Raw genomic sequence first — 144,179 nt, 5'->3', positions numbered from 1 at the left:
TAGGCCAACTCACAACTATTTTACACTCAGTCCACAAGTCTGCTGGAACAATTATATCAAACAGGCTATTCAGGTCAACCCACAGCACTTTTGACAACTTCACAAACCTATCTACCTGCCTATACCACTCGACGGGCTTTTCTCTCAATCGAGGAAAATCATTCGTAAATGATAAAATATCCTGTCTGGTCCATGGAACATGTACATATCCTCCTCCAGGTATTTCTCTCATCGGATAATTCTCCACTGGTTTCTCTTTTTCTCTCACTGGAAATGCTGAATAAGTTGTTCTATCCTCAGATTCCTCTCTTTTCTTATACCACCTATCCTTCCACTTTTCTACATCACCCCATCTACGCAGTAATGCTACCATTTCTTTCATCTGTCCTGTTCTACCAGAAGTATTCAAATTTTCAATGTCTTTCTCAGTGAAATCCATCCTGTACGTTTTCTGCAAAGCCTTTACTCTATCAATGTCAACTCCTTGCTCATTTGCTATTGCTCTTAATCTATCATGAGTATTTCTTGCTCTCCATGTTATGCTCTTGCACATAAACATTAATTCACCATCATGATGACTCTTCAGGATCTCTGTTGGAACTGTTCCTGTCACAAGCTCTTCTAATTCTATACGTAACTTAACCACATCAATAACTTGTGAATCTTTATCCTTTTTCTGAAGAACTTTCATCCAATCGTTTAAATCGTCCACTGTTATTTCTGCAGTTTTTCTTACTGGAACCACTTTTTTCTGCGGTTCTAAAATCGGCATCCCTGAACAACTAGGTTCACTGACATCCAATAGTTCACTACATGTTTCATGTCTGGTTTGTCTCAGGTCACTTCTCCCTATCCTTTTTTCTGAATCTCCTGAAGGACCAACTGAATTTGTCGATTCATTTGCAATATATGGAATTACCAGTCCATTCTCACCTGCTCTCTGTTTGTCAAACACAGGCATAACTGGACCTATAGTTACAGGCACCGTAACAGCTTCCAGATTCTTCGTTAACTCTCTAATCTTCTCAGCTAGTTCCGTTGTCGTTTTTCCTAATTTTCTAGCATTTTCCTCACTACCTCGACTCTCTCTCTCCCTGAAAGAACTACTACTTCTTGATTCAGGTGTCATTTTTTCTTTCTCAACTGTATCTCTTATCGGAGAAACAACTGGTGTACTCTCATCTGGTTCTGTTCTATATGGAGGTGGTCTCTTGTAAATCATGTCATTTAAGACCTCATCCTCATATTCTCCATACCTTCTCATGTCTGACTCAGAAGCTCTTTCTGTCGAAGGAGCAGAAGCTTCAACTGTTCTCATTGGATATAATCCCTCTGACATACAAGCATCTCGCCATCTTTTCATTCGATCTTGATGTGTTTCCCGATCATGTCTCCTCCCAAACATGTACCTATAATACCCTCCAGATCTTTGCTTTTCTCGGTCATGAACTTCTTCTTCCCATTCCACTAAAGCTTCGAACTGTGTAGGTCTCGGCTTCGGGTCAAGACATAACATCTTTTCCCGTAAGTTTCTCAACACGGCCAAATTAAATGAACCATGTTCTGGAAATGCTAGAACACCATCTTCTTTAGTATACTTAACCCAATTCTGCAACCATATACAGGTATGCAATCCATATTTTACAGCCATGAAGGATGCAGGCGTTTTCGCTGGAGGTAACAACTCACCCTCTCTCGTTTTAACCTCTTTATCCTTGCTAAACCACTTTTTAACTTTTCCAAAGAACGTCTTTTTCTTTTTCTCTTCTTGGTAATACATTTTTGCAAGCGCTTATCAAACTCTCTACCCTCTCCGTATTATAAATATACAATACGAGTTTCTCAACCAATAGCAGCGCGACTCACACTACGCACCAATCCTGGAGCGTCTACGTCACTAGACAACTTTTCCAATCCCTGCGCGACTCACACTAACGCACCAATCCCAGCGCGAACCCTATTCTGATTCACTTTCCAATCAGTGCGCGGACCTTCTGACGTCAACAGTCGCTGCAGTCTCTGTCTCCTGTCTCTGTCACTCGTCTACCCCTCCTTTACAAAACTCTCAGTAGACTTCGTGTGTCAAAATTTCTACAAAATCTATTAGTTACAACATAAAAACATCTCCATTGTCTGCTTCGCTAACCACAGAACAGTAAAAGAGAGTCTATTTCTCAAGAATCAACAACTTTCATACATCGCATAACTGTTTTCTCTAGGACTTATCCAAAGAGTCTTACAGTCAATAAATGTATATGCATTCACGCACATTCATACAAGGAAAATATAGTACATGCACACAGAATCCTGCTTCTCGAGAACAGCACAACCTGTCTCTGTACAGAATTATAACTCAACAACTAAGCAGTTTACCTCTGCCCAGTTCCTCAAACAAGCTCAGAGAATACCTATTACTCCTCCCGCGATAAGCTTTAACGGAAATCCTTAAGGATCCCTGGGACTTAAGACCAGAGTTTCACAGATAACCTTCACTATCATACACACTCCTTATATACCAGAAATATATTCTAATAGTAACATACGACGATGTCACTGAATCCGAACCCAGACAATGTGAACGTGCAACTTCAATTGTCACACGTAATTCCTTACAATCCCGTCTTTCCCGAGAGCAGCATATACACCTTACTCTGCCCTACTACGGAACTGCTTCCACAGCTTCCAAATTCCAGAAGCACTACATATAACTCAACATTACGACTCCAACATTTAGTATTAGTACATATACCAACAACATCAAAATAAATCAATAATCAATAAGCCAATATACAAGCAATCTTATCTTATCAGATCAAGACAACCATCTACAACCATCCTCTGCTACCAGAGAAATTGATACAGATCAGGGTATCAAAAATATGCCCACTACCACAGATAGAGTAATCTCACAGTTACACGCACATACATTCTTCATACGCTAGGGCCCATTTCACTAACATACACTCAAATACTCTACCAGCATAAGACCTGTGGGAAGGAAAACCCTGCATCTATATCTAGGACGATAGGATCTGATTATAGTGGTTATCCTTAATCATACTCTATACAAGCTATACAACAACAATAATCAAAATGTACTCAATAATTGACAAGAAAGAATATTCAACACCATGTTTAAAAGTTATATTGCTTTATCTAAAATTAGTCAAAGTAAAATCAATCAGAATAAATCATTTCTCATAGTTACCTATTCTAACTAAGTGTCAGAACGGGTCAGGACCAGTCTCTTGGTAAAGTCTCTCAGGACAGTCCTCAGCATCAGGCCTCAGCAACGCAAGTTCACGCGGCAAAGGCGACGAAAGAGTGGGGGGAGCCCTCCCTAAGCTAATAGTTTTTATAATGTAAAATACAATGGAAACTCACATAAAATTTGGCAAGAAAAACTGTATCACTGAACAGAACAAGAAGGAAGAGATGTAACTTTGCAACATCTCGAAATCTCCGCTCAGGAAAAGTCACAATACGTAAACTACGGAACAGGAACCAAGAAACAGAAACTATTAAAGTATCCATCTCGTTCATTTCCCTCGGCAACCCGGCTTCAGCACATTGTTCATTTCAGAAGCTCCTTTGTGCACCAAGGACAAATCTTTTCTTTTGGAGATCCTCCAAACTGCTGATGTCCTCATGGAAAGTTTTATAGAAGGACTACGATCAGTTGTCTTCAACCAATTTCCAGCAGGGGTCTCTCTTGCCACATCACAGAAATATTCACTCGAGGCCAGGCTTTCAAGTCAGCCGACAAGAATTAGGCCTCCATAGGCCACAATAGACCATCTCAATTTAAAAGAAATAAAAACAACGTTAATACAACATAATGATTAAACAGTGTTACCCCACTAATACCCCTATGTGTATGCATTTATCTAGCTTTGCGACATAAAAAACATTAATTCACACAGCGTTTTGTGCTCAAAATAAATAGCACACAGCAACGTTTAAACATGAAAACTTGCACGTTATTGTAAATACATGAACAGCACACATAAGCTAACCCTCATGTAACTTTCTCTTGTGTCTAAGACAAACAGGTTGATTAGTGAAACATACTTGCACAAGACAAAATAATTAATTGTTAATTATTAATAAATTAATAAAACACATAGACATGCCAGAGCTTCAAAAGCCCCAGAATTTTCTAAAAGAAAACTCTGCTCCAGCAGTGGCAATACTGTTTCAATTTTATAAGCCCCACTCCCTCTGGCCCGCAATGGTGACTTGGCTTTTTCAGGACCTGCCTGGAGCGCTCCTCGCTCGATCACTTGAGTTACCCCCCAGTCAGAAGCAGCGCTTACTAATATATTTTTTTGGGGTGGCCATGGTGCTGCTAAAATAATGAGTAGGGCAATGCCCCACTGCCCTAACCGAGGCACCACCCCTGCCAGTACAGAACTTCTGCTTTGCCCCAAGATGGTGAGGCAGTACATGTTCTCTGCTGCTGCAGCCTATCCTCCATCCTGAAAGAGTGCCTGGCTGGCTGCCATCTCTTACCACCTTTTGTGTGCTGTCAGTGGTGGCAGTGTAGATACCAATATACAGCAGGCGCAATAGAATCTATAATAAAGGGCCCATAGAGCCGCAATTATGTCTGTCATTTAGTACTCAGACAGTAGCTAGGGAGCACATATTCTTTGCATGTATCAGAACTTATGGCACCCTTGTTACAACACTGCAATGGGCTCAAGTTATCTAGCTGTTCCTTAAGCCCCAATCACCCACATTACTGTCAGTAACATAAAGGCATGCTATACCGTACACTACTGTTAGTAACATAAGGTATCCCTGGGCGGAGTTCGCAGAGCTGCGCGAAACTCCGCGAAGTGGAAAAAAAAACGCCCGCTATGCAGAGGTCCGCAAGCGGTGGCGTGTGATAGAAAAATGCTGTTCGCGGTGATTGCATAGTGCTGGATGCTTGTCCGCACTGTGCAATCATTGCAAAAGGCACCATACACAGCACAAGCTTTCCTTTTCTGCCGCTCGAGTAGATTTTTACTCGAGCGGCTGTTCTCTCAACGCACACGGGCAGTTTCTCAACACGAGTGGTCACAAGCATACGCGACCACTCACAATGACAAACCTGACCCCCCTGCGTTGAGAAATCTATTTTCCACGCTCGCCAACTTAATGTTGACGATCACGAACGAGGAAAAAGCTCGCCGAGAGGTGGATTTTCCACGCTTGTTCTTGCCAACTTGACATTGGTGAACGCGAGCAAGGAAAAAAACTCTGCTCCGCTGCACAAAGCTGAGTTTTTCGGAACTCCGCGAGCTCCGCGTATCGCGGAGTGCGGAAAACACCCCAAACTCCGTGAGCGGAGCGGAGTTCACTGCCCAGGGTTAACAGAAGGGCATGCTATTCTGTAAATTCCTTTCACGTGCTCTGCAGGGAAGTACTGATTGTTACACATGGAGGTTCCATCCACTAGGTGAAAGGGGGTCCTCTCACTTTCTCTAATAAATGTTTGTTTTTTAGCTGTCAAGCTTTGAGCAGCTCCGCACTTGCGTGCTGAGCACAAAACATTAAAGAGACAGCAGCGTCACACCATAATTCAACTAAACAAACAAAAGGTCATGCGGGGTGGGGAGCATCAGGATCAGAAGGCGTGGGACCTGCACCGCAGGACCTGCAGGCGTGTTGGGCCTAGACCTATGATGTAATCTACCTTTGATATAAGTACCACTCAACTACTCTGGGGTTTCGGGGACTCCTCAATGACCCCCAATTTCAGAATCTTGGTTAGCTAACTATTCATGGTATCTCTTGCATAGTTTGTGTTAGAAATTAGTTTACCAGGTAGAGAATTCGAGAATAGCTACAAGTTTAATAAACTTTAGCTGTCCCCACCAAAGCCCTAACCTAGAAGCTTGAACACACAGATGAGGCATGTGTTCTTCTTGAAACACCATATTGACTCACCAATGTTGATCTATTAGAGCTACACAACCTACATCTTTAACTGGTGCTGGAAGAAGTGGAGCTCAACTAGTACAACTTCAAGTTAAAGGATTAAGCACATAAAAACGCAAGCAACTGGAGTATTAAAATAAATATTAGAATGGAAAAATTACGAAATTTACATAAGGGAAGAAGAAACACGTCTAATCAATTTAATAAAAGTCAGTACAGGTGACTTTTTAATATTAAAGTATACAGTGACTCAATAAAATCTAGAAACGTGACACATTGACAACGTCGTTATGCAAATTACATTTTTAGCTCTTTGTCGTGGAAAAAGAATTATCTCTGTTCTCACATTAATCAGAGTGTGTGCACGTCACGGGCACACTTTCAACAGGAAAACAGGGCTAGGCTCCCAATAACTACAGTGTAATTATTGTACACTGTGTCCGAATGTAGGGCCTCATTTATGAAAAGAGTTGCATTGCTGCAATAAAATTGCGATGTGACACTTTTCACTCCGCCCTCCTTGCAACACCATGGAGGCGCCGTATTCACTGTACGGCACTCCATTTTGCAAGGATTGACAGTTGCGTTAAGTATCCTGACGTATCCGTTGCCACAAAACTCACGCATTGCTGGAGTTGTGTCATAAGGATGACGCAACTCCAGCAGTGCATGGGGGAGACCCATATGTATTGCACTGCATCACCCTTATGCCTGTTATGAGGCAGGCTTAGGGTTTTGAAACAGTGGCTCCCTAGAAGTGGCGCAGTGAAATCTGATACATTTCACTACGCCACTTCTACGAGGCTTTCTTGCCTGGGAACGCCCACCCTGCATACATAATACCTGATCCCGGTATAATGTGACGCATGGGGTTTACAGAGTGACGCATCTGCCTTGTAAATATGGCCCAATGTGGTGCATTGTTTACGCCACTGCTGCGTCACCAAAAATGACGCAACGGCGGTGCAAAAGGGTTGCTAAAGGCTTAAAAAAATAGTCCCTCAGAATGTTTGTCACAAGGTGGCTTCTTTAATGGATTCTCCATTCAGGGTTATCCTTCATCATCCTCTTTTCTAAGGAGTTTGAATCCCTAGCTCAACATCTGGGCCTTCCAAGCACCAGATCATAGCTGCAGGCAGTGCACAGCTAACGGGTCACGGAATCAAAGGTTTCGCATAGCCCAGGCTGATCTGGATGAGGCATATTCCACAAACCTGGTACACAGGTATATTCTATGTACACAGGATAGAACATCTAATGTGCTCACTCTTCCAATAGAGTTGGTTGATGTCCTAGAAGTCTCGCTGTTGACTTCTGGTCCATTTCAAAAAGGCTTATTTGGCCCTTGTTAAGGATGAGCCATTTGCTTAGCATGTCGGCATCAAAGCGCCTTGTGTTTGAGGATGGCACAACACCAGTCGCTATGCTGACTCTTGAGATGCTGATGGGGTCATAGTAGTTGTCCACTAGATTCATTGACATACTAATTATCCACGCCCAAGGGTAAAGTGTCTCTTCAATAAGAATGACGAAGAGGAGGTGGGGCAGGGTGTCAAAAGTCAAAAAGTTTTATTGTATAATTTGTTAAATTATCACAATACCCACATGTATGAATAAATATATATAAAATTGTAAAGAACCATAAAAACATCTAATCATTGTCACCAAAGTCCCGTAAAACTTGTTAAATACAATTGTAAAAAGTTTGATTCAAGCTCGGGACATTCTATCTCTATGAAATCTAAATTATTTATTTGCACAGTCTGTTTTTTTTTTATTTTTTCTTTTTTCCTTAAGGGTTCCGATGTCACGATCTTCCTGCTCTAATTGCTTCAGGCGAAACCTTACCGCCCCCAAAAATTTGATTCCCCTGCATGCCAGGATTATGGAGGATCCTCCCAGCCAACTAATTACTGCTTGTCTACAAGTTCGAACTTTTAGGACATTAAAAATTTGCTTTAAGTACCGTCGTCTCTGAGCCATTACTGCTGGACATACACAAAAAATATGGGCTAGAGATTCTATTTTGTATCCGCATAGACGGCATTTTTCTGATTGGTAACTCTGTTTCCAGGAGGGGAGTAGATCTTTTGACACGTGCTGGCCCATCCGATAGTCCATGTATGATTTCTTTAGAAACCCGCTGAAATGAGAGGATAGGTATGCTTGTGGTTTTAATGATTTATAGGACGCAGGGTGTTTCTGGTCAACTTCTAAAGTTGCCATCAGTTCCTTACCACACAGTACTACTTAAAACGCACTGTGATGCTGTTACATAGATAACTAACTAAAGGTCACATGTACTTGCTGCTTTTTTTATTTATTTTTATTTTAAACACACTAATTGTAATTGTTAACGTGTTTCTCCACTCAAACGTTGCACAAAATGTCCTCGTTGGAGATTTCTGGTTGAAACATTTTTGTAATTGCACGTTTTTCTTTTTAAAGTAGACACTGCAGCTGCTGCCACACAGTGTTCGGAGTCTGTAATCCCCTGGTCCTCATTCAGGTTTTGGAGTTAAAATAACTGAGGGTTTAACTTTCTAGCCTCACGAAATCTACTACGGTGATTCCTTCAGCAGGTGAATAATTAAAAACAAAACAAAAAAATGTAGGAACAAGAACACTCCGTTGTATGAAGTTTTCTTTTATTGCACGGGCCGCCACCTCTGCGAGGAGATGGTAGTACTTTGTCACAGCATTTAATAGTACATTATCAACAATGTTTCAGAAACGTCACTCAAAATGATTGTGACTTTTGCACAGCGACTTACACTAGCACCGTTCCATTGATGGGGACATCCTATTCCCTGTCAATGAGACCCACTTAAAAAAAAAAAAATCAAATTCTTGAAGAAGCTTAAAGCTGTGATGCACTAGGGTCAATTCTTGTGTGACGATGCAGAGGTGCGTGAAGCAATGACAGAAACCAGTTGCCCCAGAAGACTGTTGCTAGTCATTCATACTCTCGCAAAGCTTAATATCCAGAAAAGACATTTGGATGTTCCCCTTCTGTGCGATGGGAAAATGCGTTTGCACCTATGGGCCACTTTTAGGTGCCAAGCGCTATCCTTGGCAGACCCCTGCCTCGTCAACCAGTAAGATGCATTGCTAACATCTTAAAGAGCTCTACCTGGCATTGGAGGCTTTTAACTTTGAGCCATGTGTTTTAAAAGCAGGGAGACATCACTCATTGCCTTTCCTCGAGTTCATTCAGGGTTGTTATGGATTCCTTCTGAATAGTCATTAGCCACAGGTAACACACGAGTAAATATACAAATATCTCAAACAACAGCAAAAGAGTTTCTTCTCCTGTTGATTGTGCTGCAGCTTGTAACAGGAATTGCATCACTACCCATAAGCCCTCTCTCCATCTCCATCCATACTTTAATTCTTTCCATGAAAAAGTGAATTAATCACAAGCTACATTGGTCGTATCCAATAGCCAAAATAGTTGATTATCAGGCAATGGAAGGTCATCATGTTGTGCTAAGAATCAAACCCTATCCTGATTGGGTTGATAGGGATCAGGGTATCTAAAATATGCCCACTACCACGGATAGAGTAATCACACAGTTACACGCACATACATTCATCATACGCTAGGGCCCATTTCACTAACACACGCTCAAATACTCTACCAGCAATAAACCTGTGGAAAGAAAACACCTAAACACCCTGCATCGATATCAGGTCGATCAGATCTGGTTTTGTGACTGTCCTAATCAATAACATAATCTACACAACATATACAATAATGATCAGAAATATAAACCCAATAATTGACAAGAAAGAAAATTCAACACCATGTTTAAAATTATATTGCTTTATCTAAAATTAGTCAAAGTAAATCAATCAGAATAAATCATTTCTCATAGTTACCTATTCTAACTAAGTGTCAGAACGGGTCAGGACAAGTCTCTCGGTAAAGTCTCTCAAGACAAAGTCCTCAGCATCGATCCTCAGCAACGTAGATTCACGCGGCAAAGGCAAAATGGCAAGTGGCAAAATCCCTCCCTAAGCTAACATTTTTTATAGTAAAAATTACAATGGAAACACACATAAAGTTTGCAAAATACATTGAATCACTGAGCAGAGCGAGAAGGAAGAAATGTAACATTGCTACATCTGGAAATCTCCGCTCAGGAAAAGTCACAAGACGGAAACTACGGAACAGGAACCAAGATACTATTTAAGTATCCGATTTGTTCAACTTCCCTCGGCAGCCGAGCCACAGTTCATTGTTCATTTCTAAAACTTCTTTGTCTCCCAAGGCTACCCATGATGTTCCATTTCTTTTGGAGATCCTCCAAAACTGCTGCGTCCTCATGGAAATTTTCATTCAAGGACCATGGTCAGCCAACTTCAAGACCATTTCCAGCAGGGGTCTCCCTCGTCTCAGTTTTCACATATTCACTCGAGGCCAGGCTCACAAAATCAGCCATCATGAACTAGGCCTCCATAGGCCACAATAGACCATCTCAATTAAAAGAAATAAAAACAACGTTACTACAGCATAATGATTAAACAGTGTTAACCCCACTAATACCCTTATGTGTATGCATTTATCTAGCTCTCGCGACATAAAAAGCATTAATTCAGACAGCGTTTTGTGCTCAAAATAAACAGCACACAGCAACGTTTAAACATGAAAACTTGCACATTATTTTTTAGAAAACAGAAACAGCACACGTATGCTAACCCTCGTGTAACTTTCTCTTATGTTAAGACAAGCGGATTGATTAATAAAAAAAAACACACTTGCACAAGACAAATAATTACTTGTTATTTATTAATATTTAATAAAACGCATAGACATACTAGAGCTTCAAAAGCCCCTGAATTTTCTAAATGAAAACTCTGCTCCAGCAATCCCCCCTTTGGTGATTTTATCACCAAATAAACCCAAAAAAAAAATTAGTGAAAATTTAGTCCCATTTTAGGAGAACTCAGAAATGTCTTTTCCCCTTACACAACATTAAACACCAGTCACTCTTTCATCATCTCTTTTTGTCTCTAAATAAACACTCTCCCTTAATTCTTCTAGTTCAATTTCTTGAGGTTCTCTCTTCAACCTCTTGTTTTTCTTATTCAATTTCTTCCTCCCTCCCCTGTTTTTACAACACACACACACCAATCTTATAATTAATAAAGCCACAATTATACAAGACAAGGGAAACAATATTCTACCTATAATAGTACTACCTATCTTTGCAATAAAATCTTTAACAGCTATCATTTTATTAGCTATTTTAGTCCATAAACTCCCAGCTTCAAGTGGTACTAATTCTTCATGCAAATCAGTAATATTTCTGATATAGACCTTCAGGTCTTTACTTTCGTCTGGAATGTAAGTGCAACAATGTTGAACTTTCAATATTCCACAGACTCCACCCTCCTTGGCCAATAAAATATCAAGGGCAAGTCGATTTTGCATAGACATGGCACGTACGGCACTTAACTCCGTATTCACCAAAAGAAACCCTCCTGCGGTATTTGTCGATAAACGATCAACCACTGTGGACAGTTTCCGAATTCCATAAGCATTTAAAGAAATTCCCACTGCTGGAATCAAAACCCCAAAAATATCACCCACAATTTCAGACCAAGTTTCTCTCTTAAAACGTGTTAATAAGTTAATATCTTCTACATCTCTTATTTTATCTGTATGAAAAATCTTAGGAAAAACCAGGCCCACATAACATGTGCCATACCAATGGTCAGGCAACTTGTAATAAGCCTTGTTCCCACAAACATAGTACACTCCCGGAAAAATTGTATCTTCTCCACCTCTGAAACCCCAACCTGTCGCAATGAAGTATGTATCATGGCACTCATTAGTTCCCACAAAATATGTATAATATTGGGATTTCCTTCTTGTAATGCAAAGTTTACCCTTCTGCGGTGCATCTAAAGCTAAAGTTGGACTAGCCCCATTTCTCAACTCTTTTCCCATCTCAATGTCCCAAATTGTCTCACTCACTTCATATTTTCCCCCTTTCTCATGCATGTTCACTCTCCTTTCTTCTACCATATCCAGGAAAGCTTTCTCCTCTTCTTTCAAACTGCAAGTTAAATTATTCTTAAAAATGTAATCTAATGTTAATCCTTTTTCTTCAATAAAAATCTCACCAAAAGTGTTAGCTTCTTTAGCTGGATTCAGCTCTTTATTCATTGGCAAATGCCCAAAAATACTATCTCTGTTAGACATCTTATAATCTATTTTACCTAACAAATAAAAAACACTACTTAAAATACTACAAGAAATACCATATGTAGCTGGTAAATGGTGATAAGTAACACCCTCTGAAACAGATGCAGGTAATTGCATACAGACGTAGCAATCCCTCACTTCCATTGTCTTCACATATTCATATAACAGTTTCGAAAAAACATTACTAGAAAAGTTATTAATTGACCTATCTTTGTGTGTATAAGTATTACTAATTCTAATTGGAACTACTTTTTGTGAATTCTTCTCTATACTTGTCACATTTTCTGTATGCATTCCAAACTCTACTCTAAAAGTAACTAATAAAACTAAAACACCCCATAGAAGCATTAATAATCCAGTACAACAGCAGCACATCCTACACCACCTCTTAAAGAAGGCACATCTATTTTTATTATCCTCTATGTTAGCCATTTTAGTTTAGTCTCTACTACTCCACTACTGTTTGAACTTCTTCAATTCTTCAACAATTCTTCAGCTTTCAGTTTATCCAAATGATCTCTCTGTTCACTTGATCCAAGTGAATCCTTCTTTCACTCAGTTTGGATACTTGTCATTCTTCACTTCAATTTCTTCAACATCAAATTGTATCAGATCTCCAACATCAAGATCCTCAGTACTCGACTCTTCTCCAATGTCAGTCAAAAGTACTTTCAGAATTTCACCAGTATCTTCCTCAACCACTTCTCTCAAGACCACTTCCGGATTATCTCGAGTCACTGTTTCTTCTTTTCCTCCTTCAGACAGTGCCACATAAGACCATTCCGGTGATCTGTACTTTTGGTTGGGTCTTCTTACTCTTTTTATTTCCACTGGTTCGTTTGACTCCTTTGATTCTTCTCCTTCAGCTTTTGAACTTTGACTCGAAACTTCATTCACTTGTTCAGCTTTTGATGAATTTGCTCTTATTACTCTGTATCTCAGCCTCTTAACTCTGTTGTTAGGCCAACGGTCTCCTCTTAACACCTTTTTCGGCTTTGTTTCTTTATTTCTCCTTTCTCCAATCCAAGTTCTCTTTCTCAGATCTCGACCTTCTGTTTGTTCATCTTCATCATCTGTTTCAAGTGCCTCTTGTTTCCGTTTTCCAGCAGTTTTCTTCTTCTCCACAGATTTTTTCACCACTGTTTGAGACTTCCCTACTCCTGTCCTTCCTCGGGTCTCCGACACGCAATCTTCTTGCTGTCTACTTGTCCCTTCACCTGACTCATCAAGAATGTTCCCTACACCTCCTCGGGGTTCTTCCGCAATCTGTCCCTCTCTATCTTTTTCTGACCCTACTTCTTCAAGTATAATCTCAAGTGGTTCTTCAATCTCCTCCTCTTCCGATTCAGGAGTAGTCTCTGTGTGATTTCTCTTTTCTTTTCTTTTCCCTTCACTGCTGTTTGAAACTTCAGGCTCTCTTACAGAATTTGATCTCTTCTCTGATACTCGCAGTGATTCTCTTGAAGCTCTCTCTGCTTCTTTTCTCACTGATTCCGTATCTTCAGTATCTTCACCATCACTGGAATCTGACTCTTCAAAATACTCTTTACCAGTCCCTTCTTTTGGGTTTGGAACTCTCAGAGTATGACTTGCATGTACCCAGTGCTTCACTCCAGCACACTTTACTGCAGTCGTCGTAGTCAGAATAACTTGTCTCGGCCTTCCCCACCTTGGAATCAAGCAATTTCTTCTCCTGTGCACCTTAATCCTCACCCAGTCTCCTGGACTCAGATCATGGGCTTGCTTCTTCTCAAGTGTGGTAGCTTCTTCTCCAACCTGGTGAAACACAGAATGAACTGCGTCAGCCAGGCCTTTACAGTAATCCAAAATCATGTCATCAGTTATTGTCACCAACTTATTGACAGGCACGAATGCATGGCGCATAGCACGTCCCATGATTATCTCATGCGGGCTCAAACCAGTAGTTCTATCTGGAGTAGATCTCATTGTCATCAGAACTAGAGGCAAAACATCTGGCCATTTCATGCCAGTGGCTAAGCACATTTTCCCAATCCTATTCTTGATCGTGCCATTAATCTGCTCAACCACACCAGAAGCCTCTGGTCGGTATGCACAATGTAACTTCTGCTGTATTTTCAATGCTTCACAAATCAAACCCATGAGCTCATTTTGAAAATGTCTACCTCTATCAGACTCAACTGTTACTGGAAACCCGTACCTAGGAATCAACTCCCTCAACAGTAACTTTGCCACTGTCAATCCATCATTTCTTCTAGTCAGGTAAGCTTCCACCCATCTTGAAAACAAACAGACTACCACTAGAACATACCTCAGTCTGTTCACTTGGGGCATTTCAATGAAATCAATCTGCATTCTTGTAAAAGGACCTCCTTCTCTGCCTATTGTTCCCAGACTCACCACTGTCTTTTTCCCAGTGTTAAATTGCTGACAAACTAAACACCTCTGACAGATGCTCTCTGCAATTGTCCTGAACTTTGCATTGTACCAGGTTTGTTTGAACGACCTAACCATCGCGTCCCTCCCCAAATGTCCCTGGCCATGATACATCCTTGCCATTGACGACAAGATTGAGTTAGGCATCACTGGTCTGCCATCTCTGTAGACCCAAACATGGTCTGTTTCTCCTGGAGCACATCCTGCCTTAATCCAATCTTGTTTCTCTTCTTCTCCTGCCTCATCTTGTAACTGCTTCACTTCATCCCAGGTCTCTAGGACATTAGTAAATATCACAGAAAGAAAAGACATTTCCCTTTCTCTGTCCCTATTAATGGACTGATTTGTCTTGGCACAATACTGCGCAACATCATTGGCGTACCTGTTTCCAATCGTTATGAAATCCTCCCCCTGACCATGGGCAGCACACTTTACAACTGCTAACTCTTTAGGCAGCTGTATCGCCTCAAGCAATTTTCCAATCATTTCAGCATTCTTTATTGGAGTTCCACTCGATGTCAAGAAACCTCTTTGTAGCCAAAGTTGGCCAAAATCATGCACAACTCCAAATCCATACTGACTATCAGTCAACACAGTCGTCCTCAAATCTTTCCCAATTTCGCAAGCTTTTGTCAATGCTATTAATTCAGCAACTTGCGCAGATTTCACTCCTTTCAATGGTGATGCTTCCATGACCTCTGAAACTTTGCACACCGCATATGCTGCACATAGCACACCATCATCATTCCTCAAGCATGATCCATCCACAAACAACACATGATCATTCTCAGGTAAGGGAATATCCCTTATGTCTGGTCTTGGTTTTGTACAGTACTCAAGCACATCCAAACAATCATGATCATCTTCCATTTTCACACCCACATTTTCAATGTCTGGCAAAAGTGTCGCTGGATTCACATTCACACATCTCTCGAGAGTCACATTTGATGCTCCCATAATCACTTTTTCGTACTTAGTCAACCGACTATGTGACATGTACTGAGTTCTGCTTCTTGTCAAAAGAATTGCCACATTGTGAGGCACGAATACCCTTACAGGATATCCCATTATAATTCCCTCACTCTGTTCCAGGCTTCTGCATGTTGCAGCCACAGATTTCAGACAACCTGGTAAACCCACAGCTACAGGGTCAAGTGTTGATGAGAAGTACGCAATAGGCCTTCTCAATTGTCCATGTTTCTGGATTAACACTGAAAGTGCACATCCATTTCTTTCACTGCAGTAGAGCTCAAATTCTTTTTCATAGTCAGGCATACCCAAAGCTGGAGCCTCACACATTTTACTTTTAAGCTCTTCAAATGCTGCCAATTGTTCTGCATCTAAATCCAATGGATCTGTCATTTCACTTTTTGTCAATTTAATCAATGGCTTTGCTATCAGGGAAAAATTAATTATCCACTGACGACAATATCCCACCATACCCAGGAACATTCTCACTTCTCTCTGGGTCTTTGGAGCTTTCATTTCTCTGATTATTCTGATCCTGTCAGTAGTCACTTTTCTCAGACCTTTTTCAATATTGTGTCCAAGATAATGCACCTCTTTTTTGCAAAATTGCAATTTAGCTGGAGATACCTTTAACCCTCCATCTGCCAGATGATTCAGTAAAGCTATGGTATCCACTTCACAAGCTTCACGTGTCTTTGATGCCACCAACAGGTCATCTATATATTGTACTAGCACTGAACTCTCAGGCATGATCAGACTTTCCAACGATCTTTTCAATAACTGATTGAATATCGAAGGACTCTCCGTATACCCCTGTGGGATACGACACCATGCTAAAATACGCTGGCCAAACCTAAATGCAAAAATCGGTTGGCTGTCATGATGCAATGGAATTGAAAAGAACGCATGACACAAATCAATCACTGTATACCACTCAGCATCATGTGGAATTTGATACAGAATCACTGATGGATTTGGCACAATAGGACAACATGCCACCACAATTTGATTAACTTTTCTCAAATCCTGTACAATCCTAAATTTCCCATTAGGCTTTTTCAGTCCCATTATCGGTGAATTACACGGACTACTCAGTAGTTCTCTTAGAACTCCTTGCTGAATCATTTTCTCAATTATAGGAGTTATCCCTTCAATTATTTCTGGTGTCATTTTGTACTGAGGAATGTTAGGATATGTGATTCCCTCTTTCACTGCAATTTTCACTGGATCTACATTATTCATCAATCCCACATCCTCTCCTGTAAAATCCCAAACTGTTCTTTTCACTGTGTCTCTCAGCTCTTGAGGCAAATCCTCCGGATTAAACACAGCAAATGCACCAATTAACTCACTTTCTCTATTTTCTAGAGTCACTCGGTAGAAAACATCATCATCTGGTGTCTCAAAAGCTATTCCATCTGGTGTACAAAAAATTGTGCAGTTCATCTTACACAATAGGTCCCTACCTAACAAGTTCACTGGACTCGTGTCACAGACAATAAATCTATGCATGTCTGAAAATTTCCCTATCTGTACCTTTACTGGTTCAGTAAGACGTGTTCTGATTTGTGTATTGGCTACACCAACTACTTGGATTGCTTCATCCGAGAGAGGAAGATTTCTAACATCTGTTGACCTGACAGTTGATCTTGTCGCACCTGTGTCTACCAAAAAAGTAACACTCTCCTCATTTATTTTCCCATCCACAAATGGTCCTGCCTGGTCTATTTCTAGAGTTGCACCAAGTATGCACTCTTCCTCCTCTCTTCGGCACCGTCAATAATCACCCTCAGACTCACTCCCTTCACTCTTTAACAAGTACTGCTGTACTTTGTTAGAACGTCTTGGTTTGTTTACCTGCTCATCATTGTAGAATCCTGAATCCTGATTATACTTTTGTACCCCTCTATTCTGCGGCAAGGGCGGTTTTGGCTCTTGACTCTGCTGTCTCACAACTTTCTGTTGTTGCTGTTGTTGATTATTTCCTTCATTCTGGTTCTGCACCTGTTGATTTAAAGGTTTACTCTCATTACTCACTAATGGTGGATTAGGACATTCAGATCTCCAATGTCCCAGTTGGCCACAATTGTGACAAGGAAACTTTTTCTTCGCTTCCTCAAGACTTCCTTTTCCTGCATATCTGGGTCTATTTCCTGCATTATTTCCTGGATTATTCGCCTGTTCTACTAACTGTGCTTCCTGTCTTTCTGCAACTTTCACTTGTGCCCACATTGCTTTCTCTTTCAGCTTTCTTTGTTTTGCTTCAATTTCATCACTGAAGTATTTTGCATGTCTCAGGATCTCATCTACTTTTTTACTCTGCCAATCCACTGTATGTTCACGAATTCTCTCACCAATTTCAGGTCTAAGGCCATATACAAATCTGTATACAAAGTGACTCAAATCTTTGTCACCCAGGTGTTCATCTCCACTGAATTGTTTAAAAGCCAGTATCAGCCTCTCGTAAAAAGCATGAACTGATTCTTTTGCTTCCTGTTGTGTTCGATCTATCTTAACCCAGTCTGTCTCTTTTGGAGGAACTTTACTCTTCAGGTATACCATCACCTGATCATATTTCCTCATTACCTCTGGATCTGGTGCCCCTGTTCTTGAATCTCTTGGATATTCCTCAGTAGGCCAACTCACAACTATTTTACACTCAGTCCACAAGTCTGCTGGAACAATTATATCAAACAGACTATTCAGGTCAACCCACAGCACTTTTGACAATTTCACAAACCTATCTACCTGCCTATACCACTCGACGGGCTTTTCTCTCAATCGAGGGAAATCATTCGTAAATGATAAAATATCCTGTCTGGTCCATGGAACATGTACATATCCTCCTCCAGGTATTTCTCTCATAGGATAATTATTCACCGGTTTCTCCTTTTCTCTCACTGGAAATGCTGAATAAGTTGTTCTATCTTCAGATTCCTCTCTTTTCTTATACCACCTATCCTTCCATTTTTCTACATCACCCCATCTTCGCAATAATGCTACCATTTCTTTAATCTGTCCTGTTCTACCAGTAGCATTCAAATTTTCAATATCCTTCTCTGTAAAATCCATCCTGTAAGTTTTCTGTAAAGCTTTCACTTTATCAATGTCAACTCCCTGCTCATTTGCTATTGTTCTTAGCCTGTCATGAGTATTCCTTGCTCTCCAGGTAATACTTTTACACATAAACAACAGCTCACCATCATGATGACTCTTCAGGATTTCTGTTGGAACTGTTCCTGTCACAAGCTCTTCTAATTCTATACGTAACCTAGCCACATCAATAATTTGTGAATCCTTATCCTTTTTCTGAAGAACCTTCATCCAATCATTCAAATCATCATCTGTTATTTCAGCAGTTTTTTTCACTGGAACCACTCTTTTTTGCGGTTCTAAAATTGGCATCCCTGAACAACTAGGTTCACTAGCATCCAATAGTTCACTACATGTGTCATGTCTTGTTTGTCTCAGGTCACTTCTTTCTGCTCTTTTATCTGAATCTCCTGAAGGACCAACTGAATTTGTCAGATTATTCCCAACATATGGAATCACCAGTCCATTTTCACCTGCTCTCTGTTTGTCAAACACAGGAATAACCGGACCTATAGTTACAGGCACCGTAACAGCTTCCAGATTCTTCGTTAACTCCCTAATTTTCTCAGTCAGTTCTGTTGTCGTTTTTGCTAATTTTCTGGCATTTTCCTCACTACTTCGATTCTCTCTCTCCCTGAAAGAACTACTACTTCTTGATTCAGGTGTCACTTTTTCTTTCTCAATAATACAGACTGTATCTCTTATCGGAGAAACAACTGGTGTACTCTCATCTGGTTCTGGTCTATATGGAGGTGGTCTCTTGTAAATCATGTCATTTAAGACCTCATCATCATACTCATTAACTCCAACTGCTCCTTCTTCAATTGTTCTCATAGGATATAATCCCTCTGACATATTAACATCTCGCCACCTTTTCATCCGATCATGATGTGTTTCACGATCATGTCTCCTCCCAAACATATTCCTGTAATACCCTCCAGATCTTTGCTTTTCTCGCTCATGAACTTCCTCTTCCCATTCCACTAAAGCCTCGAACTGTGTAGGTCTTGGCTTCGGGTCCAGACATGCCATCTTTTCCCGTAAATTTCTCAACACGGCCAAATTAAATGAACCATGTTCTGGAAATGCTAGAACACCATCTTCTTTAGTATACCTAACCCAATTCTGCAACCATATACAGGTATGTAATCCATATTTCGCAACCATGAAGGATGCAGGTGTTTTCGCTGGAGGTAGCAACTCACCCTCTCTCGTTTTAACCTCTTTATCCTTGCTAAACCACTTTTTAACTTTCCCAAAGAATGTTTTTTTCTTTTTTTCTTCTTGGTAATACATTTTAGCGCTTACCAAAACTCTCTACTCTCTCCGTATTATAAATATACAATACGAGCTTCTCAACCAATAGTAGCGCGACTCACACTAACGCACCAATCCTGGAGCGTCTGCGTCACTACACAGCTCTTCCAATCTCTGCGCGACTCACACTAACGCACCAATCCTAGCGCAAACCCTATTCTGATCCACTATCCAATCAGAGCGCGGACTTTCTGACGTCAACAGTCGCTGCAGTCGCTTGTCTCCTGTCTTCTGTCACTCGTCTACCCCTCCTTTACAAAATCTCTCAGTAGACTTCGTGTCAAGATTTCTACAAAATCTATTAGTTACAACATAAAAACATCTCCATTGTCTGCTTCGCTAACCACAGAATAGTAAAAGAGAGTCTATTTTTCAAGAGTCAACAACCTTTCATACATCTCATAACTGTTTCCTCTAGGACTTATCCAAAGAGTCTTACAATCAATAAATGTATATACATTCACGCACATTCATGCAAGAAAAATATAGTACATGCACACAGAATCCTGTTTCCCAAGAACAGCGCACAATCTGCTCCACTACAGAATTATAACACACATTAACTAAGCAACTTTGCCCAGTTCCTCAAACAAGCTCAGAGAATACCTATTACTCCTCCCGCGATAAGCTTTAACGAAAATCCTTTACAGATCCCTGGGACTTAAGACCAGAGTTTCAAAGATAACCTTCACTACGATACACACTCCTTATATACCAGAAATATATTCTAATTGTAACATACAACAATGTCACTGATTCCGAACCCAGACAATGTGAACGCGCAACTTCAATTGTCACACGTTATTCCTTACAATTCCGTCTTTCCCGAGAGCAGCATATACTTCCTCTGCCCTACTACGGAACTGCTACCAGCTTCCAAGTTCCAGAAGCACTACATATAACTCAACATGACGACTTCAACATAAAGTATTAGTACATATACCAATATCGACAAAATAAAATCAATAATCAATAAGCTAATGTACAAGCAATCTTATCAGATCAAGACAACCATCAAAACCATCCTATCTCTGCTACCAGGAAATTGATAGGGATCAGGGTATCTAAAATATGCCCACTACCACGGATAGAGTAATCACACAGTTACACGCACATACATTCATCATACGCTAGGGCCCATTTCACTAACACACGCTCAAATACTCTACCAGCAATAAACCTGTGGAAAGAAAACACCTAAACACCCTGCATCGATATCAGGTCGATCAGATCTGGTTTTGTGACTGTCCTAATCAATAACATAATCTACACAACATATACAATAATGATCAGAAATATAAACCCAATAATTGACAAGAAAGAAAATTCAACACCATGTTTAAAATTATATTGCTTTATCTAAAATTAGTCAAAGTAAATCAATCAGAATAAATCATTTCTCATAGTTACCTATTCTAACTAAGTGTCAGAACGGGTCAGGACAAGTCTCTCGGTAAAGTCTCTCAAGACGAAGTCCTCAGCATCGATCCTCAGCAACGTAGATTCACGCGGCAAAGGCAAAATGGCAAGTGGCAAAATCCCTCCCTAAGCTAACATTTTTTATAGTAAAAATTACAATGGAAACACACATAAAGTTTGCAAAATACATTGAATCACTGAGCAGAGCGAGAAGGAAGAAATGTAACATTGCTACATCTGGAAATCTCCGCTCAGGAAAAGTCACAAGACGGAAACTACGGAACAGGAACCAAGATACTATTTAAGTATCCGATTTGTTCAACTTCCCTCGGCAGCCGAGCCACAGTTCATTGTTCATTTCTAAAACTTCTTTGTCTCCCAAGGCTACCCATGATGTTCCATTTCTTTTGGAGATCCTCCAAAACTGCTGCGTCCTCATGGAAATTTTCATTCAAGGACCATGGTCAGCCAACTTCAAGACCATTTCCAGCAGGGGTCTCCCTCGTCTCAGTTTTCACATATTCACTCGAGGCCAGGCTCACAAAATCAGCCATCATGAACTAGGCCTCCATAGGCCACAATAGACCATCTCAATTAAAAGAAATAAAAACAACGTTACTACAGCATAATGATTAAACAGTGTTAACCCCACTAATACCCTTATGTGTATGCATTTATCTAGCTCTCGCGACATAAAAAGCATTAATTCAGACAGCGTTTTGTGCTCAAAATAAACAGCACACAGCAACGTTTAAACATGAAAACTTGCACATTATTTTTTAGAAAACAGAAACAGCACACGTATGCTAACCCTCGTGTAACTTTCTCTTATGTTAAGACAAACGGATTGATTAATAAAAAAAAACACACTTGCACAAGACAAATAATTACTTGTTATTTATTAATATTTAATAAAACGCATAGACATACTAGAGCTTCAAAAGCCCCTGAATTTTCTAAATGAAAACTCTGCTCCAGGGTCAACAGCCAACTTAAAGAGCAGGCGGATCCTGATCCTTCAACTGAGACGCTTCATGTGTTGAGTATTGGCTGGTGATGAGTTTCTGTGTTCTCAGTGGTACAGAAGGAAGAACGCTGGATGGTAAGCATACAGACTGTGTATTTATTCAAGATGGGGAACAGTTGGAACTCCGTGGTCCTGTTTTCTGTGCTGGCAGGGGATCTGGGTAGTTTTCTGTGCTGAGGGGTCGGGTAGTTTTCTGGGCTGAGGGGTCAGGGTAGTTTTCGGGGCTTGGGAGGTTGGGCTGCTTTTATGGGCTGGGTAGGGGGTCGGGGTAGTTTTCTGGGATGGGTAGGGGGTTGGGGTAGTTTTCGGGGCTGGGTAGGGGGTGGGGGCTAGTTTTCTGGGCTGGGTAGGAGGTCGGGCTAGTTTTCTGGGCTGGAGGGGTCAAGCTAGTTTTCTGGGCTGGATAGGGGGTCTGGCTAGTTTTCTGGGCTGGATAGGGGCTCGGGCTAGTTTTCTAGGCTGGGGGTCGGGCTACTTTTTTGGGCTGGGTAAGGGGTGGGTGGTAGTTTTCCAGCCGGGGGGTCGGGGTATTTTTCTGGGCTGGGGGTTCGGGGGTAGTTTTCTGTGCTGGGGGTCGTTTTTTTTTTAAAGGTTTGGGAGGGGTCGAAGGTAGTTTTCAGGGCTGGAGTGGTCAGGGGTAGTTTGCAGGGCTGGGGGAGGATCAGAGTAGTTTTACGGGCTGGTGGAGGGTCTGGGTACTTTTTTAAATTAGGGGTTAGGATATTACATCTAAGGGCAGTGGAAAGGGTTGGCGTAGTTTTAGGGACAGCGCAGGGGAGGTAGTGGGTCGGGATAGTGTGGGTTAAGGGACAGGGTTTTCAGCCTCAGGGGAAGGGGTATGGGTATTTGGGGTAGTTTGTAGGGCTTAGGGGAGGGCTGGGTAGTTTTTAGTGCTTGGGGGGTCGGGTAGTTTTTTAAAATAGGGGTTTGTGTTGTAGGGACAGCGCAAGGGGGTGGGAGGGGGTTGAGGTAGTATTTAAGGGTTAGCGACTGCATGGGGGTTGGGAGGGGTTGGGTATTTGGACCTTAGGGCAGAGAGGTGGGCCGGTGGAGCAGTTTGTAGCTTAGTGTGAGGCAGGGGGGTTGTGACCTTAGCCACGCGTACCCCTTTACCATTCATGTCTTACCATGAAATTATGTGGTAAAGTCATGAGTCATGAAGGATTGTGCGGTTAAGACGCTTTCGTGGTTTAGGCTGCGTGGTAGAGGCACGCATGGTTTATCCAGTCGTGCCTCTATCATACAAAAATTCAAGACCTACACCCAAACTCAAACAAATATTCATCAGTTCAAGAAGATTGATTTCTGTGTTTGGCGTAAAGTCTGATGAAAAGGGACAATTTTATTCCAAACAAAAACCTAGGAAGGCTTCTCTGTCTGCAAATATTCATACTGTCTTCCCTACTGCTGCCCCTCTGTGGTAAGCGCCATTCTCTTCTCCTGCCTGAACCCGCCACTCTGCAGATTTCCAGCAGCCTGCTGTGCACTCTTCTGCGGTAGTGATGGAGGCAAACGAGATCTAATAGTGGCTACTGGCCAAGAGGACTCCTCAGGAGCCCACCTTCATGCTGAGCAGCTCACGTCAGGAGCACTTTTCCAATACATCTCCACAGTAATATTCAGCTTAAGAGACGCAAGGACAAAGGAAAGGCAGCGCCATTATCTCTGTATGCGCAGTCTGCGTCTTTGCAGGGTGGGTGGCTGGGGCGTCCCGAATGCACAACCGCGCAAAGGCTTACTAACCGCTGCGCTCTTCACGAGCGCATCCAATAATCATGAGATCAAACAGCCATGAAGGCAATTCAGATAGGTGAGCTTACAGAGCATGCAGGAAACCTACACAGCTTCATACTATATGTATGTAAATTATATAGTGATTTTATTTTATTAATGAATTTTCACAGAATCAGCAAACTAAGGTTTTGATGTCAAACTATTAAGATAGTTTTTTAAAGTGCGCTATATAGCTAATTCATATTAACACAAAATAAAACACACTCTAATACATTTGCAGGAAAATGATTTATGTGTAGAGAAATTTAGTTACCCTTAGTTATTCCCACTGCTGGGTCAGTCAGCAAGGATGCCAGATAGTGCAATGCAGTTATATCCTTTAGTTAGTGGGGGGCCCTCAGACACCCTACTCTCCTGCTTAAAAGTGAAGCAAAGCCATTATCTCGTTCCACACTCACAAACACACCACCTATCAGTACAGTGATCCCTAACACATGTTTACAACATTGGTTGTATGCTAGAATATGAAGTAAAATAAAATTGTCAATCGACTGTCATGCATTGATTCTCCCTTCAGGGTTCTGCCATATACAAGGCAAAAAGCAGCTATGCCCTCGGCAGACAGGGGAAAAACTCCACGAGGGTCAGACATTCCTGTTCTTGTTTTTTGGAAGCAACATTCTGTTTGGGTGGTTATTTCTGTAGAACAAAAAAACGCTGAGCAGGCCACCATGACATGGGGTGCTGACTGTGCTCTGCTGGCCCATGGCCCTGAAGTTTCACAGACAAAGTGGGAAACATTGAGTTGGGATTGACTCTACTTCTGAGCTGGCGGGGAGGGGCCCCTTCCGGTCCAGAGGTCGATGGCTCTTCACCAAATGGAAAATAGCCATCTCAGAACCTGTGGGGCCTGAAGAAAGACGCAAACATAACCGGTGGATGGATTTACCTTTAATAATTGAAAGCCTCTATTGACTCACAGCATTGTATTACTCTGCAGTCAGCGGTAAATACAGGCTCGTGAGCCTCCTATAAGACCAACCAACGAGGAGCCCCAGCACGCGCACCACGTTACCCACGCGCACCCACAGCCTCGCCCCTCTCAGCTAGAAGAATGCAGAGGAGTTTCTTTCAGTCACTAAAGGAAATAAATTGTCTTAAGACTCATCAAAGAAAAAAAACCAGTGCAACCAGATGCTTTTTTTCCGCTAAGTTTTATAAGCCTCGGCGGAGCAGTCAAAAAAGGAATAAACCCGCAGCTCAATGACAGTTATGGCGTTTTTATTGCGCTTCCGGCTGTGCGCACGCTGCTCCAGAAATGCGCTTGGGCTCATCGCGGCTCTGCAGTAAAAATGTGCATGGGGGGCCGGTGGGAGGGGGCCTGGCAAGTGCTGGCTAATGAATCCTTTTGTATCTTTCGCGCTGTTTTATATCTTCTGTAATCAATCACGCGCCAATATGAGATGCAGCGCAGAAGCGACAAAAAGCGCAGACCGCGGCCTCCCGAAAGTTTTCATACAGAACTTGAAATTGCATTTATATAGCCCTTACTACCCCGGAAGTTGCTTTGCAGCACGTTTTAGCTGTTTGTTGTCCAGTTTTGGCCTCATGTGGATGTTATCATGTATTTTGAGATATGCAGGTTGCGGGCGCAAATTATGGTGTCGAAGGTTGCACGTGGGTACATGGCCTATCAAAACTATTTTATATTTTTCCCTTTCTTTGTTTAGTCTTGTTTTGTTTTTGAAAACCTAATAAAAACCTTTTGAACCCCCAAAAAATATATATTTTTTAATGTAGTCTCTTTACGGTGTAATTTAACATATGGGTAGGGTAGTTCCCACAAGAACCAGGTGTAGGAAGCTGGCTCTGTATATAATATACCAAAAAGAGGTATATTGTGCAATGAGTCCAGGGGGTTCCCTTATGAGTGGACAGGGGCTTGCTCTAGCAATCCAAACGGGGTAGTTGGTCTAGCAGCCTCAGTCTTATGAGAGAAGAGTGTTAGACATCTGCAAATACACACAATAGTCAATAAATGATGCACACAACTCAATAAGGAAATCCATACTAATTTATTTTAAAAAACGTTTCTTTAAATATATTTAGGCAATAGAATCAATACGATCAGGAAAGTACGTTTTTCAATAGAAATACTTTTGCACTTAAAAAGTTGACAGTGCATTTTTCGGAAGTTGCAACGTTATCCTATGGGAGGAAAAACAAGTATGGCATTCAGGTACAATACAGCAAATTACAAGACCAATATCTCAGACCTAAAGTGAGTGTAGGGCAAAGTCCAGGGCAGAACCAGCAAGACACCACCAGCGACACTAGGGCGGACGGGTGCAGGGGTGCAACACAGCGTCGTGTGCCCAATGGAAATCAATGGAGATCGGTCTTCGTGAAAAGAGGCTGCAGGTTTTGACTGGGAGGCCAGTCGGGCTGAACCAACGGGTGGCTCAGACCTCACGATGCTTGGGGATGTGGAGACACCTTTGGCCTTCATCTTCATGCGCTAGGGGCAACGGTTGCGGAGGTGTCTTTAGGCGTTGGGCCTTTGTCACCGGGAGTGGCCGCAGTAGAGGGGGCCTGCAAACAGAGGCCGCAGGCGGCGTTGAGAAGTCCATAGCAGGGAAACCCAAGGTGGGCTTCAAGTCTGGAGGGTCTGGGGACCATGTTGGCACAGTTGGCCCACTTCAGCTTGGTCTAGGCAGCTCGGGTGCAGTGGTGCTTTTAGGGGTTGGGTTCTCGCGGTCTTGGAGCCTCACAGATAAGTCTTTGGTACCCGCAAGGTGCAGAGGAACAGTTCTGCTGCTCCTCTGGAGTTCTTGTTTCCTGTACAAAGTGCTGGCAGCTCTCCAAGACTTTGGAGACACAGCAGCTGCAGGACAAGTCTCTTATGATCAGCCATCGAAGTGGGCATGTTCGGAGGGGCACTGCGTGCCCATACTTTTTTAATTTAAGGCAAACAGTTCCCTACATTCTGTTAATTCCGAGAGCTGACATGCTTCAGCTGAGTGTAAAGCAGGGAGTCTCCGGTGCTTTTAAACCAAGGGAGGAGCAGACAGCTAAACAAGCCTTTTTGCCGGTGTCTGTTTACCTGAAAGAAATGTAAATGTGCAGCAACTGTTCAATCTGCAAATGTAAAGGGAGCTTGGAAGCCGGTATTGGTGTTAATTGATTGCTGCTTATGGTACAATTGTCTAAGTTAGCAGACAGGCCAGCAAGGTTAGTGCCAAGTCAGTTGCTGTCTCTTCCGTTCTTGCTCTTTGCGACTCTTCATGTCCATCTTTTTCTTTCAGGTCAGCTGGATTTGATTTTCTGGTGCCAGTGGCTCCCCCAAATACTGAATTTAGGGGGTGTTGGTGGAAAGTAGGGTAGTAGCCAATGGGCTATCCACCCCTGGGGTCACTATGCCCCCTATATGAGCACTTCCTGTGGGAAGTGGGCATAATCCTGTCTCAAAGTTCCTAAGTTTGGTATCACATATTCTGAAAAGTCGTCTCCACTTCAGGTTAGGCCCCCTTAGGGGTGGTATTTGACTTGGGGTGGGCTCGCCAACCTGACTAGCTGATTTTCAGCAAAAGCCCAGGGAACCGCACCGAGTAGGTTACAGAGCGGGGCAGGGCCCTTGATGTTTGTATGACCACAGGGCTACCCCTTAAAGCCGTTAGGTGCCCGGAGATGAGTTCCCTCTCCCATAACTGGATGGAGTGATAAGAGGATTAAAGAGATAAATTATCATTTTTAAGGAAGAAATAAGGAGCAGCTATCTGCCCTTAGATAAACAGCAGTATGGGGAATCTCCTTCTGCATTTTCCAGGAAGGGCGTGTTGTTGCCCTGAAGAACAGGACCTTTATGGCCTTGTAGGACTGAAACATGTTGGCTTTGGGGTCATAGGACCATATCTACTCCTATTTGACCCGCTTTATACATTTTTAATAATCCTAGCAGATCCAAGAATAAAGGGATACTGGGATTTGCTTGCGTTTTTTTAATCTTTAATTCCCCCTGGTCAAATTATCACCAAGAGCTCCCTGAAATACGGTCGAGCCCACCTTAACTTTTAGACGTCAGGGTGACCCTATGATGAAGCATGACACCACTAGGGTGTGTGAAGGTAATTAAAACAAAAGGAATTGTTTCCCTCCCCACTCCTTAGTGGGTCTCTTCATCCTAGGACTTCCCATTTGTACCTTATCAGGGTCTATTATAGAAGAGACGTGGTTATCATCCACGCATCCAAGGAGTACTTATTGTGATTCAGGAGCTAATTTTCCTGCCTGTCCAGGTGCCAAAGGGCTTTGGAAAAAGGGGGTTTGCTACCACTCCTGTGAAGGAAGCCAGATTTGCATTTCAAAGGCAGTGGCTTCTTTGAAGCTCTCCTGCCTTGGAATGCTAACACCTCTTCCTGAGCAGGCTTTGTTTCTGACCTCCTGAGAGCAAAGGCCCTCACTCTTGAGGGTCAGAATCTCAGCTCCAGTGGCAGGCTGGCTAAAGCCAGTCAGTCAACACACCAGTGGCTGGTAGGTTTTCAGGGTGCGCCTCTAAGGTGCCCTGTGGGTGCCTGCATTTATGAATCCAATACTGGAATTATTGTGGGTTTATTAATAGGAGATGTATAATATAAAACATCCCTATTTCAGTGAAGCCATCATGTAGCTGGGGAACTCATTTTCACCAGTGACCAGCACATACTTTTATAATGGCTTACCTGTTCACTTGTACTGGCAGTAATAGATCTCAACAGCACAGGGGAATATCTGCTCATGCAGATATGCCCTCACATGTAATATAATGCACCCGGCCTTAGGGCTGTTAGGCCTACATAGGGCTGACTTACAAATAGTACATGTAGTGTCAGGGGACATGTCATACAGGGATGGGTGTCAGGTTGTTTTTTCCCTTTTGGCTGCACCAAAACACACAGCCTGCAGTGGAAGTCTTGCATGTGTTTGGTGAGGGGTCTCTTAGGGTGGCAAAATTCGTTCTGCAGCCCTAAGGGACCCACTTCAGTATCTCAGGCCTTATGTACCAAGGGTACCATTTACTAAGGAGCTACAGAGAGTGCTAAAGGTATTGCCAATTGGGGGAGACAATTGGACAGTTTGGGGAAAGCAATCTGGCTCTGGCGAGAACCTGGATAGCAGGGACCCCGTGCACTTTCAGTCAAAATCACATCAGATACCAAGCAAAAAGTGGTGGTTTCCATGTAAAAACGGAGCACTTTCCTACACCATAGCAATTCACAAGTTGCTCCAGTCAGCAGGTACCTTATTAAAGGCTCGAGTCCTCTGCACACCAACTTCAAAAGGGAGAAACAGCAGCAGAAAGAAAACTAGAACTCTGAGCTGGAAGTGGCCATGCTTGTCGGTTGTGATATACGTGGTTGGACTGGCCAGTCTACTGGTCAGGTATTTGACTACGGTGCTGCTTTCGGGGCACACTCGGCCGCTAGGACACATCCACGAAAAGTTCCACAGCCCAGATCTACTCAGGGCACCTGAAATATTAGGGTAGTTTGAACATTTTGCCAGGGTTGATTTTGGTTTACTGTACATCCCGGGCTGATACCTGGGTTGGGTGGTGAGATTTCCAGTTTGGACAAAGGATGGCCTGTCACGTCATTGTGACTCGATTCAGAAAAGGCAAAATGTGTCAGTGCCAGGCTTGAGAGCTTTAAACGATGCATGAATGGTGCCAGTTTTGGCTTGTTATTTATAAGGCATTCAGTGCAAGATTAGGTGTGAGCGAGGGTTTATGTGTTGTGCAAGGCAGCATTACTTGCAAGTAAAATGTTAGACTCGCTTCAACAGGAGTCATTGTCAGTGTAAGACATGGTTTGGAAGAGGCATGATGCATTAGAGCAAACTTAGATGGATCTGCACATAGCATGAATTGTTAGAACTGGGCTGCGTTGTTTTTAAAATATTCTGATGTATCAGTACAACGATGAATGCCAATGTAGAGGACTAACAGGCACATGCATCAAAAAGAGAGTTTGCGAGTCCTTATTTGCGAATTTTAAGGAATCGCAAATAAAGACTCGCAAAACACGATGCAACAAAAACATTGCGAGAATATAGCGAATCGCTAAAAATCGCTAAATAAATTGCGATTTCGGCATTTGCGAACTCGCTATTAGCGATTTCGCAATTAGCGAAATCGCTAATACCGAAGTCGCTTTTTGATGCATCCTGATGACATCACAACCAGGAAGTGAGCAGCACCAGCCTCATTTCCAGTGCACAGTGTCAGGGAGAGGAGGGAGCTGGCTCTGGGAGCAGAACAGGAGTGTGACAGAGACAGAAGAGAAACCTGTGATATCAAATGGAAGCCTCACAAACAGCAGAGGAGAGCCAAACAGGCAGGAAACGCAAAATTAAATTTGCAGAAAAAGAAATTGACACCCTCATTGAGGGAGTAGTCCACAGCCATGACAAGCTGTTTGGAAAGGCATCATTGAAAGTGGCAGAGCAGGAGAAAAGGAAAATCTGGCTCCGGATCCAAAACAGGGTCAATGCCATTGGGGTGACACACCGCACCATTGAAGAACTCAAAAAACGATGGTACGACTTGCGCAGTCGGGCTAAGGTGCGCATAGCTGACCGCCTGAAGGAGGCAAAGAAGACAGGAGGGGGAACACCAACAGACACTGGGAACACTCCCATGGAGGACTTGATTGAATCCACCATCCAGCCAGAAGCTGTTGTTGGTGTGACCCAGCTGGACACGTCCGGAGCAGCAAACACATCTGAAGGTAAGATGAATGTATGTTTTCTTAGTGTTACAAAATGTAAAGGTAGAACTCGACCACAGTACAGCCCAAGTGCTGACCCTGAACATCCAGTACACAATGCGTTCAGTAGGTGAGGGGCATTATGGGAGATGTAGTCAGGTGAAGCAGTTAAAATGTCAAATCTCAGAGTAACAACCCAAAAAAGCTTAATAGAGTATAAAATCATTTACAAATGCAGATATTTATTACTGTGCAATTAATATCACAGACATGAAATAATACAGTGTTGCACTGTTTCACCTCACAGATGCGCAACGTGTAGAAGATGTGGATAGCGATTCCCCAGACATGCAGGACACCAGCGCAGGTGAACAGATGGACACACCTGTGGTGCAAATAAATCCCTCAGGTCCAACCAAGTCACGCAGGGCTACTGTTCCATCCCTAGTCACCATGGAGTGTGAAGATGATGAGGCTGATGCAACACCAGGTGGCAGCCATGGCCAGACAACTACCATCACAAAAACACAACCACAGGTCCCCAGAACTAATCACAGAGCCCGGCGTAGGAGAGGAAGAGCACTCAGGACACAGCAGGAGGAGCAACCAAGTGATGTCTGGGGTGGTCTTGAGGGACAGATGCTCCGTATGCAGCGCCTGCAGACAAAAAACACACGATTAGTACAATTGCAAGTTGGCAAGATGGCAAGCAACATAGCAGTACTGTCAGAAAGTGTGCAGCAACTGAGCAAGGTGATGCATGAGGGAAATGTATCCCAGAAGAGACAGCATCGTCAACTAATGGTGCAATTGAAAATGTTTGCTAAATCAAACAATAGATTGGCCACGACAACTGCACTGCTGGCGCGTAGGTCTGTGACCATGCAAACTGAAATGTGCCATTGGAGCGGCGATGTGGCTAAAGCACTGGACCAGGTCACCAATGCAGTTGATTTGCTAAATGCTTCCACAATTGCGGCCAACAATTTGACGCCCGAAGAGGGTAGTGAGGGTGGCTCAAGCCTAAGTAGTGTGGCTGTTCCAGTCCGCACTGCAGGAAGACGCAACACACGCAGCAGTACCCCCGCCGCTTCCAACATAACGGATGACAATGCAGGGTCTGACAGGCGTCTGGGTGTTCGTGGGAAAAAGCGCTAGACTGGCATGTACAAGTGCATTCTACTATGGTGACGTAACCATTTATTTGGATTTGACTTTTCACAGACTGACAAGTGAATTGACATTTGCAAACCACTTATGTCCATTGCACTGGTCAGATTACAAGTGTGCTTGAACACTCATGGCAATTTTATTTAATTAAAGAATACTTTGATAGCAATAGTCAGTTTCTGTGTCATCATTACTCACCTCAGAAATAATTTTGTGTGATGTCAAATCTTCTCCTACGCCCTTCTGCTGCGCCTGCCCCTTGTGCTGCATGGTGTTGTGGCACTTGCTGGTTCCCATCCTCCGAATCGCTGTCAGACACCTCGATGTCCATTCCTCCCCTTGTCGCTATGTTGTGCAGCATGGCACATGCCGCTACTATCTTGCAGCATTGTTCAGGGTTGTACTTCAGTGCTCCACCGGTCTTATGTAGACATCTGAATCGGCTCTTCAACAGCCCAAATGTGCGCTCTATGATGTTCCTTGTCGACATATGTGCTGCATTGTACCTCTGTTGATTGGCAGTTGTGGGATTGAGGTAAGGCGTCATTAGGTAATTACGCAAGGCGTATGCGCTGTCACCTACATGTAATGGAGCAAAGAGTCAGTGGCAGCTTCACATTGACATACGTACAATGACAGTGATAAACTATAACACATATTTACCAAGCAGATGTCCCTCTCCAAATTCTCCCCTGACAAGACGGGTGTGTATGCCACTTTGCCTGAAGATATAAGAGTCATGTGCACTCCCTGGAAATTGCGCAACAATGTCAGTGATAATGTTTTTGGCATTGCAAACGACCTGAATATTGAGGGAATGGTAAGATTTCCTATTTCTATATATATATTCCTGTGTTGCAGGGGGACATATTGCAACGTGGGTGCAATCAATACAACCCAAAACATGTGGGAAACGAGCTATCTGGTAGAACTCCTGTTTGGTTTTTGCAAGGTCAAGCGCGGTGGTAGGGAACTTGATATGAGACCCGATCACGGCCATCATGGCATCAAGGAATGCTTTCAATATTCTTGAAAGTGCGCTTTGTGACACACCTCCCGCAACAGCAATGACCCCCTGAAAACTGCCTGACGCCAGAAGGTGTAGGCAACATAGGACCTGCACATGCGTTGGGATGGCATTGGTCCTACGTGTCTGTCGTTGCATTATGGGGTCCAATTCATTGATTAGATCATGGATCATTGCTGCATTGAGCCTATACTTGTCGTATATCTCATCCTCTTGCTGGCCTAGCAAAGTTATGCGGACTCTGAAGATGCGCTCATTCATTCGCCTCCGTCTCTGTGCGGCAGCCTGCAGCCTCATCCTCCTCGCCATCAGGTAAATCCCTGCCATTGTGAACAGTGCTGGCTCATTCTGGGTGTGTTTAAATGGGTTTCAGTTGGTTTTCACCTGTCTGTGATTTGCACTCATGATTACCACCTGGTTGTGATCCTTCTTATTTAGCGATCGCTAAATTGCGATTTTCATGGAAATCGCTATTTGCGATTTGTCATGCATACATTTAGCGAATCGTTGTTTGCGATTCGCTAATTCGGACACGCTAATACCGATTCGCTATTTGATTCGCAGAATGTTTTGCGATTCCTTATATTTGCGAAAAAATGGATTTTCGCAAATATACAGTTGATGCATTTCAACACTGACTTTTGCGATCGCAAACGGCCTATTTTTGCGATTCGCACCGTTTGCGATCGCAAAAAGGTTTGATGCATGTGCCTGATAGTGCCTAATCTGGGCTGGTGTTGGCCTACAGGAACTCATTTTTAGGGTCCAACACTTATTTTTCTTCAACATACTTTCAACTAAATAAAGAGAGAGACTAACGCAAAAGAGAAAAGAAGGAGGAAGATAAAGATGGAAAAACAGTGACAAAAGGGAGAAAACAGGGATAAAAAAACCCTGAAAGAGTGAGATAAAGAGGGAGGGAGAATGTGGTGGTGGATGAAGGAGCCTTGAGGTGTAATCAAGACTATGTAGCCTTGGTATTTGGCACCCCAACCTTCAATAGTGCTAGCTGCCGGCTTCTGAGCTAAACTTTTGGCCTAGCACTTATTCTTTTACAAATTAAGCACTGCAACCAGACAATGCCCAGCCCTGAAACCAAAGTATTGAACAAGGAGCAAGCAGTCACTTGGAAAAGGCCCAGTGCCTGAAGGTCTAAAGTAGGGCTGTTTCAAATGCACGTGGATTCAGACTATTTCATAAAAAAATATTAATCAGGATTTAAATAGATGTTTGAAACATATCTGTCAAAGAAACTTGGTGCTCAGATCAATTGAACTCTTAAAATGTTTATTTGCAAAACAAAAATGAATCACAAAATTGGTTGATAAGGATGCCTCTAACAACCATATAAAAGTGAGCACTACTAGGCAAATGCAAGACACAAATAAATAGTATTTCACAAACAGGCTTTCTTTTGGAGTCACATAGTTTCTGCATACACAGTACACATGTGCTGGAAAGTGACATCATGAGAACAGAAGTAGACAACTTCCCACAAGTGGAGCCAAAGAATGAGCTATAAACTGAATTGCAGCAACCATTACTAAGCACAAAATGTAATGCAATGAGTAAGCTTCAAATCATATTGAAGCATCCTACACTAGTTACAAAAACAGAACAGCCAAATGAGCAACACGTTTCGCTGTAACATCTTATGCTAAGCACAAAAATGAAACCGATGAATGATCAACTGGCAATACAACATGCTATGCTAGCCACAGAAAAACAACCAATGAATGAAGTGCAAACACTGTTCACAAGTATTAGAAAATCCGCACCTCAGGGTCTTTCAACTACAACTATTCACTTTACTCAAGGAATTAGACAGTAGGTCATTTTGCACCATCCATAGGAATACATTCATTTATGTTGCACATCAGCACCAGATTTATCAAGGCGCTGCACAATTGCAAAGTGATGTGAGGTGTTGCTGAGCGATGTGAGGTGATGGAAAGAGATACTGGTTATTTTGAGCTGAAAAGGTGCCATTTGCAGCTTTGCATCCCTTAGCACCAAGGGGATTCACGTGAGTGTTTCTTAAGCGGATCAGCACAGACACCCATAGGTTTGGACGCAAAGCGTGATCTACTGAGTTAGCCAGACTGGGATTTGTGTCTTCAAAGAACGAAGGGCTGCATGGAGCTGGCATTAACAATGGAAACTTTTAAATTTCTTTAAAAAGCCCATTCGCTGTTTGTGTGCTGAAGTGCACAGCACACATTCAGTGCTTGAGATCCTTATGAAATGTGTCTAGACATGGGAATGTGCGCTTGAAGGGTATGCTTCCAGTACAAATCCTATGCTAGGAAGCAAACACGCTCCTCAGCACCATGGTATGCCGCTCTGCATCACTCAATGCAGTCTAAGTGCAGGGCCTGTGCAGGGGATGAAAGCAGCAGCAGGTCAGCCTTAGTAGATACAGCTCTGTGCTACGCTGTCCACCTAGTGCCGCACAGTGCACCAAACTCAGTTACTGCGTTATCTGTTGCCAAGTGTCATTGGCAATATGTGCCACACTCAAATGCTTTTATTCACTATAATACATGTGCTTCCACTGTGAAACAGTTCGTTTCTCCTGTTATTGTCTAATCTTTACTTTTCTCATTTCATAAATTCTTGCCACTGCTCTTTCCTCTCTCTCGCCTCTTTGCATAACCTTTCCCTTCTTCCATTTTATTTTCCTTTCACTATCACGTCACCATTTTTCCTTCCTTATCTCTTTTGCCTTTTACATGTTCACCTTGAGTTTGCCACTTCACTTTCTCCATTTTTTATCTTTTCCTTTTTCTTATGTATTTTTCAGTTTTATATATTCTCTGGCCTCTAAGAGCCATGAAAGAACTTCAGTCTTCTCCAACCAAATCCTTGGTCCAAGGTACGGTTCAGGTTATGATTTTAAAGATTATTGCTTAATGTCACAAGCGGCTCAGTTTTTTGTGGTCAGACTAAGCACAAGGTTTCTTTTCAGAAGAGATGAGGTGTCATACAAGCTAAGGCATGTGGAAATTCAAACGATGGAAAAAACAGTGGCAGCTCCAGTGGCGGCTGGTGACATTTAAAGGTGGTGAGGCGTCAAACAATAGCCGTACTGTAATGTTGCGAGCGAGTGTAGCGAGCGAGCCTGAACAACCTTCGGAGGTTTTGGGGGGGTTCTACCCCCGAGAAAAGTTTGAAAAAAGAGTGGGCAAATGGTGCATTTTCAAGCAAATTTGAGATAGCAGGAAGGTTAATAAAGCAATTGTGAAACTGTTCTAATAAAAACAGTCACTGGCAAAACTGTCAGTCTAATCGGATGCATATCAGACATCAGCCTACCACATGCTCTGTCCATCTGTGCCACTGTGTGCTATTCTTTCACAAGTGATGGTTTGTACTAAACGCCCCGATGGTCTTGTCTGAATGCAGTGCCTGCCATACCAACAGCCAGAACTCTGTGTCCTGACCCTGCCTTGCACATGCCTGCACCCAAACGCAGTTAAACTACCGCCGCCCCTGCTCTCAACAAATTGGCAAGAAACTAAGTAAATACACCGAAGGTGATCACAGGACACCACTGCAAGACACGGAGTCAGGAGACTAGTTCCAAGACGACAAATTTGTTAGATCAGACAATCATGAATACAGAAAATAATCATCGCAGTGTAATTATTTTCAAAGCCAAAACATCACCTATAAAAGGACAGGCTGATAGAATACATATTCTAGACATGGGTTCACAGCAGTACTTTTTGAATAGTCTCTGATGAGGGTACTGTTTATCCCATGCATTCAGTACATAGCGTGACTGTGGAGTCGCGGCTAGCATGACGGGTGGGGGGAGGGAGAGTAGCGCTGGTTCGTGAGGGGTGGGGGGGGGAGCAGCCCGGTAATAAAATAAAATAAAACTTATCTCTAACTTTCCACTCCGTGTTTTTTTGTAGAACGTTCTCTATGTGTAGAGCGTAAATTAAAAAAACACATCGGATTATCCTCGCTAATATAAAAATACAAACAGTGCCACATACATCTCAGTGTGTTCCCAGTGTGTTCCAAAAACTAACTGTAAAGATTACCAAAGTATGTCTAAAAACAGATCAAGTTAGCAGCTGGAGCGAGGGCACATCATTTGTAACTAGTCATTTTACTAAAGCATGAAATTCTAAACAAAAAGTGGCATCTGGTACTTCAGGCGATTATCCCTGTCTATGATTCCAAGAACGAAACGAGCAACAAACTAAGGTCCTAAATTCGATAAAAAAGCAAACCCTACCAGATTTGACACTGTGGTGTGCACAAGTCCACTGGGTGCTAGTGTGGACTACTGTGAAACTTACTGCACTACTTTATTTTACAATACAATGCGGCTGGCACTCGCTCAAATGCAAAACCAACTTTAAAGCGCTTCGAAGCTGTTTCCCCGCCATAGTAAGTTGGGCGCTGGCAAACTTTGAACAGGAAATTCGGGATAGTTTTTCTTACTGTAAGTTACAAATTCAAATAGAAGCTACACCGCGCGTTATAAAGAAGTGGTTTACCTCCGAGCAGCAGCTCTCTTGTACTTTGTTCCCCAGTCGCGGTTCGCAATACTCGCGGGGGTCTCGGAGGGGGGGTGGTCGTGCGGTGGTGGGGAGGCTGGTGGGGGTTAAAAATAAAGTTTAAAAAAAGAAACTTCAAGTTACCTGACTGGGCGTGACCGCACTGCCTCTGCTGTCTGCTCCTGGGCCAGGGTACGGTGCATTGGCGCCTTCAACGTCTTCTGCCTCTCAGCCAATCCAGATGCTGCTCCAGCAGCACCAGGATTGGTTGAGGGCAGGGATACTACCTGCCCATTAGGAGACCGGGGGCTGCGCATGAAGCAACCCTCGGTCGCTTAAGGGGAAGGCTAGTGTGCATATTCGGGCTGATCGTAAAAATGATCAGCCCAAAAATGAACATGCGCACTAGCGTGCTGTCACTCAACCCTGAGAGTGCTGCCTCAGCCCCACCCCCTTCAGCGTCCGTGTTCTACTTCTGACGCTAATTCCAATCAGGAGTCCTGATTGCTGCAATTAGCATCAGAAGTAGAACGATTTCTGCCGTGACATTAGTGGGGCAACGCCCCAACGCCTCCAATAGACACACTGCCACTGGGCTCCAATAGGCACACTGCCTCAGCTAAGGTGAAGGAGCGTCGCCCCACTCTTATTTCAGTAGTGCATAAAAGAAAATGATAATAACAGGACGTTATTATCATTATATTTTTCTATGCAGGAGTCGGGGCAGGGCTGGGCTTTCTGATGCCAGAGCAGAGGAGGAGTGGTTTGCACTCCTCTAAGTGCACATGACGGTTTCGCCAGCCCTCTAGGGCCAGCCAAATCGTCATGTGCACTTGGCATGTTCTCCATTGGGATGTGTTGCACAGCTCTGTGGAGAATATGCCCAGGCTCCAAGGCACTGCCTAAGCGTCTAAACAGGATGCTCAGACCAATGACGACGTTGCTCCTGCAGCGTTATGATTGGCTGGGAGAGTCTGGAAGCTTGGGTGCTTCTGGTGCTTCCAGCGCCCCGCGGACGGAGGAGAGGCGTGCAGCGGTGCAAGAAGCGTGCAGCGGAGAAGGTAAGTTTGTCTATTTATTTTAATCCATCCCCGTCCCACCACTCCCGTTCTGAGGCAGACGCCAATGGCAAGACCAGATTATGAAACAGAATGAAGGTTTTAACAACCGTGGTGGAGGAAAGATGTACCATTGACCTCTGTCAGAAGTTCGCGGGGACGAGTAAAACGTTGCGTGAAGTGTACAATGCGAAAACATACAAATATCTTTTTAATTCTAATTTCGCCATTAAAAAGCAGAATGCTATATCACCTGCTTTTGAGGCTCAATAGACTGGAGCTGGGGAGTTCCTGTCAACAGAGCAGCAGGTGAAGAGGAACCCGGGCCCCAGGAGTGAGGGGCCCACTGCACCCAAGTTAAAGATGTTTGTTTCTATTAATCAGGGCATGGGTGCTCCGTATCCTTGCTTGCTTCGGATCTCACAGCACCCTTGCGATGCCACTGAGCAAGAGGTAGCTCCAGCAAGGACACCATCCTGGATGGTGAACGGTTGTTCACAGTCATTTGCAGTGCCCTTTCGTGGTAGTAGTGGACAAACATGTAGCAAGCACAACACAAACACAGAACAGAGCAACGTGTTTCTGTGCAATACTGATACATTTATTTAAATCAATTTGTAATCATATGGTATCATATATATTGGTGAGCCTGCTCCGACTATTGAGGGCTTACTTACAAGCCCCGTGCACTGCCAGGGCATCACTTTTTCTGATGCTCTGGCAGCGCAGAGTGCAGACCCATATAGATGAGGCCACACAAAGCCACTCTGTATGGCTTTTCATGGCCTCTTAGATGTGGTGTAAGGCAACGCAGCGCAAGTCGCTGTGTTGCCTCATAATTCATCAGTGAGGTATGCCATGGGCATTGCAGTGGGTGCTCCCATGGAACGCCCATGGATTTTGACACATTCCCCGATTTACAACATAGCATAAATCTGGGAATGCATCAAAACTGTGCGCCTCCCCTGGGGTGGTGAAACAAGGAGAAATACCTTTTCTCTTTCTATGTGTGCTAAGAGGAAAACACCTCCAGTTAATGCTTTTGTGCAGCAAGGTTTCTATTCCAGCACAAAAACAATCATTGCTACAACGTGGACCCCTTGCACCATGGTGCAAGGGTGCCTGCATTGGCACAAGCAAAAACAACAGTTGATGGACAGAATGCAGAACAATGTCATACATTTACCCCAGCACAGAGATCTGGGCCTAAATCCATCATTTTTTGCTCACCATGCCATTCCAGTTTGAACCCAGCCATATGCAAATTAGTCTTGACCCTGTGCCTCATGGGAACAGTCAAGCCCGAACTGCCAAGCCAGGTCCTCCCTGGACTGGAAACAAGCATCCTAGGACCGGTTTCAGGGTTTCACCCCTCTTCAGCCAGTATAGCTTGGTTCCCGTGGCATGGAGAGCACGGGACCCTCGTCTGGGCATACCCGCCCCACTCGGGGTGACAAATGCAGAAACAACAGTTGATGGACAGAATGCAGAACGCAGAATGCAGAACAATGTCATACATTCACCACAGTACAGAGATCTGGGCCTAAATCCATCGTTTTTTTGCTCACCATGCCATTCCAGTTTGAACCCAGCCATATGCAATCACCATGAGACACAGGGTCAAGACTGATTTGCATATGACCAGGTCTAAACTGGGGTGGCATGGTGAGCAAAAGAATGATGGATTTAACCCAGATCTCATGACTGGGGGTGAATATTTTGATTTGTTCTGCATTCCGCCCATCAATTGTGTGTCTTTTGCTTTCTCGCCCTAAGTGCGCCAGGTATGCCCAGACGTGGGTCCTGGGCTCACTGTGCCACTGGAATCAAGCTATCCTGGCTGAAGAGGGGTGAAACCCCAAAACCGGTCCTAGGATGCTTGTTTCCGGTCCAGGGAGGACCTGGCTTGGCAGTTTGGGCTGGACTGTTCCCATGAGGCACAGGGTCAAGACTGATTTGCATATGGCCAGGTCTAAACTGGGGTGGCATGATGAGCAAAAGAATGATGGATTTAACCCAGATCTCATGACTGGGGGTGAATGTTTTGATTTGTTCTGCATTCCCAGCCATTTGTGCACCTGCGCAATGAAAGAGGACAGGAATGCGCGGTATCTCATAGATGCAGGGCATTCCTGCCCTTTTATTTTGACGCAGGGCAGCACAGCAAAGTGACCTGCAGTGCTGCCCTGTGTAAAATACCTGTAAGTGAGGCCATTGGTGTCCTGGCAGAGTTGGTCTTTGCAAAGATGCCATATATGCAGTGTCTCATCGGAAGAGCCCAATGCAGCACTTGTAAACATTAGAAGAGAAGCAACCAGGAGCTAACACACCAGCCAGATGTACAGAGAAATGGAACAAGATGATTGGTTAATTAGGAGAGATTATGACAGACCTCCAGTCTATCCTACCTTTTAGGATTAGTACCTCCAATGTGCGCCATACAAGATGTATAGGAAGAGAAGACATCTCACAGACAGCTTCACTTGCAAAGGTACAAGGAATAAATAGGATGTCCTGTCCCTGTCTCTGGCTCCTACTGCTTACCCTCCCAATGGCAGGTAGCAAGGGTGTGCTGCCTTACAATGAAACAGCTAACTTCAGTTTACTGTGCAAAATTGGTGGCTGTTGACATTATCAGTGTAGTAGTCCTCCGTGAATCATGACCCCTCCCCACATGCAACAATGGAAATAAATTACATATTACCAGTGGCGGCTGGTGCATAGGGGCGAAAGGGGCGTTGCCCCACTAAACTTGGCGACGGGCGAAAGCGGGGCGTGCCCTACTAGCATCCGAGAACAGAGAGAATGATGAACAATGCATTGAGTAGCTTTAAGCGCTCACTGCTTCGTGCTTCCTGCTAATTTAATTCCAATTCCAATAAAAATTCTATTTTTTTTTTTGAAGGAAGGAGTGAGGTCAGAGAGGAGTCCGGCTCCGGCGCATGTGCAGTGCTGGTGGCAAAGGCGAGGGCTATTGCTCGCCCTCGAGATACACACGAGGAGAGTGATGTCAGGATGATGGGAGTGGCCGGAGGAAGCAGCAATGGTTTACTTTTCAATGGGGCGCTTATGCTGAAGCCCAGGCGTTTTCAGCAGAGCCCCATTGAAATAAATGGTAAGAGGCAGGGCTGGCCTACATGATCAAAGTGAAGTGGGTGGCAACAACAGAAGCACTCCCTTCATGCTGATTGGATTTTGAAAGCTCGGGAGTGGGCTGTGGAAGAGTTTGTCGTCTACGCAGCTCCGTTTTAATTTCCGGGAGAATCAGCGCGCAGCAGGTTTCACGTTGGCTGTTCAGGAGGGAAACCAGCACTGGCGTCTGGCGCAAAGTATATACTGCAGTGCAGTCACAGCGGATTGTTGCCTGGCTGGGGTGAGAGCACTTTTCTAAGGGTGCTTTATTTTATTAATTTCCCCGCGCCGTGCGCGACCCCCAACACCCCCCCCCTTCCCTCCCCCCGCGAGTATTGGAGCGTGAGCCGCGACTGGGCATGTCCATGCCCGGAGCGTGGGGAGCATATTCACAAATTACTGCACGGCTTCATTGGATTGGTCAATATGCCCTAGTTCTCAGCCTCTCTCTCCCCCTTCCCGCTCTTTGGGCATAGGCTTACGCCATTACACACAGGGGACCATGGAGAGAGAGAGTCGAGAGGAGAGCTCTCAGCTGCCGGCCTGACCTCATCGTCGTGGTAGCCCCCTGAGCCGATTCGAGGCCTGGCGCACAACTTCATTAAGTTGGCATTGGCAATGTGTGTCCTCCTACTCTTTCTGATGAGAGCCTGCTGCAGACGCACACAGGTCCCAGGATAAGGATTCAGACCGACACTTGTGAGTAATATGACTGCGTGTTTATTTCAATTTGTGATATGCCGTGCACCGCATTGCTTGGGGTTTTTGCAGTGAGTCTTACCCTGCCTTTGAATAATAACTGCAGACTCTGGAATTAATATTCAAAGGCAGGGTAAGACACTCTCATTTTTTTCCAGAAGCCAACACAACACAATATTATTGTGTCCTTTCCTTGTCATGCACATACCAACAGCATGAAGCAAAGGGCCTGGTTGAAAGGACCGGGCAGACCTGAAATGCTATGTCTTGAGCCTGCATAGTTTCAACTTGTACACTGTACGCACATACTTTATTTATTGGCATCCTCGCTGCTGGTTCCTAAAACAAAATTTAGGCAAATAAATGTCTTTTTCTCCCAGCAAGGTTTTTTCTGGCAAAACGTAGTAGCACTCTGCCCGACAAAACCTTGATGGGCCAAGGGGCAACTCTTACCCATGTAGGCCTGGGCCATAGGTAAAAAGGCTGTCGCTCCGGGAACAAAGCAATGACATTTTTAAATAAAAAGCCTAATTTTTCAACATGTAAGTACAAGGAACAGAAAACCAGGACCGCAATATTGCCGAGTAAAATGAGAAGGAACAACTCACTTTTAGAGTACTTTTTGGGTTCGTGTGTTGGTGTTGTGCACATGGATGGGAATTGGAAGCAAAAGGTTAGCGAGAATGGAACTTGGTATGAAAGGGAGCAGAAAACACTACAGCAGCAGACAAAGTCAAAGGATGTTTGTACACTTTCCCCATCTTTATTTATTACAGTATATTTGTTACTGCTCAGGTTTTTACACGAGCAGCTATCGGTGTGTGGCGTTTGCTTATTTTATTTAATTCTCATGGCTGTGGTACTTTATGTGTCAAATAGGTGCCCGTTATCCTACAGCTGGTAACTGCAAATGTTGCCAAATAATACATAAATCTACATAGGTGGGGGACATACATATGCATACAGATTAAGAGCAGTCCTCAGACAGCTGGGAACAAGAGGGTCCCAGCCTTTCAGGGGCCCCCTGATACAGCCTGCTTCCTTCTGCAGAGTCTTGCCCTGATGACCTTTAATAATTCTTAAACCGATTTCTTAAAATACCGTTTTCCTTTTCATTTATTTTAATGTGGGTGATGTGTGAGCCTAATACAGACATTTTGCAAAGAACTGTGTTTGTTTCATGCAACATCCATAAAAAAAGTTTCTTTTAGATCAAAACAGGACCTAACATATGAGAAATGGGAGGGTGTTACAGAGATTTTTGCATTAATATTAGTGAGCTGCTGTTGTGTTGCAATATTGAAATCACACCACTATCCATGAATATTAGATTTAAACACATTTAGAATTTGGACCAGTGGGCCAGTGCACTGTCAATGACCTGGTAAAAGAGGGCATGAAACAGCTGAAACTGGATCATATATTTAAAGCTGTTCCTAACAGGGGCCCCCTAAATACGTTTGGCCCAGGGTCCCAAAATCCTTAAGATGTCCCTGGAGATGGGTGCCAAACAGGGACTAGATTCAGAATAGCTTCAGAAACATTTCTATCTTGTGGATAGATGTTTCTGAAGCTAGGGCATGCTGGCACGCACCTCTGAGAAGCATACACACTGCTGCCAATGCTTCTCGGAGATGCGTGCCAGCAGGGCCTAGCTTCAGAAACATTTGCTTCAGATGTATCTGCACTTGAAAGAGTTTAAGTGCATGCTTTTCATGTTGCACAATCTCAGTGCTTAGGCTTGTCTGTGGAACTGCAGTGGAACTGACTTGTTTGATTGCTGGTTGGTAAATAAAGGCTAATATTAATAATAATTACTAATAATATATATTGTAGGTAAAGTAAATTGTTGATTGTGGACCACAGATGCCCGAGTTCTAATCATTGCATGCCTATGTAAACAAGTGCAAAAGGTGAGCTGTTGGAGATAACTGCACTTTCACAATTGCTTTATTAACCTTCTTGCTTTTTTTAATTTGCTTGAGAATGGACCATTTGCCCACTCTTTTTTCAAAATATTCTCGTAGGGAGAACCCACCTTAGGTTGTTCAGTCTCGCTCGCTCTCCATAGTGCTCTACACCACACATTTTACGCCCTACCACTTTCACATGTCACCAGCCGCCACTGCATATTACACTCATCACATACCATGCAGAATGTAATATGCATGTGTTAGTTACAGTTAGGACCATGTTTCCATATAAAAAGCATTTTTTGGTTTGCTTATAACTTTTGCACAGTTTGATGACTTTTCACAAAACTTCCCCAATCAATAGTCTTATCCACCTCAGCTCCTTTCTAGAAAGTTTCAGGGTGATTCGTCAATTGTCGGCCTAGAAAAAGGGGGTCCTTAAATGCATTTTTCCCAATCATTTTTCCATTGGAAATTTAGACACAGCTACAGCCTAAACAGCTGAACAGATTTACACCAAATTTGGCAGAAAGCTAGATCTTGGTCCAGAAAGTGTGCTTTTGGATTTGGTGTAAATCCCTTCAGTAGTTTTAAGAAGTTAAGCCTCAAAATGTATAGATATTTCACACTGCAGAGGATTCGCAGGCTGGCAGATCTAGAGACAAGATCTGATTGGCTTCCACCACATTAACAACGATGTGCCAGCAGCCATCTTAGGATTCAGAACTCAGTCTGGAGTGCTGGAAAAAAGGTTACAAAAAGCATATAATGAGGCAGGGTAGGAACACCCTCCCCTCTAGGCCTGGTGGAGGCCCCAGAGGGCCAAAAACTTATTTTTTCCTTTTTTTAAAAAAAAAATGTTATGACAATTTGTTTCACCCTCGCCATGCACTGCTAATTTCCTCCCATATTACATCACTCAAGATATGTTTGATAGCATCATTGATTACATCACCTCAACATCTGAAATGAAATCATTGATGAAAACTTTATAGATGGTGAGTTATAGTTACTTTAGTGCACGAGTTATAGTTACGTGCGATGACTAAGTGGCGAACTTCAATGGTTTTGTTAGTTTAAAACAGTATGTTTTAACTGACATTTTCATCTAGCTATAACATCTCTTTAACCTTTGTTACTTCAGTAAATAAAATATATATATTTATAAAATATTTATATTTAGAAAGAGAAATGTTTAATGGATGAGCATTTAATATTTAAGCAACAGGTCATAGAAATGCCTAAGTGTTAGTGATGTGGTTATTACATATCTCATACCCTATAGGTCTGTAACTTATAAAGGAGAAGGCTAAAGCCAAATGTACATCTGATCTTTTTTAATCAACTCAGTCCATCTTTACTTCTCAGGTACAGCTACATCCTGGGATTGATTCTCAGTTCTCACTCTTAGTTGACCTCATTCTTCTCACCATGGCTCGCTGCTGAAGGATGTTATAAGTGGACTGGGATCTGGAGTGAGGGTTAGGCCATAGGAGACATCTGATCATGAAGAGTGAGTTTGTAGTACCTCATCATTAAGGAAAGATGCTCAATTCAATGGTTAAGGTTGGGATCTGCCAATCAGCTTTAGTCAAAGGCAAATGTAAACTCCCGGACACAATATCTCGTCATAGGGTTTATAACCTAGTCACAGTATAAACATGCAAAACAACAACATTCCTAAAGAGTGGTCTGTGGTCGTCAATACTGAATTCTGCCAACTGTAAAGCAAAAATCCTGGATAAGATGTTTAGGTTCAACAAACAAGAGCATCGTATTCAGGTCATCATGCCAGATATCTGACTAATCAATCAGTATATTATGAACGGGAGGAGACAAGAATATGGGGTGCAATTTATGAGTAATCAAATAAGTTTGTGCTATATATGTTCACAAATAACGCTTATTCTCTTCACTGCAGGAGAAATTTCCAGACCTTTCAAGACAGACTCTAGGAACCCAATAGTCAGGCGAACAGTGGGGCTCATCTTGTGAACCTCAGGCAGATGGGGCAAGCGACTTGAGAAGCATTCAAGTTCCTCAAACGAAAAGAACATAATGCAAGAATTAAACCACTCCTGCTGGACCATGCTGCTTGACGCAGAGGGCAAGAAAAGGTGTGCAGCGGAAGAGACTGGGGAGAGAAGAAAGGACAGGTTGTTTTCAAAGAAAAAACAGGCCAGTCAAGCATACTGAATACAGTAACCTCATACTCATACTCGGACTCCCAAAAGACCTTCAGGGCGTCATCAGAGAAATGAGGCGCTATACAAACTCTGTAACACAATACAGTTCTCCACAGGTTATGGCTTGAAGTTCACCAGCTCCAGGCTGATGACACCCACCTCCCTCTCTATGGCTCTCTATGGAAATGTTTCCAGATGGTGGGAGAGGAATAGGTTGTGACTCAGGATAGCAATAGACAGGGCATGGCCTGCATCTAGGACCTCCTCTACAAAGGAGAGCGTTGTTTCTCTTTCTCACTGGCAGCACTGTTTCATTTGTGCCGGTGGTTGCTGGTGGTAGCACCGGCAGTCATGTTTGGAGACCAGGGGCTGTATGACAGATACAGCACATTTTCCTTGTTTGCGCCGGGCGCACCTTTTAAAATGTGCACCCAGCGCAAACAAGGAAAATGCGCTGTATTAGGTTGAATGCCCTGCCTCCAGGGCAGCCGTGCACTCGTGCCACCCTGGAAACAGAGCATTCAGGTTAAAAACAGAGTGGCTGATTTGAAGCCGCTCCGTGTTTCACAGTGCAGGCGGAAACCTGCCTGCACTCTGAGGGGAATGTGAGATCCCCTTGTAGCAGCAGAGGCCTGAGCAGGTAAGAGCGGTGGAGCAGGGTGGGCGGGATTTTGACAGACGGAGATGAGGGAAAATTAAATATTTATTCCATTTTCCCTCTTCGTTGTCTGTCGAATCCCCCCAAACCCGGCCTCACCTCTCTTACATGCACAGGCCGCAACGGCCTTGCAGGCAAGTGCAGTGAATGACTGAACCCACCTGCAAGGGGATGTCTGGGGGTCCATCAGGGGGCTGCCATCAGGGAGTGCACTGACAGTGCACCGCACCCCCTTTTAGGTGGCGCACTGTCAGGGCGCCTCATGACAGCTTCTTTGCCTGTGCTCCCGTGCCTATAATATATATAAAACGAAGCAGGCACAGAGGCAACGGGATTCCCTCACTTGCTTTGAGCAACGCCCTGATGCAAATGAGAGAACGCTCTCTGATGATAGCGCTGGTGCTTTGTTGCACCAGCTCTATCTGTATTACAGAAGGGGCGACGCACAAGTGTCTGCGGCCCCTTCTGTAATACCAAAGTGCCCACAGGGGTGCGAAAAGTGGGCACAAACACCTGTTGCATCCCAGGACTTAGTTTTCATCACTAGACTTTGACCCAGAGCGGGAAAATGAGAAATGGAGAAAACAACTGGAAGCAAAAGATAACAGTGCCCAATGGAAAAAGCAAGTGATAGAGAACCTGCACGATGGAGGGAATAGACAGGAAGTGCAGAATGGTGGAAGAAAGAGGCCTGGGGTGGCAGCGGGGCTAGGTGGCCTCGGTATTGACTCATAGCATCCCCGCGCAGTCGGCGTGGTCCTCAGAGATGCCCTGCAGAAAAGGCTCCCAGGTGTGAAGTACTGCGGGGGTACTCCGTCTCCTGAAGCCGCTGGCAGGCAGGACGCCTCGTGCTGGTGCCGCGGCTCGCCCGGTTTATCATTGAAACACACTCGCCTATGCAAATAGCGCGACTGCAGATGCTCTTTTCCCTTTAGGCAGAACAGTATTGCGAGGTCATGGAAGGGAAATTCTTCATAAGTGCTGCTGTCTTCCCACCGCAATCTCTCTCATGGACAGCCGCTGACAGGCAGGATTCCCGCTGCTTCCAAATGGAGCAGGGACGAGGCAGGAGTGGGAGCCATCAGTGCTGCTCAACCCGCGGAGCTACCAGGAGAGAAGGCGCCGTGGAGTGTGTGTGTGTGGGGGGGGGGGGGCGGGTTGGGGGGGGGAGCGGAGGGGGAGACAGCCCTGCAACTGAGAAGAAGGGTCCAGAGAGACCCTGGGTGACACCTGCGCCTATCCCGTGCAGAGCATGGGGTATCCAAGCATAAGGAGGATGCTAGCTTTAGATGTGACCTTTGTGCACAAGAAAACACTGAGGCTGTGGCTCGGCTTTCAGTGGGCCGGATACCTCCCGGTGTCAAACCCCGGCAGAAATTTAAAACGGACATTGAAACGGGTTTACAAGCAAAAACACTGATAGATTTCTAATTAATGTTAAAATATGAAGGCAATTCATGTCAGTGATGTAGCTTCTGTTTACATTTCACGTGGTTTAATTACTTTTAAGGGATGTTGTGTTCATGTAGTTTTTATAGTCAGGCACACTGAAATTATGTGGCAGAGTAAGGCCAAATTATGTAGCAGAGATGACTAAACTATGCTGCAACAAAGGGAAATTATGCGGCAGGGTGCAGCACATTTGGTGATAGTATTTAATACTTTGTCAATTTTACACATGGTATCACTGTCTGGGAAATGATTTCACCTTATTAGAACCAATTTAACACCCAACTATGGTAATAAGCAACTGAAAGATGACCAGAAAAACCTTTGTGAATGGCCTTTCAGTGCGCAGGAATACGTGTTGCCCTATTTTGAGTAACTTTGGACCTGTTTGAGCTACAAACATTTTTTTTATTAAAATCTGCAGATTATGCAGTAGATGATGGATGATGTGGCAATTATGGAATTTCAAAATTATGCATAGAACGCCACTGCATCAGAATCACATCATTCCAGTGGCACTGTTTATAGTGAGCACCTTTTTCTGAGTCACCTCTTGGTGTTGTTATTGGGCCATGGTTGAGAGCTGTGGAGGTGAGGCTCACAATGCCTGTCAGGTGATCAGAAAGGTGTTCAGAATACAAGCTCATCCAATCCTATGCCTCTCTGCAGCATGCACAGAGCAGTAGTCACCTGTGCCCATTGCAAATTTTATTCTCTGGGAAAAGCAGGCATATGGAGCATGCCGGGCAGACAACAGGAGTGGGCTAGGCCTAAGAAGGATGCAGATAGGGTCATATGCAAAAGTCAGGCATTTGGAGAACCCAGGGTAGGTAACAGGAATAGGCCTAAGAAGGACAAAGGCAGGACCGCATGCAAAAGTCAGACATTGGGGGCCCGATTCACAGAACTAATTTAAGACTAAATCCTAAACTTAGTACCATTTTGGTATTCACAGAAGGCACTTACTCATTTTGGTATTCACAGAAGGCACTTACTCATTTCGGTATTCACAGAAGTTAGGAGCCCTAACTTTAGGACTCCTAAATGCCTTCTGTGAATACCGAAAGTCTTAAAGTTAGGATTTTTCTCAGTTTAGGAGTCCTAAAGTTAGGAGTCCTAACTATACTACACCTAAACTGAGAAAAATCCTAACTTTAAGACTTTCGGTATTCACAGAAGGCATTTAGGATTCCTAAAGTTAGGACTCCTAACTTCTGTGAATACCGAAATGAGTAAGTGCATTCTGTGAATACCAAAATGAGTAAGTGCCTTCTGTGAATACCAAAATGGTAGTAAGATTAGGATTTTGTCTTAAGTTAGTTCTGTGAATTGGGCCCATGGAGTCTAGAGGGCTGACAACACAACTAAGTTAGGCCTCAAAAGGATGCAACAAATACAAATAGCAGGTGTGTAGAGGATGCAGAGCAGACCACAAGAGACAGCAAGGTCAAAGGCAGACACCGAAAGTACGGAAACCACCAGCTCAAATTAAGCCCTTCGCCCAACTTTCTGAGAGAAATAGTAATGAGCGGCAAACCAGTACCCATCATGGTCCTTTTGAGAAATCAAACAACAAAGCTAATAATGTAAGAAGCTAAGCGGATACATAGGCAACAGTCCTTCATCCATTATATATGTTGAGGCTTTACTTAGCAGTAGAATTGGATGCCACCGGGCTACCATCTCCAACTTTGTGGATCTCTCCTTCTCCACCTGCTGCTTCTTGAAATTGATATCTTGAATGCTTCTTTCCATGATTTACACTCACATTTTCCCTTTTCTTGTCACAGAACTTTCTGGCCCCTCACTCTAAGTATCTTTTAGGATTTTTGTGGACATTTTCCGTCTTTAGCACATCTTGGTTGTTTTCCTAAAATGGGATGCTCAGTAATGTCTTTTACAGTCCTTTAACTCCAATCACATAATTGTTGCTGTAGTATGGACGGGGATGCATTTACGTCCAAAACTGCTGCGTTTTAAAGGACACAGGTATGATAAATATTTTAGTGTAGGTGTGTTCTCTGCATTTACATAAAAGAGTTGCACGAGTCAGCAAATTGATAGGGAAATCCGAACCAGAGCCGAGCCAGGAAGTCTGACTTGGCCCTAAGAGTCACAGAATTATTCGCTGAGCCACCAAATGATTTGGTTGCTAAATTATTAAGTAAACATTGTGTCAAATTATGATAGAGACGTAATTTTTAAAAAGCGTGTTTTTAAAAGTGAAACTTTCTAAACATGAGCTTAGAATCCAAGAATGGTGATGCCATGAATAAACCAAGAGACGTCAGTTGCCTTGTGTCAATTAAGTATGGCAAATGTTGGTGTCATAAATGTTGAAACATTATAGTTTATTAAACTATAGACAACCGAAGTTTTCTCATAGAGCACAATCTAAATTTAATTACTTCAAGGTGCACGCGAAGAGGATGATCAATGAAAATAGGATACAGAGGTATAAAGTGATCTGAGTGACATCACAGAGTTTGTTTAAGGGTGAGCCCAGGTTCTCTAATTGCATAGTGGTATCAACAAATCTCCTGATTCCTAACCAAAAAAACAATGTGGCATTGTGTAATGTAATTGTGTAATACCTTCAGGTCAAGTTCACGCTATATAAAAGTGCAAAACCAAAAATGTTATCCTGTAGAGGTTCACATACATGCCCTCAACCTGTCGAAAAAAGTTGTAGCTGAAACACAACTTTTTGAATTTTTTGTTTGAGCTCATCTGTCGCAAATTTTGCTGGTGTTTAATTTTTTTTAAATGTGCACAGAAAATGGGAGTGGAAGCGGGAATGTGTGCCCCACGGTCAACGTCAGATCCAGACCCAGACATTCGGCTTGAGACAGGCTTGAGCCTTGTTTTGTTCAACCATGTACAAGTTATAATGTGCAACGTCATCATCAATCTCTATCAATCTCGATTAAGATTAAGGGCCTGATTTAGACCTCAAAATATAAATCCCATAGGATATAATGGGAATAACATTTCAGGGAACAAGATATCCGTCACCGTTGTGACAGAGTAACCTGTCCGACTGAGATCTACATCAGGCCCTAAGATATTGCCATGACCTTCCCTGCCCTTCCAGGAATCACGGAGTGGTGCTCTGAGACTAGAGCTGGCTCTGCACCTACTGAGAAAGACCAAGCTATATGCATGAGCAGCGATGTAAGGAAGGGCCCAGCCGAATACAGAGAGGAGGGTCATGGGCAGGGAAGGGTCATGAACCCTGGTAAGAGTAATAGAGGTCTGTGCTGTCCATCCAGGACTGATAACGAGGCCTTGAGCTTTCAAATGAAAAAGGACTGATTGTAGAACCTTCTAGTGCTTGAACCAACAACCTGCTACACAGTGTAGTCTGCATTTCAATTAAGTTTGCAGAAAGTGCAGACTGTGACTAACAACCTGGACTGACCCCACCCATTTCCACCATGTGACAGCCCCGCTCAAAGTTTAGCAGAAACAAATGCTTTGCATTTCCTGTTTCAAACGCTCCCATTTAACAAATACTGCTCCTTTACAGGCCAAAAAAACCCTCTCCTCGGTTTTACAACTCTCTGCAACCTGAGGGAATGCTGATGAAGGAATGAGCATTTGCTAAAGTGCACAGGGACCTCAACAAGGTTTATCCCAGCACTAGATCGCAGAGGGCGTGGTAGTAGTGAGTAGAAAAGAGAGGCATTTGCCATGCCAGGCAATTGGTAAAAAGCCAGGTTTTGACTGTTTTGTGAAAAGATGAGCAGGCAGCGAGAGCTCGAATAGTAAAAGACCCAGAAGTGCACAGTTTTGGCATCAAGAACCTGAACGATTGGCGACCAAACCTGGCCTTGCGGATCTTGAGGGTCACAAAGCACTGGATCCAAGAGAGCAAAGGCTGCAAGAACATATCTGCTGATACTCTTTTGTTCACTGGCCCGGCATGCATTGCACTTCTCCTACTTGCTCATTTGGACTGAGTGGACCCTCTTGTTATTTGATCTGGCCCATTCCCCATCTCTCTCTTTGTTCTGCTTTGGACTTGTTGCTCTTAGAGAGGTTGACCTACTTTGTCTCTGACTTTGACCCTGACTGCTTGCCTCTGGATTGCATTTCTTGTTGACTCTGTCAGAGCTGTTCCAAACTCTCCGTCTGTGGATTTGCTTTAGTCGCTTCATGTGACTTGGTTTGCATTCATCATGGTAGGGTGCACTATCCTGGTCTGTACCAGCACTCATTTTCAAAGGTGTGTCAGCCACAAACGCGAACAGTGCACCTTATTTATGCTACTGGCCTTGGTATCCAAAATTAGGATTTTTGAGGTAGTGTTTTGCTAATCTAGTGTGGGTACAGAGGCATATTTCTGTCCCTGGCAGAAGTAGGTCCTGGACTTGTCTTGTGACCTGGACGGGTGCACCAAGCATGTCCTCATTTGGTGACACTGGACTATAGTCTCTGCCATGGCTTTTGAGCATGGCCTTGTGGTGGCAGCATACTGTGTTTTGAGATTAGTGTGACCAGACTTTTTTTTAAGTTGAGTCACTGGAGGGGGTGACCTACTGATTCTCTTGTGTAAGTTCCACTTCTATGTGCTTACCCAGCTCTTAGTCCTTACATCCAGAGTTCGTGTTAAGCCTGTTCAGGTGTGTAGCCTGTGGTACATGCTTGTTGTTTGTGAGTGAGTCAAAGTAATGGAGGCCAGCGGCATGCATTTTGGATTCTCCTGGCCTGGCATTGTTCAAGATGAAGGTGAGGACAGTGCTGCCAGTGGAAGTGCATTGCTCACATTCCTGAAGCTGGAGGGAGGAGACTATGGGCCAGGTGTACAACCATTCTGTTTTGAGGGTCCTAAATTGTGACTTTTTGTGACGCGCAATTTGCAACTTGCAAAACGGAATGTGCTAATGTGTCTCAGACACATTTAGTAATTCCCAATGGGGTCTCAATTATCCTGCCTCATGAATATTCATGAGGCAGGTCGCAATTTGGGACCCATTTGGAATGGGCTACTATCACAGGGATGGTGGCCTGCTGGGGACAGCAGTCCACCATGTCTGTTTGATTTTTAATGCAACTTGTTTTCCGTAATAGGCTAATGACTCGCAAAATAGAGTTTGACGTACTGCAACCCTTTTTAGCAATCGCAAACCGGTAAAAACGGTCGTACATCTGGTCCATTGAAACTAAAGTAGAGGCAGAAGAGACAGGGACCTTACTAGATATTGTATCAGGCAGCTGTCAGGAGCTCATTAGTCCTCCCGAACTTGCCATTTGGTGGATGGTTGGGGTGAGCCGTGGACTGTAGACCATATTGTGAAACATGAGAAAACCTTTAAGCAACGCCTGCTTTATTGTCTTTCCCTGATTACTCCTTCAGTTGGGCTGATGACAGCCAGGTGTATAAACCTCACACCTCTTTGTGCCTCTTCTGTGTGTGTTTCAGGTTGTCGATGCTTCGTCTGTATCTAGAGAACTGCCTAGAAAGAACACTTGAAAGGAGAACCACCCTACAATTTGTTGTACAGTTTCAGCCAGTGGATCTACAGTTCCTGTCCATGATTTGCGTGCAAAAGATGTTGGTTCAGTTCCAAGTCCTCTATGGCCAAGTACGAGAGTGCTCTGCTTGACAGCCAGTCTCCAATAGGTGAAGGAATATCACCTGAAGTCTGCATCTCTTTCTGGGGAAACCATGTAACTGTCCTAAATTACCTAGAAGTCTACCTACCTGCTGGGAGAATAACGTTTTTGCAAATCCTAGAGGAAGTGTAGTGCAGTGTATCTCAGGTGGCTGTGGGGCACCCAGAGCAGTAGATTACTGGAGAGCGATCCAGAAGGGGCAGACACTGGAGGGCCCCACCCCAGACTCTTCCATACAATGACACCGCCATTGCCAAGCCCAGCCTAGCCTGTGATTGTGTGCTGTGATCAGCACGCAGAATTGCAGAAGATTGTGATTGCTCCTTTCAGGGCTGTAACTGCTGAAACATGATTGGCCACTGCAGGGCTGACAATGCCAATAGTATGAGCGTTCATGTGCAACTGCTGAATTTGTGAACCGCCTATGGGGGATACATCAACCAAATTTGTGACCAGCTCACATAGGGGCTACTACTGCCAAGTGTTGCAAGGCCCTGTCAAGGGCTTCATCCATGGTTCATCCATCCTCAGCGTGAGCCCAGCCACCATCTCAGGAGGCCTGTGACACATACCACCAGTCCAGGTGAGACCACTTCATCTCAGGACTGCCACGTCCCATTTGCAGAGTCCGTGGCGGCTTGGACTTAAAGAATGACAGCCAGAGTGCTGCCACACCTTGGAGTGTGCAGGGGTGCCCAGAGGACTGGGCAAACCGAGCGAGACCTGAAACGGCTGGATTTATCTGTGAGTGGGTGAGGGACATAAACAACAGAGTGCACATATTGTTTGGGGTTGAATGCACTGCACCTGTGCAGAGGTCACTCCTGTTTCACCTGAGGGATAAAGAAGGAAACTCAGAACTGGGAAGAGAACCTGGGTACAGCAAAGCAGCAGGGTGGGCACAGCACCTGCAGAGTAGAGCCCTCAGACATTGACTTGGTTTCAGCTGCTAGAAGTGTGTACTGTTGACCATGATTGTGTAGTAAAGTACTTTCTTTAAATTCTGGAAAAGGTAAGCACTGGGCTGGACATTCACTTTATTGGGTTGCTGATTGACTGTTTAGCTTTGGGCCCAAACACCTCCACACTTCCTCCCTGGGAGGCTTGTGACTGTTCACCGTCACTACCCTGATAGCTAAGTGTGGAAAGGGTAGCACCCGGCTCAGTTTGTAGAGCCATAGTAGCACGAACCCCATGACAACAAAGACAAATGACCCCAACCCTCACAGTTCAATACAGTAGCCTCTACTTGCCTCATGGCCCCTGAGCAGGGTCTGACAATGCCCTAAAGCAAAACACAGACAAAACAGAGATTCTCTTTTACTTAGATCAGAGGTGTTTTGGTTCAACCGGTGGCCATCAAATGCAGCCTATACTCCAATTCCTGCTTCTACAGCAATGGTTCTCGACAAAGCCCTGAGCCTTGAATCACATAACAATAAAACATTTTGAGATGTTTATTTTTGAAAAATGTGGCACTTCCTCATCGGAGCTGTTGGAAAGCTATACTCAATTACTGTAATGCAACCTTGTGGGATCCTCAAAAAGACTATCTAAACTGCAACTGATAACGAATTCAGCAGTATGGGTAGTGCTTAATTTGTAAAAATATAAGTTCAGGGACCCAATGTTTTTCTCAGAAGCCCACAGGCCGGATCCATCAACGGTCGGGGTTCAAAATACCATTGCTTCACAGTCTGAATACAACTTCACACTTCTTTAATCACGCAACAGATCCTCTCTTCCCCTTTATCTTACTATTCAGTGCTTCCCTTTCATCCTTGCCTCCTCCCTTTGTCACTGTTTTCCATCTTTTGCTTCCTCCTTTCCCCCTTTTGTGTTTTCCTATCTAATGATCAAAGTCTGTTGAGGAAAAATATGTGCTGGGTCCCAAAAAGGAGAGCTGGTGGGCCATATCTGCAACCACCGGCTCAAATTAAGCCCCATACACTGGTTATATTTGGACTTTAAAGATGTACCCATATTTCTCTTTCCATGGTCAAGCTACATTGGCTAACTGCGGCAACTTTAGACTCCCTTATTTAGCCTATATAACCTCAATATATATCCATTGTGAATGTACCTAAAGTACACCTATGGCATGGAATGTTGAATGCCATGTGAGCTCAAGTATATATTTGCACCACCCACATGTGAAAAAAATCATATTTCTGCCACAAGCACCACTGTGCTCTGCCTAGGCTGTAGTTTAACTGAAGTGACAATTGGCTGGAAAAAAGGACTTTGGCACAAAGGAAAAAAACGATTTGTCTATATTCAAAATGCACCCCTAAAGTGTGCCTTGTACATTCACAGGACAGGGTGCTAATATATAACAATAGGTCCAGTACATTTTGGGTTAGTGCGGCCTTACGTTGAAATAAAACCCAAAAGTGATTTCACTGTGTATACATGGATAGACCTTTACCTAATAGACCTTAGGTGTCATTAAAATCATTATTTTCCGACATGCCTTAGCAAAAGGATAGAAAATTCTTCAAGGTTATTTCCTTTTATCTTATAAAATCAAACTTAATGAAGGGTTCAGTTTTTTTTAAATAAATTAAGCAGAAAAGTAACCATTGACACTGAGACATAACTACACGAAACACCAGTGATGGGAGGGTCAATGTGGCAGGTGAAATACACCGCAATGACAGCTCCAACTACGCTTAATGTGGCACTTTAGTGAGATGCGATTCCCCCCTCGCCCAACCTTACCTTTCCACCCTGTTATTAGTCCCCCTTCTGAGCTAACATGTTATTCCAACCAATGCGGTGTACATCCTAATTTAATGTTTGATGATGAAGCCTTGTTTGTTGTAATACATGGAAATTAATAAAACTAATAAAGAAATTTAAACAAAAAAAATTTAAGCAGAAAAATAACTTTGTAGAAATGTACTGGGCCAGAAATGGCTCAAACCAGTTCTGTCAATCATCACACCTCCAGAGTTGGAATGAACATCCTTTGCTGGGTGAGTTAATGGCTCTGGCTCGGAAAAGAATAGCTTGCTTCTGGGCCCAGGAAAGACTAATGGGTGTTACCTGCTGACAACGTAGCAGGGATTAGCTATTTGGGAGTGGTCAGGAAAAGTTAGCAAAATAAGGGGCTGCTTTAACTATAATAAGTTACAATAAGAGAATCCCCTCTGGCATCTCTTAGTCATATTTTGACGTTGTGATGCCAGAGGGGATTCTCCTATTGATCCCAGAATCCTTCTAGACTGTCAAGCTCCAGCCACAATAGGAATGAAAATTAATTTTGTCCATGTCAGCTAGAGGAGTATCCAAGACCCTGAAGACAGGCCTGCCTGCTGGCATTTAGCTCTTACCACGTTGAAACAGGGGGTTATGGGTAATTTTATAGTAAGGCAAAGAAGAAGTGCAGTAAAAGGAGGTGGGGCTGCAAGAAAATAGTTCGACTTGGATAGTAGATTTTTACCAATTTCAAGCTGGTACATACGATAAACCTGTCACCTCAACCACCTCCGTCTCAAAACATTTTTGGACCTGGGAAGCCTCCATCTGAAGATGAAGTCCCTGCTAGTAGAAGAATCATGACTTCTGGCTCAAGATTCCTGTTGGAAGAAGATGACTCACATAAGGACTTAAGTACTCCTGAATGCTGCTGACATCAATGGACCTGAACTGCTCTCCAAAGGTTAAGTGGCTGGTCTCCTATTTACCTGCTGAAGGGACACAAAAGCAGAAGGACTCCTGACTCCAATACGGCCCAGCTGACTAAAGAGAAATAGTCCCTGCAGGGAGCATGACTGGAGAGAGTACTGATGCCCACAAGTCTGTCCTGAGGAGCTAGAAAATGGAGTTCGGAACGAAACTTGTGTAATTTCCTATAGTGTGATTACGTGAAATTATTGCAAAATTACGTGGAATGCATCTTGCACTCAAAAAATTAACTGTTTGAGTTAAAAAATCAACTTGAAAATGTAATTTCGAGTTGATTTCCGGTTGCTCAAATTAAGAAAAGTGCTGCTGATGGGTGGATTTGTAGTTTTGTGCTAAAAAATTACCTGAACGGTCCGCTGGGTAAAAAAATCTACCAAAAATGTTTGTGACCACCCATGCTAAAGAAAGTGCAGCTCGCAATAAAAACACTGACGTTGTGTATGGATTTGTAGTTTTGCTCTCAAAAATTACTCAAACAGTCCGTTCAGGTAAAAAATCTACCTGAAAAACTGCTTGCACTAAAAAGTTATCCTAACAGTACATCTTGTGTTAAAATTTCTCCCTGGAATTATGCGATGTAGCGTAATGGCTTCATTTTGGCAATTGCTCAGTGAGTAAGTCTGACAGTTGAACCTTTGGTGAGTACAACCCGCTTGGTGTATTGCCCTCCACTCCATTGCGGCCCATCTGAAATAGCACCTAGGCTTCAGTATACTGTGAATTGATGTTTTTCCATATTGCTTGTCTTTTCTATGCTCTTTTTGCCTCAAAACTTCATACATTAGTATCCTATGTTCCTGATAACCTACTTTGATGTTCTTGGTGTATTTTTGTTCATGAAATGTTTGTCTATTTTTCTAAACTGCTTTGTGAATTTTTGTATGTTGTTTTCTTTACTTTTAAAGTGTTGGTACTGCTTGAACTTAGCATGCACTTCTCTGGGTATTGCCTGCTGCTTGTTCCCTAGCCACCAGGAGTTAGGCAGAGATTCTCTTGTGTTTTCACTTAACCAGAGTGCGCTTATTGAATTGGTTGGGGCACACTGTCCCAACTTAATAACCCCATTTCTGAAAATGTTCCATTCTTTGTTGTTTGTTTTAATTGAATTTTCTTTGATTGAACAGCCACTGGCATGGCATCATCAAACCGCCTGAGCCTGTTTTGAAAGGAAATCCCAGTGTATTAGTCGCACAGTTTGTCTGTCTGTGAGTCGGGCCTGTTTACATACTAGTCATGGCACTGCACAGTCATGCTGTATCAACATGTGATATGCCCAAGTTGGGTCCCGTACTCTCCATGCCACTGGAATCAAGCTATCCTGGCTGAAGAGGGGTGAAACCCCGAAACCGGTCCTAGGATGCTTGTTTCCAGTCCAGGGAGGACCTGGCTTGGCAGTTCGGGCTGCACTGTTCCCATGAGGCACAGGGTCAAGACTGATCTGCATATAGCTGGGTTCAAACTGGAATGGCATGGTAAGCAGAAAACAATGGATTTAGGCCCCGATCTTTGTACTGGGGTGAATATATGACATTGTTCTGCATTCTGTCCATCAACTGTTGTTTTTGCACGTTAAACACCTTGGCGTTTCAGAACAAAGTAACTCAGCACTCAGTCTGCACTAGGGGCGATAAACACTTACCTTACATGCCCTGCTTTGGAGAATCACTGCAGTCTGTCACTGAGACATAAAAATGAGACTGAAAGGAGGATAGATGCAAATATATAGCCCTGCTGCTGGATGGGGGAGAAGATCACTTTGTCTGGGAGTGAGATGGTTTCTGACTCCTGGGGTGGAACATCTTATTTATAAAGGACTCGGACAAGGAAAAGGTACGACATCTAATGTAATTGTAGACATCGAAATAGAAGAAACAAGAAGGGGATCGGCCGTATAGCTTTCCATGAGGCCATCCCACGATGCCTTAGCCAGGTACGGTAAATGACCATCTGACCGTTAGCACCAGTACAGACAGCATAACAGTACTGGACCATGCAAAGCACTGAAGAGAAATAAATTGATCTTCTGACAGATAGGACATGCTTTATGACTTGTGCAGACTTCAGATGATTGTTGTTGCAGATGTGTATGTTCAAGGGCGTCATTTAGGGGTGGCAGCTGCGACCGCTGGCTTGCCCCTTTGCCTCTGCAATCCTTGGCCTCAGAGGTGGCAAAAACAGTGCCAGGAACACAGAGGCAGTGAGTAAACTTCGCTGAAATATGGCCCTCCTTGTGAGTTATGGTAAGTAAAAAAATGCTTTTAAATGCATGTTGCGTGCCTGCTTGCGAGTAGTGTGTGTTTATGTGAGAGAGAGTGTGCATGTATGCGTAAATGTGTGTGTATGTGTAAGCATGTGCAGGGCCGGACTAGGAACGCAAACCGGCCCTGACAATTGAGTTGGGTTGGCCGCCGGAAGGGGCGGGGGGTATGGGAGCGTGTCGTAAAGATAAACACTGCAGCTGCTTTTGTTAGGGGGGGCGATATTGCAACTATGCTGCAAAACCGGCCCCTTGTAACAAAATTGGTCCCCCAGGGGTTTAAAACCGGCCCCACCCTGGCGGCCCACATGGGGAAATGACCGGTGCCTGCTACTGCCAGTCCGGTCCTGAGCATGTCTGTGCGTGTAAGACTGAAGCTCAAATGCTGTGCGATGCATCTTTCACTACCCCTGGCATTTTGGTGAATTGACGTCCATGTGCATGTTCAAGGCGCACCAAAGACATTGGATTAAAAGCTTTCTGCCCTGTGTCTACAGTATACCACAACAGAAGGCGGAAAATCTGAGACAGTGAGCAGAATGTATGTTCTGTAAATTCAGCCAAAGGAGAAGCTTGGTGATTTACTGGGACTGTGACTAATGACCCCAAGTCATCCCAGGTGCGGAGCAGCTCACGGGGGCAGCCAATGTGTTCAGCCCCGGAAAGGGACCGGCCGTGCTCTTAAACGTGCAAGGCAAGCAGGCGCGCCTTCCTGAATACACATCAATTCTTCGCCACTGTTATGCTACAAAGGAAAATGAGGGTTAAAAACTAAACTGATCGTCAAATGTGCTGCACTTACAGCGAGAACACACAATGTTTTGACTATAAGCCATTCGTCGCTCCCTACCCTACTGGCTTCTGCTCTATGGAGAGGCCTATTCCTCGGCTTGGGGGCTGGCGGCCAACTCAATGGCAGAGTTTATAGATACGGCCGGGCTTCCATTACATTCCCAGCGTGACACCGTCTCTGAACGGGGCCCAAATTGCACTAAATTTGTCGGTAATTGAAAATGCCATCCAGCGCGCTCGCCTCGCGTGCCACGCCGGAGCGCGAGCCGCGCCGTGCGCGCGTGCGTGTTGTCTGACGCTCCCACCACGGCAGCCCATTCCGCTTTAATTGAGTCAAACAATTGGGCCCAATTACGGGCTTGGGAAGGGAAGGGGCTGGAGAGCAGGGCCGGGCTGCGGCGGCCTCCCAGGGCTGTGCATTATCGCCACGCCACCCAATTGAAGAGTCCTGCCACCTCTCTTTCTAAGGCGGGAGGGAAGTGGGGGAAGACAAGTACACAGATAGATTTCATTGATTTTCTTTGCAGTTTTTTTTCTCGAATTTGCAGTTTGTTTTGATGAGAAATCCGCGTCCGTGTCTGTGGTTGGCAGAAGATGGAGCTCAGAGAATTTTCTCCCCATACTACCAAGTGTAGCCGAGCCCATGTTGAAGATGTGGACGTGGGTAGTCTACGCCATCCGTGGCAGCCTGTTTTTCAGCGTAGACATTTGAGGGTTGCATTGTCGGCATCCCGTAGGCCGAGGTAGATTTACAGCCGTTTGCATTCGTGCGTTCAATTTACACAGGAAAATTGCTTCATATTCATATGCTGGTTCAGGGAATTTACAAAAGGCGAATTTGGACTCATAACCCGATTTACCCAAAAGTTTAACACCACAGTTTTCAAATAAAACACACTAGTTAATCCTTCCCCGGGGCAATGAGCATTCCAGACAGGAAGTCGGAAGTTCTTGGGTGCGCCTAGGTCTTCATTTTGAAACGTGCCTTTTATAGGATAAGGGAGTCACCCACTGTAGAGAATAACAGCTTTCTTTACCCTGCCCCAGGGTTTTAAGTCGGCCGTGTCTTGCCGGTGCTCAGCACCGGCAGTTCTAAAAAGCAGGTGGCGAAACGGGTCCCTCTCGGTCTCTTCATTTTTGCCCTCACCCACAGGGTGGAATACAAATCTTATCTCTGCAGCAATACCACCCTTCCCTGCCTTTGAGGTAGCTTCAAAGAGACTCGTTTTTCACAGTTTTAGCATTTCAGAACGGAAGTATTTTCAATATTATATGCAACAAAGCCATAGTTGTTGCTTATGTATCTCATGCAACTAACAGCCATTGACAAAGCCAATAGCCCTAGCTTGTTGTAGGTAATCTTACTTTTTGTATTATATATCTGGATTCAATCACAGAAGCAGCAACACTCCAGTCAGGTGGCACACTAAGCTAAGCACAGATTTTAAGCTTATATTATTTTAAGCCATGCCCTTAACTGCATCAGCCACACCCCTTTGAGGGACACCCCCCCCCCCAGTTTTTTCATCCCACTTAAAGCCCTGCCCTGACTTGCATCTTTAACAATCGCCAGCAATTCGCATTTTTTAATGTTGGTTGGAGTTTTGAGATCAATTGTAACATAATTCACTAGTAGGCTCATTAAAATGTGCATTATTGGGAAAGCCTGTAGGTCTCGACTTTTTAAACTATAGGTGCTTTTTGCCGATGCAGAATAGCACTGGCAAAAAGAAATGCTTTTTGCCAATGCAGTGCAGCATTGGCAAATAAATAAATAAATGTGATGGCGGGAACACTTGCATGCTATATGATACATGCATGTGTATGCATCATAACGCTACAGCGGCTCAACGTTGTGATGTATGCAGACGCATTTGTCAACACATATGTGCTTGCCAACTGTATGACGTGTAGCTGCCATTTTTGTAAATTTTTTAATTTACTGTTCTAGGATGGCGGATGGCAGTTTTAGACTGGTAAGTAAAAAAATTAAACACGTGCAAAAGTGCACCTGAAAAAAGATGCTTACTGACAGCAACAACAAGGTGATGGATGGAATTCTTGAATTGGTTTCAGCCACTGGCAGTCGCTCGGGCTGCATCCCAATCCATCATTTTTCACCCACCATACCAACTACATTTTGACTCAGCCATATGCAAATCAGTCTTGACCCTGCTCCAATGGGAACAGTCCAGCCTGAACTGCCACACTAGGTCCTACCTGAACTGGAATACAAGCAACCTTAGTGTGGTTTCACCTTTATCCTGGGCTCTTCAGCCAGGTGTAGCTTGATTCCAGTGGCACAGTGTGCCCGGGACCAACATCTGGGCATACCCATTGCACTTAGGTCATCAATTGCAACAACAAGATGACAGATGGAATGCTTGAATTAATCTCAGCCACTGGTAATTGCTTGGGCCTCATCCCAATCTATTGTTTTTCACCGACCATGCCTATTCAGTTTGGAACCAGCCATACGCACATCAGCCTTGACTTTTCTCCAATGGGAACAGTCCAGCCACAAACTGCCAAGCTAGGTCCTCCCTGAATCAGAATAAAAGTAACCTCGATGCAGTTTTGCCCTTATTATGGGCTCCTTAGCCAAAGGCGAAGCTGCGTTCTGAGTTGCTTGTGTTCTGGTCAGGGAAGATCCGGCCTGGCATTTCCGGCTAGACTGTTCCCATGAGGATGTTCAATGTAAGTACCTCCAACAATACCACCCACAATCAACAACCACTGTGTACCCTCTCGTCACTGTAATGTTTATGCTCTGAGTGAGCAACAGGCCATACGGTCCTGTCAAACACCTCCGTCCTCTTAAAAGGAGCAGAATACTACAGCAACAGGTTACCAAAATGTGTGAATACCACCTATGTACACTTGTGGGCCAAGGCATTACGGGTCTGAATACTAGTATTTTCATCCATGAGTCAATTATGGTATTGTATCCTGATTATTGAGTTCACCCTTCACACTTCTTTTCTAAGGATGTGCTTATCATCATTCCAAATGCATATTAACAAACCTAGGGTTTCTTTGTGTTATTGGTGTATTGTGTGAAGGCCAGAGATCGAAGTGGACAGGAGGGTGGGGGAACAACGTTCCCAAGCTTTATTAATTTGATAAAAACAATTCCCATACCTTTTATTTAGAAAACTACCTGTCCCAGGACGGTTGAGTTGCTGAAGGTTAAAAGGGGAGAATGGGGGTCTACTCACTTGTGAGGTGAGAGAAGGGAGAGGCTTTTACAGAAGAAGCAAGCCTTCCCTCCAGGGTCCCTGCTCCTGAAAGAAATGTAATAGTGTGCAAAGGTTAATCAGCAAATCTAAAGGCGGCTTGGCAGTCAGTTTAGGGTTTAATTGATAGAATCAGGTACAGTCAGCGTATTGCAAACAGTATAACTTTTGAAAGCACTGTAAACATTTAAATCAGCAGTGGCCCCTCTATTAGGGCGGTAGAGCGCCGCCCCGCTGCCATCACTCTCAAATAAAATGATAATAAAACAGGTTTTAAACCCGTTTTTATCATTGTTTTATTTTAATCCGCAGGACTCTTACGAGACTTGGGGGCGGGTCCTGCGGGTGACACTGATGGGGGGGGAGTGGTAGTCCACTCCCTTCACTGTGCATGAGGGTTTGGCTGGCCGTCTCAGGTTGACCAAACCCTCATGTGCAGTGAAGCTCTCTCCAGCCCCAGCAGCGTTGCTAGGGCTGGAGAGGGCAGACACAGGCCCTTATCGATGGCGATAATTTTCAGCGATAGCCGGCGATAATATTTCTTCCGCTATGTGGGGCCAGCGATATGCCCCTAAGTTTGTAAATGGATAATGTCTTGAGCTAGGGAAATAACACACAGAGGCATTGTTTAACGTCTGTGAGCGTTAATAAATCAATAGATAAGAAAAAGTTGAACATCACTGTGAAAAAGGGACAATTTTGGGAAAAGCGTGATTCGTAAAGACCGGTTCAAATCAGGGAGAACAGGAATGGAAAAAGATACAAGTATTAAAAAAAAATCATACACATTGCAGATTGTTTGCAAAATACTGATTGTACATGTAAAAACATCCCCTTTTCATCATGTTGTTGACAATGTCTGTATGTGTGGCCAGTTTTTTTTTCTCTCCTTTGTAAGCATTTTTATGAAGCCTCCTTATCCATTGATAAAAAGTCAAAGAACATTCCCCGTATTTGAGTAAGTAGCTCCTATGTTTCTAATACACGGTCGAATAGATTTCATTAGGGTATGAATTACGAGTATGGCTCTCGGTTTTATGGTATTTATTCTGTTAACATTTCCATCGGTATTTATCCATAGTTATTTTTTTACCATCTTATTGGTATTTATCCATATCTATTTTTTGGTCTGTAAATAAATGAAGTTGTTAAATGGTATATTCCACATTTATTTAACAAATAAACCTGCAGTCATACTTTGACACCTGTCGTGTTTTAGCAAATTAGGCAGCCACATATAACATAACAATACACCCACAGGTAAATATTAGCATTATACCACAAATGGATGTCGACATATATCATTATTTTGGGACATCTCAGCCTGTTTTTAACTCCCTGTGCCATGTATCTACTCAGCTGTTGGCCTGCAGTTGATGGAAGACAGTTTGAAATGTCATTCAAAAGAAACCCAATTTTCTGTATGTTTTCATTTCTAAAAATAAATGCAGACAGGAAATACATTGTTTTCTGTTTGCATTTATCTGTACAAAACAGTAAAACCGGAAAGCTGTGAGCCCTAATTATTAATAGCATGTTTTGGTGTTGTGTCGTGCATATGTTACACCAGAGTCAAATAGGATGGGCAAGAATGAGCCAAGAGATGTTGCAAAAGCACTGCATGATTTATTACAAGTGTGATGTGTGACGTGTACCGAGGTAAGTACTGCCTTTTCAAGACAGAAAGTTGTGTACATGATAACCTTCATCGTTAAAACCTGAGCAGCAACTTATGGTGACACCATTTTATTAATTGTAGCAGCCAGGTGCACCCCATCTTCAGACCCCCCTTTCTCAGGTATCGGGCCCTACCTCTTCAGACATCTACAATGGGCCTCAGCAACCGCATCATTTCTTAGATGACATTACGTCCATTACAAGCAGCAGAAACTTGCTCCTTCGCAGACAACCATCACACATGCAGCAGAGTTCCCAAGACATCCGTGCCACGCTGTAGACACAAACAGTGCTTAATTTGATCCGGTGGTTTCCGGTGCTCGGCACCAGCACTTAATTGTGAACACCGCACTTTTGACAGTCTTCTACAGGGTTTCTGAATACAATATACATTAAAAATAAATAATACTTGCCTCCCCAGCCATTCTTGTAGCTTTGGGGACCTGGAATAATCTTAACTGACCCACTTGCAGGCAAAAGAGATGGTTAGTAGTTGTTTTGGTACCATCATTGGCAGCGATGAGAGGGGCGATGGGTGGTGCAAGCTGCAGTGGCCTCCTGGTCAGGGCCCTGGAACTTTTTATTTTACCAATTTAGCAACGGGCACAAAACATTCTTGACTGGCGGTATTGCATCTGCTTGCTGGTAGGAAAAGCAGTGCTCGATGCAAACACCGTTTACCACCGTATTATGAAAGCAGAGGTGACAATGTGGATATTTCTGCATACTGTCTGCGCTGCATTTTGCTGTGGTGAGGTGATACGTTCTGTTGCTGAATTGGGTAATTGTGCTGTGCGCTCTTTTGAATGCTTTCTTGAGTTGTGCCCTGCAATGTCTTTATTGAGATATTTTGCTTTGTGCTATGTTATTGTGTCGTGTTCTGCTGTGTTCTGTAATTAATTTACTGATACAACACACAAGAAGGGCCTGAGGAGGTTTAAAGACCAGCAGGGGACGACTACCCTCTATCACAACTAGAAATACACAAAAAAGTCCCCTGGGTCTCAATATTGAAAAGGAGTGCTGGAGTATCCCTTTTACTGGACGGTTCCCCTCACCCACCCGAAGGTGGCACGCTTCAACATAGGGTAACCTACTTGCACTGCGAACCTGGTCGCAGTGCGGGCTACAACCTCCTCTCTACAAGGGAGGAGCTCAGGGATGTTTTGTTTATGAAACAGTAGAGGTATCCTAAAACCTGTAGATGAGCAGGGTGTGGTAAGGGGAAGAAAAGAAAAAGAGTGTGTGAGCTAAAACTGACTCTCAGGTATGCCAGACGAGCTTGATTAGGGCACCCTGAGGTCAGGATTAAAAAGAAGCTATGACACAGGGTTATTCAACCTGTCATAGAGCAGTGATGGTTTCAGCTCCTTACTCTCCGCAGAGGTGTGGTGGCTTTCATCAGGACCAAAGTGAAAGGACGTTTTTAGGGTGAGTACCCCAACAGAACATAAGTGAAGGATATACTCTATATATATATATATATATATATATATATAGAGAGAGAGTAGCCCGCACTACGACCAGGTTCGCAGTGCGATGAGGTTACCCTATGATGAGGCATGCCACCTTCGGGTGAATGAGGTTAACCGTCCTGTAAAAGGGATACTCCAGCTCTCCTTTTCAATATTAAATTAGAGATGTCAACAACTGCTGCTGATATGTAGCAAAAAATGGTGCATTCTGTTAAAGATCCAGTGACAATCAACCCACTTACCACTGTCTGAGGTGGTAAAATACCGCTGCTCCAGCTATTCCACTATTTAAAACATAAACTCTGCTATCAGAGACCATATCTAAATTAGCACTTCCAGTGTTCACTTTATGTGATAAGACCCCTGCTCTCTCTGCAAACGGCAAACACAGATACGAGCCCACTGCTCTGCTCACACGAGAATCGATTACAACAGACATTCCCTCAACAGACATTCAACAAACACAGCAGGCCAACACGCACACTCTCCAGACCTCTACTGCAGGCAGCAGGCACCAGCTATCTTCAGCAGGCATCTATCTCAAGCAGGAGGCCCCCTGCTAACTTTCTATGACAATGTACTGCAGTCAGCAGGACACTGCTATCCTTTGGTAGGCATCTTCCTAGGCAGCAGGCTTCCAGCTAGCTTTCAGCTTCCAGCTATCGCAGGTAGAAAGCCACAGCTTCATTTCTGGAGGCATCTGTGAAAGCAGCAGGCTCCCACCTGTCTGTCGGTAACCCTCACAGGCAGTACATGCAAGCTATCTTTCTGCAGGCATCAATTACAGGCAGAAGATCCCAGCAATCCTGCTACAAAGATTTATGTTTCATCTCTTCCAGCTGAGCACTTAGCAACAACCTCTTAAAAGTTCATGGTTGGTACACACAGAGCTAAGGCGTGTGGCCAATTTTTATAATCAACACAAAACAGACTTTATCCTTAATTCTTCCTGCTCCTTAGAGCAGAAGCTCCGACTGGAAATCTCTCCCCACACTCTCTTCCAAGACTAATTGAAACTCTGGTCACACTCCGCCCTGAACAGAATCCAGAAGCGTGGTCTGTGCCAACTGTTGCACAGACACTGTTCCCACGTCCCTTCATGCTCGCATATGGGGTGCTGAATAATCTGGCCCTTTGCTGCCAGCGAATACATTTGTTCTACTACTGGCAAACGAATGCAGAACTAATGCAGCAACTAACATGCCCAGGACCAGGCGGAGGCCTTAAGAACCTGTAGAGCTCTCCCAAGCTCTAGGCGATGGTCCCAGGTCAGGGATTTGGTGTTTGATGTTAAGCATCAGTACTTCCTTCCTAATATCCCTCATCAGGAGGGACTGTCTGCTGTTCAGGACTCAAATAGGAGGCTGGCATTTACACTTGCATGCTGTGTGCCTCAAAGAGAGTGTGCAGGTACTTTTCGGAAGTGAGTTGTCCCCATTAGTAGAACAAGTCTTTGTTCTCACCTTCAGCACCATTTAGGTTTCACTATAGCAGGATCTAGATCCTGGGAACCAGCACAAACATCCACAGCTAAGGTAAAGGGGTGGGGTGGAGAGAAGAAGGAAGGGAGGAAAGGGAAGGGAAGGGGCAATGGGGGAGAAAAAGAAGTTTGTCCTGCATACCTAAGACATTTATGTGGAGCAGTGTGGTGTGGACGGGGATAAAAAGTGAGTGTGCACGTGTTTCTGAATCTGTGTGTGTTGAGTACAGGCACAGTCATGGAATTGAGGCCGGGGCCCAACACTCAAAAGAGGGCTCCAGAACTGGGCATTATGCTAAAGATGGGTTGGACAAGTGGACACAGTACTTCAGGTGTGGCCATCTGCAAGCACATACTGCTCACACGAGGGTGCTTATCTTCAGGTTAAAAGTACAAACTGTGCCTGTCTGACGCAGTCCACGCTAAGTCCACCTAAACTGCACAGTTTGTATTTTTTAGAGTGCTTCTGCACAGTTCTCTGTGGGGTATAAACATGGCCGGTAGATCGCCAACAAAGTAGTGATGGTTAAATCTGATTGTGACATGATCTGAAAAACTCTACCGCTGCTACGGTTGAAGAAAAAACTGGGAGGCACTTTACAGCTAACCACGAAGTGCTGGTTCACAGACAGTTTGGGCAGTTAACGCCGTTTGTGTTTCTCCCTGGACAATGTTCAGCAAGAGAGAACCGCACCAACCACGTGGTTCTCCTTGGACCATGTATGTTTTACGAGATGTGGTTCTCCCTGAACCGAGTTTTATGAGAGAGAACCACACGAACCATGTGGTCGTCCATGGAGCCTTTTTCGCTAGTGAGAAGGACACCACACTTATTTAGGAAACTACACATATTAAACTAACCCTGCTTGTTTATGGTTCTACACAACATGTTTATGTTTTATGGGCCAATTTCACCTCAGAATTGGATTGAAAACGGTGGATTTCGCCTGTTTTTGTATTTGGTCAGGATTTTCAATTGCCTCTACAGCTGAGTGTTATATACGATGCTCTAAAACCAATGGCACGTTCTGATAGACAACGCAGGGTCTAATTAAAGTACATCCAGGGTCGGATTGGTAAGGCGGGCACTCAGGCAATGGCCGAGTGTCCGGTATCCGAGTTCCAGCTGTGGGCTGCTTTTTTGGACAGCCTGGGGGGCGATTTGGGCGGTGTCTGTGATGTTCAGATGCCGCAGTGGCGTAGCTAGAGCTTGTGGCGCCCGGGGCTATCCCTCAGATTGCCGCCCCCCCCGGGGGGGGGGGGAGGGCATGCACATCAAAGAGGTCCGAGAGACACGTAGTATCGCCGCTAATAGTTACCTTGATCATGCAAGTTACATGCACATACATGACACGGTACAAGGCTACACAGTTGAATACACCGGTGACTGGCAGTACAAAAGAGAACACACAGCTATGCTGCCACTCTGCCACTCACTATATATCCCCTCTGAAAACGTTTAGCTCTTACCTCACTCAGCCTCCAGCAGCACTCCACAGTGGTGGCAGCCAGAGCCAGGGTCTCTATGGCAGGGGTTGGTTCACGTCTGGGGACGGAGGGCATGAAAGAACCTGGGAGGACAATGCACAGCAAGACACACTCCGGACAGGGAGGGGACCTCATGGAAGAGGACGCGATGCAGGAAGAAAAAAGAACGTGCAATAACATGGTCAGGCTTGTGTCAGAGAGCAGCGGTTGGTAATGAAGGAGTAGACGCAGGCAAATTGGTAGACGGACTGTAGATGCACATACTTAGGGGGGCGACCAACAGGCGAGACAGGAAGAGAATGAGGAGGGCCAGTGTGAGGGAGAGAGGCCAGGGAGTGATGAAGAGAATGGGGAGTGTGTGAGGGAGAGAGGCCAGGGAGTGATAAAGAGAATGAGGAGGGTTTCCAGAAAACGGCATTAGCCGCTCGGGCAACCGGAGAGGGCTTCATTTTCCTAATGGGCTGGAAGGGCAGCCAATGGTGGGAAGCTGAGAGCCGCCTGTCCTGTGGGCTGAGCCTGTAACCTACCCCCAAGTCGACCCAGGGCACGGGAAGGGAGCCACTGCCAAGAGAGACACGGGCTGGGAGGCAGTGCCAGGGCAGGGCTGCTCTGTGGAGTGCCATGCTGTCAGCTTCAGACATCCATTGTTTGAATGTAAATGGTCGAGGATCAATCAAGCCCCTGGGTCCAAGCTGTTACATTCTTCCTCAATGTGGAGTGGGATTTTAATATGTGTAATAGGTCTTTATTTTGGAAGTACTGCTCAGATGCTGGAACTACAAGATTTGTCTGTTAACATTATTATACACCCAGTCATTGATCGCTTATGGAATGCTTTCTGAAGCCCCATGCCTCTTCTCTGTGGAGAGCCATGCTTTCAGCTTCAAACCGTTTAGAGCTGTGCTCACCCATTATTTGAACGTAAAGGGTTGAGGATCTTTAACACTGTGTGACCATTCAACCCTTACCATACATATCACGTCACCGCTACGTTCTCATCGAGAGGGCCGGGAAAAAATGTAGCCCAGGGCCATCATTGGTAGAGCTGGCGCGCACTCTCCAAGATTGACGGCCCTGGAGCAGGCTGGGATGGGACCAACAAGTTACAACAGTTTTAAACTGGGCCACCCGGCCGCGCGCGCCGTTGCGGCCGCGGCGGACTTTATAATTTATTTGTGACACTGTGTCCCTAAATAAATTATAAAGGCCGCCGCAGCCGTAACGGGCACCAGTGCCAAGCGGCCGCCCGAAATATAGTGCCGCCTGGGGTGGTCCGCCCCCACCGCCCCCCCCAGCTACGCACCTGCATTTCCTTGTGACAGTGATCGGATGCAGTGTACTGGTAGGTGTGACATGCACCTATTTGTTAGCGCACTGTCACTTGTGTAAGAAGAGGTACACCGCACAAATAGTGCACAGCTGAGGTAGTGTGCGGTATGAATAATAGTACAGAGTTGTGCTGGCGCACAGTTGCTGGTGTCAGTGCACTGGTGCAATAGCGTCCAGTTAGAGCACTGCATAGTGTTCGTGCCAGAGGAGCTGTCAGCATGGCCGATGCTCAGATGTGGGCCCGGCTCCGACCAGGTGGCTGCACATGACCCCATTCACCATTAGTTCCATGCGCAGCTGTTCTTCACCCCTGTCTTGCACGATTCCTTTCCTGGCACCATCCCCCCAGGCTCGGACGTCTCTGGTCTGCCTCTGATGGGACCTGCTGCAGGATGGCTTAGATCAGTCTCCTACTGACTCCGGCCAGCTCACCTAACCAGCCCCGGCCGATGACTCAGGGGGAATACGCAGGGAGGGGGGCAGGCGTTTAATTAAATGAATAAATAAAATAAAAACAAACTTACCAGGCATCTCCTCCACCGGTCCTGCGTCGCATGTCATCACGTCTCCTCTCACAGACGTGGAACTAACTTCTCCCCACTCTTTTGCTTGACTGGCAAGTGGCAAATCAGAAGACTGGATGCGACTGGGGACGGCTACTCGGCTGTATCCTTGCATTTTACAGGGCATGGAGCGACTGTACTTCACCGCCCAAGCAGGAGCCTATCTTCAGACTCCTGCACTACACTAGGCATGCGCAGCATACCTAATGTAATGTCAAAGGAGTGGGGTGCTAAAATAAAAAGCGCTCTTCTCGCAGATGCGCAGTCGGAGTCTGGACTCCTGCTGCTCAACTCACCTGCGTGCGTTGTTTGTTTGTTGTTGACTCATGTGCACTTGAGGCTGTGATGCAGCTGCCAGCACAGGTCAGGCCGGAAATGTAAACAGACAAATTGTCAAAGCTGTCAATTCGTCTGCTTACATTTCTTGCTGCACAATTGCCTAGTGGGGCGATGCTCCGGCGCCCCTATGGACCAGCCACCACTGACAGTAACAGCGAGAGTTACAAGGGATTGCATTGCAGGTTGAATACTGATGCTCCCGTGAAACTTAGGAATTACCCCGGATTCAGTCATTTCTGTAACTGCATTTTTCCCCGCTTTAAAAAGTAAAAGACCTCATAATGATCCCCATAATGTATATTGACTACCGAAAAAAGAGGTGGGTTTTGCACAGATTTGACATGATTCCAGTTGGAATGAAAAATGTTCAATGATTAGCCAGATGCTTCAAATGAAAATTTAAAAATAACATAAAAAAGGGAATGTTACACATCTTTACATTAGAGCAAATTAAAACAAGCATTTGCAATGCAATAGGTCTCACATTTGCAAGAGTTTGAGCTATTGTCATTGTAAATGGCAATGCCTTTTATTTATGTGTTGGTTTTAAAAACACATAAATAAAAGGTATTGTCATTTACAATGCCAATAGCTTAAACTCTCGCAAATGCGAGACCTACTGCATTGCAAATGCGTGTTTGTAAAAACATCCCCTGCACTGCTTTCACTTTAATGGCGGCAGTGCCCGTTTATTTAGTTGAGCTACATCTAAAGAAAGGTGTGAGAGCGCTATTAAAGTGAAAGTATGGGACGTTTTTACTGAAAAAAAGCATTTTTTTGTCAAGGTGACAGGCAAATAATTTTTTGGGTAAAAGTGTTCCATGCTGCTGTCTCTTTAATGGCGGCCACGCCCCTTTCTTTAGACGCAGCTTCTCTAAAGAAAGGTGAGCAGCCGTCATTAAATTGAAAGCGCAGTATTGGGCGCTTTTACAAAAAAAAAGTATTGTTGTTGTGTCAAGTTGACAAACTTTTTTTTTTTGTAAAAGCACCCCATTCCGCACTTTCACTTTAATAGCTGCTGCATCCCTTTCTTTAGACAAGCCGCGCCTAAAGAAAGAGGCGAGGCTGCCATTAAAATGAAAGTGCGGAATGGGGCACATGAAGACAAAAAAGTGACAAGTAGGAAGAAAAAAACCATGTGCCTCGTTCGGCTCCACAAACAACAAACCAAAGGCACGGCCGCCATTATATCAGCTGAGGCGTGGTGTGCTATGAAAAACAGAAACTGAATGCGTTGCGAGAGAGCATGTCCTGCCTGCAACAGCAGGCAGGAGAAAACCTTTTAACCAAATAGTGCTTAGAGGCTCAGTGGCATCCGCCACATGCAAAGAGAGGGGGGAGTGCAAGGGGGGTGGGAGAGTTGGGGGGCGCAGGACGACGAGGGAGTGTTTACAGTAATGAAACAAAAAGTTACGCTTACCTGCTGCAGGTCGCCTCCTGCGTCACATTTCGGTGCTGGAACTTCCTTGTCCCAGCAGACACTGTGGCTCAGTTTCACACGGACGTGCTAGACAGAAAGCCCTGATTGCATAATTTGCTTACTTTACGTTCACAGAATTGAGGAATAATATGCATGTATTGGGAATTTGTGAAAGCAGAACTTCTTTCAATATGCTGAAATTTCGCCATTTAAACAAGCATTGGCAATGCAATAGGACTCACATTTACGCGAGACCTATTGCATTGAAAACGGGAGTGCGAGCGGGCGCGAGAAGGCACGAGCATGACTGGGAGTGCGTGGGAGGGGGGAGGGGGTCCTCAAAAAGTCACAGACTGCAGGAGGGGGGTAGGGAGTGACGGGAAGAAAGTAGTCTGTTCAGTAAAGGAGCCAGTAGCCACGGAAGGATACAAATGACTGTCATGGCTGTCATGGGGAGGGACTAACAAGCTTAAAACCAATCAGAAGGCAGCTTTTATAACCTAAGCCAATGAAGAAGATGGGCCGGAGAGTGGGCGGAGCTTCCACGATGCTTCCACACTATAGTGTATACTGCATGCCTCGCATAGCGATGGCAGCGCATTCACGCTGCAACGCTAGCCGAGAACTAACAAAATGAACACAAATAATCTTCACTATGTACCTTCTGGAAATCGTTTATTACATCCTGTTTAACCTTTGTGACGTGTGGGTTGTATTGGATTGCACCCTCAATAGCCCATTGGGCAGTATGCCGAAGCTAACTTTGTGAGAATTTGGATAGTAAATAACTAGAAATGCTCCAAGGTAATTAGAAACGTTTAATTTAAAGATATATTCCTGTTGTTCATTGATTGTCAACAAGGTTCAATCTGTCTTTTATTTTAGGTGCTTTATCATCAGGACTGGTGACGGGCCCATGCTAAGAAGAGTTAGTGGCCTATGTTGAAGGATGTGGGGTTGTAGAATTAATATTAGATTATTTTTTATGCTTTTTTGAGAACTGAATTTGAGAACAGTTCCAGAACTTTCCATCTGAGAACGAATTTTGATCTGGAAAATAAATCTGATTTTGTAAATTAGCTGTATTTTCTGTGCTGTCTGCAATTCTTGAACCACCATGATCTGATTGGCTGTCATTGATTGAAAGTTTTGCTCTGACCACCATTATGAATGCAAGATGTTTACAAACTGATTCTGATCCTGCATTGTGGGGACAAAATCTCATGAGGGCAAGTGTGCGCTGGAGGGCACATCTAACCATAGGTTGGAAAGCGCCCTTGTTGGCAATTAAAACTAGTAACTATTGGTATGCAGTGTTTCAGAGCCAAACCAGCAGTTCTGGAACCTGTTTGAGAATCATTCTCAAACAGCAATCATCATCATCATCATCATCATGTAAAACAATGCAAATATAACAGAACCAAACTGTCTTTGAATTCAAATGTGATGTTAGAGGCTTTTTGGACAGGACCTACCATGCGCAGCTGGAGGCTGTGTGGCTATGAGCAGTGGGTTCATGCGCATATGGGCTGAATGCAGGCATGGGCACAGGGGACATCCAGCACCTAAGCTTACTGTGAACAGCCAAGGAAGGCAGTATGCAGCAAGTTCAGAGAATACAGGAGCTTGATGAATGGCATAGCCAGAGACCACAACATGCACCAAGAAATGCACAAACAAAAGCAAAGAACAGGGGTGCCTGGGGGCACAGCGATGTGCATAGGGGTGGCAGGAATCTACACCCTGTGGCTAGAAGCCATAATATCATGCGCAGCTGGAGGCTGTATGGCTATGAGCAGTGGGTTCATGCGCATATGGGCTGAATGCAGGCATGGGCACAGGGGACATCCAGCACCTAAGCTTACTGTGAACAGCCAAGGAAGGCAGTATGCAGCAAGTTCAGAGAATACAGGAGCTTGATGAATGGCATAGCCAGAGACCACAACATGCACCAAGAAATGCACAAACAAAAGCAAAGAACAGGGGTGCCTGGGGGCACAGCGATGTGCATAGGGGTGGCAGGAATCTACACCCTGTGGCTAGAAGCCATAATATATAACAAAAGGTAGTATACTGCTGTACCAGGAGCGGTTTGTGGCCCAGGCTCATGCTCTACAACAACATCTTCCTCTGTTCAGCTGAAGACAATGTGCATGAAGGTTAGTGTTGCAGGAGCTGGGGGTAGCATGTGCTGGTAGCCATGCCGTTTGCCCAACTAGTTCAGATTCAAGGGGGGCTGGTTGCAGAATTCAGCCAGAAATCTCACCCTACACCTAAAACCCATGGTGCACATCAGGGGACCTAGTGAATCCTATTATGTGGCCGTAGGATGGGTGCAAGGTGTGGTGAGAGGCCGAACAATGTGGACACAGCTCTGAATGTGTAGCCAAATGTCTTGCACAGTGGTTTCTGGAGGACTTGGAAGCTGAGTTTAGGGCATGGTAGATGATCCTCTCCTTCAATCAGTGGAAAATGTGCATGATGGATTATGTGCAGCAGGTTAAGCAGAAATAAATGAGGCACCACATTCTGAATGTAGTTGGACCAAATTTCCGACATGATCTTGTACTAATGCATTTAATATTACAAAGTGGAGAGGTAGACACAGTTGTGACTGGAGGCTACCCTTCTCCTCCAGATCTCACTGCATATGATCAAGACAATTACACAATAGTTATTGTGATATGGGTACTGGGCGCCAATCACCTATGCACAAGACTTGCATTTAGAGACAACTGCAGACAATTAGCATGCTGAGCAGAGCAAAAGGTTGCAGTCTATTTTGCCACAAGATCAGAGCCTGCACCCAGAGCCTATTAGACAAAGTTCATGTGCAACACAATGGATTCAGGCACCAAGGATGCAGGATGCATGCTATTACATAAGGCAATTACCTTTACCCAGAGCCCAATGTGCACCAACAAATACTTTATACATTTCTGGATCTTGTGCCTTGGACACAGCGAGTACACCATTTTTGAAGGCCACATTATTTTCCCAGAACTTGAGGTACAAGGTCTATGTAGGGTACCCTAATCATTTTATCTCCATTCTGGCCCCCAGCCACGCCTTTTCTCCCTTTCTCTACTCTCCACACACGTCTGTACCTCTCCTCGACTTCGTTCTCTTCTTTCCTTCCTTCATTTCTCTCTCCACTCACCTCCACTCCCTGCTTCCCCCTGCTATTTCATCCACCTTTTCTCTCTCTCTTCCTCCTCCCCTTCTCCTCTTTCATTACTTCTCCTCCTATGTCTGTATCTATACTACCCCTTCCTCTATCCTTCACCACCAACAACCATCTCCTTCTAAGTTTCCACATATGTTCCCTCTATATTGCAGATTCTCATCTTCATTCACTTTTCTCCTCCTCTCCTCCACTTTCTTTTCCTGTCCTAGCTGACCATCCCTGCTGCTTAGCCTTGCCTACCTTTCCCTTTCCTTATCCCTATCTGCAACTGCCCCTCACCCACTACCTCTTCTTCCCTGTCTCCACAATACCCGTTCAATCTACCCCTCACAACCACTACTGGCACTCCCACTACCTTCCTCCCCCTCTTCCCATCACCATTCTCTCATTCTATATTCATTGCCTTTAACAAATACCTTTCACAACATTCCACAACTCTCTTTCATTAGCACCTCCTGCCATCCACCCCACTCACCACTGGCTCCTTATCCCCAATCGCATCCTCCATAACCCTATCCTTATTTCTTCCACACTCAATCTTCACACTATCTATCTACTTTCCCCTGCTTATTTGCCATCACCTCCTGGCCCTTCTATTCCAAACACCTTTGTCAAACTTTGCCTTTTCTATAACTTAATTTCCCTCAGAACTTCTACCTCACTATAACCCCCATATCACCCTACATACAACCATACCTGTCACTGAATGATAAATGATGAATCAGAACATCAGACAATGTAATTACGTAGATGTGGAGTTCGGAATAGTTAATATACACTTACTTATTACCATTTAATATTTTGTCCCGCGGTATAAGAGTACCGCAAAAGCATTCAGCAGTACAATCCAAACAAGCCTATCTTTTGCAAGACCTGACCATGTTTATTCCATAATTATGCAGATAACACGTGCATTGTTTTAAACCTATCCTCCTCTTCTAGAGTCGACCTGCCCCAATTTCATCCCACCTACCTTCCAATTCACTATTCAAATAGCTTAGCCTTGATTAGACCTCAATCAAAAACACAATAGGGATTTTTTTTTTTTTTAAAGAACACATTTGGCACGCTTTATTTCGCATTTTAAATTAAAGGGAAAAGTACAGGGGGACATTTTTTGCCCGACTCTAAACATGGACATACACATAAATAGTAAATACTGGGCTAGCTTCCTCCAGTTATTAAAACAAGTTGGTATACAGTATTAGCCATTTTCGGGAATTAAGCTTTAGTGGTTACATAGAAAAAAACACATTTGGTGGTACAACAACAAGAGCTATAATTGTGCTAAATCTGGAATATTGCAATACTAATTAAACGTTAACACCAAAACAAACTGTCTGTCTGTTGTAGCGAAAGAATTGTAAACAACTGAAACATCATTCACCCCAAAATGTGTTATTTTAATAAAGTTGTTAGCTTTTCATGTTCACAGATCTAACGGTCACAACATACAAGATCACACGGAAAAAAGCAAAAACAACAGGAACAATGTACCTGGTATCCAGCAAAGAGAGAAGGCAGCACCTAGGATTTAAACTGTGTGCATATGGGAACCGTGGCATAACGTCTGCCTTTTCGTGGAGAGTTTTTGAATATTGATTCCCTTAAACAATGATGTCCCACTACCCAGAGCCACTAAAGCCTCAGGGTCGATGGCTTCTCAAATAGGGGGAACCGACCTCAGTGTCAACTTCTGCCTCCCTTTTCCTGCCGCCTCTTCCCCCATTTTTCTGCAAAGTGTACTTCACCCACAAACACAAATTCTCTTACCTACTACTGCAGAACTGCACTGTCTACTCTAAAACGAATTATCGGTGACGCAGCAGAGACTGCCACTGCCCGTGCCCCAGGCCACAAGGTCGTCAGGAGAGTGCGTAGCGGTGAAGCGCGTGACGCGTCACCGCTACGTTCTCATCGCGAGGGCCGGGCAAATGTAGCCCAGGGCCGTCATTGGTAGCGCTGGCGCGCTCTCCAAGATTGACGGCCCTGGAGCAGGCAGGCTGGGATGGGCCAGTCAACATATGCGCGTCGGGGCGGCGCCGCGGCCGCGGGCAGAAATTAACTTTACGTAACGGTCTTGATTCATTTGGTAAATTCAGTCCTGGGCAAATTGCAGGCAGCGCCAGCCGCCCTAAATATAGTGCCGCCTGGGGCGGTCCGCCCCCACCGCCCCCCCCTAGCTACGCGCCTGCCGCCAGCGGCCCAGTGGCTGCCTGAGTAGGCTTTCTGGAGGCAGATGGGCGTCCATTACCTCCCTTTTATCAACGGACAGAGGTGTCACTCCCTTTCTCTTGTTAGGCTAGCCCATAATGTATGCATATTGAGCGGGGGCAGGGGGCCTGAGCAGAAGTGGCCTCACTTGTTTTCAGGTGTGTTCACCAGTGCGAACTAATTCATGCTTTTTTAAAAATCTAAGTAAAGTTAAGAAAAATGCCTCTGTCAGAGACCCCTCCCCCCAGCTTTTTAAAAAACTTCGCCAAAGCAGTGTTTTGCGGAAAGGCAATATGCAAATATGGGCCACTATTTTTTTAGCATGCTCGGGCCGATTTCTAATCCCAATCCAACCCTGATTACATTCTGTCTTGTCAATCACACTACATGTGACACAGGGCACGTCATATCACAAGAACTGCAAATGGGCTCTATCTAGCCACAGCAGAGGGAGCGACTTGGCAGCCAGAGTGGGAAACGTGCAATTACCAGCTGGTGATAGGCCAAAAAATCTTGAATAGTGTCTGCGTGTGCCTATGTTTGTTCAAATGCATGCATGTATGCGTCTCTACACACACACACACACACACACGCAGGTAGACGTGTGAGTGTATGAGGGTGTTGCTCACCCTTTGTATAATTGTAATTCTGGAATAATGGTGACTATTCTTGGTATATTGTGGGCCTTCAAAGCATGGCTTTGCCCAAACCTAGTAAAGTGTTAGCCTAGGCATAGTGGTGTTAATTCATGTGATATTGTGAACATCCATGACATCTATGCATGATGGCCACCGTTCTTGGTAAAATGCTGACCCTGTCACAATAGTGGTAGTTCTTGGAATTCTGGGCATTATTTGGCATGACTGGGCCCCTGCTCGGTCCTTCTGGCTCCGGCATAACAATAGTCCTTTTTTATAGATACACTGGGCATTCATGGGAGGATGTTGATCACCCTCGGCATTGTGTGACCGGGCACTATTAATGCCTATTGCCCATCCGTGATGTAATGATGGCCATGGTATAATGGGGCAATTTTTAGCATGTTGTAGTCATCCATGTTATGATAGAGCTCACTACCGAGCATAACAGGCAATTCTGGACATATTGTGAGTATCCTTTGCTTAGCAGAATATATCCATGTGTTATAATAATACATAAGAGAACTTTATGACAAGGACAAATTGATGTTTTGACTTCAAACAAGCATTTACTAAAGGTGAAAAAATGTATTTCAGGACCAAGAATGTATTTAATCTCATTAAATCAATGAGCTCCTGTTTAGAGGAAATAAGCTTATTATTCGATAATGAAAAGCTTTAAACAGACAAACTGTTGTGTGGAGATAAATTATTGAATCTCCATATGCACATATATATTGAAGCTAGCAATTAAGAGATAATCCCCACTGCTGTCTATAGGACTGGTGCAGTCCATCTGCTATCCGAAACTGAGAAGTGTGCAGTGGTTTGTTTTTGTGCCCTTGCCCTTGGAAAGAGATTGGCAGCCATAACATGTAATTGAAATTCTCCTTGAACTGCCAGAATGGAGAAATTAAAAAAAGTGTTTTAAGAAGTGAAAACAGAGGCTACGGAAAATGATAGGCCTTGTCAGCTATTAAAGATTTTAGGGAAAATGTAATTAAAAAGGCATAATTTTCTCAAAATTGTCTTGGGGTAGGTGAACCTCCAACACTCCCGGAGAGGGTTAATTAAGCTTCTTCGGGAAACCATGAACATTCTCGAATATTTCTTAAGTGCTCGTTCAGAACATATGGCCTTTTAACACAGCTTCTCTGAGAACAGTGCTGTGAGATGCACTCATTGGCCCCAGTGTTGCAGCATTTTCTGTCCCCCTGAGCTTAATGAAAAAAGTATATATAATAAGTGCCAGGGCCCTCATCAGGAGAACACTGTAGCTTACACCATACATTGTCACTGCCAGCGCTTTCAATAATAGTACCAACACAACTATTAACCATCACACACTTATACGTGTGACAATTCAGACTTTTCCAGGCCCCCAAAGTTATAAGAATTGCTTAGGCGGCAGTTAATAGTTATTTTCAATGTATATTGAATTAAAAAACAACTGTTGTTGTGTTCATCTCTAAATTCGACAAACAGTGCCACCATGTGGCAGGCTGCCATGAGCGCCGATATTGACAATTAAGTGCCGGTGCCGAGCACCAGAAACCACCGGCTCAAATTAAGCACGTAGTCTCCTCTCCTGAATCCACGTGGACTAAGTTGGGCTAGCTCCCTCTGTTTGTTGCAGTTAGGAGCAGACATGTATACCCTACCTGTTTAAAAGATCACAAGCTGTCAGTGACCACAAGGCTCTTCTGGAGGAAGCTCACACGCCTCCTCTGGAAGACGCAGGGCAGTACTCGAGGTAGCCTACAATGCTGCAGTTCCACAGCGCCTTCAATGGCATAACAGTGTTAGATGCACTAGGCCGCTCATAATGCTAGCTTCCTGAATCATTGACTGTGACATCGCAGCGCTTGATGTAGCTCCCACTACTGGAGATTTGAAGCATTGACAGTAACTGGGCAGTGCAAGAGGTAGCTTCCACTGCTTGAGTCCCATTGCCTTTCATGATGGCAGAGCAGTGCTAAATGTATCTTACACTGTTGGAAGTCTCAGACCATATACAACGACATTACAGCGCTAGCTTCTACAGCTGTTATATTGTGTAATATGAACCAAGTTATATATAGCGTCTCTTGAGCTGGAAGGCAAGGGCTGTAGCCATTTAGAAATATCTGGGAAGTTTTTCCTTTTTTCTGAACATTAAAAGCTGCAGAGTAGATCTAAATTGCAGCGGAAGACTGTCTCGAATAAGGGTGGGCGTAGTTCGCGAAGTAGCACTTCGCGAAGCTACGCAAAGTGAAGTTCGCACTACGCGAGCTACGCGTAGCACTTCGCGAACTGCGAAGTAACATGTTCGCACTGTGCAAGATGTTGTTTTCAATGATTGCACAGTGCGGACAAGCAACCGGCACTGTGCAATCATTGAAAATGGCATCTTGCACAGTGCGAGCTGTAGTTTTCTGCTGCTCGAGTAGATTTTACCTCGAGCTGCAGCTTTCTCAACGCGAACTGGTAGTTTCTCATCGCGAGCGGTCGCGAGCATACGCGACCCCTCGCAATGAGAAACCTGACCTTCTCGCGTTGTGAATCTCGCCGGGAGGTTTATTTTCCATGCTCGCGATCGCGAACAAGGAAAAAGTCTCACCAGGATGTCATTTTGCTTGCTCGCGGTCGCCAACTTGACGTTGAGGACCGCGAGCAAGCAAAAAATGACCGCAGCACTACGCAACACTACGCTACGCGTGTTCGCACTGTGCTACGTGCAGTTCGCGTAGTGCGAAGTAGCGCGAACTTCGCAAACTACGCGAGCGTAGCGTAGTGCTTCGCCCAGGCCTAGTCTCGAAGGGCAATAACCAAACAGGATAAATCCTCGCTGCGCAGCCACATTTTGAGGAACTGAGGAAGTTTTGGCAGCAAGAGATTGATTGGGTGCAATTGCTTGCTTGGTTTGTACGGGAAGATTTTTTCACGAAAATTGACGAAAGTGCTACAAATGCAATGATGCACCGGCATTAAACTGGACATTAAAACTGACCCAAGCATTCATTGGTTGCCAGTGGATCTCACGTGCAAGAGGGTTTGCGTTTCAGGTGGGTTGTGATTGAGTTACAAGCTTTACGGATTGATTTTGATGAATATTAAGGTAGTGGATAATCTGTTTTGCATTGCATAAGTGAATGGCACTGTAATAATAACTCACGATGACCAAACAGGTGAACGCCATAACTGCTTCCTCATACTAAGAATGCGCAGCAAGATCTTAAAGTGACTCCCAACCAACACAAGACTCACTATACACAAGGCCCTCATAACCAGGAGACTTGACTATGGCAACGTACTCTACGCCAGCATCTTCAACCCATTCACCCAAAGACTCCAGATCATCCAGAACATTGCGGCCAGACTCATCCCCTGCAGCGCACACATCACTCCACACCTCAGATAACTACACTGGCTACTGACCCAGAAATGCTTCCAATTTAAGCTACTCAACCATGCCTACAAAGCCCTCCACGCCTACCTCAACGACTGCCTTCATTTTTACCATCCAACCAGGCAACTATGCTCAGCCTCTCTCTCCCTCACACATATCCCTCTCATTCACAAAAGCAAAACAGGAGGCAGATCCTTCTCCTATAGTGCCACCCAGACCTGGAATGACGTTCCTCAACACTTCAGGACATCCCCCACTCTACACAACTTCCGCAAAAAACTGAAGACATGGCTGTTCAGCTAGGAGTTCTACACTCCTGCTCCTGGAATACCTTACAGGTGATAAGTTGCGCTCCACAAATTGACATGACATAACATTGCAATCCAGCCTTGCTCACATGGATGCAGAAATTCCTGTGATGCATCTCTATCAGGTAAGGAGTGGGACCCCTCAGTATAGTTTGCGTATCTGAAAGATACAAAACAAGGTGTTAGCAGCCATTTGAGATGACATCTGTAAGTTCAAGTCAATTTTTACTTGCATGTTTTTAACTACAGGTTTTGGTTGGGAACAAAAAGAGGACTGTCAAATGCTAAATTTTATCCTAAAATGCTCAATCAGTTCAAAATATTTCTGACAGGATGAAGGGTATGCCATCCGCCTCATTACTACGAGCCCCTGCACAGAAACACAAACATGCTGGTAACTGTGCTCCAGTGAGTGAGTACACCACCAGCATTCAGTGTCCGTCCTGCTGCATCTATGCATCTAGACACTTCAGGAGGATGCTGGGTCTGGATCCAGTTGATCCTGTTTGGTCCACTGCTTGCATTAAAGGGGCTGCTTTGTCCCCCTGCACTCCTTCCACCGGGAGTTAATTGCAGCCGGAGGGGCACTCAGGTTGGGGACCCTTTGTGGGCTATTTTGATGTCATCACCCTATCACCAGCGGGGCATCAGTCTCTGGTAGGTGTGCCCAGACACACTGCATGGGCAGCTCCTATTGTGTGTCCTGGGTGGAGGGAGTCGTGCTCCATGCTACCTGGTGGTACGCAGCTTGTTGAGTTTCCCGGTTTGAACCAGGCATTCTTAATTGCAGTGCTGCTTGACGAAAAGCCATTGTGGCCCACTCAGGTTGGAAAGGAAACCCCCTCCCCTTCCTATGCAATGCTGATGATGGCAGCTGCCATCTTTTCTTTCCGGGCCCTCAGAGAAAGGCCCACTGACACAGTACCAAGCCCAATCAGTCCTAAACACAAGACCAACCCCTAGATTACTCTAACGTAGCCCCCTTGCTCAGTATTCAAGGCCCTTCACCAGTTGCTCATAAGGGACATCAAAAGAGGCACACTGATCAGAGATACAAGCCCTACTTAGCTTAAAAATCTGACTGACTCTTCCATCTGACCACTGGCTACAGATAAAGCCCAACCTACCCTAATATCAGACTAATACTTCAGTCAGCCAGAATGCGTTCTTAAATCAAGTCCTGTCACCTGCTGATATTTGAATTAGCACAAAGATTAAGGGTCTGATTTGGAATTTGGCAGAGAGGATACTCCTTCACAATGGTGATGAGGTACTCAGCCCTGCCAAGTATCACGCATCACACGTTAGACTAATGCATTTCAGTGTGATGGCCCACATCACCGCACTGAAATGTAAAGTCATGCATTATAGGCATAGCGCCTGCCTCGGCTGTCAAGACGTAGCGCTGCTATGCTGACTGTGAAAGTAGCTGGAGCGACAGCGCACTGTGGCGAACATGCTGCTCCCAGCAGGCTTCGGGGGGCTGGCTGAGGCTGTGCTTGGCTAACATGTATCAATAGTATTCCCACGGTACGGCATTACCTTCTGACTGAGTGATCTGTGTCAGGAGAGACAGTGCCCAGTGGCTATTTGTAGGAGAGTAGGGTCTGCTATCCTATGGTCACCCCAAATTTTTGCTTTTTGCTTCACTGGTTTTTGACATATTGAGGCTGTGGGCCTGCCAATCAGACCCCCAGCCTGCTGTTCTCTCTACTAAATTTACACTATGCACCCTAGGTGCTTAACCAATTGGAAGTGGATCACCCTGTGAGCCCCTGTACCAGTGTACACTAGGTACCCAGGGCATTGGTGTATCTAAGGCCTGCCAGGGGCTGCAGCATGTATTATGCCACCCCAGGCTTGGCCTAACAAATTTGACACAACTGGCTGATCACTCAGCTGGGGTAAGTTGGTGTAACCACCTCTTACTTAGGTGTAGTATACCTATACCTAACCTTAAATGGGACACATGTTAACCTATAAGTCACTCCTATGGTAGGCCTTAACAATCCTGAAGGCAGAGTGCTTGGTTCCATGTGAGATGGTGCTCTGGCATGAGCTGAGCCTGTCTGCAGTGGTCGGAACCACTTCCTTCTACTGTTTCCAGATATCGTCATACCATATACTCTTAAGTGCATTATGAACCTCGCGGTTAAATGCTATCTTTGGTTTGGCTTTATCAAAACATGTCGAGTAAGGTGTCATACGAATTTGAATACTAACCCCTCGCCAATTCTGGCGACGGGGTTAGCATTCCACCCTTCTAGAGGGACACGACATGTACAGTACCTGAAACCCGGGTAAAATCAGACATAGCCTCAGCTCCACAAACTGGATGCTGCCACCACAGACACAAGTCTGCCCTCCTGCTGCTGGGAGTCCTTCCAGCTTGGGAGGTGTGGACAAAGGGTTTCCTGCCAGGGGAGGTGCGTGCACCACCCCAGACAGGGTTTTGTGTATTGGTCAGGTAGGGCTTGATAGAAACCAGACATGCCTGAGGCTCACAAGGAGCCTCGGTACATATGCCAGTTCAAACCGGTCCTGGGGCACACCAGTCCCGGGCCTGGGGCGAGCTGGACAAAGGATTGGAGGTGTAACCACCCCCCTTCCTGGTCCCACCCTTAGGGAGGGACCTAGCAGGTAGTCCGGCCCCTAGAATCTGAATAAAGGTAGGAGCTGTGTCCTAAGACTTTGGACATCCTGGAATCAACTTAACTACAAGAAGAAGATGGGAACTTCGACGCTCTGCCACACAGAGGACTGAAGGAAATCTCCCCTGTGGTCAGGGAGTGACCACCTTGCTAACGCAAGCACCATCCAGCGAATCAACATCTGCTTTGCCGCCGCCTCCCGCCGGAGCCCGAGCCCAGAGACTGACAAGACCTGGACCTCCAGACCTCTCACCGCCCGATCCACAGTCCCTGAAAAGAAGGAACCCGTGGAGGCACCGAGACACGTGGAGCCAGCCATCTTGAAAAGACCACGAGAAGCTGCAAGCGCGACAACCGAGGCTCCCTCCAAGTTGTGCTTTGGGTCCTGAGAAGCCCAACACCCGAGCAGCATCTGCACCAAAGGTGAGCCCTCCAGCATCTCCACGATCTGCGTGGGGCCCCTCTGCATTTTGCCACTCGATGCGCCTAACCTGTTGCTGGCCCGTTGGCTAGTGGCCATCTTGGCGACGAACTTCAAGAACTACACCGCTGGTCTGGTTGCTCCAGACTGGCCCTTGCTCCCCTCCAAAGGAGCAGTCCCTCTGACCTTGCTGGTCAGAACCATCAGCTTATTTTGTTTTCCACAACAATTGCTTTTGCCAAGGCTTGTTTGCTTCGACCAAGTGGCCGACACCGCCGACAGCGAGAGCCTGCGCGGGGCAGCTCGTGAACCGACTCCTGGACGTCGTCGACCTTCAGGGACCACATGGCTGCAGAGACAAGCTACACCTTACCTCCTGTTTGCATCCGACATCGCCTGGTACCCACCTGGTGCCACGCTGGTCACTGGCTAGTGACTGTGAACACTGTCCCCTCTGCTTACAGGTCTTCTACAACTCCGATCCACCCTTGGATCCACCACATCTCTTCCGGACCGACCGTCTGCAGCATCTTTGTCTTCAGGCTCCATTGAACATATAGAAGAAACCCGACGCACTTCGAGACCTATGCACCCGCTTCTTGTGGGTGAGGTAAAGCTGGCACTCCGGTGCCCAAGTGTAGAGTATCATCTCTAGTGTCTGTGTTTCCAATCTTGAGTTCATAGTCCATCCGGAAGATTCTTTTTGCAGTAACGTTGTAACTTTTACGCACCCATTGAAAACCTATGGGAGCTCGCGTGTGACTGTTTGCTCTGCACACGCAACCCGTGGACCTCCTGGTCACTAACTAAAGTTAGCTCCTTGTAGGCCCAGCGATTCTAGAGGCCCTAGGCCTTTTCCCTTTTCTGTTCGTGGTACTTATACCACTATTTTAGTATATGGTTTGAGTGGCCACCAGGGCCCATCCATATAAAGTGCAACTTCTGTGTATTCTAACGTATTCTTGTTTAACGATTTGTGCTCCTGTGCTCATAAAGAGTCTAGGGGATACTTTGAGAAATAAATACATATATATTTTGAATATATATCTGTATGGTGTCCTTTCATTGGTATAAAGGGGGGTTACATTTGGTAAAACAGCCTGCTTAACACGCTTTAACGAGTTTAGCCTCAAAGACTGCTTAGCCTACGCTACCACTAGGGCAGCTAGTCCGAAAAGGTTGACTTACAACCACACCATAAGGGTTGCTTGGCATGGTACAAGGTGGTCACTTTAACTAGTGAACATCATATACCAGGCCAACTTCTCACATTGGTGAGCAGCGGTTGGATTTGAGCTTGCTGTGTTTTACCATTGTAATCTCTTGGTTACCAATTGAAAGATCACATAGGTACCTGTAGGTACATATAAAACAAGATAGATATACTTAAGTTCTACTGAACTTAGTTGTTGTAGAGAAAAGGGAGTAGCACACCCTGACTACAACTACTAGATAGGTTTAGTAGGTAAACCCAAGTGTAGGTAGATTGCAACACATCCACCCACACTTAAGAGCAATGGAGGGGGCAGAAGGGTCCAAGGTACCCATCTCTGTCGAGAGTGACCCCCAGAGGGCACCAACTCTCTTTGCTACCCTAAATCAGAATGAGCTCAGGCAGTTGGCAAATATCAGGGGCCTTAAACAGCCCAAGAATCCTACTTCTGCTGAACTCAGAGAGCTTTTACAAGCTGACAGAAACGCTGTGCCTACCTGCTCACTACCTTGGCTTTTGGGGGTTGCTGTCTGGATCGTCTCTCCCTCCCGCCGTCGCACCGGTGACATCGGCGACTGCAGCGCGGAGGGAGCTGGAAACTTCATATCCCAGGCTCCTTTGCCCACCGGAAGCGGAAGCGGACCTACAGCATCTCGCGCCTGAAGGCGCTACAAAAACAGCTTCACCCCCGGCAGAGCGGGGGCTGTCAGAAACGCTGTGCCTACCTGCTCACTACCTTGGCTTTTGGGGGTTGCTGTCTGGATCGTCTCTCCCTCCCGCCGTCGCACCGGTGACATCGGCGACTGCAGCGCGGAGGGAGCAGGAAACTTCATATCCCAGGCTCCTTTGCCCACCGGAAGCGGAAGCGGACCTACAGCATCTCGCGCCTGAAGGCGCTACAAAAACAGCTTCACCCCCCGCGTCGCGGGACGCGCGCGGGTGGCGCCGGGCTAAGCCCGGGCAAAGGGCGGGCCGTCTGTGGCCGTCAGGGGCAGAAGGAGGCAGGGCGGGGCCATCCCCCTGACATCGGACACCAGATCACCCACTGCACTACAGGTACTGCTGCTGTACGCTACTTTTACTGCTTCGCCCCTTGTGCATTGTTGTGGTGCTGTTCAGTATAGACGGACTTGTGGCTATTTTCTGGGTCCTGTCGTGGGGACCGCAACTTTTAGCCATATTCTACGATGTCAGGTCCCAAGAAAAATAAGATAGTCTCGGGGGCTGGCTCTATGAACAACTTTCTAGTCAAGAGGGTGACCAAGATTAACGAGGATAGAAGAGCTTCGTTGGGCAAGGTAGATGATACGGATCACGCTCCCTCCCTAGCTATAGCCGCTACATTGGAGGACTTCCCAGATGGCGATAGAATCACGGACTTATTGCCACAAGATAATAACGTTACCGAACTAATTTGCAATACAGTAGCCCCTATTCTCCAGGAGCATGATAACGCAGCAATGGCCTCCTTAGTGAATGATACGTTACGCCCTGACTCTGAGGAAGACTCAGAAACAGTGGAAGAATTTAGGGGCAAGAGACCCGTTAGAACATGCAGAAGGCTACAAAGTAAGAGGGGGGGTAAGACCACCCATAGGAGAAGGGTGGAAACTCATCGGCCGGATAGCCACAGTCCCCCCAAATCCAACCCAACTGCAGAGCCTATGAAGGATCCCAAGACTACTTTGAGCCTAGAGCAGTTTGATCTGTTAATCGAACGTATTGAGGCTGCGGTAGACCTAAAACTTAAAGCCTGTATTGACTGTCTTACAGTCAAACTGGATACCGCAAATGCGGAAATCAAAAGACTTGGAGCTCTATTGGATCGACAGCTGGCTAAATCCTCTCAGGCGAATCCCTCACCCACTCACAATAGTTTAGCAAACCTTGGGGTGACGGGACGTAGTGTTACAAAAGCTCCCAACTCTTTACCTATGATTCGTCCTGTTATTAGTTCGGGCCATAATCTTACTGTTCCCCTAGTAACTCATCCCCCATCAACAGATGTGGATTGCGATCAGGCGAGGGGCTTGCAGAGACCTGACATTAGCAGTAATGCTGTACAAAGCAGACGCGCCAACACTATTAATTTGCCCCCGGAATGCGCCCCATACGTCATTGTACTTGCAGACGTCCCACTACTCTGCCCAGGTAACACAGAGCTGCAAGTGGAAGCGCATGAGTCCCTCAAAAATAAAGTGGTGGCCTGGTTAGGCGCTAAATGTGGTTTTCCTTCCAAACTTGCTGGAGACATAATCACGACAAGGAGAGTGAACTGGATTGGCCCATCAAGGAAATTTTGTAGAGGGGACTGCGTGGTTGTGAATTTTAAATATCCACAACACGTGGCCACTGTCCTCCTGCGGGCAGCTTCCCTGATGGAGGACAGTAACAGTATTCGTGTTCGCCCATTGGGGTATTTCTACAATAAGGCCAATTTTCCCTCCGCGTCGAGACCAAGATCTTATCCATTTACCCCGGGGGGGCCTAATCCGGCGCAGCAATGTTCTTTGCAGGGCCGTGAAAATGCCAGTTCATGGGGTCCCCCCATTTTAACGCATAATAGGTTTGATGTGCTCTCAGGTCTTGACCTCTGTGATTGACGGGAAGAGGGAGAGGGTACAGAGGACGCCGCGGCCGCGGCCTCAACATCTATGGTCCACGTACCTTCTTCTGAGGTGGTCAAGAACAATTTACCTGAGATTATTATTAGTGATAATGGGGGAACGGTTAGGCTGTTATCTTGGAATATCGCTGGTTTGCGGGCTAAGAAGGGAGACCCCAGCTGGGAAAGCTTTGTCAAGAGTTACAATGTTATTGCCCTGCAAGAGACTTGGGACTTGGAATGTGACTACTGGATAGATGGCTTCACTTCCTTTTTCGTCCCTGCTTTGCCTTCTCCAGCTGGTCGGAACAAAGGCGGCCTTATGATGTTGGTTTCAGTGAATTTAAAAGGCAAACTGATTATGCTAGACTGTGCTTCCAAAAATTTTATCATTCTGGAGTTAACAGTAGAGGATGGTGGTAAATTGTTGTTGGTTAACTGTTACAATGCCCCCAATAGCAACCCAGAATCTCTGCATTTTAACTGGTTATTAGATTTTTTAACTCTCTACGGAGACAAGCAAACCACTTTGTTTCGAATTATTTTAATGGGTGATTTTAATGTTCATTTGTGCTATAAATGTGTTATGGTTGAATTGGAGGGGCCAGACAGTGTGTCACCCCCTCATTTAGAACACACACTGAATGGTCGAGCACTTGAATATGTACTGCTGGGAAATGAGCTATTCGAACCTGAATTTTCTGATATCACCACACGGGTTGCCACCTACACGGGTAGGGCTAGCGATTCGATTATTGACTTTATCTTTATCTCGAGATTCTTTCTTAATTATGTGATCACTTATAATGCTATTGATATGCCCATGAGTGATCACAATCCGGTTGGTCTGGTGCTAACAAATAGTGCCTTATTGTCAAAATCGGTTGTTCTCCAGCAGACTATTTTGCCTTTAAAAGTAAAGGATCAGGGGAGAAGACTTAAATGGGAGTCGGTTGTACCGGAATTCTTTTTTGTAACTTTATCTAATTCAGTCGCAGATGAGTTAAGGGTGTGTGCTACTCCTCTAGCTGGGGACAATGATGTTATATCTTCATTTGAAGGTATTTGCCGGTTTGTGTCTGGTAGTCTTCTAGCTAAAGGGCAGGGGAATAAACAATATCCGGTAAAAGGCTGGTTTGATAATAACTGTAGTAAAGCTCATAACCGCCTCAAAAAAGCCCTGAGTGCCCGCCCAAGGAACAAGGAGCTTGTGGCACGACTGAGGAAGGATTATAATACGGCCATTACTTTACGTAAAAAAGAATTAAAAAGTAAAGCTTGGGAGGACCTAAGGGACAAAGCTACCCTAAAAAACAGTGCTGAGTTCTGGACAATAATAAATTCCCCATTTCTAACAGGCGCCCAAAACTCAGTACAGGAATTAAACATCTCAGAAGTTGAGTGGCTGTCTCATTTTGAAAAAATATATGACAGCCACAGAGAGTTGGGCCCTTTTATAACCCCTGTAACTGGTAGTCCAAAGGAGCCTGTGAGTTTTGAAATCTGTGAGGTACTTAGAGCCATAGAGGAGACAGCAGGGCGTAAGGCCCCAGGCCCCGACGGAGTACCAGCAGATATGTACAGGGCAAATCCACTGTTTTGGGCAAATATTTTAACTAGAGTTTTTAATGCCGCCGCAATAGTGGGTTTCCCTGAATCCTGGTCCCTCGCTACAATCGTCCCTATATTTAAAAAAGGGCAGAGAGGAGATCCAAAATGTTATCGACCCATATCGCTTCTGGACTCCTCGGTTAAAATTTTAGGCAAGGTTGTCCTGGCGAGGATTTCCGCGTGGGCCAGGGGAAATAACATTTTATCCGAGGCTCAATTTGGCTTCAGGTCAGGGAGGAGTACTGAGGACCAATGCCTCAACCTCCACCTTATACTGTCCAAATACACTAAAGCAAAAGGGGGCAGCTTATTCCTGGGTTTTATGGACCTGTACACAGCTTTTGATCTTGTTAATAGATCAAAGCTGTGGGCAATGTTGCTGGAGATGGGCCTCGATAGCCCCTTGGTGTACTTTCTAGCGGAGCTTCACAAAGATCTGAGGGCTCGCATTAGAATGACCACCGACGGAAAGTGCACTGAGAGCTTTAGATCTACTAGAGGGGTCCGCCAGGGTTGTATCCTGGCTCCAATGTTGTTCACGCTCTATGTGAACTCTTTGGAGGGTCACCTAACGTCTGCTACAAAAGGTTTCCCGTGCATGGGGGGTGCACCAATTCCGGTGCTCCTCTACGCAGATGACGCGGTACTCATAGCTAGGACCCCAGTTGCCCTACAAAAGTTATTGGACGCCTTTTGTAATTTTATGAGTAGTCTCGATCTGGTGATCAACAAAAGTAAATCACATACCATGTCCGTCGGACGTGGTATGCGTAAAGAAAAATCCTTTTACTGTGACGGAGAGGTGATTACTAGTGTTAAGGTCTTCACCTACCTGGGTGTGATCTTTGATCAGAGGGGATCCTGGACACCGCAGGTAACATCCAAAATTAATGCGGTAAGAAGTTCATATGCTGCAATTTTGGGTTTTGCGAAGAGATTGGGGGGAAAACCTATGGAGGCCATTATGGCCATCTATAAAGCCAAGACAATTGCTATTGCTAGATATGGTGCAGCTGTCTGGGGTTACGTTAACGTCATAGATATCCAGACAGAGGAAAACAAATTTTTTCGCTCATTGCTGGGGTTACCCCAGTCAACTGCTACCTTCTCAGTACATGTAGAGCTGGGAATGGGTTACATTCTAGACATTTTAAATCTAGCTCCACTCTTGATGTGGATAAAGCTTTGGCTTAACCCAAACCTTAGCCTAAACCATCGGATCATCAAAGATTGCCTCCAACTTGATCACAGAAGGGAAATTCAGTGGCTGTCATATATTGAAACTATGACAGCTCTTTTGGGACGCCCTGAAATTTTTAGTAGCCCTGAAGCCTTGTGTAGAGCTGACTTACAGTGGGTGAAAATAAATTTTCTGAGAATTCGCACGGCCGAGCGTGAAGCCCGCGATTTATGTAAACCCTCTGTGAGGGCTCACGTTCTGATATCCCCATCCTGTGTGCTGGCCCCTTATTTAATCACGGTAACCAACCCTTTCCATAGATGGCTTTTATCCAAATTTCGGTTTAACCAAATTTATACAGTGCTGTGGGATGTGAAAGACTGGTGCAAGCTGGAGGAATCGGCCCCATGCAAATGTGATGGTTTCTCTGTTCAGGATAACGCCCACTTTTTGTTTTTTTGTTCCTTCTATCATGAACCGCGTATAAAATACTTAAAATCTATTCTGAAGGACTTGGGATTTATCCAGTATAAGCCTGCACTGTTTTATTTACAAATGTTGCTTTCTCCTCTTATTATGCATTGCACTGCTAGTTTTCTAGCCGCATCTGTGAGATGCAAGAAAATAAGGCTAAGTTTGGAAGAACAATAGGAATATGGATTCAGCCATATTGCCCATTCGAGTGTTTTTTAATGTATTTTATGTATCTATCGCCCTTTTAATCTGCTTTTTAACTCATAAATTGTTTAATATTGTATTAAATTTATCAACTGTTTTATAGATGAACCTTTGATATTTGCTGTAGTATGCTTTTATGATTTTAATTAATCGAATAAAGTGAATTTGACTTGACTTACAAGCTGATGAAGATCAGAAAGCTCTCAAGAAAGCCTCCCAGTTAGGCCCCTTAGGGACTGGAACAGGAGGCCCCCCTTCTGAAGATGCTACTGAGGTACCCCTTTCCAATAGTCACCCCTTAGATGAGATTCATACTACAGAGGATGAAAGTGAGAAGGGTACTGATACAGAAGGTAGTGAGGATGAAGGGAGAAATAGCCCAGTGCCAAGTGTTATACGTGGCCCAGCTAACCTAAGGCTATTGGGGACTGACAATGGGATCATCCCATTGGATCTCCCCAGTGGACTTAACCAGGGGCTTGGGAGGCAAAGGAATCACTCAGGTGAATCTAATGCTTCTCATGCCTCTAGAGGCTCTCAAGGTCACTCCAGAAGGAGGATGACCACCCCTCAGAGGAGGGAACATGAGGCCAGAATGCAGGAAGCTCAGCTGAGAATCAGGAAACAGGAGCTAGAAGTAGCTCTGATGGAAGAGAAACTGAGTAAGGCTAGGCAACCTAAAGAGAGTGGGTCTATACCCACTGGTGGCAGCATTGTCCCTAAGGACAAAGATAGGGTCTTTGATAATAGGAACCTGTCCAAGGTTGTGCCCCCCTACAAAAGTGGGGATGACATCCACAAATGGATGACTGCTCTTGAGAGAGCCTGCAAAGTGCAGCAGGTTCCTGAAGACCAGTGGGCAGCAATCCTCTGGCTCTCCTTTGAAGGAAGAGGCAGAGACAGACTCCTCACTGTTAGGGAGGAGGATGTCAGAAACTACAGAGTCCTGAAGAGTGTCCTAGTTGATGGGTTAGGCTTAACCACTGAACAGTACAGGTTAATGTTCAGAGACACCCAGAAGACACAGACTCAGGACTGGTCTGAATACATTGAATGTGCCACTAAGGCTTTGGAGGGTTGGTTGCTGGGAAGTAAGGTATCTGATTATACAGGGTTGTACAATTTGATGATGAGAGAACAGATTTTAAATAACTGTCAGAACCAGCAACTGCATCAACACTTGGTTGACTCAGATCTGACCTCTCCCCAAGAATTGGGAAAGAAGGCAGACAAATGGGTCAGAACCAGGGTTAAGCAAAAGAACCAGAACCAGGGCCAAGGGGGTGATCAGAAGAAAACAGACCAAAAGGGTGGAGATCAGAAATCTAAAGACCAGAAGTCTTCAACAGGGCCCCAAACTAGTACTAACGAGGGTGGGTCCCAGCCTAAAGGGAAGAAGAAAGAAGGTCAAAAGAAACCCTGGTGCAACTCTTGCAAGAATACAACTCACTGGACTAGTGATTGTAAAAAGGGCGGAGCCCACAACACTGCTGCCCCTAAGGCACCTGCTCCCAGTACTACTGTTAGCAGTGTTGGTCCCCAGACAAAGGGTGTAGTGGGAATCACTATGGGAACTGAAGGAGATTCTGACTTAGACAGAACCCTGACACAGGCAGTCCTGATCTGTGATGGGGACATAGATTTGTCCCTGACTGTGAGCCCCAGTAACCTGGGCAAGTACAGACAGACTCCTTTAATTAATGAAAAAGTGGCTCAAGCCTACAGGGACACATGTGCCAGTGTCACCATGGTGACACCAGGCTTTGTGGACCCTGGACAGTACATACCAGGTGAGAACTACCTGGTGACCAATGCCAGCAATGCCACTACTTCACATAGTGTGGCAGTTGTTAACTTCTCATGGGGAGGGGTAACTGGCCTCAAAAGGGTTGTGGTTAGTGCAGACCTCCCAGTAGAATGTTTGTTGGGCAATGATCTAGAGAGTTCTCTATGGTCTGAAGTGGAGTACAGGACACATGCAGAGATGTTAGGTATATCACCACATGTCCTTGCTGTGACCAGGTCACAGGCCAAAAAGTGCCTTACTGAACCTCAGGTCTTGGATCCTGGAACAATGGACCAAGCACCTACCAAGAAGAAGAACAGGAGGGTCAAGGCTCTGCCTTCCCCCCTGCCTCAGAGTGACGATCAACCTTCCCAGGAAGCTGATCTAGAGAACCCTGAAGGAACTGTCCCTGAAGAGCTTGAACCTGATCAGGTTGAGTTTCTGGGGACAGGGGGACCTTCAAGGGCTGACTTGAGGCAGGCTCAGTTATCCTGTCACTCTCTTGAACCCCTCAGACAGCTGGCTGCTGCTGAGGCTGCTGGGAATGCTCAAGGTACCCATAAAGTGTATTGGGATGAAGGGCTCCTTTATTCAGAGGCTAGAGACCCCAAGCCTGGTGCAACCAGGAGGTTGGTTATACCTCTGCAATTTAGGGGCTTCCTTCTTACCTTGGCCCATGATATTCCTTTAGCAGGACACTTAGGCCAGAACAAGACTTGGGACAGGTTTGTCCCTCACTTTCACTGGCCTCACACGAATGAAGATACCAAGGAGTTTTGTCGCTCCTGTGTGACCTGCCAAGCCAGTGGCAAATCAGGTGGCACAACAAAGGCCCCCCTAATACCACTACCTGTGGTGGGGGTCCCCTTTGAAAGAGTGGGAATAGATATAGTGGGTCCCATGGATCCCCCCACTGCATCTGGGCACAGATTTATACTGGTGGTAGTGGATCATGCCACCAGGTATCCAGAGGCAATTCCCCTTAGGACCACTACATCACCTGTTGTGGCCAGGGCCCTGCTGGGAGTATTCTCCAGAGTGGGGTTTCCTAAGAAGGTGGTTTCTGACAGAGGTACCAACTTCATGTCAGGATACTTGACAGCTATGTGGAAGGAATGTGGTGTCAACTACAAGTTCACCACCCCTTATCACCCACAATGCAATGGGCTTGTTGAGAGATTCAACAAGACCCTAAAGGGTATGATCAAAGGATTACCTGAAAAGCTCAGGCGAAGATGGGACATCCTTCTACCCTGCCTTCTGTTTGCTTACAGAGAGGTCCCACAAAAGGGGGTTGGCTACAGCCCCTTTGAATTGTTGTTTGGGCACCCTGTCAGAGGCCCACTGTGTTTAGTGAAGGAAGGATGGGAGTTACCTCTCAAAAAGCCTAAACAAGACATAGTGGACTATGTACTTGGTCTCCGCTCCAGGATGGCTGAGTATATGGAGAAGGCATCCAAAAACCTTGAGGCAAGCCAGGCCTTACAGAAAGCTTGGCATGACCAAAAGGCTGTCTTGGTTGAGTTTCAGCCAGGACAGAAGGTATGGGTGTTGGAGCCAGTGGCCCCAGCAGCACTCCAAGACAAATGGTCTGGACCCCATACAATCCTGGAATAGAAGGGAGAGGTCACCTACTTGGTGGACCTAGGAACTCCCAGGAGTCCCCACAGGGTACTCCATGTTAACAGGTTAAAAGCATATGTTGACAGGGCAGACATGGGCTTGCTCATGGCTACAGATGAGGGACAGGAGGAAGAGAGTGACCCTCTCCCAGACCTGTTGTCTCAGAACCCTGAGGATGGTTCAGTTGAAGGAGTGACCCTTGGAGGCAACCTCACTGATCATCAGCAGACTGAATGTAGACAAGTTCTACAATCATTTCAACACATGTTTTCCTTGATACCTAGCCAAACTGACTGGTGTACCCATGTGGTGGACACTAGTGACAGTCTGCCTGTAAAGAACAAGCTTTACAGACAACCTGACCACGTCAGGGACTGTATAAAGGCTGAGGTACACAAAATGCTGGAATTAGGTGTCATTGAACCCTCAGAGAGCCCCTGGGCTAGCCCAGTGGTTCTGGTCCCCAAACCTCACACCAAAGATGGCAAGAGAGAGATGAGGTTTTTTGTGGATTACAGAGGACTCAATGCTGTCACCAGGACAGATGCACATCCTATTCCAAGGGCAGATGAGCTCATAGACAAACTAGCTTCTGCTAAGTTTTTAAGCACATTTGACTTGACAGCTGGCTATTGGCAAATCAGATTAGCTGAGGAGTCTAAGGCCAAAACAGCATTCTCAACCCCAGGTGGGCATTATCAATTTTTGGTGATGCCCTTTGGTCTGAAGAATGCACCTGCCACCTTTCAAAGGTTGGTGAATCAAGTCCTTACTGGGTTGGATGACTTTTGTGCAGCATATCTTGATGACATTGCTGTCTTTAGTTCCACCTGGGAGGATCACCTGATCCACCTGAAGAAGGTACTTGAGGCTCTGCAAAAGGCAGGCCTCACTATCAAGGCTACTAAGTGCCAGATAGGGCAGAGTAAGGTTGTGTATTTGGGCCACCTTGTAGGTGGAGGCCAAGTTCAACCACTGGAGAGTAAGATACAATCCATCAAGGACTGGTCTCCTCCAACCACCCAGACTCAAGTTCGAGCTTTCTTGGGCTTGACTGGGTACTACAGGAAGTTTGTTAAGAACTATGGGTCCATTGTGACTCCTCTTAATGATCTGACATCCAAGAAGATGCCCAAAAAGGTTCAGTGGACAGTAAGCTGTCAAAAGGCATTTGATGACCTGAAGGAGGCCATGTGCTCTGCACCTATCCTGAAAAGTCCTGACTACTCCAAAGAGTTTATTGTCCAAACAGATGCTTCTGAGTTGGGTGTGGGAGCTGTGCTGTCACAACTTAATGTAGATGGTCAAGACCAACCCATTGCTTTTATTAGCAGAAGGTTGACCCCCAGAGCGAAGAATTGGTCAGCTATTGAGAGGGAGGCCTTTGCTGTGGTGTGGGCCCTGATGAAGCTGAGGCCATACTTGTTTGGCACTCACTTCAAGATTCAGACCGACCATAAGCCCCTCTTGTGGCTAAATCAGATGAAGGGTGAAAACCCCAAACTGCTTAGGTGGTCCATTTCCCTACAGGGGATGGACTTTACAGTGGAGCACCGGCCAGGTACTGACCATGGGAATGCAGATGGTCTCTCCAGGTACTTCCACTTAGGACATGAAGACGAGACTGGTCAAGGCTAGTTTAATGTCCCTGCGTTTGGGGGGGGGGGGTTGTGTAGGAGAGTAGGGTCTGCTATCCTATGGTCACCCCAAATTTTTGCTTTTTGCTTCACTGATTTTTGACATATTGAGGCTGTGGGCCTGCCAATCAGACCCCCAGCCTGCTGTTCTCTCTACTAAATTTACACTATGCACCCTAGGTGCTTAACCAATTGGAAGTGGATCACCCTGTGAGCCCCTGTACCAGTGTACACTAGGTACTCAGGGCATTGGTGTATCTAAGGCCTGCCAGGGGCTGCAGCATGTATTATGCCACCCCAGGCTTGGCCTAACAAATTTGACACAACTGGCTGATCACTCAGCTGGGGTAAGTTGGTGTAACCACCTCTTACTTAGGTGTAGTATACCTATACCTAACCTTAAATGGGACACATGTTAACCTATAAGTCACTTCTATGGCAGGCCTTAACAATCCTGAAGGCAGAGTGCTTGGTTCCATGTGAGATGGTGCTCTGGCATGAGCTGAGCCTGTCTGCAGTGGTCGGAACCACTTCCTTCTACTGTTTCCAGATATCGTCATACCATATACTCTTAAGTGCATTATGAACCTCGCGGTTAAATGCTATCTTTGGTTTGGCTTTATCAAAACATGTCGAGTAAGGTGTCATACGAATTTGAATACTAACCCCTCGCCAATTCTGGCGACGGGGTTAGCATTCCACCCTTCTAGAGGGACACGACATGTACAGTACCTGAAACCCGGGTAAAATCAGACATAGCCTCAGCTCCACAAAATGGATGCTGCCACCACAGACACAAGTCTGCCCTCCTGCTGCTGGGAGTCCTTCCAGCTTGGGAGGTGTGGACAAAGGGTTTCCTGCCAGGGGAGGTGCGTGCACCACCCCAGACAGGGTTTTGTGTATTGGTCAGGTAGGGCTTGAAAGAAACCAGACATGCCTGAGGCTCACAAGGAGCCTCGGTGCATATGCCAGTTCAAACCGGTCCTGGGGCACACCAGTCCCGGGCCTGGGGCGAGCTGGACAAAGGATTGGGGGTGTAACCACCCCCCTTCCTGGTCCCACCCTTAGGGAGGGACCTAGCAGGTAGTCCGGCCCCTAGAATCCGAATAAAGGTAGGAGCTGTGTCCTAAGACTTTGGACATCCTGGAATCAACTTAACTACAAGAAGAAGACGGGAACTTCGACGCTCTGCCGCACAGAGGACTGAAGGAAATCTCCCCTGTGGTCAGGGAGTGACCACCTTGCTAACGCAAGCACCATCCAGCGAATCAACGTCTGCTTTGCTGCCGCCTCCCGCCGGAGCCCGAGCCCAGAGACTGACAAGACCTGGACCTCCAGACCTCTCACCGCCCGATCCACAGTCCCAGAAAAGAAGGAACCCGTGGAGGCACCGAGACACGTGGAGCCAGCCATCTTGAAAAGACCACGACAAGCTGCAAGCGCGACAACCGAGGCTCCCTCCAAGTTGTGCTTTGGGTCCTGAGAAGCCCAACACCCGAGCAGCATGTGCACCAAAGGTGAGCCCTCCAGCATCTCCACGATCTGCGTGGGGCCCCTCTGCATTTTGCCACTCGATGCGCCTAACCGGTTGCTGGCCCGTTGGCTAGTGGCCATCTTGGCGACGAACTTCAAGAACTACACCACTGGTCTGGTTGCTCCAGATTGGCCCTTGCTCCCCTCCAAAGGAGCAGTCCCTCTGACCTTGCTGGTCAGAACCATCAGCTTATTTTGTTTTCCACAACAATTGCTTTTGCCAAGGCTTGTTTGCTTCGACCAAGTCGCCGACACCGCCGACAGCGAGAGCCTGCGTGGGGCAGCTCGTGAACCGACTCCTGGACGTCGTTGACCTTCAGGGACCACGTGGCTGCAGAGACAAGCTACACCTTACCTCCTGCTTGCATCCGACATCGCCTGGTACCCACCCGGTGCCACGCTGGTCACTGGCTAGTGACTGTGAACACTGTCCCCTCTGCTTACAGGTCTTCTACAACTCCGATCCACCCTTGGATCCACCGCATCTCTTCCGGACCGACCGCCTGCAGCATCTTTGTCTTCAGGCTCCATTGAACATATAGAAGAAACCCGACGCACTTCGAGACCTATGCACCCGCTTCCTGTGGGTGAGGTAAAGCTGGCACTCCGGTGCCCAAGTGTAGAGTATCATCTCTAGTGTCTGTGTTTCCAATCTTGAGTTCATAGTCCATCCGGAAGATCCTTTTTGCAGTAACTTTGTAACTTTTACGCACCCATTGAAAACCTATGGGAGCTCGCGTGTGACTGTTTGCTCTGCACACGCAACCCGTGGACCTCCTGGTCACTAACTAAAGTTAGCTCCTTGTAGGCCCAGCGATTCTAGAGGCCCTAGGCCTTTTCCCTTTTCTGTTCGTGGTACTTATACCACTATTTTAGTATATGGTTTGAGTGGCCACCAGGGCCCATCCATATAAAGTGCAACTTCTGTGTATTCTAACGTATTCTTGTTTAACGATTTGTGCTCCTGTGCTCATAAAGAGTCTAGGGGATACTTTGAGAAATAAATACATATATATTTTGAATATATATCTGTGTGGTGTCCTTTCATTGGTATAAAGGGGGGTTACATTTGGTAAAACAGCCTGCTTAACACGCTTTAACGAGTTTAGCCTCAAAGACTGCTTAGCCTACGCTACCACTAGGGCAGCTAGTCCGAAAAGGTTGACTTACAACCACACCATAAGGGTTGCTTGGCATGGTACAAGGTGGTCACTTTAACTAGTGAACATCATATACCAGGCCAACTTCTCACACTATTACTGTGACATGATAAGCCAACTCAGATTAGTGACACAGTGACTTTAATAAGCGCCCTGCTGCCACCTGTGGTGGCGCGAGGGGGTGGCTGCAGTTTAAAGTAAAGTTTTGGGACTCAGGCTGCGGCAGTACTGAAGCCCAGAGCATACACTACAGTGCATCTGCTGCTAAGCTTTGAATACAGCCCGGGTGGCAAGTTTGCCGAGGGAGTCCAGTCGTTCATTGCGGCCAGGAGGACTCTGAGAGGGTGGACAGCCCAGTCGTAAACCGAATTGTCTGGCCGTGGCTTGCCTTGCAATTTAAGTATGTTTAGTGTAAACAGTCTCAGTCACAGTGTGCTCCTGGAGCAGGCCCGGCTCCAGGAATTTTTAGTTGGGTGGGCCAAGGGTGCATTTGGGTGGGCCACTGCAGGCACCAATATGTCGCTTCTTGTGGTAGCAGACAAGCCCTAGATTACATTATATTTACTTGCAAACAGTCACCATGATACAACAGATCAATTCTGTGTGTATACAGAGCATGTGGAGAGTTATTTGAAAGTAAGAGCAATGCCTGGACATAAGTGCAAACCCTCAAATTCCAACAGGCCAGGTTTCAACACAAGTACTTCCAGGCCCGAGTATCCATTTTTCTACCATCCCTCTCCTGTGCACCTTATTTCACAGCTGACCTTGGGCCACAGCCCCATACCAGCCACCATCCAGCTCTACTTTCATTATTCCTGTAAAAAACATTAGTAAAATCACCATCAAACGTAAACATTGAATATAGCAGTAAATATAATTAGCACGCACTTTAAAATATGTTCCACAGTTGCCCTAATGCCATAACTGCTAATTAAATAAAAACAGAAAGGCCATGACAGGGCCGGCTTTAGCGCTAATGTGAAAGTCTTATTTGGCGCCCCGCCAATGACCTCTTTTTCCGGAGATACCATTACTACCACCCTCCAAAAGTGCCCTTCATCTCTCTGTAGCCCCCTCTCACATGCATTTAATTTGTTGTATAGCACTACTCATATCAGTGTAGAGTGTCACAGTACTTTACATCACGCACACATTATACAGAGACAATAAATCATACAAGTATGTAAATGAGCCTATAGGGAATGTCACATAAGCAAATGAGGATTACAAGGTGTAGGAATCAGTTGTCATCCATACTGGTGGGCAGTATATTTTAAGAGGGTTTGGGCCGGGGAAGCACAAACCCAGGATTTAAAGCATACCCCAGTGGTTGGGGGTTGGCTTTACTAATAAAAATGTATATCGGCCCGAACTCTTTTTAGCAACATTAAAATTATGAAAGACTGGGAAATTTCTAACTATATTGTAACACAAAAAAGTGAAGTTCTAACCATACCAATCGTGTATGTATGCAGCTCTTTGATGATAGTTCATAGGTCAATGTCCTATGTTAGGATTGTAACTTCTGAACTGCAAGTAACGCAAGAATCTCTGTGACAAAGGCAGTAACACACTGAGCTATCCAAATAAAATACAGCGTATCTGCATTTTAAAACTACCAACAGGCAAAGGACTGCTCTCCAGCAGGATCATTAATCACCAGTTCTCTGGACATCTTTTATTCCTGTCTTGCATCCATGGTCATGATAATAATAAAACAATTTAAATGAAGCATACACAAAGTATGTGTCTTGCTGGACCTGTGCAGATTTAAAAAATAAAAACGAATAGTAACACATTCTCTTACCTACTCCTTGTGTCACAGCCTGATCTTATAAGCAGCTGCAGGAGTCAGGGAAGGTGAATCAGAATAAACAAACTTATTTTCTCCAATGCTGAACAAAAATTGAAATATCCACGCAGCACAGGCCGGTAGTCAAAAGTTACTCGGTGTCAAATAAAGAATTTGTTCCCTTCGCCGTGCCCCTATTGTACTTGCACGACACAGCCCACCTTTCTAAAAGGAGTTGGGTGATTGGGCATGGCTGTGAGACAGAGCCCAGGGCCAATATCGCATTTCCCAGAATATGAAGAAAAACAACGTTCGGAGGAACGTTTTAAATTAAAGTGGCCATTTTCTATTGGCCTTTATGTCCTCACTGCGAGGGCCAATGCTCATGTTTGGGTGGGCCAGGCTCATGTTTGGGTGGGCCTGGCCCACCCTCTAGAACCGGGCCTGCTCTGGAGATTGTTAATTTGAATTAAAAATACAATTTGCTTATATCATAACGATTGCTGCAACATCCTTGGAATAATACAGCGGCCTGGCTCACTCAGCTGCCGCGCTGTGTTTGCATGCCTCTCAGCCTCTTGCCCCCCTATCGATGCCTGGTGCAGTCTGGCGCGGTGGCGGCTGGGCTGCGAGTATAGAGTGTGTCGCCTCATTACTAAGGCGTCTCATCTAGGCTGCTGGCTGCTGGGGCTGTGCAGGTAGCAGCGCACCGACCAGAGGCGTGGACCACTTGCTTTGAGGTAACTTTTCTAGGATTGACTACTGGTTTTTGAAACAACATTACAGCGCCCTGGGTGCCGGCTGTGACCTATGTGACTGTGTGCCTCAGCCAGCCCGAGGCTTTTTCCCAGTGCCCAGTGTCTAACCTGTCTATGGCGGCTGTAGTCCAATTTTTACAGAAAAAGAGGTGTGTGGTTATTTTGTTTGTGAAACAGGCTACAATCAGCAAGCTCATGCAGTGACCCTCCTCCCACCAGACACCAATGTAATCTGCCGCATTGTCCAGTGGCACTGTGCTCTATGCATACACTATGGTGCCGATTACGATCCGGCAAAAAAATTCCCCGTACGACTCGTATCCGGTCTTTTTACCTTACGAATCGTACAAGTGCCGTACAAACTGCCAATTACGATTCGCATGGGAAAAATTCCATGCGAATCGCATTGGGAATTATTCCCCACACGTCCTCGGGTCGGAAAATGTGTCCGACACGTCCTCGGACGATTTACCATACAAATGTGAAAAGTGAAGTCCGACCGCGAAATCACGATCCATCCCGTGCGTCCGATGTTACAACCGTATGGAAAAAACACCGTCCGCACCGAACTCCCATAGCAACCATGGAGACGTGCCCGCATACGCGCCAACCCCCCCCAGCCCCCGTATGTACGCGCCATACCCCCCAGCCCCCGTATGTACATACACGGGGAGGGGGTACGACTCGAACGTACACGGGTGTACATACACGGGGGTTCGACACGTACAAGGGTGTACATACACGGGGGGTTCGACACGTACAAGGGTGTACATACACGGGTGAGGGTACGACTCGAACGTACACGGGTGTACATACACAGGGGGTTCGACACGTACAAGGGTGTACATACACGGGTGGGGGTACGACTCGAACGTACACGGGTGTACATACACTGGGGGTTCGACACGTACAAGGGTGTACATACACGGGGGTTTGACACGTACAAGGGTGTACATACACGGGGGGTTCGACACGTACAAGGGTGTACATACACGGGGGGATTCGACACGTACAAGGGTGTACATACACGGGGGTTTGACACACGTACACGGGTGTACATACACGGGGGTTTGACACGTACACGGGTGTACATACACGGGGGTTCGACATGTACAAGGGTGTACATACAAGGGGGTTCGACACGTACAAGGGTGTACATACACGGGTGGGGGTACGACTCGAACGTACGGGGGCTGGGGGGGGTCGGCGCGTACGTATGGGGGCTGGGGGGGTACGGGCCACCTACTCTGGTCGTTTCACGCCGTACTTCGCTTTTCCGGCACTTTTTGGGTGCCGTGAAAATATTGCCGTCCGGACTGCTGTCGGTTCGAATCGTAATTCCTGGGTCGTGAAACGCTGCCTGAAAGCGTCCCGACGTCACGTCGCAACATTCCCGGATCACATTCGTACGTATATTTTCGTCGGTCGGTGTTTTTTACGATTCGTACGGAAATGGTGTTTCCGTGCGAATCGTAATTCCATGTTTGTAACGTTTTACGACCGGGTACGAGTCGGACGGAGAAAACGCTCCGACCGACGGTTCGTACCCGGTTTTTACCGGATCGTAATCGGCACCTATATATTCTGCAATTGAGTATGGCGATATATTTAAACTAGGCCTAACACAGTGACCTCACACACCGAGACATGCACTGATTTCATACAGCACTCCACAGCCAGTGCAGTTTTCCCACGTACTGATATGACAAAATAGTAAACAATTTGGAGTCAGAGAACATAATGACAAAATACACATTGACATAACACACAACCATGAAACAGACATAGTGCACAGAACTTTAATAAAATACTGCCTGTGAAAGACATGTTTAATTTTTAATATCATGGTTACACATTCGTTTAACAGTACAATCAGGTTACAGGGGAACTAGGTTTGTGCCCTTCCATTTCTGGTCCTTTGCAACAGTTTTAAGATCTTCTTAGAGTTTCTCGTTGCTCAGATGAGTGTAATTTCTAATATTTTTATAAATCCCTCAACTTCATTGCTTGAGTTTGCTCGCGAGAAAGTGTCACTCACAGTTATTGAAATGTCACTCATAATTACACTAAAATTATGAAATGTCCCACAGCAATCTGAAACCTTGGCAGCTAGGAGTACTCTCTTTCCGAACTCATAGTCTGCCACCCTATATAGAGATGGACGACCCGACAGTATGTGGACAACAAAGCCTACTCCGACTCCATCGTCGACATCATACACTATTGATGACCCGATGGAGTAGAAATATCCTGAGGATCGGCGGACATCTCTAAATTTCGTAAACGGGATGTCCGTAATGCCAATGGAGTAATTCACTTTGTCACCTTGGCGGACATTACTCCATCCACAAAACTGAAAAACAGGCCCTATGACACTGACAGCTTAGCAATGTCATCTTACCTGTTCTCATTCATTATGTTTGAGATATAACATCTGCATTCTGCGCTTCTCTCACCAGTTCCCCAGTACTGGACACATCTTTACCATCTGCTTTCCCGCACTGTCTCTCAGGTCCTGATTTGATTGATTTGATTTGATTTTGGGTTTTGTAGAGCGCACAGCTACCCTTAGGCATCCCGGCGCTAGTGAACACAGTCCTGTAGGGTGGGAAGTCATGTGGGTGAGTGCTCAGGGGAAGAGTAGGGTCTTCAGTCTTTTCCTAAATGTGAGGTGGTTTTGTTCCTGCCTCAGGGAGAGTGGGAGGGCATTCCATAGTCTGGGGGCATTGTACGAAAACAGGCGACCACCTGTTCTGGCCTTCCTAATTCTGGGGACTTTTGCCAGGGAGAGGGAGTTGGATCTAAGTTGTCTGCTTGATTGTTGATGGGACACAAGAGGCCTGAGGATGGGAGGGCCTTCATTGTGCAGTATTCTATGGGCAATGCACAGGGTCTTGAAGTTGACCCGTTCCTTGACTGGCAGCCAGTGCAGACTTCTGAGGGCTGGCTTGGCCGAGTTCCTTGCTGCGGTTCCTGTGAGTATTCTTGCCGCCGCATTTTGTGCGCATTGAAGTCTGTGGGCTACAGAGACTGGGGCCCCCAGATATAGGACATTCCCATAGTCCAATCTGGAGTTCACCAGCCCCTGCATCAAGAGCTTCCTGGATTGAGGGGGGAGTAGATGGAGGATCTTTCGTGCCATCTTCATAAGGCCGAAGCACGTTCCCGCAGTTTTCCTCGCTTGTGTTTTAAAACTGAGATCCTGGTCCAGCCATATCCCTAGGCTTTTTACTTAGGATTTTAGGGATGGTGGAGATCCCATGCATGGTGGCCAGGGAAGAGGTGTGGGGATTTTATTTGGGTTTCCTAGGAGGAGTATTTCTGATTTTTCCCCGTTCAGTTTCAACCGGGACTCGCACATCCATTGGTGCACTTTTTCCAGACAGCTAAATAAATTGGTGAGGGCGTTGTCTGATTGGTTGAGGGAAACGACGAGCTGAGTGTCATCGGCATACATTATTGATTTAATCCCAAAAGGTTTGACAACATCCTCGAGGGGAGCCATGTACACGTTAAAAAGTGTGGGGCTCAGGGAGGACCCCTGGGGCACCCCACACTTGAGTGCCTGAGCCTTGGAGATGGAGTGCCCATCTGTCACTTGAAAAGACCTGTCTTCAAGGAAGGATGAGATCCAGGCTAAAACGGAATCCGCCACTCCTATCAGTTCAAGACGGTGAACAAGGGTTGCGTGGTCCACCGTGTCGAAGGCGGCACTCAGGTCGAGGAGGATCACTGCCACTGATCCTCCTATGTCTAGTATGCCCCTAGCTTCTTCGACCACGGCTAACAATGCGGTGTCCGTCCCTTGTCCTGGTCTGAAACCTGTCTGGGTTTGGCGGAGGAGATGGTTGGTCTCTAGGAACTCAGAAAGGTGTTGATTCGCTACTCTCTCGGCGATTTTGCTCATCGCCGGTAGCAGTGAGATCGGTCTAAAGTTTGATGGGCCTGTGGGGTCAAGATGCGGTTTTTTTATGAGAGCCTTCACAGTGGCTTTTTTCCAGTTTGCTGGGACTGTGCCATGTTCGAAAGAGGCGTTGATCAGGTTGGTGAGAGGAGGGGCTATAGTGGAAGCAACTTGCTTCAATTTACTGATCGGAGCTGGATCTGACGGGGCGCCGCTTTTGACTTTGTGCAGGACGTTGAGAAACGTTTCGGTGGTGATTTGGGGAAAGGAGAGCAACCTCGGGGTGTCTTGGGAGGTCGGGTGGTAAGGGCCTCTTAGTGCAGTTGGCGCCGCCGGGAGGGAGTTGAGGATTTTTTCGATTTTTTTCGAAAAGAATTCGGCCATCTGGTTGCATTTTGTGCCATCCAGGTCTGGCGGTGGAGGGGCTTCCTGTTTTTTGGAGAGGAGTTTGACTATCCGATAGGTCTCTTTTGCGGAGTTGGTCGCGGCTGCTATTTGATCCTCAAAGTAGGCGGCCTGTGCCGCTTTTAATGCATTTTTGTAGAGCCTAATGTGGGCTTTGTATCCACTTCTGTCTTCTGTGTTCCAGTGCTTTCTCCATTGGCGTTCAAGCCTTTTGCCTTTCCGTCTTAATTCACGTAGTTCCTCAGTGAGCCACGGTAGTTTGGAGGATTTCCTGTTGGGAGGGAGGGCTTTGAGTGGCAGGACTGTATTGAGAGAGTCGCTAATCCAATTATGTAATTGAATTTCGGCTTTGGAGGGGTCGGGATCGATTGTGGGTAGAGTGGAGGACAGAGAGCGTTCCCATAGGCTAGTGTCTAGTTTTTTCCATGGGCGTGACGGGGCCCGGGGGCAAGGAGTATCCGAGATCTTCCCTGGAAGTTGGAATTTGAGAGGAACCAAGAAGTGGTCAGACCAGGGGAGAGGGAGAGGAGTTTGAACAGAGAGTTTGGAGAGGTTAGAGAAGATGGGATCCAATAGGTGTCCTTTCATGTGGGTGGGATCATTACTGAGTAGTTGTAGATTCAGGGAATTAAGATCAGTTTTTAAGTCTGTGGCAAGTTTATCGCCTTGATCATCGAAGTGGAGATTTAAGTCCCCGAGGATTGTAAAGTTTGGCGTCCCGCACGCCAGGGAGGAGATGGCATCAATGAGTGAGTTTATGAAACTCCCTACCTGTCCTGGCGGACGGTAGATTAACACCCCAGTTAGTGTAGTAGAAGGTGGCAGGTGTAAAGAAAAGAGGACATTTTCACTGTCGAGAATGGGGCTGTCTTTGAATTGACATGCGAGGTTGTCACGATAGATAATCGCGATGCACCCTCCCGTTCTATTGAGGGTTTTAATGAGGTACCCCGGAGGTAGTGCTTGGATGATGTCCGGGTCGGAGCTCTCGGACAGCCAAGTTTCTGTTAAAAACAGAACGTCCAAGTTTGACTCTGTTAATAGTAGGTTAATTTCAATGTGGTGTTTAGGGAGTGACCTGCAATTCAGCAGGGCCATCTCCAGGCAGGCAGGTTCAGAGTGGGATAAGGGCGTAGCCCTGTAGGCGCAGATAGGGCATCTAAGAAGCTCCTGTTCCGGGGTAATAAGTCCGTTACATCTAGTGTTTAACGGATCTCTGAGTTGGTACAGAGTTTCTTGTGAGTATTTGATTCTGGGCGCATCAGAACCGGCCAGGGGTGTGGGCTCTAGGCTCGGTCTGGTGCGGACGGGCGCAGACGGGCTCGCCTTAGGCGCGCCTTCGGCGCGCAAACGGTGCTCCCGCTGCGCTCGTCCGCTGCGCTTCCGCCATAGGCACATTTTATGGAGGTTGATTGAGGGAGGGGAGAGGGGGGTGTGGCCAAACAAGTGGGCGTGGTCTGAGTCCTCGCGCTGCGAGCGTCCGAGGAGTGGAGCAATTTAGGAGTCAGCTGGCAGCGTTAGAGTCCGCTACGTGAGCCGGGTAAAGTGCTCGATTGTTTAGCAGTTGCAGGGTGATCTATCACTCTGCCCCCTCCTCCTGTCCTAAACTACCCCCTTTGCCACACCACCCTCATGGAGGCCATGATGATGATGTTACTCACCCAAACTCCAACTGTGTTCATTTATCTTGCTAAATGAAAACTGCTCTTAGTGCCCACACAAAACCATCAGTGTGGGACACCACAACCAGAGTTTGTTCTCCTCTACATTATCTTCCATGACCTCGAATCTTCCTCCTCCCTTGCCTACCTCTTTCCAAACCTTCCCTCGGAGGCCATGTCTATGATGGCTACCCATCCAAACTACAACTCGCACCCCAACATTGCCAGAGGAGGCTTGAATTTCTGCAAAATAATCCGCCCCTCAAATCTCTGTAAAAATGTTTGTTAAGAACTACAAACACAGACTTCTCAAGGAACTCACATAAATCCACTTCACTGACAATTATTTCTGTGCAAAAAAAGAAAGTCTTAAGACTGACCTGATCTTCTCCCACAATTGTGCATTAACCACCTAAATGTAACTAGATCCGCTGGAATTCCCTACGGTTGCAGACTTGCAAAGAGCTCAACTGCCAATCTCAATACAGATGCCTCAATCTTCATTTGCAACAACAGCAACATAATGATCAAATCCTAGCCTGGAAATGTTCAACTCCCAATTCAATAACCTTCACCACGTCAAAAACACTAAACCAAACTGTAACTAGGAAGTTAACTCATAAGCCTCAGCTCAATCTACCTTAAATGGGACCACTAGCACTTGATGATACCAGACATACTCTGAAATGGCTACCCCATCCCCAAATCCCCTCCCCTCAAACTACCCACCTACCGGCCCTTTATTGCCTAGCATAACACGCTCAGCCTTTCATATTCCGCTGGGACCCATTATCAGCCGCCAACTTTAGTAACGCGCTTAAGTGGCTCCCCCATCACTCAAACACCTCCTTAACAAAAAACTAGCCCTCCTCTTTATAGCACTACCATTCACACCCTGAACACCCCTCACATTCCTCCTTCTGCCACCTCTGTTACCTCCCCTCATATTTCTGAAAGCCTACTCCTGCCATCATCTCCAAACCCTATTGCTCCTCAACCATTACCTCTCCCAATAACACTCTGTCACCTCTCCCAATTCTAACAGCTATCAATATGACACCTAGTCTTGGTATGAACCAGCGCCTGAGATTAGACCAATGCTCTCTCCCTTCATTCCACAACATGCCCACCACCAACCACAGAAGCCAGCTCTCAGACAGATATGAGAAAAACAGGTACTCCCCGCCTACTAATCTCTTATCATGAACATCTGGTCTAACCTAAATTCACTCCTTACTATCATCAACTCAATGTCTGAAGACCTGATAACTGCGAAAGCTGCCTCCACCAAAACAGAAAAGCTCCTATATTCTCCTACTACGTTTCATCCTAAGCCCCCTATGATACATCTTCTCCTTGGTCATCTCTACCTAATTGCAACAAAGCACACCATCCAAAGGAGCTCAGACTGACCTGTCAAATATCAACATTGACAGTTTACTCGAATCTTGCAAAACTGAGAGCTGCATCATCCCGAGCTCTCGAGATCATCCCACATCCTGGTAATTGAAAGCCGTAGGAAACAAATCCCACCCAATTATCAACTATACCTATCCCTAATAAACTAATCAATGTTCATATAATTCCCTCTATTTCCACTAAGCAGGTACTAAGCAGGTACACACCAACCTGAAGTGCATGATTCACAGCTGTTGTTCCACTGCTAAATACTGCACAAAGGGGCCGATTCACAGAACTAATTTAAGACAAAATCCTAACCTTACTAATTTTGGTATTCACAGAAGGCATTTAGTAGTAGTAAAGTTCGGATTTTGTCTTAAGTTTGACTCAAGACAAACTTAAGACAGACTTAAGACAGACTTAAGACAAACTTAAGACAAATTTAAGACAGACTTAAGACAAACTTAAGACAAAATCCTAACTTAAGTCTGTCTTAAGTCTGTCTTAAGTCTGTCTTAAGTTTGTCTTAAGTCTGTCTTAAGTCTGTCTTAAGTCTTTCTTAAGTTTGTCTTAAGTCAAACTTAAGACAAAATCCTAACTTTACTACTACTAAATGCCTTCTGTGAATACCAAAAGTGGTAAGTTTAGGATTTTGTTTTAAGTTAGTTCTGTGAATCGGGCCCTAAGATTGTGGAGTCTAACCTAAGCTACGACTGCAACACCATATTCCCGACTGAATCTTGACTCACTGAACTCTCATTCCCACGTACTGACCTACATATCCCTCCAGGCTTCGGCATCATACGCCAGGATAGTGACGGTCGACCGCATCGCTGAGTCGCTGACATGTACAGAAATCGATCCAACTTAGATATCTCAAAATTGGAAACTATTCCTCATTTGAATGCCTGAGTGTTGTGCATCAGAGCACTATATCAAACTCCCCACAAGATTCAAATTATCTGTCCCCGCCCCGAGGAATTAAGAATGAATTAAGTTCATCTCAAACCAAGGACTTGCTTCACAGAACATCCTCTGTGTAGTTGATTTCAAATTACACTGGAACTATCAAACACATCCACAGGTAAATGAGCTGAACATCTTCCTAAACAAAAACGTTCTTCAATTCTGCAAGAACCCGATGGACAATAAGTGATCCTCATGCAACTTTGTGATTGCTAAGATAGATACCGTCGACTTTATACAATCTGTCGACTGGGTCAACTATCGCCTGATCAAAAGGCTGTGCTAGTAGACAAAAACAATGGCTCAGAGACATAAGGAATATAAACCCACAAATGGCTTCACTGCGAAAATTGATGGTCATCTACAGATTCCAGCCCAGGGCTATTCAGCAAAATTATTGAAAGCATGTATGGGAGTTTATTGTAGTCTGAAAGGTTTTGGGCGAGTCAGAAAGTGGAAGAAAGGGGAGACTTGGAAGGCTTCTTTTCACATATTTTTGTACATATCGCCACTGTATCGTTATCATTAGGTCAGACTTTTCATAGGAAGATCGTTTTTGTTTCGCTTATGTCTGTGGTGTAACGAAACATATGAGGGGGTAGGGTAAAGATACCATGAATCTCTGACCCTTGTGGGGAGGGGTCCCAGTGGGAGTCTCCCTGGGGACAAAACAAAAAAAACCCATAATTTTTGGGTTGTTACAGTTCAGTGGGACGCCCACAGGGTTCAGCGCTGCAGCCCACATGTACTCCAACGGGTGTCCTGCGGGACACGCACATAAAAGAGAGAGGAGTTGGCCTCAGGGCTAGGGCGCTCGACCTCGGACCTGGGGAACTGGGTACAAGTCTTGGTAATGACACTAAACATCCTGTGATTCTGGGCAAATCGCTTAATCTCCCTGTGCCTAACAAAAAATGAATGTGCGTCCTCATGTAACACAACTGGTGCTATGTAAAGCGCTCTGATACCTGATTGGATTTGGGTCAAGTTTGCGCTATATAAAACTCTGAAAAAAAAAAAATGTTTAAAGCATAGCGTATGGTAGAGATCTGTGAGGTGTTGTCTGTCCTTAAGGGGGTTGGCCACCCATGGGAAGTTGCCACAGGGTCTGACTGCAGGCCAGACCCTGAGGCCGATCTCATGCCTTGCATGGCCTTTGCAGAGTGCTGATGTTTGTTAGCCTTTGCTGGGTGTTGGTGTGTGCAATAGGGAGTTGTCTGTCGAAATCCACACAGCATGCGACCAAAGTCCTTGTGCGCCTGGGGGTTGGCCACCTGCAGGGGTTTGGCCTCCTACAGTGAGTTAGTGCAGGGCCTGGCTGCAGACTACGACATGCGGCCAACTCCACGCCACACACGGCTGGAGGGCATGAGTGCTGGTGGGATGGCCAACTCACGTGGGGTTAGTCGCAGGATCTGCACCCATCACCATGCTGGTGCCAACAAATGGCTGAATGACGTGCACAGTGCGGTGTTAGCATTGGCCACCCACAAAAGCTGCATATAGTAATAAGATCATACTTTATGGGGGGAAAACGGAAATTCACTGAAAAAATACAAAGGTTAAAGTGTCTTTATAGTTAGTTATGGTGATAAAATGTTACTTTATCTAGCCAAGGTCCTCCTTCAAAGATCCGAAGCCCTTTACCTTGCACTTAGTGAATGGCCTAACATATGTGTCATGTTAGACAGGAGTGGGCAAGCCTTTGCTGCAGACTGTCTTTGCTCTGTGAACATCTTTTCAAGGAGAATCCGCTCTGTCTAGACACCCATGCCCCAGTATGTGGACAAGGCCCTACTACACACAGCCTTCACCCTGTAAGAAATACTTCACAGCTAGCCAACCTCTTGTGGACAATTCAAGCACAACTGGGTGGGTAACTACCAGGTGCGTACAGTTTTCACTGCTATGCACACCTTTCATCCTTTCATGGAGAGGCCACTCCTTCCAGACACTAAAGGCCCCTTACAGATTATGCAATTTACTACATATGAACCTCGCCCTATAGTAATGCTTTTACAGATAGCCGACGAGACACAAGTCGGCATGTCATTTGTGAGGTGAACAATTATGTTATTAAACATGAGTTGAGTGATGTGATATGATATGTGAGGTTATAAGAAGGGCATGTCAGGGGCACAAGATATAGTAGGCCCTGTAAACTACAAATGGTGAAATTCCGTTTTTTTTAGTTTATAACATTACTACATGACTGACATTTTCACCTAACTATAATGTCACTTTAAGCTTTGTTTTTTCAGTGGATTTCTAGTTTTTTTCACGTATAGGAAGATATTATTACCATACCTAACTATAATTTCACTTAAACCTTTTACTTTTCCAGGGTAAATATATATAATTTACTTATGGAGTCTGTATCCTGTGTTGCGCCGTTCCTGTGGATGGTTTCATGGGGCAAGAAGGAGCTGCTGGGCCCAACTATGGCAGTTGAGGCCTTTTTCCACTGATAGCCCGAGCCATACCTACTATGGAACCTGAGCCACTGGGCCAAGTACCCCTTCAGCACTTGACTCTCAATAGTAGCGTGGGTTGAGCAGTCCAAGTATTCTTGGGGGGGTGGGGTGAGGGGAGAAGTGTGAATGTAGATAAATGGGGAGGAACACAGGCTCCCAATTCAAAGTACGTTCAGTAGCAGCAATGAATGATTGTCCAGTCAAATACTGCCTTTTATAACAAAAGTAGTATTTATGTACTAACACAGAGTGAAATATGGCATACACAAACAATACACACAGCTCCCTGATGTCAGGGCTACAGTGTTTAATAGGCAGGTCTCTGATTCCCATTCCTTCTCACTAGCAGTAGTGGTTATTCCCTATTGACTATAGGTGACATTCAGGTTTGGCTCCACTAACAGCCCAAATCTCAGGAGTCACACTCCAACACTTTAGAAAAGTCAAAAGTGTTCCAGTGGCAAAGCAATATCTGGCAGAGCTCACCTGGGCCGTTCCAGGACTTTGATCAGTCCTACCCGAACAAACAGGGATTGCATGACTGTAGTCTCCAAGAGCTTCTGATTTGCAGGCACAGATGATGCAGCAGCTGCCTTGTGGAGAAACATGTGTGCCTCTGCAGGAGCAAGGTGTGGGTGTTCAGTCCAAAAACGAATGGAAGGTGCACTCTAATAGGAGTCAAAACAGGAAATACACTTGTGGTCCAAATCAATTCTTCTTTTAATCGCAGTTATTTTGCTAAAAACGGCACACAGCCAACGCGTTTCGTTCCCCAGTGCCACGGGTACTTCGTCAGGGCTTGCTAAGAATATCGAAACAATTTCATAGAGAAGTTCCCTGCTTAACTTATCTAAGAACTCCCATTATATCTTTGGTTGAGTCCGCCCAGAGAGTACCATCTACTCTGGGTGTGGAGTATTTGCCTATGATGAAGCATGTCACTATTATGTGAGTGAGGCTTTTACTTCAATATCTTTGATATTCCACCTGACAATTAGGTATTGGAAGAGTACTCCACTACAACTGAAGATTATGAGTTTTCACTCTTCCCACAACAGTTGCTTATTGTGAAAAAAAGCTCCCTCTTGTATACAGGTTTGCCGACTTACACATTGCACAGGGGGACGGCCCGATCAGCAGGGTTAACTTCACACCGGCCCTCCCTGGCATATGGGATCTCCGAATGAAACATTGTACACAGGCGACAGCCCAATTGGCATGGTTGTGCTCTCCTCATATCTCACTGCAGAGATCCACTCTCCAGGATCCCCCACTGGACCTCGCTCCCTCCAAGAGAGTCCTCTTCCTCACAGGGCGCACTGGCCTTGGCCAGCAAGTAGGCGGGCACTGGTCCTTCAGGCTCCAGAGGCAGCCAGGCGATCTTGGATTTTCCCTCGGTGATGTCCTGATCATTCAGCTGGGAGACTGGAAGGCCTTAACCCCCAGTCCTGGTCACAGGAGAAGTTTTGCAGAGCTTTTTCCTCCTCAGACAGAGCAACTGGCTGCTTGACAGTTCGCAAATTTTGGGGCCTTGAGCTCCCCTTTTAGTCAATTTCCAAATATAATATGTGATTTAGGGTCTAAGTCTATGACATTTGTGTTGGGGATTTGCTTCCATTTTAGGCACCCTCTCCTCTGCCCTGCCCTTCCTGCACAAAGCAGTCTGTCACAACAGGAGTGACTCCAAATCTGATCGTCTCATAACACAGGCCATGTGCGTGACCAGAGGTTCATACCTGGATGTCAGACACAGTGATAGGATTATCATAAGGTTACCCCAGGCCTACTCTTTATGATTCTTTTACCAGCCCCATCTCCTTCCTGAGATGTGCTGGTGACCACTGTCTGAATCAAAGAGCACCATTTTAAGTGTACTTAAGAGCCTGTCTCTTCTTCCGCCGGTGTGTGTGTGTGTCCACCCAGCTTACAGGAATGCAGCAATATACCAGTCTGTATGGGGAATTCCTCTGCCTCCACTTGCGCCTCCAATCAGCCCTGGGTCTACGTATATATGGAACCCAGAGTCTTCCATGTATTATACCATTCATTGGCACACGTACACCCTGCACATGCATACAACACACACACTGCAAACTGCCACATAACAACTTAATGTAGGCCAAGGGTGAATTAAGCACACAGCAGCAGACCTTTAAATAAGTGAGTCTGTAGGCCTCACTCCAGTGACAAGGCACAAGGGTAAACACACCTGTTCACGTGTACTGATCACTACACGATATGCTGCCACCACCGCCTCATGTTGTTTAAGACCTGCCAAAGGCAGCAGTCTTCACCACTATGAGGGTTGCACTTTGGGCGCCCTTCCCAGTCCCACAGAACCGCAATGTGTGAGAACCTATGTCATGGTCCACATTCATGATCCATGTTCGCCCATGACAACCAAAATCCGCACCAGGGATGCAGACATCATTGCAGCGGGGGCACTCAAGGTAGGGGTACACATCTGTCACCCATATAGAGAAAAAGAGAGAGAGAGAAAGATGTACCAACATTTACATGGCCTAATATACATAATTTCATTATTAATGGCAATGGCGCAAGTTACAGTTACTTACTGGGAAGAATTTCATTTGGAAGTCGCAATGTATGGAGATATCTTCAATGAATTTTGACGTATAGGCAAAGGCTGCTTTTTGCCTAGGAATGGTCCATTTGGTCTGTAATTGTTGCGATCTTGAGGTTCCACGTTTATTTTCTTTAATAATAGGCCTATGCATACCTTCTTTAAATCTTCTGGAAAAACTCCTGTTGTTGATCAGTGTTCTCACTGGGATTGCCACTGAAGTTGTTAGAAGAATCTTTTTGAGGATTTGTGGGGGACAAGGGTCTGAAGGACAACTGACTGGCATGCTAGCTTGACAAAATACTGTGTTAACGTTCCCCTGGAAGGGATTGTTGAAAGTAGGTTTGTGTGTTAAGTATGAATCCAACGAGTCTGTCTGGTTGTATAATGAGTTACCAATTTGTAACAAAATTCCTGAAATATTGAATGGGTTCCATAAGTGCATTTTGGATTGCAAAATTCTGTGAGTATTTACATAAAAAATCTCATTGGACCATTTGGCATTGAGGATACTCTGTGAGAGGCAACTTTTTTTTTCTTTTTGATTTTTGATTGGTGACTTGTACATTCTGTTATGTCTGTGTAGGCGTATTTTGCTTTGAGGGTTAATAAAACTGTGATTTGTTGTTTTATCTTTTTCTTAAATCTGCAGTTGCACAAGGAACTTTTTTCCTTTTGTTATGTTTTGATGTTTTCTGCTCAATTCATGTATCAAAAGGTTCATTTTGAACTGAGTTCATTTTGTCCAGATGTGTATTGAAGGTAAGTTCTGATACATTGAAGGTCAAAGTCACAGTTTGCCTTCCTGTTGTACTTCCACCTTGTTAAAGATTGCAGGAATTGCTGTTAGCATGAGCTAAAGGCCATTTTGTTCTTGGCAGCCATTTTAGTTAGCCATGTGCTCGCCATGTGCTTTCTCCCTCTTCCAGAGCCTTGCACATGCTCAGAAAGACCTGTAGCTGCCAGAATGCACCTGCTCCTAGTGTAGAACTGGCAAGCTATTCTTACTGATGTAAGCAGTTTAGTCTCCCCTCCCACTTTGTTGAGCAATCAAATTTTGTATACACATATTAGTCAAATAGTATTCTTGTATGTGCCAGGACCTCCCCTTGGTTTTATGCTAACTATGTAACAAATACGGATATAAGGCCCCTGTTCTCTGTACTTCTTAGACTGTCTCATACAATGGCCTGAGGGTACTGTGTTACGCAGTGTCCCTCATGTTAGGTTAATAAATGCATTATTTTTATATTACAGCGTCCGTGCCAATCTCTTTTTTGTTGGTTTAAAGGACCAGGTGTATCAGTGAACCCCTAAAAAGGTTTTTATTTCTACAACCTGGGCTCGTTGTGGGTTCTCCACCACTAGGGTATTTCTACTGTGATGGGTAGAACCAAAGTTAAAACTACATACAGTAAAACTTGGAACACAGAGGAAACTGGACCATTCTTTTCTAATTCTCTCTGACATCAGCCACATGAATAGCAACTTTTCAGGTTAAGCATCAAGTGCTACAGGTCTATCATTTGTTTATAGGTATTTTTTTGTCACTGGAAGTGATAAAAATGAATATCAGAGTTTACATTTCCAGTATGGGGTAATGACAGCCAAATGTACTTTTTTGATGAAAACAGGCGGCTATAGTTTGCAAAGTAAAGATCGGGCACAATTTCTCTTCCTGGAACGTTTTCTGAGTTGTGGAGACTCCAAATGAGCAATCCCTTCCACAGGGCATTTAAGGTCAAACAGGAAGTCATATAGTCCTATGGATGACTTGAATTTCCATTATTGTAAGCACTCGGGAGCCAAGTGGTTTAAGCGATGGAAGAATGTAGTGGAGAAACTCGCCTAACATCCTTAAACTAGTATACATTGCAACCACCTCTAAGGAGGAATGGAGAAATGTGGGCAGAACTATCGTCACCATCAGTCCACAGCAATAAACTCTGCAGTGCTTCAACTGTGTGAGGACTCTTAGAAGTCGAGGGATGGCAGGAAAATAGATTTTTAATAAAGCATTCTTAGGCACCAGGAGCCTGGAGAAGATGACATGACATTTTGATGTTCCTTTGTTGACAACCAATTCAATGGGCAGTTGACCGCACGCTGAGAAAAAATAAGAGAACTCTGATGTTTAGTACTAACGATATGATTTGGCATGAGCAGATCTTTGTTTATTATTTCTATAAAGTCTTCTCTTATCTTTCAGCAAAACTTAAATCAATATCCCACAGGGTTGGCTCGAAACGCCAGAAAAGGTTACTTCACCAAAGTGTCCATTCTTTCAGTCTCTTTTCCTAGAGGAGCTTAACACGTGGAATAAGGGCATGGTAATTCTTTCTGGGCGTGTCCACTGCAAAGGAATCTGTAGGTGGGTGCTCTTAGAAAATTCTAGGTTTGGATGCAACAGTTCTGTAATTTTCAACATTTTTTTTACCTGTTCTAGTTAGGGGTGAAGTTAGAAACTGGCTTGAGGAGAGCAGGGATCAGAGAAGTGGCTGCTTTTTTTGAAGTATCTCAAAAACAAATAGAGAGATGACTAATACCGAGTGTCTTTATCACTCTTCCAGAAATTTACTGAAAGGTCACTAGGTCATCCACAGATAAAACTCCTGATTGGACAGAATATAGAGAGTGCATTCCTATCAGAGGAGGCTACCTTTTGGGAGACCCAATAGTCATTATATTTCAAAGGTGATCGTTTTTAGTGATCAAATATTTGGTCATATTTGATGCAAAAGAGGAAAGTGTTGGATGAGTTGGATGCAGGAGTATTAACTCTTCTGCACTGACCAAGTTCCCCGATCTTGAAGTGCACCCGCCCCTTTATCCCTGGAGAAAATTGTATGCGATTTGTACTATAAATGACATACTCCTAATAGTCTTAAAAAAGCGGAAGTCAGAACATGCAAACATCATGTCTAACATGTCCTCAGGCATGGTGACTGCAAGATGAAGTGAGGGAGGGAAACACCACTACAAACGATAATGGGGTTGTGAAACCTATAGATCAGGGGTCTCCAACCTTTTCTGTTGTGAGAGCTACTTCTGCTCAAGGAAAGTCTTCCTGAGCTACTACCAAATTTTATAACTGTAAAATAGTGACTACACTATGACCAACCAAAGCATGATTTTCAGTAGTTACCAGCCAAGTATACCAAGTGCGGTTACCAGCAGAAATTCTGGGAACAAGTTCATCAATATTAAATGCCTCCCCTTGACTTATGAAGTAACATTCAAATTTTGACATGCCTCATGGCACAAAGGACATACGCACGCAGTACGTCTCCCCAGCTCAGCTTGAATTATCATTCACTTGTTTCAGAAAATGCACATTTTTCTATCTAATACCACTTTCCACTGTGGGGAAACAAACTCCATTTTCCAGAAGAAACCACATTTTTGAAAACTAAAACTGCCTTTAAAATATCAGTTTTCAGTTTTTGAGAAATGCAGTCTCAAAACATCAGCTTGTCATTTTCATCATAAACTCCAATGTACAAATGCCTCATATGGACTGACTACTTTGAATTCCCAGGTGTTACAGTCATTTGCCATGGATGCTCACCATAGCACCACATATGCCTGGATTATGCCAGTAATGCCCACCATTAAACTAGGGCCACAGTTGTGCCAAGGCTGGAAACCATAAGGATCAGGGATACGACCATATATCAGTCATGACCATTAATATGCCAGTCGTGCTCTTGGTAGGCCTATGATGGGTGCCAGTATACCACAACGAGCCCAAAAATACTAAAGTAGTAAAGGATGACCATTATTATGCCATTGGCACTAGTATGCCAGGAATGGACACAATTAAGCCAAAGATAACACTCTTATGATGGGGTCTAGCATATATAGTTGGCGGTTCTTGGCACCAGGCATAGTTTCAGGAAGCAGTAGTGTTTATTATGGGCACACACATAAATGTTGATGAATCTCTTAATTTTCTATGGTCTGTATCATACCCTGTTCTCCTCAGGTCTTGAGCTGATCATGCATCTAACTGACACATTTTTACTCTGACTCCTGCAGTCTCGCACTTTTGTGGGTAAGCACTGATTACACCTCAGGCTATTGCTGCCATACTTTTTTGATGGTGCACTGTTCACACACATGTTGTGACTGATAAAGGAGGGACACAACATGGTCAATCTCCTTGTGGCCTAATTATATTGAGTTTGGATATGGACTGTCATGTAGCAGGTCCTATTAGCCGACACAGTGTGTGTTTGAGTGTTAGTATGAGTTACTGTCAAAAGTTTGGCTGGCTGTCACTCTGAAGGTATTGAAATGATCAGTGTTGCCTTCTTTAATAGGCACCTACCCTCTGAATTTGATACTGGGCTTGACCTCACCTCAGAAGGTACTGGCGAGCTACCAGTAGCTCCCGAGCTACTCGTTGGAGACCCCTGCAATAGATGGTAGACCTTCAAGCTGCCAACATGCCTGATGTAACGGTCTAGTCTTTCACCACGCGAGGGTCCCGTAGCCCTGAAGGGCAATCACACAATGTAACACTCTCTGGCCAAGCGTGGCTAGAGAGCTTAAATAAAAGGGTGCAGGTCGCACGGGACTTTGGGCCCAGACAGTAACCCATGAGTATGTGTTGTCTATGCATGGCTGCTCCCTAGCTGTCCCAGTCATACTGCAGGGGACTTTACACTGGCAATGAGGGTGGGCGTCAATACCTGCTCACTGCGGTACCTCTGTTGGTGTGGACCTGGTGCCAGCTGAGCCCCTTCGTGGCGCCTGCTCATCATGCCACAGCGCCGAAAATTGGTGTGCTCCAGTCACTTCCTGAAGCATACCTGCAGCCGCAAGTGCGCGGCATGATCCGGCTGCCGCACTCATCGCGCGTCACCGTGGAGGAGATGCGGTGCCACCCTGCAGGCCTCCACGCATCATCACCTGCTTGCTCGCAGTGAGTCTGTGCCCACCTGCAGCCTTAATGTCGCACGCACACGCGCTCCCTCTAACTACATCCAGTGCCTGCTGCGGCCCTCTGGTTCTCCCGCTTTGCTTCACGGAGACAAGCCACGCCACCTGCTGGTGGGAAGAAGCTACTGCACGCCCCCAACGCGCTGAGTTTGCTGCTCTCACTCGTTTGGCCCTGCACATGCCCAGTGACTCTGGCTGTGGTGCACATGCGTAGGGGAGGAAATACCAGCTTGCAGGGAGTGAGTTTCATCACCCTGATATACCGGGAGAAGAAAGGAGGGATAGTCAAGAGAGAACAATAAGGAGGACAGATCCAGGTAGCTCCTTTCCCAGCTCAGCTGACCCTACGGCAGGAACCACGTTGCTGACGCCTCCAAAAGGCCACCATGTCAAACCCAGGGGCCGCAGCTGCGCCCACGGCCCAACAGAACGCACCACCTGCTCAACATGTGGCGCAGCCCACATCACAGCACTCCCAGATTACAGCGTTGCCCTCGTTCAGCGAGCTGATCGTTCCTGCCACGGCGTCACCCAGATGGACGGTGTGGCTTGGCAGGCTCAACAATGACTTCACTGCGACTCGTGAGACAGATGGCAAAGTCAAAATGTCGTTACTACTCCATTTTGGTGGAAATATACAAACTGTTTGCTCACCTCCCGAACACAGGCCCTCCCACTGACTACGACACAGCCGTCAGGGCGCTGAATGCCCATTTCGAACCGTAACTCAACCCCGACTACGAGCGTTTCAAGCTCCGTCAGGTGCGTCAGAGGGAAGGCCAAACAATGGACGCATTCCATGCTCGCCTGTGAGAACTGGCCAGTACCTGCACAGACGACGACCAGAATAAGGAGGTGAGAGCCCAGGAAATTCAAGGGTGCCGCAACAAACATCTTCGGACCCTCATACTGCGACAGCCAGGAATCACCCTGGAAGACATCCTTATCCTAGCAAGGTCGCACGAACTGTCCGATGCCAGAGCAACAGTCATGGACGCTGCGCTTGCCCAACAAGCAGAAAAGCCAGCAACGATCAAAACGGAAAGAGCAGATGCCATACGCAACCCATCCAGAGGCACCCGAGGGCGATGGTCAACCAGGAACTCGCGAGGGCCGCGCTGAGGCTACTGTGGGAATGAATAACACCCACCAGAGGAATGCCCTGCACAGGGTCGGACATGCTCCAAATGTATCCCCAATCACTATGTGAGTGTCTGCCGGGAAGGAGCCCAAAGCAGAGGAGCGTGTGGAAGAAAACCACCGTCCAAAGCAGTGCGACAGTTATCACTCGACGAGGCGGAGAACCCCAAAGTGATGAAAACAACAGCCAGTCGGAAGAAGTATTTAGAAGACTCATCCACTGATGACGAGGCGGAAGCCTATCTAATATCATTCACAAGTGACCTTAAGAGAAGACGGAGACCTCAACTGACGTGTGCCATCGAGATCGCAGGAACACCAGTGACTGCCCTAATTGACACAGGGGCATCCGTAAACGTCATGGGCTGCCAACAATACAAACAACTGAAGCCAAAGCCAGCGTTAACCCTGTCATACGTGAAAATCCTAACATACGTAAGTCAGAAGCCGTTACCTCTAAAAGGAAAGATGAAGGTGCAGGTCAAGTCACTCACGAAGTCACTACGATGTTTCACTTCATAGACAGAGAGGCAGACATCTTAGTAAGCAGCCACACGGCTGAGGATCTAGGGCTGGTGGCGTTCGCCAACGCAGTCAAGACATTGCGGAACGATGACATCCTTGAGCTGTTCCCACAACTCTTCAAAGGCCTGGGGTGCATGAAGAGGCCTCCAGTGAAACTACACATTGATAAGGCTGTGAAACCAGTTGCCTTACGACACCGCCGCATACCTTTTCACCTCCGGCCGCTCGTCGAGCAAGAGGTGCAGAGTCTAGAACAGCAAGGAGTAATAGAAAAGGTCACCGGACCGACGCCATGTGTGTCGCCCATGTTCATTGCTGAGAAACTGAAACAGCCCGGTAAAATACACCTCTGTATCGACATGCGTATGCCGAATCAAGCAATCAAGTGGGAGCGACATCTCGCCCCAACGGTCGATGACATCCTGGCTGATCTCAACGGCTCCAGATGGTTTTCAAAACTCGACCACAACGCCGGCTACCACCAGCTGAAGTTGGCGGAAGAAAGTAGGTACATTACAACTTTCTCAACCCATCTAGGACTACGTCGCTACAAGCGGTTGAATTTTGGTATTTCTTCGGCAGCGCAGATATTCCAAAATGCAGTCAGAGAGATGTTATTAGGACTTCAGGGGGTTCTCAACGTCAGTGATGACATACTTATACATTCAGCAACGCTAGAAGAACATCACCATCGTCTCCAAGCCAACCTACGACGCCTAGTCGACCATGGAGTGACACTCCACCAGGACAAATGCCAATTCTTTAAAAAATCTATTGAGTTCTTTGGCTATGTATTCAGTCAAGACGGCGTACAAGTAGGCCCCAGGAAATCGCAAGCCATTCAGCAAGCACCGGCTCCTGACACAGCATCAGAAGTCCGGAGTTTCATGGGCATGGCCACATACTGTAGTCGGTTCATACTCAACCTTGCTGCAATAGCCGAACCTCTAAGGGCTCTCACCAAGAAAGATGCTGCATGGAAATGGGGAAAAGAAGAAGCGTTCCAAAGGGTAAAGTCGACCCTGTTGAGCAAAACCACCATGGCCTACTTCGACACTGCACGACGGACGGAAGTAATAGTGGACGCCAGCCCCGTAGGGCTAGGAGTACTCCTCGACCAAGAGACAGAGCCAGGGAAGTGGGCCCCACTAGCGTTCTCAAGCAAAGCGCTCACACCAACCGAAGCTCGTTACTCCCAAATTGAATGAGAAGCACTCGCTATCAAATGGGCTTGTAACCACTTTCACCTCTATATCAGTGGACACACCTTCAAAGTCGTAACTGATCACCAGCCACTGCTCCCTCTGTTCAGAGGCACTGCTCCGCATCCACCCCCAGGATCGAAAGGTGGGCGATCCAACTACAGCATTACCAAATGAAGATAGAGTACCGACCCGGAGCCAAGAATCCGGCCGACTTCCTGTCACGCCACCCACCAGAGGAGCTCCCAGAAGACAATGAACAGGAACAATATACCAAAGAATACGGATGCATGCTGTCACAATGGGCCTGCCCACGAGCCCTCACGATAGAAGAGATCAAAGCAGAGACGGATAACGATGCAGTACTTCAGAAAGTACTGGAAGCCCTACACGGTGGATCGTGGGAAGGATTCCTCCAAGGCATCACAGGATGGAACGAAGCAGAACGAACCCGGCTGGGGAGAATGTGTAGAGTCCACGACGAACTAAGCGTTACCGACAGTGGCATGGTACTACGAGGGTCACGGATCGTCATCCCAGTAGGCCTCCAGGAACGAGCGACAGTTCTGGCTCATGAGGGCCATCAAGGGACAATGAGAATGAAGTCGCGGATGAGGGAAATGGTGTGGTTCCCTGTCTTAGAAGCGGCCGTAGACACCGTTGTTAGGAACTGCCGTGTCTGCCAACTCACCAGCAGTGCCGGTGATAACAGAGGATCCAGCGCCCTCTCCGTGGTCATGGGTGAGTCTAGACTTCGGGAGTTTCCCCGACGAAAGAGTGACTGCTGTCTTAGTCACAGTTAAATAAAGTACCCTCTTGTGGAAGTCATACCATCTACATCATTCAATTATCTGCAGCCAGTGCTGGAGAAGGCGTTCGCCCTGTTTGGTCTACCTCAAGTGGTGAAAACCGACAACGGACCACCGTTCCAAGGAGGAGAGTTCAAGGAACTATTAACACAGCTAGGAGTCAAACACCACCGCATCAAACCACAATGGCCGCAAGCAAATGGCGAGGCGGAACGCTTCATGCGAACACTGAACAAAATACTCCGAATAGCAGTGGCAGAACAGTCTGATTCTGAAGTAGCCCTTCACTGATTTCTAAGAGAGTATTGAAGAGCCCCACACTGCACCACGCAGCGGTCGCCCCGGCGAAACACAGTTCCAGTGGCAGACAGCAGGTTGCCAGAACCGTACAATCCCGGTGACACACAAACTCGACGAACTGTGACTAACAATAAAGCTAGCCGCCAAAGAAGAGCACGACCCCGAGTCATAGCACCAGGATGTACCGTCCTAGTGCGCCACCGCTGCAGCGGAGGGAAATTCCACACAATGTATAAGCCAGGACTGTGGACAGTGCTGAACATCAACGGGACTGCCGTCACCACTACGAAAGGAGGGAACACATCACCCGGAACATATCCTGGTTCAAGCGGGTACAACCGAATGATGCTGAGCAGTTGCCTCCCAGTGGCCTAGGTGATGAGGACCTTACAAAAGGCGGTCTGTCACTGCGTACAGATGACACTCAAAGCAGGAATCACGAACCTGTCATTCCACCCACAGAATGTGGACAAGATAACATCAGGGACACTGCGTCAGCAGCCAGCCCGGTGAGAAGCCAACGCGACTCGCAGCACCGGTACAATTTGAGGCCAAACCCCAGGCCGAATCAGAGACTGGCAGACTTCGCATGTTGACCCATTGTTGACATTCTGGTTGGACAATGATTTGGGATGGGATGTAACGGTCTAGTCTTTCACCACGCGAGGGTCCCATAGCCCGGAAGAGCAATCACACAATGTAACACTCTCTGGCCAGGCGTGGCCAGAGAGCTTAACTAAACGGGCAGAGGTCGCACGGGACTTCGGGCCCAGACAGTAACCCACGCGTATGTGTCGTCTATGCATGGCTGCTCCCTAGCTGTCCCAGTCATACAGCAGGGAACTTTACACCTAGGTGGTGCAGGGTGAGCTTTGCTGTGGATTACCAATTAGAAAGAGATATGGGGTGTGGGGGGGCAGGACCACATGGGCATTCCACTGTGCCTTCTTTCAAACACAGCGTCTTCAATTCATAGTCTTTGGCTTTCTCCTCCCCAACTAGCCTACTCACAGAGACCACACAGTGTGCAGAAGCAGTGGTACCACTCCTGTAAATGCTTCACCACATGTGGTGAGTCAGAGGTGGCTGGAAGGCATCGATATGAGCAGTGGCAGTGGAAGTTGTGAAAGCATAGTGATACATTCTCTGTAAGTAACAGATTTCTTTTATGGCTCCTGGGCAGGATGGAGGAGGCAACTGGTGGACCCCAGCTGAAACACTGGTGGCCCCCTGCTGAAACACATGAAAACATCTCATGCTACTAGGCAACCGTCCCGGTTTGCAGCATTCTGAGGTGGGCAGGGATCAGACACTTTAATGAGTGAATGAGACACCCAATATAGTTTTGTGAAGATCTATGGTCCCTGTTGAAACCCTGTAGTGAAATAAGTGAAATAAACACATACAGTGTGAGCCACCACAGCTGAAAGACAGAAGCATAAGGAGGCAGTCTTGAACTCTGCAGCACAGTGTGCAAAGACACAACAAGCAGAGGATTAGCCTGAGGAAGCAGGGCTTACAAGTGGTGGGAGCACCTCCTACACTCCATTAACACACTACATGCAGGTCTGATGGCTAAGACAATGTATACTGAGGCAGCAGTCATTGACGCCTATATGGACGCACTATCACTGCCTTCAGTGCACTCATCCCCAAGGAACTCATACATCATAGGCTCAGTGATGGGCAGCATATCTAGAAATGGCCTATGCCAACCTCCTCATTGTTCAATGTCCTCATCTCCAAGGATTCCTCTATCACTGGGCCTAATTCTGGTCAATGTGTTCACCATTGGCCTTTATTTCCAGCAACTAAGTTTTGAGCGAACTCCACCCTGAGGAACCAATCCATCAGTAACTTCTTTTATGGACACGGTGTCTCTCCGTGGCCTCTCTACCAAGCAACTCATCCCCCACAGCTCTAAACTAAAGTGTTCACTTCTATATTTAGGCTTCATGTTGGGCAATTTACCTCTCAGTGGCCTCTCTACCAAGCAACTCACTTAGGCTCAGCGATGTCCAGCGTGTTCATCCATCGCTACTATACTAAGAAACTCATCCTTGAATGCCCTCAACCCCAAGGAACCCATCAATCAGCAGCTTCAAGTTGTTATCCTCTCATCAACTAGAAAAAGTACATAGCAGACGGTGAAAAAGGTGTGCATAACTATTGACCTCCGTGGCCCCAACTCGCAACCACGTAGAACAAGAACGCAGACTCACAGACTAGGCAAACTATGACTCCTTCACAACAGTCGGATTCCCAGAAACATGCCAATCAGCCTTACCCAGTGTGTAATAGGAGACCATGGAAAAGGAGTGCTCAACAATTGACCCGCACGGTCTCAACCTGTAAGTCCCTAGTCCAAGAATGCTGCGCCATGGGCTAGAACAACTATGACTTTTTCACCACATTGTGATTACTGAAAATATGTCACACCTGATCAGTGTATAACAGCAAAATTAACTGTCACCTATGGGAAATCTACCAAGGCCTCAAAAGGTTACCGACAACAAGCATAGCTTGCTTGTGCTAAGGGGAGGCCCATACAAATCATGGCACAGGTGGCATGCACACAGGTTAAGTGAGAGGGTCGCAAGATTCTTCCATCCCCTCAGAGCACCACTGGAGCAGGACTCCATGCTGTTCATGGGGTCCTTCAAACCCCATGAACAGCATGGACAAAGAGAATTCACAGAGGACTTCCACTTTCAAATCAAACACAAAGACCAAAGTCAGCTTGCTGAGGCGCTATGTACAATACAAAAACAATAACTGAGATGAAATCATCTTCTGGGATACCATTGAAGAACTGAGAAGCGATCCCTCAGACAATGGGTTTGAATCTTGAAACCACTGCAGGTTTCTCACCTTCCATGGTTGCAGGTTCCAAACTCTGAAATTCACAAAACACTTCCAGGTCAACGCCTGGAAACATCTGGCAGCCGCCGATGCTTTAGAGGGATCATCCATAAAAAATGTTTTGCGAATTCCCTTTTCTCATGTGAAAATTACTATTGTAACTTGCAAATCTTTTCTTGTCTTTTTATTTCTAGAAGGAACACATTTTTTTGCACTTCCCTACACCATTTTGTTGTGGTGGGGTAGGGGTGGGGGGGCGGGGGGGGGGGGAGTTCTCTTCCCCTCCTAACCTTGCAAAGGCTTTTTGGTAAAGAATCGGAAAATGGCATAACAGCACACAAACTCGCAAGTCTATGCGTTTTCGCACTGTGTCTGTAACAACCACTTTCTCACCCACTGGAGAAGATACACGCACATTTCCACGTGGGTAAGTCCTTTTACAGTGTGAAACTGGCTTCTTTACATTGCAAAATCGTTTTACACTCGTAAATAACATATTTGCGCACACTACTCAAACGTACAAGCGCAAATTGTTTTGTGAATAGGGGCAAGGTGTTCTCGCAGTGGAACTGAAGAGCAGAAAACTGTCCCCACTGCTCCATTGCAGCCACGTAAAGACTCCCCGTCAAGTTCCTATTACCGCCGTGGAACCTCGCTCTCTAGGACGGAAAATAGTACATCGTCTATTTGGCAACACTCCGAAAAAAATGGCACTATTAATTGCTTTGGCATTCATTTTAATAACACATTAGTCACGACAAACACCCTCGGTGAAAATGTAGATGGGAAATATCATTCCACTCTAATCTAACAATAATTATGTTGAGTTAATTGCAAAGTGCTGCGGATTTTTATTTCCTGGTACATATAATCGGTCTGGTAAATGCCAGCCGCTGGGGTTGCCACCTTCGAGAAGATGAAATCAGGGACGTGCCTGAAAACGCGCGTGTTCAACAAGTACTTCGTTGTTACTTAAAGGCCCGATGTGAATTTAAAAACAGAAACATTAGGTCATTGCGGTGGGACAGTCCAAGAAGCGCAGACGCAGTCGCCAACCATTCCTTCATTCACCCAACTCTATGGGTGTGAGAGGACTAAGACATGGGGCCATATGTAGGAAGCCAAATACCGGTCGGTAACGGACGATTTTCGGTAAATATCCCGTTACCGACCGGTATTTAGGCATTTGCTATGTAGGGGGCATATTTCAGGATTCAGTAATTTACCGAATCGGTAAAATTACCGAATCGGTAAAATTACCGATTCGGTAAATACCGAATCCTGAAATGAGATGTAGGAAACACTCTAATGAGTGTTGTGTAGGAATGAGAATTCGGTATTTACCACCAAATATAGGTTGGTGATAAATACCGAATACATTGCAAAAAGCAATATTTTGCTGAAATAAGAGTGCCATGTGGCAGTATGTCCGCCACATGTGCACACATGCAGGAATCAGGGGTGCAACAGGGTGTCAATGTGACACCCTGCCACCCTTGAATGTGCTCCCCCCATTACCGAATCGGTATTTACCGATTCGGTAATGAGGCATACCTTCCCATTGATTCCCATGGGCCTCCAGGCCCATAGGAATCAATGGGAAGGTATGCCTCATTACCGAATTTCACCGAATCGGTAACATTTACCGAATTATTACCTACATATAATTTACCGATTCTTAAATACCGAATCGGTAAAATTCGGTATTTAAGAATTGGTAAATTGTATGCCACCTACATATGGCCCATAGTGTTTAATTTGTGCCGGTGTTGTCAGGTGGTGGGCACTGGCGCTTATTGTTCATTAACATCAGAGCAAGACAGGGAAAGGCAGAAACTGGAGAATGAAGAAGGGAGGAAATGCTAGGAAAACAGTAACAACAAGAGTAAAGCATGAAAAAGAATCTGCAAGGGAGGAAGATACAGCAAATGCAGGATTGTGGAAAAAAGCGGCATGATGTCGATCTTGGACTATGTAGTTTTGGTATTTCACAACCACGGCATTTGGCAGCACCGACTGCGAGCTCTCAAAAAATTGTTTGGGACTCGGTATTTGCTGTTTGACAAATTAAGCACTGCAACTGTGGCGGAATTGTGTGGGGCCCACTGAAATCCAATTATGGCTGTCTTTTTTCACTCGACTGGGGATTAGATGTGCCCAGTTTCCGTGTTTGCTTTAGACCCATGGCACCCCTCTGATTATATCTGTGTTCCTGTTCTCCCCTACCCTTTTCCTTGCTGTTGTTCCCTCTCCTGCCCGTCCCGGTCTATTCCACCCTTGATTGTGGTGCAGGAAATGTGCATGAGGACATACATGAGGTGGTAGAAGGCTTAGACGGATGGTGAAGTGTGGTGTTCAAGCAAGCTGCCGGTGTGTTGCCCTTTGCTGCAATACTGGTTGTAATGCAGGTGATGGGGAATTTCAGACTTTATGGACTGCAAACATCTTGTGAGAAGTGGTGGAAAGGAGCAGTCACTAGGGTAGGTGAAGCAGGTCTTATACAGATCTACAGGGGAATGCAGAGCATTACCTCCTCAGTTGATCAGAGCACAGTGGTAGGGCTCGAAATATATAATGGATAAAGTACCCCTCTGCTGTACATCATAAAATTTTTGCATTTCACCGGGGAGTTCCATAACCATATAGAGGAATGAGGCCAAAGGCCGAGTTCCTTTATAAGCTTATGGAACTCCAAGGTAACTTGCAATATCCATATCATGTACGCCAGAGGGTTCTTTATCCTATATAATACGTGGTCACACCATCATCTTTCCTGATACCCACTTAAAACCTTGGTACTTAGCTCTTTCATATGAAAAAGCAAGCATGTTTGCAAACATGAAGACTAAAAATATTACCTCTTGTGCAAAATTAAACACATCAAAAACCTGTTGAATATTTGTCGCAAACAGACATTAGAAACAGTTAAATACAAGTCAGTTTTTAAAAAAAGCTGCTGTAGCTAGGAATGTGTAGAACCTTGCAGAAAGATTCTTGCTTTTCTATATCTAAGGATTGCAAAAACGAAACATATTCTCCTTCTTGTCATTACAACTAAGGCTCCCTGTTTTCCGTTTTTACGGATTTTTACAGATACATGCAGACAGAAAACAATGTGTTTTCTGCCTGCATTTATTTTTAAACGTGGATAAATACAGAAAAGGTGCTTCTTTTAAGTAACTCTTTGTGCTGTCTTTCATGAATTATAACCCGACAGCTGAGCAGATAGCAGATGGACAGCATGGGAAATTAAAAAACAGGATGACATTTCTTTAAATAACTACATGTGTCAACATAAATTTGTGGCATAATGCTAACATTTGCCAGTGGATGTACTGCTATGTAATATTTGGCAACTTAAATAGCTAAAACATGACGGACGTCAAAGTATGAGTGTGCATCTATCATTTAAATAAATATGGAAATGCACAGTTTTACAACTACATTTATACGCAAAACACAAAATGAAATATGGATAAATACAGATACAATGGCCAAAAAATAAATATGGATAAATACAGACGGTAATGTTAAAAAAATAGATAGCAAAAAAACGGGAGCCCTAATTATAACTATTAAAATAGAGCAGAAGAAAGAAAAGCAATGTTTGTTTCTGAAGAGCTGCTTTAATTATGCGCCATGACCTGACCTGCCTTTTACCTCTGCTTCTGGCTCTGGCAGCAGGCATTGTGATGTCATTTATAATAGTCGAGTTCTGACATCTTTTTGGTGCGTCACAAGTCGCTGATTATAAAGAAATTAGTGATTGCCGTTCATACAGGGATTACAGAATCCATGCATTATAATTAAATCACATCTGAGAAGCTTGGGTAGTCGAAAATAGGGTCAAGATTGGTTCTTGCTTGACTGCAGGTATCCAAACAAACATTGGTAAATGCAATAGGTTTCACCCATGTGATTTTTATTAATACTTTTTTTGTTGTTCTAAGTTTTAGCTTGGTGAGCACGTGCAAAACTGATATGGTAAACACATATTTGAACGGGTGTACCTGAATGCCAGATGGCATGGGTGTTACATGCAAAAGGTGTGCATGTTCACATACAGATGTAATGAAAACAATAATACCTTACTCTCTGTGGGATACTGTAAGGAGAGTAAGGGACAACATTACAATGGGCTGAGCCAAGAAGAATATAAGAATTGTGTGGGAAAGAGACATCTAACTCTCATAAGCAAACAATAGAGGAGGTTAGGGCGGAACAGCAAGTGGTGCTAGAAGAAATAACTCCATGGCATAGGATAGAAAAAGAGTGAACTCACAGAAACATTGGACTTTGAAGCAACATCACAAAGATAAGATTGAGCACTGGTAAGTGAGAAATCAGACAAAGGTGATGAAGTCATCGCGGATCACCTCTATGATGGCAGACGGCTTGATCTAAACCGAGTTTAAAAGGTTATCCCAAAGCAACCATGACAACAATGCTGGAAACCTGGTAAACGGAAGGTGGTAGCAAGTACCACAAGTAAGACTCTAGTTATGCCCAATCCATAAACGGATCCAAGAGTGGTCCACTAGCACTAAGAAATAGGTTATGGTTTGGGGTTTCGGTAAGTCCCCTGTTCCACTTAAGGAGGGGACTTAAATGTGTTCAATAAGAGTACAAACTGTGAGATTAGCATACTTTACGCATAAAACATGCCAGAAGCGACAAAGAACTGGAATCAGCGCAATTATTGTAAACTGGCCTGGTGCATCTGGATTCATTGGGAATAGCAAAACAGTGAGCATAGGAAGTGAACACACAGTCAGATAGGGCATGGGCTGCCGGCAACACGGCAGAGGGAACACACAGTCAGATAGGGCATGGGCTGCCGGCAACACGGCAGAGGGAACAAACTTGGCGAATTGCTAGCCTGGATACTAAATAATGAAAACCTGGATGCTGCATTAAAGACAACAGAGGGCAGGATGGTAGGCATGCAGCACGATATAAAGGCATGATGTTAGAACTCTACAAGGCAACCTATTCAGAACTTAATAAACACTGATAACTAAAGCAAAAAACTATGTGGGGCAAGCGATAATAGCTAAGCTTATGCCAGTATAGGCGGAAGAGCTAAATGTGCAGTTAAAAGTTAAAAAGACCTAGAAATGGAAATAACACCTGGAGTAATGGACTCTGAACATGCATGAAACATTTGGGGTGCTGATTGGCCTCGAGGGGGCAAATAATATACAAACCAGCACTAGTGGCAGGCATACTATTAGCCTCATGCAAATAGGTTTGGGTTAGAGTATTACCCATGGTCAATACAGACCTACTTGAAGTGGCCTCGTATTGTCCGCTTTCCCGACTTAGTTTCAGTGTTACTGAGGAAGGTCCTTGCAAGCTTAATTTTGTCTCTCCTGCCACATGTGGAATATGCAAATCAGACTGGCTTTATACCACAAAGAAGCACAATGCAAATGTAAGAACGCTATTCCATTTAATGCCGGGCTATGCACCACTGGAAAGGATGCTGGTAGAGACATTCATAGATGTGAAAAAAGCCTTTGACTCATTAAAATGGGAATATTTATTTACAGTATTATGTAAAAATGCCTTCAGCCTCAAGAGTTTGGATAATGCTTATATACACTGCCGCAACCACAAGAGTAAAAAGTAAAAGTTAGGGAAAAAAACTCAACACTACTCACTTTGCAAGTAACGTCCATCACAAGAGCGATGGGTCTTTGAGTTCCTCGGCTCCTGCTGACACACATTGATGACTCACACGAACAGACGATGACTGAAATAGAAGATGGACAAGAATTGCACAGTCGTCTGTGGAGTTTCTCGGTTTTTTTACCTTCAGTACTGCCCTCTAGGCAGAGCAGTCTCTGTCTGGTCCATGTTATTCCTGCTCTTATTGGTTGATCCCCAGCAGCCTGGAAATGTTTCTCGTTTTGTGCCTTCAGTTGTGTCCTGGGGCAGGCGTGTTTCTGATCGGTTCACATAAAGCTGGTTCTCTTTGCCCACAGCTATGGCAGGCTAGCGCAAGGGATGATAGCTCCAAATCCGATTGGCCTAAACATTGACATAAAAAATTATTTCCCTGGGATTACACAATGCTTTAATATGTACGCGAACAGCCACAGGAAGAATATGTAAACAAGCACAATGCAAGCAAAACATAGCAAGCACCACACAAGCACTATGAAGGCAAAACATAAAAAAAGTTCCACAAAAGCAGATGAAAACAGTACTTTGGTGATGGGACACTGATAAGAGTAATAAATGAAGAACAACTGGAAATAGTATGCTACAGCCAATAGAAACTGTGGAAAAGTAAGGGGCATGCACAGAAACCAATGAAAATCAAGGGCGGTATGTAAGCCTTCTTTTAAATATATATTTAATACCATAGATTTCACAAGCACAGTGCAAGCGCTGTGCAGGTGAAACCTAAAAAGGTGGATAAGTCATCTCACCCACTTCTTGTGGTGTGACTCATCATAGGCGCCCTTTCTACACCAATGTTGGTACACAGTTACAACCCTGGTGAACTCAACTGATGTGCAGGTGTTCAGATAAATGCAATTAGATAATTCACAGGGATCCAGATAGGTTAAAAATATCTAAGGGTATACTCCTGTGGGGATTTTCCTTTGTTAACAGAGTGCCCCAGATATGATTAAAATCATAATGATGTGGATAGTCAATGGAATAGCATAATGATGTGGATCATTGATGGAATCTAATGACCCATTTATCTATTTATCTCTTGTGACATAAGATCATTATGCATTTAATCATATCTGGGGTACTCCTTTGAGTCCACCAGGGTGGCACCTTCCTACCTTGGTGTGGATAGGTCACCTGTGATGAAGCATGCCACTAGAAGTGAGTGAGGTGACCTATCCATATTTTCTGAATGCTGCAGTTGAGCAAGGACCTTTCTTGATCCTATTTTTGGACTGCCCAAGCTTCTCAGGTGTGATTCATGTTTATTTGGGAGACAGCGCCTGAGGTAACTTTCTCCCCCTCTCTCTTGGTGGGCATATGCTCAAAATATAATTCACAGGGGAAGAGGAGGCACTCGCTCTAGTGTACAGTACATATGTGCAGGTTACAGTAGGAGCATTCAAAGTGCACCTGGGTGAAGGGCACTATTCCCTCTGGTGTTCAGGGTACCATGGGGGGGAGGGGGGTGGGAAACACAGGTCACAAGAGGGTGCAAGACACCACTCTTAAGTGATCAGGGTAGTAGTAGTGGTCAGTGTAGAGCAGGTAGTCTCACAACATAGTGCACTCTGTAGTATAGGATACCACTCACTCAGGCGTTCAAGATACAGTAGCAAAATGTATCTGGCAATGAAAGAAACTATATTAAAACAACACAATTGATGGTAGAGTAATTGCAAACATTTTGCCCACGGCAATCACTGGGGCTGCGTTCTAGTCTATTTGTGTTTTTTACTCAGTCTGTACCACGCCAAATGAGAAGCAACTATATGCATATCCGCTGTGGTACTACTCCAATAGGAACAGTCCAGCCGGAACTCCCGCTCCATGCCGCCTATAAATGGGAACATAAGAAACCCAGGCTGGGTTCATTCTTGTTGTGAGGTGAACTTGGATCCCATGCTACTGCGAGCAGTGTACACGTCTTGCTAACCCATCCCACTTAAAGCATGACATTCGAACAGCAAAAGGTAATGGGTAGAATGATTTTAAAATTCTGAGACTGGCCAGTTGGGAGCAACCATACTCAAATCAGTCTTGGTCCTACTGCAAAAGGAACGGGCCATCCCGAACAGTGAGGCCTTTAGCCCTACTGGCCCTCATCAGTGAAGTGCTGCTTGTATCTTATGTCACAGCGTGCAAGGGGCACACACCTGAGCATACCCCTTGCACCTGTGGCATCACATTACAACAACAAACTCATTTGTGTTCACTGCACAGTAAGAAGGTGCAAAATGCAGCTCACAGCGGTGCAGCACATCTCTCACAGTGTTCAGGCAACCGTAGGAAGGAGCAAAGGTCAATGGGAGGGTGTGAGACATTCCTGAAGTGTTCAGGTTTCTGTTGAAAAGTGAAGAATAACTTGCTCAGGGGGTACCAGAGCCCCACTCACTCAGGCGCTTCTAAAATGTGTGTATTGATCACAGTTTGCATGAAGAGGTGAAAAGACTGGGTGAAGGAGGTCATGGACCTGCGTCGACACAACGAATGTTCATCCCATCAGAGGCGTGAGTCGTGTGCTTCATGTGCTGCTCAAGGCTACCTCTGTTCAGCAGGTTAGCTGATGGATGGGAGCTGCTCTGGGTAGGACTTCGCTCCCAAGCTAAGATGTCTGCCACACTTATGGAGAACAAGAGGCATGAGCCCAGGCATCAGTGATGGTCATGGCAGATGCAGGGTCCTCACCTGGCAGAGTATTTGCTGCATGCATTCACCGCGGGGAGTGGTCGCACTAAAGATCAATGTGAAGGCAGAGTAGCGAGTTGCTCCCACCTTCAACTGGACATGGAAACAGTATTTTGAACTTTATGGAGATTACGTTTCTAATTGTATCTGACTAAACCATCTGTGCTAACCATGTATAATGACAGATTGTACCTCTACTCTATAAAGGCTTTCTTTTAGCCTGTTTGACGCATGCATACTGTTATTTGTACATTCTGTTCACTCATTCTATCTCACTCTTCCTTTTCCATTATCTCTCTTGTAAAAGCTTTTTACATTACCTTTGGTTACACCGAGGCACAGAGAGTGCTTCGCCCTAAATGTTAGGACACAGTGGACTTATGCAAATGGGTGGCTTTGTTCTTTTATTTGTTCCTTACGTAGGTATGTGGTAACTGTTTGACGTCCTGTATTCTAAGTCCCTCTTGAGCATATTACCAGTATGTTACATCCCTTTATGTTCTTGAGTGTGTTAATTCCCTGGCTAAAAGGAAGGGCAGACGCCTGGCTGCCATGTTGTCATCAGCCAGTGCACATTTGTCTCTGTCTCTTGAAGCAGTGATGCTCGGATGGTCCCTAGGAAGGATGTGTGAGCATAGCATGAAGCAAAGGTGTGCTGAGACTGATAAAAGAGGGAAACAACCATTACAGCGCAGTCATTACAACACACTACATTTATAACGCACTACATTTACAACGCAGTCATTACAACGCATCTGCCTTTACATGGCATGCCATTACAATGCAGCCATTACAACGCATGTCACTACAGCACATGCCAATACAACACGTCACTACAACGCATGTCATTACAACGCATTCTAAGGTAAGTAATGGGGAATAGTAATTTTTATCCCTACACTATCCAACACTTACCCTACTGTTGCACTCACTGGAGTTGGAATAGTAATTTTTACCCCTACACTATCCAACACTTACCCAACTGTTGCCCTAAAAGTATTATACGTTGTAATGGTATGTGTTGTAATGGAATATATTGTAAATGTAATTTCTGAAAATGCGTTGGGACGCCATGCATTGTAAAATTATGTATTGTAATGGATGTAGCGATGTAAAAACCGCGTTGTAAAGGCATGCGTTGTAAATGTTTGCGTTGTAACATGACCTATTCGACGAGAGAGGTCATTTGGGTTGGTATGTAACGAGCGTGGCTAATAGAAATTCAGGTCCAAATCTGTGTAGTGCCTTTGTTTGGTGGAGAACGACTTAAAGCTGGTTCGGCTGCCCCAGGTAGCAACATGGAGACGGTTTATTTTCCGAGACAGAGTATGAGACAGGCAGCTTTGTTTTAGACATGGTGGTGCGTGTGTATGGTAGGTAATGGGGTATGGGGGGTGGGGTATTGTCCAATGGCTAAGATTGTTAATGAGAGTACCCCCCTTTACAGGGAATGACAGTAATTGGAATATTTGTTGTAATTTATTGAGATGAAAAAGGAACATTTGACTACTTAGGTGACTTGAGCTAGGGCATAAAGGTTGAAGAAGAAGTGGGCACCTAGATGTTTTCCTGTCTTGAATGGGGAGGGATTTGGACAGAGAGAGAGTGGTTAAGGCAGCTGCTGTGCAGTATGAGCTGTTTTGCCACAAAGCATTGAATCTGTCTAGCCTGGGTTGAGCATCAGAGGGTTGAGGGATATCCAGTTGTCAACTTCTATCTGGCATTGGTTGATGGTGGTTGTGCCAGGAGGAGGCCGTTTAGTGAAGTTGAGGCTGATCTGGATGTCACCTACATAACTGTAACACATTATTCTCCTTGGGAAAATGAGTACTGCTAGCATGTTCTGATAGGCACTGCACAAGATGAGGCAGGAGAAAAGACCCACAGCTCTCCACACGAGAGCAAATACAGATGCAAAAGAAAAGGAGTTAGGAAGACTCATTGAAATATCTCATCAACGCGGAAGGCAAAACAATGTAGGACTTGACTTTGGAATCCCAAGTTGTAAATTATTTTGGGTATAATGGAATTTTATACTTCGTTGAAAAGTTGTGGAACATATGCATTTTTTCAAGGTCTGCAAAAACTATGAAATAAATGCAGTTTATGTGTCTCTAGACTTGATCATGGCAGTCTGAATCATTTTTATTTTGGTGCACATTCGAAATTGAATGTGGATTGCATTTTAATGGAGAAGGCAGGCAACAGACAGAGCGCTTTCTTAAGTAGGAGTATCATATATATGTGTTTTTTAATTCATGGTGGTGTGTTCCATTTTGTAGCCCGTGTTGTGTATTGAGAGGTAGGGTGCATACATGTGGGTAGTACCAGATGTTTATCGAAAATAATTATTGGTGGAAGAAATGAATAAAGGTGTTGGTAGTATTTGTTCTGGATGTCTGGATGTCAGACAGTAGTTGCTGAATATAAGGAGTGTGGTGGATGGTGTGTTCTGCTCTTCTGGTTGTCCATTTGGAAATAGGTTATGAACTTCTGTGGTCTGGAGATTTTAGTAGCGCTGTGACAGAGGAGAGTATTTTGTAGGGCTTGTGGTATAGGTATCTAAATTAATACACTGTGATGTTTCTTTTATTTTGCAATTGGACGGCCACAGAGAAAGATACACACACACACACACAGGCACGCACACACACACACACACACAAGCCCACCATTCAGAGATTAATCTAAGATATTTTATTTCAGAGAGTCCGTGATTAGCATGACGTGTTTTGACCCTCATTGGGTCTTATTCATAAGCAGAGCAAAGTGGTCAGTCGGTCTCGTTTTTAAACACTAATCTTTTGACATAAATTGCAGTTATTCAAAATTAGCGCTGATAATTTAAAATCAATTAGCATATTTGTGCACAATGCGAAAAGTTCTCATATTCCGTGCAAGAATATTTTCATAGTTGACCCCAATGTGGATTATCATTGTTTTTATATCCACTTCTCAGACTCAGACTACCAAGCCCACAATGCATTGCATTTGCATTGTTGTTCCCGCCATCAAATTATTTTGGTCTTCTGACCCTTTGCAGATTTGCATGCCTACATTTTGTATGGTACGTATATGTCCCCATTCTTGCCTTTAAAGAAATCAATTTAATGTGTGGCAGAGTCAATATACTGTCCTGCAACAAAATTAACGGCAAATACTGTGACATTTAGTGCATAATATTTAATGAGTCTTCCAAATAGTGTTAAACGCTCTCTGTATTTCAATGACAATGTTGACTCCAGAAAACATAAGGGTAAATTCCCCTGCATACCCTGGCCGCTCCAGTGACACTCAAGAAATCAAATCAAAGGGGCAGGCCCCCCTAATCGTAATCAGTGGCCTCACCTCGTAAATTTCGTTAGTACTTATGCGGTTGGCGGACATACATCAAATATGCATTTCCAAAAGACATTTGATGCTGAACAGGATGGCGTCACCACTATATATCTATATATTCCAAAAGCACAATTCTGCCACATCCAGTAGAATGACGAGCCCACCATTCAGAGCATAATCAAACATTTTTTATTTCAGAGAGTCCGTGATTAGCATGACACGTTTCGACCCCCACTGGGTTTTATTTATACGCGGAGCAGAGTGGTCAGTTTTTGAAAGTGTATATATATATATATATTCACTGAAAAAACCATAGGTTTCACACATGTTATAGTTAGCGGAAATTTTACTGATAAAAAACCAGTGAAATTGCCCCGTTATAGTTAGTGCTGGCAACTATAACTCACGCGACCGCAATCCTCTGCTGATGCTAATACTGTATTTAGACACTTATTTGCCCATGTCTTCTTCCATACATTTTTAGCTATACATATATTACAAATATTTTTTTTTCATAAAGACACATATGTCATCAGCAGAAGATTGCGGTCGCGTGAGTTATAGTTGCCAGCACTAACTATAACGGGGCAATTTCACTGGTTTTTTATCAGTAAAATTTCCGCTAACTATAACATGTGTGAAACCTATGGTTTTTTCAGTGAATTTGCAAGGTTTTTTAAATGCTAATTCCTAACTATAACGTGTGTGAAACCTATGGTTTTTTCAGTGAATTTGTACGGTTTTTTAAATGCTAAGTTACTTTACGCCATTCGAGGCGTGCGCGCCCACTTAACGCAGTTCGTTCCGTGCACGGTTTTTATCAACTTTAATAAGCCCTGTACATTTGGTGGCCTTCGGCCACCAAAAGCACAGGGGGTGGGGTCAATGTGGATAGTGTTTTTTTTATTTCGATTTTATAATTTCATGTTGCCAAAATTTAGTATTTTTTACCTATTAATAAGCCCTGTACATTTGGTGTCCTACGGCCACCAAAAGCAGAGGGGGTGGGGTAAGTGTGGATAGTGTTTTTTTTTGTTTTTTTTTTTACCGTACGCTTACGGTAAGCGTACGGTAAGCGTACTCGGCGAAATTGCCGAAAAAAAAATAAAACCGTTTTTGCTCTTGGGGGATGTTTGGGGACTCCCTCAACATGACTATGTGGGAGGGAGTTGTCAAAACAGCCCCGTAACATGTTTTTGGCCATCTTGTTTGATAAACAACACTCAGTGCGAGAGACAAAATGGCGGCCGCCGCTTCCTGGTTTCGGCCGATTCGAATGTTTACTAAGATCTAAGAGCCAATCAGAATCGCGCTCGCGCACGCCACCGTACGCTTACGGTAAGCGTACGGTAAGCGTACCGTAAGCGGGCTCAGATATATATATTGATTTAAAGGCTATTTTCTCAGAATCTACTGAACAGATTTACACCAAACCTACAAAAGGCACTTCCTTGACCTAGGGACTACCTCTCTGCCAAATTTCTAGTAATTCTGTTCAGCCGTTCGGGCTGTAGCTCGTTCTAAAGGTCCTATGGAAAAATGCATGGGAAAAACGCGTTTTGGGACCCCCCTTTTATCTCAGCCCCCGCTTGACGAATCCCCCCGAGACTTTCAGGGTAGGAGCGGAGCGTAGCGCCCCACCTATTTTGAGAAATTCGCGAGGATTCATCGACCGGCGCCAAAGTTATTCAAAATAGAATGTTGAGGTTTTCCTATGGAAAAGGGGTCCTAACTATAACTACCTACTGGCGACCGCCAGTAGGTAATATACATATATTCACTTAAAAAACCATAGGTTTCACACATGTTATAGTTAGGTGGATATTTCACTCGTAAAAAAACAATGAAATTCCCCCGTTATAGTTAGTTCAGATAACTATAACTCGCGCGCCCGCAATCCTGCTCATGACATCACATATTACATCACTCATGACATGGTCAGTGGCATCACTCATGACATCACTGATGACATCATCCTTGTGATAGAGTGGCGGTCGCGCGAGTTATAGTTAGCTGAACTAACTATAACAGGGGAATTTCATTGGTTTTTTACGAGTGAAATATCCACCTAACTATAACATGTGTGAAACCTATGGTTTTTTAAGTGAATTTGCAAGGTTTTTTAAATGCTAATTCCTAACTATAACATGTGTGAAACCTATTGTTTTTTCAGTAAATTTGTACGTTTTTTAAATGCTAAGTTATGTATGTATTATTATTTTTTTTATATATTTATTTTACAAATACTACATATTAAAAAAAAAAAATTCGGAGGGAGGTTTTCACCGTGCGCGCACGGTGCGCGCACCCCCGCGATTTAAAAAAAAAGAAAATTGAAAGAAAATGTCTGCCTTTGGGGTCCTTCAGGGACCCCCTGACAAAGGCTAGGGGGTCAGGAACTCTCTACCCTGCCCCCTTTTCACGTTCGCCACCTTCCTTTTTCACTCTCGCACTCAAAACAAACAAAATGTCGGCCGACACTTCCTGATTTCGACCGATTCAAATGTTGACTAACATGTAACCACCAATCAGAATTACGCTCGCGCACGTTAGGGTGCTCGCACGGTGCGCGCACGGTGCGCGGCTATAGATATGTATGTGCTTTTAACTGCAATTTTCTCAGGAACTACTGAACAGATTGACTCCATATATGCAAAAGGCACATCCCTGACCTGAGGACTACCTCTCTGCCAAATTTCAAGTAATTCTGTTCAGCCATTCGGGCTGTACCTTCGACTAAAGGTCCTATGGGAAAATGCAATGGGGAAAACGCGTTTTGGGACCCCCCTTTTTTCTCGGCCCCCACTTGACGAATCCCCCCGAGAGTTTTAGGGTAGGAGCTGAGCGGAGCGCCCCATTAGTTTTGAAAAT

At 45.2% G+C, this 144,179-nt stretch overlaps 1 long non-coding RNA gene across 1 annotated transcript; it reads right to left on the bottom strand.

Annotated features, from left to right (window-relative positions):
* Nucleotides 1–31,100: 31,100 nt before the first annotated feature.
* Nucleotides 31,101–135,335, bottom strand: LOC146868473 (uncharacterized). Its single transcript, XR_014966250.1, has 3 exons — nucleotides 135,257–135,335; nucleotides 32,228–32,608; nucleotides 31,101–31,516 (listed from the first exon to the last, which is right to left on the bottom strand). It is a non-coding gene; the product is annotated as an uncharacterized LOC146868473 (long non-coding RNA).
* Nucleotides 135,336–144,179: the final 8,844 nt, after the last annotated feature.

The sequence above is a fragment of the Triturus cristatus genome, chromosome 1_2 (genome assembly GCF_964204655.1).
Source record: "Triturus cristatus chromosome 1_2, aTriCri1.1, whole genome shotgun sequence".
Classification (NCBI taxonomy): Eukaryota; Metazoa; Chordata; class Amphibia; order Caudata; family Salamandridae; genus Triturus; species Triturus cristatus.
Note: the sequence above shows the minus strand (reverse complement) of the source record. Positions and strands in the feature narration are given on the sequence as shown.